General features: G+C 37.9%; 2 protein-coding genes across 5 annotated transcripts; one reads left to right on the top strand and one right to left on the bottom strand.

The window, feature by feature from the left end:
• Positions 1–59,347: 59,347 nt before the first annotated feature.
• POLR1B (RNA polymerase I subunit B) lies at positions 59,348–117,745 on the bottom strand. Its single transcript, XM_053711955.1, has 15 exons — positions 117,517–117,745; positions 114,754–114,921; positions 113,358–113,504; positions 110,955–111,087; positions 108,703–108,839; positions 107,772–107,995; positions 100,108–100,279; positions 96,070–96,241; positions 92,233–92,514; positions 90,147–90,280; positions 78,612–78,782; positions 76,519–76,675; positions 69,243–69,439; positions 68,181–68,434; positions 59,348–60,523 (listed from the first exon to the last, which is right to left on the bottom strand). Exons 1-15 carry the CDS (start codon positions 117,691–117,693, stop codon positions 59,641–59,643), a joined length of 3,408 nt encoding a protein of 1,135 aa, XP_053567930.1. The 5' UTR covers positions 117,694–117,745; the 3' UTR covers positions 59,348–59,640.
• Positions 117,746–117,830: 85 nt separating this feature from the next.
• On the top strand, positions 117,831–143,228 carry NANP (N-acetylneuraminic acid phosphatase). Of its 4 annotated transcripts, XM_053711953.1 has the most exons (5): positions 117,863–117,966; positions 118,668–118,783; positions 122,989–123,610; positions 124,688–124,785; positions 143,216–143,228. In XM_053711953.1, exons 2-4 carry the CDS (start codon positions 118,694–118,696, stop codon positions 124,741–124,743), a joined length of 768 nt encoding a protein of 255 aa, XP_053567928.1. In that variant the 5' UTR covers positions 117,863–117,966; positions 118,668–118,693; the 3' UTR covers positions 124,744–124,785; positions 143,216–143,228. The 4 variants fall into 4 exon arrangements, with proteins under 4 accessions (XP_053567927.1, XP_053567928.1, XP_053567929.1 ...); XM_053711952.1 differs by lacking the exons at positions 117,863–117,966; positions 143,216–143,228 and adding an exon at positions 117,831–117,848 and having other exon boundaries at positions 124,688–128,348; XM_053711954.1 differs by lacking the exon at positions 143,216–143,228 and having other exon boundaries at positions 122,989–123,487; positions 124,688–128,348.
• The last annotated feature ends 951 nt before the right edge of the window (positions 143,229–144,179 follow it).

Below are 144,179 nucleotides of genomic sequence, written 5' to 3'. Positions count from 1 at the left end.
CATATTCTGTAGAGCGCAAGAAACATCATTCCTATTTCATGTGTCACTAATCTAAAATCATATATCTAAACATCATATGTAGTGTATGTTGTGAGATCTGTATAGGTTTAGTATCTGACTATATACACATTTTTTAAAAATATAATCAAATATTAAGATATTATATGAAGTTGGATAGTTACCTGGTTCAGATTCTCTATCAGCTCCTCCCAGGCCACCGGACGGAGAAGCAGCTGCCCTGGCCCCCGGGTCAGGACTTTCAGATCCAGCAGCTGGGAGGGAAGAAGAGGAGGCCGAGGATGGCGAGGATCTGAATCTTTTGGGGACCCGGAGAGTGAGGAGCTCGCATAAAGTCACCTCATAAGGGAGTAGGTAGAGTTTCCGCGGGGCCTCTCTTTTGCCCCCTCTTTTACGGGCTTGTACCCACTCCCTTATGAGGTTGACTTTTTTTGTCAAGCGCAACCTCATACCTCCGAATCTCCTCATGATCTGATCCTGGGTCCTCTGGACGCCACACACCAATTGAACCGCATTGGTGATAGACTCCCAGAGGGCCTTCTTAACAGGCGCATCTGTCGACCTCCTCTTGTTCCCAAACAGCTGGGGATAAAAGTCCTGGACGGCATGGACCAGTGCAGCGCTCTCCTGCTTGGTAAACCTGGGAGGTTTCATGCCTGCCGAGATGTTTGTAGATAGAATAATATACCAGCAGGCATTAGAGAACTGACAAAGATGGCAACGTGTAATGGACTTTTATATGGTGAAGTAAACATGTGATGCACCATGGGACAAGTTATCTGTACATCTGATTGGATAAAAGTTTGAAATATTGTTAGAATGTCTGTGAGACCATCCTGACTCAAGTTGTGTTTGTGTGATGAACTCTGATTGGCCGTTCCTTAATGTTTCATATCTTAGCAACTTCCATACACATACCTCCTGGTGGTGCTGTTACTTCATTTTTCATGTAGAAGTATTTGTAACTCATGGGCCTGTCATGCGGATATGTGTGACGCAGATTTAATATCCGTGATCCGTTAAATATTAATGTTTAAATTCTCTTTAAAATCTAATACTGTCAGATTATTAAATGTTGTAGACATTTTTCGGTTTCATAACGGTCTGTTTCTTTAATACAAATACACATTTAATATTGTATGTCTTTATTGTTCATAAATCAATTTCTTGACTTATTGTGAAGTATTGACATTGCTCTCTTAAATGTATTTATAATGCACATTGATTGTGTGCTATTGCGTGACATTAGACTCTAATGTTTAAAGATGCAAATCCGGTGTTTCAAGATCCGTTTCCCACGCAACATTTCTGAATGTTCAATTTCAGGTTATAATGTCAGTAACTTGGATAATCTGTTTATAGATGTTAAACTACAGGTTTGTTTGTTATTAGTAAATAAACCTCGAGCTTGTATTTGTCTGAACTGCTCATATATGTTATTGTGCAATGGCGTCTTTATTTTTAAATAGACATTACAAACAAACAATTGTATCAAATGATCTATAGAGATAGAAAATTGTTTAGACTTTAAAATGTAACTCAATTTATCTTTGTATTTAGATATCCTCAACATAAGAAATTTAAATGCACATGGTTGAGCCAATCACATAAGGCATCTCTGTGCATCCACCAATCTTCATCTACTGAGCCTATCTCGATATGCTTTTCAAGCAAAGTATGTCAAGATAAGAAGAGAAGTAAATACACTCTTTAAATCTCTTAAAGGGACACTGTCCAAACAAATGTAGCGTTCGTGATTCAGATTGAGCATGAAATGTTAAGCAACTTTATAATTTAATCCGATTCTCAAATGTTAAGAATTATCTTGTTATCTTTCTTTGCAAATCAATAATGATATTTTAGATTACGGACAATTTTGGCGAAAAACCTGGGTTGTCCTTGATGATTGTTGGATAAATTAATCCACCAAAAAAAAAAAAAATCTGTCCAGAGTACTGAAGCAAATAAATTATCAATTTAATGCCTTATTTTTAAAGTAATGATAGCAACATCACGAGGAACATTGATAATATGGGACAATTTATAAAGTTGCTTAAAATAGAATACTCGTTCTGAATGTATAAATCATTAATTTTTTAACTGTCTCCCTTTAAGTATATTTTAAGTTCATGTCCCTTTAAGGAGACATTTCACAATAATGCTTTAAAAATCATAAACCTAGGCACCTTCCTTTTGCAAAATTAGTATAACATATGAGTAAAGCATATTTAGATTAAATTCTGGATTGTTTTACACACTGACTGAAATATATATTGTAATGGATGTATTTCGCAGTCTTCAGCTTAGAGGGACATTAAGCTATATGTTATTTATGCTTTTTGGATAAGATTATAATATTTGAACAACTTAATATGTTTTGTTATTCAATAATTAGATTGTAATTATATATATTCTTGGATTAAATACATATCTACATAGGCTATTTTGAGGCTGATTGTTGGTTGCACATAGATGCCTTATGTAATTGACTAAGATATGTGCATTGATGTATCTTTTTCTAAGTATATTTAAAGACTGAATGTAATTCTATAGTACTTTCTAAATATGTTTAAATTCTTTTATGATTTTTTAAAATTCAATACACTATATACTTTGTGAATGTCCCTTTAAGGACCAAAACATTCGGAATGTTGATTTAACATTGTCGAAAGAAACTAAAGGGGAATGAAAATTATATATAGATATGTGATGTCTAACCCAAGAGGTAAGATTTTAAAAACTACATAATATTAATAACTATAGTTAAATGTCCCTTTAAATGACTCCACTAGAAAATAAAATCTATTAACATGGCATCCAATAACTAGCTTGTGCAAAATATGAAGTTAAATGACCTACCATTTTTTAATTTATAAATTTAATAAAATAATGTTTTTAGATACCTAAGGAAGATACAAGATCTTATAAAATTAATTTTACATTCAACAACACTGTCACTTTAATGTAAGTGAACCACTTCCCCTTCTTAAAAGTGAAACTAAAAAATTTATGTCAAATTCTGACAACATATCCGAAATTATTTTAACATCTAAGAATTTCACAAGAAAAGCATTGATGGATCTCACTCCCCAATTAATTTAAAAAAGATAGTTTAATTTAATATTCTCTGAATCAGTGGATTTTCTAAAATTAATGCATAATTTGATCTTATGCATGTGCTTGTCAAATAGACAACTACCAGTCATGGGAGTCAAATTGTTTTTTATTGACAGATTATATGGATATTTATTATAATCTGTTCAAAAGAGGGTATTTAATAATAAAATGTTGATTATTACCATTTAAAAATAAAAAGTTTTTTTAACAAAAACAAAAACAAAAAAATATTCCTGGAAGTCATCAGATGACAATCTGAAATTAAAAAACAAAATTTTACAAAGTTAATACACACGTTGTAAAATATTCATAAAATACATTTACAATCATCTTGTGTCTATGCACTAACTTTGTGCATAATTTTATCAAGATATTTATGAATTAAATTTTTTGATTAAAAACCAAACAAACCATACACCATTATATGATGTAATAAAAAGTAAATTTAAATATCAGAATTTCTAATTATACATAATAATGTATAGCACATTTCAATAATAAATATATATGTATGCTGAACATAAATGTAATATTTCATGTACATTCAAATACCTCTATATCAACTATAATATGTATTCCTTTTTCTGATTGTGATCCCTAAATATCTAATTATGAACAAAGTATGACTAATGTATGTAAGCTACTAATATTCAGCATTCTTGCTGTGATTCTTAACTAGCATGCATTGGTAAACCAACCTGGATAATGCATGGTCTTTGAAAGTCAATTCAGGGGTAAACAGTTGATCTTCAATAGGTGTCTTATTCATCATTTCAAAAATAGAGGACTGTGAAATACCATCTAAAATTAGAAAATAATCTAAGTGTCTGATTGTGATCCCTAAATATCTAATTAGGAACAAAGTATGACTAATGTATGTAAGCTACTAATATTCGACATTCTTGCTGTGATTCTTAACTAGCATGCATTGGTAAACCAACCTGGATAATGCATGGTCTTTGAAAGTCAATTCAGGGGTAAACAGTTGATCTTCAATAGGTGTCTTATTCATCATTTCAAAAATAGAGGACTGTGAAATACCATCTAAAAAATAGAAAATAATCTAAGTGTCTGATTGTGATCCCTAAATATCTAATTAGGAACAAAGTATGACTAATGTATGTAAGCTACTAATATTCAACATTCTTGCTGTGATTCTTAACTAGCATGTATTGGTAAACCAACCTGGATAATGCATAGTCTTTGAAAGTCAATTCAGGGGTAAACAGTTGATCTTCAATAGGTGTCTTATTCATCATTTCAAAAATAGAGGACTGTGAAATACCATCTAAAAATTAGAAAATAATCTAAGTGTCTGATTGTGATCCCTAAATATCTAATTAGGAACAAAGTATGACTAATGTATGTAAGCTACTAATATTCAACATTCTTGCTGTGATTCTTAACTAGCATGCATTGGTAAACCAACCTGGATAATGCATGGTCTTTGAAAGTCAATTCAGGGGTAAACAGTTGATCTTCAATAGGTGTCTTATTCATCATTTCAAAAATAGAGGACTGTGAAATACCATCTAAAAATTAGAAAATAATCTAAGTGTCTCCAATAGGATGCCTCCACAGCCTTATTCTATCAAATAGTTGGCACTTACCATGTGAACATGTCTTTGTATGGTTTTCAAGGTCAGCAGATTTGAAAGATAATGCCAGACATGATCCCATTGGTATTCTTCAATTTCAATCTTGGCTTTTTCCAATGTCAGTCTGGGAATTCTTCACTGTCATTCTTCGAATTCTTCCCTTTCAGTCTTTACATGAAGTCATCTCCTAATGGCATAAAATTGTTTTTTTAAAATTACTACTACAAGTGTGTGAATCAGTTCTGTACCCCCTCTCCCACCCCCCATTTCTTACTCAATTTCTGTCACTAGCTTACTAAGCGTGTGTAGCATCTTGTGTTATGTTCTATCAAGTGTGAAGATGAGTCATATTGAGCAGAACGAACCTCTAATGTGTGACATTGAACCATAGTCATGCTAGAGGATAGTTATGCTAGAGGATCCCTTTCTGAGTATTTAAATTTTAAGTAATGTGTAAACTAAATACTAGTTTAGAAAATGTATGCCATATGATGTATTTGTGTACAATTCATGCCAGCAACAGTCCATACATTTATACTTACCAGCTGATGTCCTCTTTAAAAACCAGGTTGCAAAGACTCGCTACAGGACCCAATGACCAGAGCATCACCTATATTAATAAATGAAACACATTTATAGCATTTGATGAACAATCATAACATGTTTGCACAATTCTCTACTTGTCATTTCCCTAGAGTTCACATCTATTGACAATACTCCAGTCTAACTTCTATTATTTACCGTCTAAAGTGGCGGTTGATGATGTCTGCTCTGACATTGAGCCCCTCGTCCCGGAATGGCCCCTCTAGAACAGGATCATCCTCCTCATCTCTGAGGAGGTTTCGGTGCGCCTGGACGCCCTGCAGCATCCCAGCCCGCTGTGCAATATTATGCAGGACACTACAGGCTATAACGATCTTAGCCACCTTCTTTGGGTTGTACTGGAGGGCTCTCCCGACCTGTCCAGGCACCTGAACATCATCTTCAGGAGCCCGAACATTCGTTCAACCACCGCCCTGGTTCTCTTATGAGCCCCTATTGTAGCGCTCCTCAGACACATCAGTCGGGCTACGCAAGGGGGTAATAAGCCAAGGCCGGCTCATGTACCAGAATCACCTATAAATTATGGAAAGAACATAATCAAAATGAATCCTCAAAATAGTATTTGGAGTCCAATAAAGTTTTTGTACACGATAATCCACTAACAAATGTTTATTTTTTAAAGAATAATCTAGTTCAATATTATTCTCTACTCTTCCCATTTCAGCTAAGACATGCTACATATGCGTATTTCTCCAAAACCAGACCTTGTGTAAAATGGCAACTAAATGGTTACATTGCATTCTCTATCTGAGCATTTAAGGTAAGACATGCTACATATCTGCATTGAACTAAACTAGATATTAGCGGAAAGAGACAATGACATGGTTAAATTGCATTAGCTAATATCTTCCCATTTCATCTAATACATGCTACATATGCGTATTTCTCCAAAACCAGACCTTGTGTAAAATGGCAACTAAATGGTTACATTGCATTCTCTATCTGAGCATTTAAGTTAAGACATGCTACATAATCTGCATTGAACTAAAACTAGATATTAGCGGAAAGAGACAATGACATGGTTAAATTGCATTAGCTAATATCTTCCCATTTCATCTAAGACATGCTACATATGCGTATTTCTCCAAAACCAGACCTTGTGTAAAATGGCAACTAAATGGTTACATTGCATTCTCTATCTGAGCATTTAAGGTAAGACATGCTACATATCTGCATTGAACTAAAACTAGATATTAGCGGAAAGAGACAATGACATGGTTAAATTGCATTAGCTAATATCTTCCCATTTCAGCTAAGACATGCTACATATGCGTATTTCTCCTAAACCAGACCATGTGTAAAATGGCAACTAAATGGTTACATTGCATTCTCTATCCGAGCATTTAAGGTAAGACATGCTACATATCTGCATTGAACTAAAACTAGATATTAGCGGAAAGAGACAATGACATGGTTAAATTGCATTAGCTAATATCTTCCCATTTCAGCTAAGACATGCTACATATGCGTATTTCTCCTAAACCAGACCTTGTGTAAAATGGCAACTAAATGGTTACATTGCATTCTCTATCTGAGCATTTAAGGTAAGACATGCTACATATCTGCATTAAACTAAAACTAGACATTAGCGGAAAGAGACAATGACATGGTTAAATTGCATTAGCTAATATATTCCCATTTCAGCTAAGACATGCTACATATGCATATTTCTCCTAAACCAGACCTTGTGTAAAATGGCAACTAAATGGTTACATTGCATTCTCTATCTGAGCATTTAAGGTAAGACATGCTACATATCTGCATTGAACTAAAACTAGATATTAGCGGAAAGAGACAATGACATGGTTAAATTGCATTAGCTAATATCTTCCCATTTCAGCTAAGACATGCTACATATGCGTATTTCTCCTAAACCAGACCTTGTGTAAAATGGCAACTAAATGGTTTACATTGCATTCTCTATCTGAGCATTTAAGGTAAGACATGCTACATATCTGCATTGAACTAAAACTAGACATTAGCGGAAAGAGACAATGACATGGTTAAATTGCATTAGCTAATATCTTCCCATTTCAGCTAAGACATGCTACATATGCGTATTTCTCCTAAACCAGACCTTGTGTAAAATGGTAACTAAATGGTTACATTGCATTCTCTATCTGAGCATTTAAGGTAAGACATGCTACATATCTGCATTGAACTAAAACTAGATATTAGCGGAAAGAGACAATGACATGGTTAAATTGCATTAGCTAATATCTTCCCATTTCAGCTAAGACATGCTACATATGCGTATTTCTCCTAAACCAGACCTTGTGTAAAATGGCAACTAAATGGTTACATTGCATTCTCTATCTGAGCATTTAAGGTAAGACATGCTACATATCTGCATTGAAACTAAAAACTAGACATTAGCGGAAAGAGACAATGACATGGTTAAATTGCATTAGCTAATATCTTCCCATTTCAGCTAAGACATGCTACATATGCGTATTTCTCCTAAACCAGACCTTGTGTAAAATTGCAACTAAATGGTTACATTGCATTCTCTATCTGAGCATTTAAGGTAAGACATGCTACATTCTGCATTGAACTAAAACTAGACATTAAGCGGAAAGAGACAATGACATGGTTAAATTGCATTAGCTAATATCTTCCCATTTCAGCTAAGACAATGCTACATATGCGTATTTCTCCTAAACCAGACCTTGTGTTAAAATGGCAACTAAATGGTTACATTGCATCTCTATCTGAGCATTTAAGGTAAGACATGCTACATATCTGCATTGAACTAAAAACTAGACATTTGCGGAAATAAAAAAAAATTGTTAAATTGCATCCTATAGCTGAACATTACGCTAACATTTTAAAACTACAGTGGCAATTGTCAAACTAATTAACCATGTTGTGCACAAATACTCACCAACGAGATAACCAGGGGGCATTTGTCTTTCCTCAAACGGTCTCCACAGGGACGACTGAGCGAGGATGCGGGCATCATGACAAGCTCCTCCAAAATTCGCACACACGTGCATAATCCTCATCTGTGCATCACAAACATACTGCACGCTGAGGCTATGAAAATGTTTGCGATTTCTGAAGGGCAAGCCATCAATTGGAGCATTGCAGCGCAATGTGGGTACAATCTATGGCTCCCAAGACATTGGGCAATTGAGCATAGCAAAGAATTCCCGCTTCAGGCGCCCTCCAATCACCATTTCATTCTGTGGGAATCCTATGTATTGCTTACTGATACGTACCATGGCATCCAGAAAGTTATCAAACACCACAGAGAATGTACCTTGAGACAGGCCATGCATGTACATTTCTCCGGATTGAAAAATCCCGGAGGCCAGGACGTATAGACAACTTAGCATCTTACTCATGGCGGAGAACAGCAGTCCTTTTCTATACGTGGCTCCAAATGAGGTTTAAGAAGATCGTAAAGGCCAATGAGCTGTTCACGATTGAGCCGATACTTATCATAAACCTCAAAGTCGCTCATGTTTTCCAAGGTGGGTCTCACCCTGTAGACACAAGGACCTCGAACCAGACGACACCCTTCGTCTCAGTCTGACCCGCCGAGGCTGCCTGATTCGATCAACAGCTAGTTCGCCAATAGCAGCACCAGCAGCGTCTACAGGTCATCGTCATCCATCTTTCAGAACAGCGTAACAAGGTATGCACTTGATCTGATGTGGATCACAAGTGATGCATTGGCCATGTTGTTTGGGGGATTTATAGTACAATAGTCCAATGGTAGTGAGTTTGTAATGATTGCTAATTGTATTCACTTGTTTGTATTTGAGCGGCGCGAATGCTTTCACAGTGGGCGTTTTTTTTTTGTTTGCTGAAATGTTGTTTTCCCCCCCAATGAATCTCAATGTGAAAGTGTCAAATATCACACATACAGTGCATGTTTGTAATGTTTGATCATATGCGTAATCAATATTTATTAAACGCGATCTTTAGTAACAAGCACACGTCCAGGCTAACATGAATGAAAGTGCATAGTTGTGTATAATGTGCATCGAATGTGATCGATCAATGTTGCTGCAATATTGTTTGTAAAACGATAAAGTAACAGCTGCCATCTGTAGTATTGTATATATAAGTGATTGCCCGAGCTGTCAATATTGTTATGCGTCCCTTTAAAATCGCAATAATAATTCAGAACTTACCGTCTGCCATCTGTAGTAATTGTATATATAAGTGATTGCCGAGCTGTCAATATTGTACGCGTCCTTTAAAATCGTAATAATAATTCAGAACTTCCCGTCTGCCATCTGTAGTATTGTATATATAAGTGATTGCCGAGCTGTCAATATTGTATGCGTCCCATTCAAATCTCATAATACTGAATAACCTTCCGGCTGTCATCTGTAGTATTGTATATATAAGTGATTGCCGAGCTGTCATATTGTATGCGTCCCATTAAAATGGCACTAATACTGAAGAACTTCGGCTGTCATCATGTAGTATTGTATATATAAGTGATTGCCGAGCTGTCAATATTGTATGTCGTCCCTTTAAAATCGCAATAATAATTCAGAACTTCCCGTCTGCCATCTGTAGTATTGTATATATAAGTGATTGCCGAGCTGTCAATATTGTATGCGTTCCCATTTAAATCTCAATAATACTGAATAACATCCGGCTGTCATTTGTAGTATTGTATATATAAGTGATTGCAGAGCTGTCAATATTGTATGCATCCCATTCAAATCTCAATAATACTGAATAAATTCCGGCTGTCATCTGTAGTATTGTATATTATAGTGATTGCCAAGCTGTCAATATTGCTATGCGTCCCATTCAAATGGCACTAATACTGAATAACTTCCGGCTGTCATCTGTAGTATTATATATATAAGTGATTTGCGATCTGACAATATTTCTTAATTGTCCCATTCAAATCGCCCTAATAATGCTGTTCCAAACTGTTGTTTACGTATATGTTGTATTGTAGTATTGAGTGTTAAATTTCTGAAAGGGGCGGTACAGTCGTGAATCTGTAATGTGTATGGTTGAATCTTCTAATGACGTCATGATATTATTAACCTGCCTATGTAGTTGTGAAATCCTCATTGTGTTGTTGTATTGTACTACATTGTTATTGTGTGCTGAATAAAATATAAATGTGTGCTTTGTGGTTGCGTGATGGGTGATGCGTGTTATGTACATGTACGTATATATTGTGATTGTGTCCCACATATGCTGACTTCTATATAGCGGTGTGGCATTGTTGTTGCTTCCCATAAAGTGACATCTGTAATCTGCTGTAATGATGTTCTTCTTGTACGTAATTCCTAATGGTTTATTGTGATGGAATCATGATGTTAAAAGTACATTAAAATCCATATGTTCTGTTTTGTGATTCCTAGAGAGAATGTAATGTGTTTTTCCCCCATCATTTGAATGCACATGTATGAGTGTATGGTAAAAGTAATATATGTGCATCCATGAGTGATCATGTGTTAAGCCTATGTAGATATGCTGTTGCTGCAAGCATATGAGTTGAATAAATGAAATGCAATAATAAAGGTATATGAGAGGTGTTTCCCATTGTGTACTGTTTGTGAATCCTGAAATGTTGCAATTTTTTTTGTGTCCGTTTAAATGTGATTTAATTTGTAAAAATGTTTGTTACTAGTGATGTTGATTTGTAGTTGATGTAATGTAAAAGTATGAAACAATTTAATGCTGTTGTGAATATTCAATAAGTAAAATCCATAAGTCCACCATAGGGAAATAGTCATTTCTTGATCTATTTGTCATAGCTGGGTCTAACGCAGAAAAGCATGTATTTTTTTCATATTTCTAGCACTGGTATTTGGAGTTTTTTTGTCTACGCTATTTGCGTGCGTTAGGGAAATCTGTCTGTCGCGTGCACGAGCACGTCTTCCCCATAGAAGTCAATGGAGGCTCCAAATTTTGGTTAATTTTTTTTCAAAGACTGGTTTTCCTCGTAAAGTGAGTGACGTCATGAGCTTGTGTGAAAAAGTAACTAAATCGTGTTCATTTTGTAATAAATAACTTTTTTGTATATGTAATGTGTTGTATATTGTTTGTATGCATCGACGAGTGTATGTTTGTGATAATCTTATTGGTTAGATGTAGGTATATGAGGGTCTTTTCCCGTGTGTCAATGTAAGTCAATGGCAAAATGGATTTGTGTTTTTTTTCTAACACCCGAGATCTCACAACTTTGATCCTTTGTATTTTGATGAAAAATTATTAAATCAGAAAAATAAATATAGTGTAGTGTTTGTATGAGTGTAAGTGTACTTTGTGTAATATTTGTTTTGTGATTCGTGGATGTTTATTTTGTCGGTAGATGTTAACTACTGGGTCAGAGCTGTCGGTAGAGATTTGTGCGTTGGGTGATTTTTGAGTGTCGGTAACTAAACTCTAAATACCGGAGTCCGTAAAAAACAAGCGTTAGGAGCCTCTAACGCTGGTTTTGACGGCTACTGCCAAACTCTAAATCTAGGCCTAAGAATGGTTGCTGAGCTTGTAAACCTATAAAAGAGCATACTTAGGTAGGGAGCGTGCACGTGTCAAATGTTGAAAATAATTTAGCACTTTTTATTCAGTGTAGCTGAGAATAAATAAATATATATATATATATATATCATTACTGTGTGAGGGCACTTCCTTCTGCCCAGAATGCTGGCGTTTTTTTTTCTTTCTACTGCTCTGGACAGTTTATCAAATTATATTGTAACCTTCCGCCGCTATTAATTTATTTAGGGTGTGCTTACTGTTTCTTCTGCACATAAGCAGTAATTCCAGAGGACTTGCTTATAGCATTATGATTTACTGGTTTCATTATGAGGCAGTTGAGGGAGGCAGGGAGCGTGTGCACTGCACTAAATATATGAATTAGGGTTGGCTTCTTACTGTGGTCTGTGATGCCAGCAGCAGTTAAAAAAAAAACAAAAAAAAACAAAACTCCAGCATTGAGAGTGTCTGGGAGAACCCTCATGGATTGTTTATAAAAGCTTTTTTTTAAACCCCTTAACCCATTTGGACGTATATGTATGTCATGCAGTACTTTGCCTATCGCATATTTTATTTATTTCTGATATAACAGTATATATTGATAATTGCTTCCAGCTATATATATATACTGCAATGTACTATATACTGTAAATACCATATATTATATCCCACAAAAATTGCCACCTATAGATTTATAGATTTACTGTCCACTGTCTTTTTTATTTATTTATATATTTTTGAATCCCAGTGGAAATTCCGCTGACGCCAATGTTTCCTGTTATCGACCAGTAATTGGGTGACCCACTAAGAGAAGCAAAAAATAATAAATAAAAAAAATAAGCGTTTTAATTTTTATTTATTTATTTTCTAAAATTTATATAGTTCTTAGTGGAATTATTTTAAGGAGAGAGATTTTATTGCAAGACAGGAGGCTTCATATTTTACATTCAATTCTTTACTGAATCCCAACATCAGCAAAGACAGAGTGACATCATAGCAGGAAAAATAAACAACCAATAAGATCACAGCACTATGTATCAAACTCAAGGAAGACTGTCTCTACTTCCTCTAAGCGCTAAACCCCCTAAACAGTCATTCCTTACCCAACACAAAATAAGAGACCACACCGAGAACTGGAGGTTAAGACCAACATGGTCGCGTTTATTTAATAAACAATTTAACTATTACTAAAGTTATCACATAGTCATCTTCAACAGTGACGGCCAATCGAGTCTCTATAACAGAACCCCAAACTGGAGAGAGGGCGTGGCCAAAGGGACGCTCTAGGCTGAGCCTTCGGTGACTCCCTACAGAATGGCTAAAGACACCCTTAGGGCCCGAAGGTCAGTAGGCCTGCGGGGTGTGGCACTCCTACATCACTATGCAGGGACACCGCTACACCCATTAGCTCGACCCTCAGTATTCTGCACCAAAAATTCAGGCCCCGTCCTCCCGCCGAAAGAAGATAACTTATAACTGCTCTAAGCCTTAACGGCACCCACAAAGACTAGCAATACAACACGCCAATCTGGGAGAGCTAAAACTAAAGGCCAGGGGCTTAACAAAGAAAAGTTCAACTAATCAAATCCCCACCCTGGTACTAAAGCAAATATAATGAAACCAGATTCTCCATGGCCGCCACCTACCTCACCTGTAACGAAAAGAACACAAAGGGAGTGAGGGAGGAAAAAATCGCCACAACAGTTAACTGAGGAAAGAGGGAGAGAACATGGCTGCCCCAGCTTATATTGGTATGTTCTACTCCCACCCCCAAAACTGCAACAATGTTTCACTCCATCACATATTGTCAGGGTTTTTTCCCTGCTTTGTTTGCCATGTGCTGCTGGCAGCCGTTTAACTAACCTCTCTTACTGAATCTGGTGCAGAGTGTGTGATGCTGCTCATTTCCTGCACACACTCTTATAGCCAGACTGGTGAACATCATCCGTGTGAGACAGGCTGCAGTCTCAGAATTGTGATGTCATCACTTCATTTTTAAAAGGCCTCTGTTCAGTATGCTTTGCCCTTGCGTTGTCTCAGACCTGTTTGTGAGTTCCTGTGTATTACCTGGCAGTCTGACTTCACTTCTGGTTCCTGATCCCTGGCTTGTTCCTGACTCTGCTGTTCTCCTTGTTCCTGATTCCGGCTCGTCTGACTACTCGCTTTGGCTCCTGACTCGGCTCGTCTGACTACCAGCTCTGGCTTTGACTCCTGGCTTGTTATTTGACTTGTGGACTTTTTATTATTTTTTGTTATTAATAAAGGTGTGATTATTTTTGCACTTCTCATCTAAGTCTGATACCTGGCACCCTGACACACATACACAGTTCTGCCTGTAGAGGTCAGGCCCTACACTTTCATAAGGGCTAAAACCCCTAAACAGTCATTCCTTACCCAACACAAAATAAAAGAGACCACAGCAAGACCTAGAGGTTAAGACCAACATGATCAGGGCCGCCACTAGAAATTTTGAGGCCCGTGACTTAACCATTGATCAGCCCCTCCCTTTGACACGTGCAATTTTTGACCAAGTGACTAAAACATATATGCAATTTATTCTTAAGTGTAGTAAAACTTGGAAATGTTGTAAAGGTAGTAACACAAAAACACAGAAACACACAGACACACTCATACACTGAAACACACACTCGCACATAAGGATTAACATATAGACACTCTAGCAAACACGCAAAGAAACACACAAACACACAAACACACTCAGACACAGACACCCAAACAGACACTCAGCACTTGTTTACATTGACCTGACAAGTAATGAGGTAGACTACAGTTTTGTCAAAAAAGGAGATTTACAAAACAAAAATATGGATTTCTGATGTATCTTTTTGTCAAGGAAGATGCCAACTAAATGATGACAACAGCAAGCAGTGGCTGAAAGGAAGGGCCCTGAACTGCCTAAACAATAATTTTAAAGGTTAAATGGTGTATTTTTTGACTTCCGGAAAGGGTCTCATTAGTCTCAAAGTCTGTAGAAAGATGTGAATAAACCAGTAGTAAGGTCAAAATGTCCTAATAAGAGAACAGCCAATGGACACACACACACACAAGCTCAAACACAAACTTGCACATACACCCAAGGAAACGCCAACAGCCTCAGAAAACACGCAAAGACATACACACACACACACACACAGACACTCACAGAAAACACACAAAGACATAGCACACACAGAGAGACAACCACATAAAACACACAAAAGACATACATACACACAGCCTCACTGAAGACATCCACATATAACACACAGACATACACACACTCACCAGAGACACCCACAGGAAAATGCACAGAAATACACACACAAACACACCCTCACAGAGACATCCACAGGAAAACAGACATACATACATACATACACACACCAACCCACCCTCACAGAGGCATTCAGAGAAAATACACAAAGACATACATACACACACCCTCACAGAGCCACCCATAGAAAAAGCACAAAGACATACGCACAAACCCTCACAGACATCCACAGAAAATGCACAAAGACATAAACACCCACCCTCACAGAGAGACCCACAGAAAAAAATTACATACACACTCATAGAGACACAAACAAAAGCACAAAGACATAAACAGACACCCACAGGATGGTAAAATTTCTTCGCACATTGCATCCCCTAATTTAACAGTTGTGTGACATGCATGATAAAAAAGATGCGAGAAATAAAGAGATCACTTTTTAAAGAATCTTATATGTAAATGTGCAAACAAAAATAATTCTGTGAATTCAAAATTTGTAGATAATGATCTGGGTAGATGGCTAAATGAATAAAAGTACTTTTGAAAAGATCTGGGTAGATGGCTAGATGAAGAAAAGTACTTTTGAAAAGTTTGACATATGTTTTGTTTTTTTCCTCCCCCCCCCCCCTCTTTTTCCCCAACCAAGAGCACCACTTCAAATATGGTGTACAAATGTTCCCATCTGTCAGCTGTACTTATGTATTTTGAAAATGCTGTACTTTATATGGTCTTGATGTAACCAAAAGCTGTGTACTCAGTCTCATACATTAGATCTAGTTAAATGCAGGATGTAGGGCTTGTTTTGTATGTATTTCAAAATTAAGCCAGCATGTAGTGTAAACTGAACAGTGTTAAGTTAACCTGTTTTAATTTCAAACACTGAGCAATCTTATCGGCTAGATTTAGAGTTGGGCGGTAGCCCGTCAAAACCAGCGTTAGAGGCTCCAAACGCTGGTTTTTACCGCCCTCTGGTATTTGGAGCCAGTCATTAAAGGGTCTAAAGCTCACTTTTCCAGCCGCGCGACTTTTCCATACCGCAGATCCCCCTTACGTCAATTGCGTATCCTATCTTTTCAATGGGATCTTTCTAACGCTGGTATTTAGAGCCTTGGCTGAAGTGAGCGTTAGAAATCTAACGACAAAACTCCAGCCGCAGAAAAAAGTCAGTAGTTAAGAGCTTTCTGGGCTTATAAAGCTCTTAACTACAGTGCTCTAAAGTACACTAACACCCATAAACTACCTATGCACCCCTAAACCGAGGTCCCCCAACATCGCCGCCACTATATTTAAATTTTTTAACCCCTAATCTGCCGCTCCGTACACCGCCGCCACTTACGTTATCCCTATGTACCCCTAATCTGCTGCCCCTAACACCGCCGACCCCTATATTATATTTATTAACCCCTAATCTGCCCCCCACAACGTCGCTGCCAGCTACCTACAATAATTAACCCCTAATCTGCCGACCGGAGCTCACCGCTAGTATAATAAATGTATTAACCCCTAATCCGCCTCACTCCCGCCTCAATAACCCTATAATAAATAGTTTTAACCCCTAATCTGCCCTCCCTAACATCGCCGACAGCTAACTTCAAAGTATTAACCCCTAATCTGCTGACCGGAGCTCACCGCTACTCTAATAAATGGATTAACTCTAAAGCTAAGGTCTAACCTAACACTAACCACCCCCCCCTAAATTAAATATAATTTAAATCTAACTAAATAAATTTAACACTTATTATATAAATTATTCCTATTTAAAGCTAAATACTTACCTGTAAAATAAATCCTAATATAAGCCTACAATATAAATTATAATTACTATTGTTACCTATTTTAGGATTAATATTTATTTAACAGGCAACTTTGTAATTATTATATACCAGGTACAATAGCTATTAAATAGTTAAAAACTATTTAATAGCTAAAATAGTTAAAATAATTACAAAATTACCTGTAAAATAAATCCTAACGTAAGTTACAATAAACCTTAACAATACACTATCATTAAATAAAATTAAATACAATTATCTACAATTAACAATTGTCTACAATTAAACCTAACACTACACTATCAATAAATTAATTAAATACAATACCTACAATTACCTACAATTAAACCTAACACTACACTATGAATAAATAAATTAAAATAAAATACCTACAAATAAATACAATGAAATAAACTAACTAAAGTACAAAAAATAAAAAAGAACTAAGTTACCAAAAAATAAAAAAATATTTACCAAACATTAGAAAAACATTACCACAATTTCTAAACTAATTACACCTAACTCTAAGCCCCCTAATAAAATAACAAAGCCCCCAAAATAAAAAAAGCAACCGCTGGTATCGAGAGTTGCAGTGGGCATTAAATTATGCTCTAACGCTCCCTTTTTGAGCCTAACGCACTGAAAACCCAGCCATTCTGTGAAACTCTAAATACCAGCGGTATTTAAAAGGAGCGGGGGGGGAAAAAAAGCACGCGTAGCTAACGCACGCACCCCTTTGGCCGCCAAACTCTAAATCTAGCCGTTAGTCTAAGAGTATAAACATTTTATGGCAAATGTAAAAAAATCTTAGATAAAATGCCTTCCTTGTATCTGGAAAGTCCTTGCATAAGGGGCAGTAAACTGGAATGTAATTAAAATATACATATTAATAAAAAAAAAATCATATCTGCCAAAAGGGCACCTACCATTTGTGTATTGAGGAGGAAACATTTCCGCATGGCTTTAAATATAGAATTTCTACAGCATTGTCAAATAATCATAAATACACTGCTGCATATTTCTAAAAAAATGTGTTTTTATGAACCTCTGGCCCCACCACACTGAAGTTACAATCCGAAATTGCACAAAGAAATAAAAACATTTACTAAGTATACCTCCTCTGCAAATGAAAGTGATCTGCCGTCTGACTTAGGCACACACTGTACAAACTTAAGTGCCAAGTCTGTCTCACACTGTGCATAGTGGTTCAGTGCACACTCAGAAATCCTCTCAAATTCTAATGCTTTACTCCTTGAGAAAGGCCCAATGCACATAAGAGTGCCCCACAATCCAGATTTAAGTGGGGTGACCCAAGAAGCCTGAAACAAATGAACAACAAATAAACCATAATGCACTCACAAAAATGATCCCTCTACTGCAAGCGCTGCACTGGCGATTTAACTGCCAACTACTGGGCGAACATAAGTTTTATATCGCTGCAACTTCCCCCTTCCTAGTTTCTTAATAGCCTCTACTGACCAACCCAGAGCAGCCGCACTGGTCGCAGCCCCTATTCTGATGGAATGGGGGGCGATTTTTGCTGGATCTAACCATCCAGCCAGCCACTGATGCTTTCTCTATTATCTTCCTGAATTGAAATCTCGACAATGAAGACCCGTCTAGGTGCACCAAAAACTGCATGTGCCCAACTGGACGAACAGCCATATAGGCCCTCGTCAGCCCCAACATGCAAACTGCCTCATCAGCTTGCACAGGCAGAGAGAGCCATGCCCCTAGCCTCTTGGTCAGTCTTTGACTGAGGCACAAACAACAGCAGTGCTTGATCGTAAACACAAACGTGGTCCAGCATTAACCCCAGCCCAATCTTACTCCTGGATGGAGCCACCAACTCCTCCACTCTTTAGCGCCCCAAAAAAAGGCTAGTGCAAAGGCACACCGAAACAGCGTAGCTTCAAACTTCAAATCACACACCCATTCAAGTACTGCCAACAAACTGCCTAACTGCTGCGCTGTAGCGTGTTCCCTCTGATCTTTTACTTTGGGTTTCAACTTAGCCCAACCATTCAAAGCCTGCCTCACCAAAAATGAGTTCCAAAGTCCCTAAAACCATGCAGATGGTTAAAGAAGGTTAAGGCAGCTACACGTCCATGTGCAACCCCTGCAGACATTCCCCAAGCTTGCAGACTAAGCAACCAATCAACCACTAATACCTGCGTTCCTTCTGATGCTGACCTGTGACGTGACTGTCAAAACTCCTCCCACTTTCTCTAGTGCTGACTGTAAGACTGCCATGTCCTGGGAGCCAAGGATGCCCTCACAAGATGAAGAACTGCCATTAAAGACCCGCTATCTGCCAAAGAGAGAACAGACAAGGCAAACCATCAGCACTGTAGCCCTGTACCTTTCATTTCCACTGTATCTGAATAAGGTGCATGCTGCTTCTCAGTTCCATGCTTTCATACTCTGTTGTTCTAGCTAATAACTATTTCATTTTAAAACTGAAATAACTATGTACTGCTATATACTATTTATGTATGTGAATAAGTATGTGTGAAATGAAAATGGACAGTTCGTAAGTAAAAAATCCAAAATACTTTATTCCAATGATTAAAAACAGTTGCAAAGGAACAACAGCAAGTTTATGACTACATTGTAAGCCAAAATGCATAAGCCAGGTGGTGCTACGCTCTCCCTAACCTATTGCTGTTGTTCCTTTGCAACTGTTTTTAATCAGTGGAATAAAGTATTTTGGATTTTTTACTTACGAACTGTCCATTTTCATTTCTTGGACATTATGCTTCGCCAGCAGGGCAGTTCGTTACTTTGCACTTGCTCGAACTTTGCTTAGCCTGTACCAGCTCCGTTACAGGATTACCTCCTACCCCACACAGAAACCTCATTGACTATTGCTGCCGTGGATTGGTGGTTAGTCAGAAGGATTTGTCCTCACTGTGGTGAGTAACTAATTGACATACACATAGCGTCTGGCGGAGGATTTGTAGACGCCAGCCGAGTCTCACCTGAAGTGGACAATCTTCATATCTAACTACACAGTCATCTATGCTGTGGAGGTATGTAACCTCAGCATTTCACTGGGTTTGCACTGGAGGTCTGAGATTGGAGGTTGAAGTGGAGCACAGATTTTGGTGGCTGAGCATAGAGAGCTATTTAACTGACCTATAGACTGACATTGATGGTCTTACACTAACAGATCCCTACTTCTTTCTTTCATACATGCAATTGGTTAAAAGTGATTTGAAACACTAAGGGTATAATTGACAAAGCTCTCATTAAGGGTGTTATTGATAAGAAATTAGCTAAATATCTGTACATTGAGTGGCCTAAAACCCCTATTATTTACACGGTACCAAAGGTACATAAGGATCCCCATAGACCACAGGGCCGTCCTATAGTTGCAGGCACACAATCTGTTTTTAGCCACATAGCGGTATATCTTGACAAAATTCTACAGCCTGAAGTTATGAAAGCAACTTCATATATTAGAGACACCAGTGACTTCATTCTGAAGCTGAAAGATTTGCCACTAAATGACACAAAGTATATACTTTTTTCACTTGATGTTTGTAGTTTATATACATCCATTAAGCATGAAAGTGGAATTGGAGCTGTTATGACCACCATGGCTAAAACCAATGAATATAGTTTTACACAATTGAAATTTATTGAGGATTTGCTTAGAGTTGTGTTTTTTATTTGGTGAAACATGGTACCTGCAATTGAAGGGGACAGCCATAGGGTCCAATGTCGCCCCATCATATGCCAACATGTTCATGAGTTGTTTTGAAGACAAATTTGTTTATGAAAATGCTTTATTTTTACAATATGGGGCAGCCTGGTGGCGCTTCATAGATGACGTGTTTGGCGTGTGGTGGGGTGACATTGGTTCCCTGTTGGCATTTGTAAATCAGTTGAATGGTGCAGTGCAGGGACTAAAATTTACACTTAATTTCAGTGAGACTAATATTGTATTCTTGGATACTGAAGTGCACAAGGATGTCATGACTGGCAATTTAAAAATTGACATGTACAGGAAGAGTATAGACAGAAATTCCCTGCTTAAATTTGATAGTTTTCATCATGAGTCCTTGAAAAATTCCCTACCAAAAAGCCAGATGCTCAGAGTTCATAAAATAGTTAGTGACAGCCATGTGAAAGAGATAAGACTCAGAGAGATGACTGAGAGATTTGTACAAAGGGGTTACCCATCTAACTTAGTGGAAAGGGAGAAACAAAAAGCTAATAACATCTGTGAGAAAACACATAAAATTAGTAATAAACAGGATAGAATAGTATGTGTAACACAGTATAATCCATATAGTGCTGAAATAGCCCAATATCTTAAAAAACATTGGCATATAATAAAAAACTGTAATACAGATATAGCTGAGTTTCAAAACTATCCTCTTATGGCATATAGGAGAGTACCCAATATTAAAGAACTAGTAGTTAAGAATGACATTGGGGCTAAGGTAAAAATACAGACATATATATCATCTAAATCATATGGTACCTATCCTTGTTTAAATTGTGCCAGCTGTCATTCAGTCATAAAGGGTAGAGAGTTTGTACACCCCCAAACAGGCAAGAAGTTTAACATCAATAAATTTTATACATGTGAGTCTACACATGTAATTTATCTCATAAAGTGTCCGTGTTCCAAAATCTATCTGGGTGAGACAGTTAGAAAAATACGTGATCGCCTTAGTCAACATAGATCAAATATAAGATGTGGGGACATAAAGGCCCCAGTAGCCTGTCACTTTATTGAAGCTTGTCACAATAGCTCACAACTGAGGTGGCAAGTTATTGATAGCGTTGAACCCCATAGAAGGGGTGGAAATAGGGAATTACAACTAAAGAGGAAAGAATCCTTTTGGATAAATAAGTTGGATGCTTTAGTTCCCAAAGGGATCAACAGGGAAATAGATATGGCAGTTTTCTTGTGAGTAAAAATTTAAAATTTAATTTAAATTTACACATGAATTGAATTTGTAATATAAACAATATTGTATTTTCTGTGAATAAGTAAACTGTAGCATGAATAATAATATTATCATATGATGAATTTGTAAGGTATAAATATTCAAAAGTAGTAACAACTAACAGCAGTTTGTTTTTAACTATGTATTTAACATTTTTTAGAAATAATAATTGTTGACCACTAGGTGGCGATATTTTGTAGTTATTTAGATATTACTATGTTATTTGGTGTGTTAAGGGTTAATGTCATATGGTATTTAAGGAGCAGCTAACAGGTGGTCTGAATAAGTAAGGGTTAACAGCCCGAAACGTCGCTTTATGCTGCTGTGTGCCAGTGCTTTGTATAAGCTGAAATGGATCAATAAAAGCTAAGTTTGTTTAACTATTTTCCTATTTCATTGGTGCTGTGGAAATCAGTTGACTACATCTTTCTTTTTTAATAAGAATGTGTATACCTGTTTTTATGTATATGTAGGTGAATAAATACATATATATACGTCTGTATATATATATATATATATATATATATATATATGTGTGTGTGTGTGTGTAATTGTATGTATGTGTGTATTTATGTATGTAGGTGTGTGTCTGTCTATGTACAGTATATACATATTCAGAAGTTTACACAAATATCTAATTGTAACTCAGGCCTTCAGCTACTAGTCTAAACTCTTCAAAATTGTAAGTTTATCTTGCTCAGAGAGCATGAGCTTCTTGTTATATTTAATTGATATCTTCAAAATACAATCTATGATGTGCCATTCATGCTAAACCAAACAAAGGTGCGATATTCCTTTTTATAGAATTTTAGTCCAGCTCCCAAGACGTTATTAGTGTACATAGAAACTCCTCCCTGGAGTATAAATGGGGTAAATAAACTCCTCCCTGGAGTATAAATGGGGTAAATAAACTCCTCCCTGGAGTATAAATGGGGTAAAGAACCATTAGCTCTAGAGGTCAAAATACAGAGCTTAAGAATTGTCCTTGGTCCTAATAATCTCTCACACTGTAACTCCCCTTTACCCCCACATCCCAAACCTATGTAGGTGTTTGTGAGCCTTGGATAGCCAGATAATGAAAGGTTGCCCCTCTAAGATCCTTTATAAATTAACTTACTCCTCACAAACATGGTTGGTATCTCTAGAGGACCAGTAGGACTGTCTAACCTACAAGCTGAAAATGCCTTCAGAATCATTATTTTTTCGTATATACCGTACATTGTTTTGTTATTTATTTATTTATTTTTTACTTTAAAATTGCAAAATAGCCTCCTGTCTTGCAAAAAAAATTGTGATTATTCTAGCCTTGGTGACCGAATAATTTAGATTTTATTAAAGACAGGAGGTATTTTCCCTTCTTATGGTAGCTTTTAATGGACCCTCCCAGACAACCTATACCAGAGAATTATGATTTTGTTTTTTATTCTTTTCCTATTGTTTTAGTTGGTTTGACCACATGTATTTATTGTATTTTTATATTGTATTTACTATTGCATGTTGTTGTTGCTGTTTTTTCTCTACATACACTTCCTCTTGTATTGCACAGTTCATGTGCCTTATCTATTGCATTTCTTCTTTCAGTACAAGCATCATAGATTCCTGGTTTGTGTATTCAGCTGCTGAATAAATGTTCCAGCATGGGATTCCTGGATTTCTTGGTCTGTCTGTTCTTCTGTTCCTTATGACATTAATGTTCCAGATTTGCTTTGATTTAGATCTACCAATTCGACCCATGAGGATTTTGTGATTTGCTTGGTTTCGGGTCTCTTCTTGCTACTGGGTGATGGCATTGCAAAGTGCTGTAATCTTATTGGTTGTTTATTTTTCCTGCTACGATGTTACTTTGTCTTTGCTGCTGTTGGGATTCAGTAAAGAATTGAATGCAAAATACTTGCCTCCTGTCTTTAATAAAATCTAGAGGCTAGAATAATCACCATTAAACTACTAGATTTGGGGTTTTCTGGGGAAAGGTATATACCTTATATTTGACAAAATGGTAAAAAGATTTATAATGTTGAGGTGGCATTGTAAATGATACAGACTCTGATATTGACCCCTCTGAATCAGAATGCCTTCCTAATTCAGAAAGAAAGGAAACAAGTGACACTGATGCCGAGCCCCATATTCCTCCCAAAAAAAACAAAGGCCCAAACTCCACAAGAACAATTTACAAAGTCTCAAGGTGACAATTTAATTTGAAATACCACTCATTTTTTATAGCCCTGAAATTCCTGATTTTACTAAGGCTCTGATATTCAAAACCTCTCTGCTCTGGTGAGATATTCTAAAATGTTCCTCCAGCATTTTACTTGCTTTACTTCTCTAAGGGATGTTCCCTGCATCTATATGTGAAGTAGAGACAAGCCTAGTGCACTAGCACTGCATAACATGATATTTTTGCTGCATTTACACTTTTGTGCTTTCTATTTTATATCACTTTATACTTCAGATTCAATGTTATTACATTTAAACTTTGCACTTTCTATTTTGTAATTTATTTTGTGTACAGAAGTGTATTTAGGATCGTGATTTTACAAATTCTGATTATAGAGCAGACCTCACAGAGGCAGAACTCACTGAATTTTTTAAGAAAAGGGGAGGAACCTGGAAATCCCAGAGAGCTGAGAGATGCTTTCCATGGAAAGTAATAAAGCTCTCTGTGATACAAAATTTCCCATGGGAGAGAGAGGGTAACTGGAGAACCCCTGGGGTTCATGTAAAGGCTCCGTTTGCATCAATTACAAATTAAACTGAAATGTTTTCACTACAATTTAACTTGCTTTTGTCTATATTTTAGTATATATTACTTTTCTGTTAGTTAAAAGTGTATTGTGAATTTTGAACAAACTTCACCTGCATACAGCTGGCGAGACTAGGGATGGGCAAATTTTCGAAAAACATTTGAAAAGTTAAACGAGTTTTAATACATTTGTTTGTTTTACATTTCAAATATTTGTACAGCATTCTAACATTCATTTAATGTAATAGTATTTCTAATGCTTACTTTAAAATGTAATATTCGATTCCAATTTTGGTAATAATTCGATTAGTATTATGCAATATTCGAATTTAAAAAATTGGAATTGGTATATTTGTAATAGTATTTAAAATGTTCTTTTTAAATGCAATATTCGAAATACAAATATTCAAATTTATATATTTGTATCTATTATGTATCAATTTACTAAATTTTCTACCACATGAACTATTGAACTTCTGAATAGTATTTGTTAAATCGAATGTGGATATTTGATCTAAGTATGAACATTCGAAAACTAAAGTAACATTCGAAATCTGGAAATAACATTAGATTACCGATTTTTAATGGATTTTCATTCTTATCAACATTCGATTGTCCAAAAAGAATGTCCACAGGACTATTCATTCTACCAAACAAATTATAGTTTCAGCACATTCACCCGTTCCTAGGCGAGACAAATCAGTGAGACCAGCTTGTTTTAAATGCTTAGAAAATTTCACAAGACTTGTGAGAAAGCTTCAGACATACCCTAGGAACTGCCCTCTCCCACCCACTTTCTGAAATTATCAGTTTTAGTTTGCAATGCAGCAATGTAATTTGTATATATAAACAGAAAAATAAAAAGTATGATCCTAATTTGTTAAAGTAACACAGAAGTTTAACAAAATGCAATGCTGTATTGCACTGGGCTTGTCTCTCCTTTATATATAGAAATGACAGAGATTTCACTGTGCTGAAGAGTTCCACTCTTTTTCTTTTGAATATTTAGTGAGTTCAGCCTCTGTGAAGACTGATCTGCAATTTCCCTCCAAGCTGAACCCTTGAATATCAGGTCCTAAGTCTGCTGGTATTAATGTAGACATCACCAATTTCAATCCAGCAGACTTTTTAAAAATATTTTTTTCAGATGCTATTTTGGAAGAAATGGTTTGCCTGACTAACAAGGCTTGCGCGGAAACAGATGCATTGGGGCCGATTCACTGGTTGATAAATCAGCCTCTTACTATGGACATCATAGAAAAGCCAAGCATCAAACTGAATTGGTCTAACCACCTTGTATTTTCAACACCTCTGTTCCCAGCTGTAATGCCCAGATCAAGGTATGAAACCTTACACAGTTTCCTGTACTTTACTGATAACACACAGACCCTACCTTTGAAAGACACAATATATGACAGATTATATATAAAAAAAGACCACTAATTGATTTTGTTAACAAATTATTTGGTGAAGTACATACCCTATGTAAATATATTTGTATTAAGGATTCCCTAATGCTTTTTAAAGGTAGATTACAATTTAAAGGGACACTGTACCCAAAAATTTTCTTCCATAATTCAGATTGAGCATGAAATTTTAAGCAACTTTCTAATTTACTCCTATTATCAAATTTTCTTCATTCTCTTGGTATTTTTATTTAAAATGCAAGAATGTAAGTTTAGATGCCGGCCCATTTTTGGTGAACAACCTGGGTTGTCCTTGCTGATTGGTGGATAAATTCATCCACCAATAAAAAATTGCTGTCCAGAGTACTGAACCCAAAAAAAGGATAGATGCCTTCTTTTTCAAATAAAGATAGCAAGAGCACAAAGAAAAATTGATAATAGGAGTAAATTAGAAAGTTGCTTAAAATTGCATGCTCTTTCTGAATTAAAAAAAAAAAATTTGGGTTCAGTGTCCCTTTAAACAACCTATCCCCTCCAAAAGAGCACGTTATGGTATTAAACTCTATAAACTGTGTGAGAGTTCCACAGGTTGTAGGGAAGCCATATTGGCGCTTTAGACAGGCTACATACAAAACTTTAGATTATATGAAGGGAAAGACAGCCAATTAGATCCACCTGGCTGCCCACCTTACTTAACAACAAGTGAGAAAATTGTCTGGGACCTCATTCATCCCATGTTAGGGTAACATATTTATGTTAATAACTATTATACTAGTATCACCCTTTTCAAAAGCTTATTTTGCTTTGACATTATAGCTTGTGGAACAATTTAAAAAATCATAACGTTTTCCAAGAGCAATTAGTCTCCAAGAAGAAAAACGCAGGAAAAACAGTAGCGCAACGGAGTGAAGAACTCCTAGCAGTTAAATTTAGTGACAGAAAAGCTGTGTATATGCTAACAACTATACACAATGAAGGAACCAATTAAGTTACTCCCAGAGGTGAAAGGAGACAAATGCAAAAAACAGTTTGCATTTTAGACTGCAACAAATACATGGGTGTAGTAGACCTCTCTGACCAGATAATGAAGCCTTATCTTGCCACAAGAAAAAACTAAATCTGGTATAAAAAGCTTGCTGTCTATATGATTCAGAAGTCCCTTTTTAATTTGTATATTTTGTACAAAACCTCTGCATCTGGCAAAAAGCTCCCCTACCTAAATTACCAAATAGAGGTGATTGCCAGCCTTTTATCTAAAAATAGTGAAACACCCCAAAACCTTCAGTGTTAGAACATTGCAAGACTATCTGGCAGACATTTCCCCGGATATATCCCCCCTAGAGCAAAGAAGCCCTGGTCCCAAAAACACTGCAAATTTTGCACCCAAAAAATGGAGTGAGGAAAGACTCACGTATTCACTGTTTGACATGCCCATCAAAACCTGGTTTATGCTTAAAAATGGCTTTGAAATAAATGTATCATACAGTGGAAAAATACTGGTAAAAATGATGTTTATAAATAAATTACCAATCCTAAAATCTGTGTATTTAAAAAAAAAAATAAAAAAAAATCACACTTAAATACGAACGACTGGTGGCACGAAAATCATATAATTTAATGCAGGCAGTTATGCCAGAACAAACAAGAGATTAACCCTTTCCCCAAAATCCCCTTTCAGAACTGTGATGCACAGCTGAAATTTGTGACCTTATGACCCTTTGCCAAAAAATAATCTAAAAATCAAATGGACCCATTGCCATAAGGTGTCAAAATTCCTTTTCAGAGCTGTGATTCACATATACAATTAGCAGCCTTCTAATAACCAAAACCAATTACAAACTTATGCATGTCTGCTATTTCTGATAAAAAGGGACCCTAAATTAAAAAAATAAAAATTGAATTTTCACTGTACATCTTTTCTGTAAATAATGTCAGTATAAACCCCGTTTGTGAAAATAATCTTTCCCCCTCCCCTAAATTACTGCATTTGGCATTTATCTGACGGTCAGCTACAAACTAGTCACATGAAATATGCCAAAATAGGCCAAGATCAATAACTTGGGTTGTCTTCTTTATAAATTTATATAGCTTTGGGGTCAGTTTCGAGAGTTTGAGCTGTTATGTCATTCCAAATGGGCCCTGGACCCTTTGCCATAACGTATCTAAAAGCCCTTTCAGAAGTGCGGTGTGCAGGTGCAATTAGTGGTCTTCTGATTACCAAAATCACTGGTATACCCATAGTTTGCATTTTAGACTGCAACAAATACATGGGTGTAGTAGACCTCTCTGACCAGATAATGAAGCCTTATCTTGCCACAAGAAAAAACTAAATCTGGTATAAAAAGCTTGCTGTCTATATGATTCAGAAGTCCCTTTTTAATTTGTATATTTTGTACAAAACCTCTGCATCTGGCAAAAAGCTCCCCTACCTAAATTACCAAATAGAGGTGATTGCCAGCCTTTTATCTAAAAATAGTGAAACACCCCAAAACCTTAGCAGCCAGCCCAATTTAGGTTCAGCACCATGGATAGCGCTTGCCTATTGGTGACTGACATTTAGCCAGCAATAAGCAAGCATAGCCCAGGTTCTCAACCAAAAACAGCATTCCAATTTACTTCTATTATCTAATTTGCTTCATTCTTTAGATATAATTTAATGAAGAAATAGCAATGCACATTGTGATCCAATCACAGGAGGCATCTGTGCGCAGCCACCAATCAACAGCTACTAAGCATATCTAGATATGCTTTCCAGCAAAGAATATCAAGAGAATAAAGCAAATTAGATAAGAGAAGTAAATTAGAAAGTTGTTTATAATTATATGTTCTTTCTAAATCATAAAAGAAAAAATTTGGGTTTCGTGTCCCTTTAATGTCTGATAGGCACAATGTATATATTAGTTTGTCAATTGGACCAAGACTGGGGGGCTCTAGTATAGATATTCCGCATTCAGTCGTTGTGAAGTGTCATAAACAATACTCTGACTTAGTAAGTCCAATAAAAGCTAGATACTCTCAAAATGATTCCTAATGCAATATAAGGGAGTAAGTAAAAAAACAGTCTTATATATTATATTAGTGTTAGATTTAATTATAAAATATATTTGTACAGTAATTTACAGATATGAGCACTTTTATGGAGCAATTTTACTTCCTCTATATGCATTACTGTAAATCACATAGTATGTGTATTGTAACAGTAATTGTATTATTATTGTATAGAGCCTCTATGTGTTTATGATTGAGACATGCAGTTTAGCCAATCAATGCAGACTCCTAAATAACTCCATGGGAGTGAGAACAATGTTATCTATATGACACACATTAACTTGCACTGTCTAACTGTTAGAAACTTTCAAAATCCTCTGAGCTAAGAGTCGGTTTTCAACGGTTTAGAAATCAGTTTGAGCCTACCTAGGTTTAGCTTTCAAAAATACCACCAAGGGAACAAAGCAAATTTGATTATAAAAGTAAATTGAAAAGTTGTTTAAAATTGCATGCCCTATCTGAATCATGAAAGTTTAATTTTGACTAGACTGTCCCTTTAAGTGTCTTGCACAGAAACTCGTAACTGCCATCTTCCTTACAGTTAAAGGGACAGTAAACCCAATTTTTTTCTTTCATGATTCAGATGGAGAATACCATTTTAAACAACTTTCTAATTTACTTCAATTATCTAATTTGCTTCAGTCTCTTGATATTCTTTTCTGAAAAGCATATCTAGATAGGCTCAGTAGCTTCTGATTGGTGGCTGCACATAGATGCCTCATGTGATTGGCTCACCCATGTGTATTGATATTTCTTTAACAAAAGATATCTAAAGAATGAAGCAAATTAGATAATAGAAGTAAATAGGAATGTTGTTTAAAATTGTATTTTCTATCTGAATCATGAAAGAACATTTTTGGGTTTAATGTCCCTTTAATGTCAAAATGAAAATGGGACTTTATTAAATAATAGAAATAAATATTGTTTAAAACAATTTTCGTACAAGTTGCAAAGCGACCTTAGGGGTTAGGTGCAGACTTTTTGAGCCTAAGGCAGCCCCTCAGACAACTCTAAATACCAGCGTTGTTGGAAGGGCGCGTTGGGAAAAAAGCAGCATTAGCTACGCAGCTTTTTACCGACAAAACTCTAAATCTTGGCGATTGTTAGTTAAAAGTAAAAAGGTTGCACACAAGCGAAACACGACACATGCAAAAAGCCTCCATCTATTCACCATTAGACTTCAATGGAGAACAAAAACTGATTAAGTAACTTAACACTCATACTCGTGTTCTAACCTACATCGCAAAAAGCACCCTACTCTAATAACCCTAAACTGCCACATAGAGCCCACAGCAAATGACCCCACTACACTATTAATCCCAAAACCACCACATAGCACTCAACAAATGACCCGGCTACACTATAAACCCCTAACCACAACATTGCCCACCTCATATGAACCCGCTACACTATTAGCCCCCTAACCACAATGGACTCGCAAACTATCACAACAACCTATTAAACCTAATACTAGGGTTTTTTATTTTTTGTAACTTAAGGGGTGTAAGGCTATGGGGGGTAGGAGGTTAGCTATTAGGAGGTTACGAGGTATTTTGCAATGGGAGTTGTGGCAGTTAGGGGGTTAATAGCTTAGAGGGCAGTTTTGCGATGAGGGTACTGGTGGTTTAGGGGGTTACTAGTCTAGAAGGTTTATAGCAGTGGGCTATCTGGCGGTTTAGGGGTTAATAGTTTAGCAGGGTAATTTGCTTTGGGCTATGTGGTGGTTTAGGGCTCAATAGTGTAGCGGGGTAATTTTGTGATGAGTTATGTGGCCGTTTAGGGGGAAATAGTGTAGCTGGTTAATTTGTGGTGGGCTATGTGGCTGTTTAGGGGCGCTTAGCTTTTTTTTCGGCCCAAACCAATTGCGTTTGAGCGATCGCAACTTCTAATACAAGTGCACATTGACATGTTTTTAAAGGAAATCTTAGTCACAACTCTCAAAGTTAACTATTGTAATCCGTTTCCATCAAAACCACTGCTAACCGATCTAAAGGCATATTTTAGGTTGATAGGATGGGCAGATTGGGCACTCTTTTTTTTTTTTAACTCTATCGGAACAGCCAATAGAATGCGAGTTCAATACGATTTTTTTATTTTATTAGGGGGCTTATATGAGGTGTAATTAGTTTAAACTGCTTGTAATTCTTTTCTATTTTTTGTAATTTAGTGGTTTTTTTTGTATTATAGAATAGTTTATTTTATTGTATTTTATTTTAGGTAATTGTAGGTAATTTATTTAATTAATTTAATGATAGTGTAGTGTTAGGTTTAATTGTAACTTAGGTTAGGATTTATTTTACAGGTAATTTTGTATTTATTTTAACTAGGTAGCTATTAAATAGTTAATAACTATTTAATAGCTATTGTACCTAGTTAAAATAAATACAAAGTTGCCTGTAAAATAAATATAAATCCTAAAATAGCTACAATGTAATTATTAATTATATTGTAGCTATATTAGGGTTTATTTTATAGGTAGGTATTTAGTTTTAAATAGGAATAATTTAGTTAATTTTAGAAATATTATTTAGTTTAATATAAATTATATTTATGTTAGGGGGGTGATAGGGTTAGACTTAGGCTTAGGCTTAGGGGTTAATAACTTTATTATAGTAGCGGCAACGGTGCGGGTGGGAGATTAGGGGTTAATAATTGTAGGTAGGTGGCGGCGATGTTAGGGAGGGCAGATTAGTGGTTAATAAAATGTATTCTAGTGTTTGTGAGGCGGGAGTGCGGCAGTTTAGGGGTTAATACATTTATTATAGTGGTGGCAAGGTCCGGTCGGCAGATTAGGGGTTAATAATTGTAGGTAGGTAGCGGCGACGTTGGGGGGGGGCAGATTAGGGGTTAATAAATATAATATAGGGGTCGGTGATGTTAGGGGCAACAGATTAGGGGTTCATAGCTATAATGTAGGTGGCAGATTAGGGGTTAATTTTTTTTTTTATAGTGGTGGCGATGTGGGGGGGGCCTCGGTTTAGGGGTACATAGGTAGTTTATGGGTGTTAGTGTACTTAATAGCACAGTAGTTAAGAGCTTTATATTCACGCATTAGCCCATAAAGCTCTTAACTACTGACTTTTTTTTGCGGTTGGAGTCTTGTCGGTAGAGGGTCTACCGCTCACTTCTCCCAAGACTCCAAATACCAGCGTTAGGCAGATCCCATTGAAAAGATAGGATACGCAATTGGCGTAAGGGGATCTGCGGTAGCCTGGAGTCGCGGTAGGGAAGTGAGCGTTAGACCCTTTCCTGCCTGACTCTAAATACCAGCGGGCGGTAAGAAGCAGCGTTAGGACCCCTTAATGCTGCTTTTGACGGCTAACGCAGAACTCTAAATCTAGGCGAATATGAGCACAACCCAGCATGTGAAAAAAAGCCGCTGTCTAGCGGTTAATAGTACTCAACTCATAATCTAGTCCACAGTCTGTAACACAACTACTCACATCTGCTGCAGTAAAGCAACAGCAGCCATAGACCATAAATACATCAATGAGCATTTTCCAGTCAAACTTTTATGGTCACTGAAATATTAATTTCATATAATTTTCACTAAATATTAATATTTTTTATTTTTATTTCAACAATTTAAAAAAAAAAAAAAAAAAAAAAAAAAAAAAAAAAAAAAAACCAGAACCGGCCCATATATCAAACCGTATATGAGAGAAGAGATGATAAAATAAATCATCGTTTAAAACTAGACAAACTCTTTAAAATAAAAGAATGTTAGGCGTGTCCAAGAAGCGGCTCTGAGCAGTCGCATGTTTCTAGAGCTCCGGGTGAGGAGACAATAATCCGCCGATTATAGCTCAAAACCTTCAGCACTCATCTGCATAACGAGTGACATCGTACTCAATCCTCTCTACTCTGCTGTGTTAATGACCCCTGAGCTGAAACTGGACATTAGAGGCCTGTAGCGGCGGCAAAACTCGCAGGCAGCGTTCCCCCTGGGCGACCGGGGTGATCTACCAGAGCTGGTTGAAAGTTTCTCCTCAGATCTCTCACAGTCTTTATTACCACTTAGAGAAGATAAATCTACACTGCATGCCCGCATCAAAGAGAAGCATGTTACATACGATTACCACCACGTGGTCCAATGTTCTTCTCGATAAGATGGACACCTTCACAAAGTGAACTGCAACTCCTTATAAATAAAGTAGCAGAGATTAAGCCTGAAGAACCAGCAGACCAACAACCTATCATATACAAAGCTGATTTTGCTCCACGGCAAGATGACAGCGATCAAATCCGTGCTTCCATGATCAGAACATCCATACAACTACAAAATAAGATCGCAACATTACCTGCTCAGTTACAGCCTAAATACAAACACGCAGTAATAGAGCCAGCGTTACGGCTAAATGACAGACGCATTCCAGCACAGGCCACTAAGATTTTCATGGAGGCAATATCCTGCTTCTCAATCCAAAAGGGAGTATATTCAACACAGTGACCAGCAAAACTCCGCTATACAACAAGCTCACAATGGTGAGTGGGGATCCGGCCTCCTTGAGCAGCGAATGCAAAGTAACATTGAATTTGTGGGTTTATTCCTGCTGAACAGACAGAACTCTGATATGGAATGGCCGTGTCAGGGACTTGGGGGGGGGGGGCACAAATTCAGAGAAACCACGATCCTTGTTCCAAAACAGCAATCCGGATGGCGCCCAGGATTCTATATTTTGTGGAGGAACCCAAAACTGCACTGTCCGATCTTAAACGAGACTTACACCTTATAACAACATATGGTATCTATTCAGATATAGAACACCTTATTCAAATGAAAAGCTGTGCTCACGATTTGCTGGTCGCTGTCCTCAAGGATGATGAAATGGTTCCAACCCGGCTGTTAAACTTTGAGGGAGGTTGATTCACCCATGAGTAATAATTTATTACTGATAGGAAGCGTTTGGTGAAGTTGGCAAAATTTGTACTAATCCAGTTGGTTTTCAATGTTTATGTGTTTCCTTAATTTTTTTTTTTTTTACGCGGAGCCGGTATGCATGTAAGAGAGTGTTTATGCATCAGTTCGCCACAGTGTTCTGTACTATATGGCATCACGCGCTATCATTGATACAGAAATAGCACAAACATACTATGACACCACATTTATATTATTACTAGAAGGCGCTGTATTATTGATAATGCCCTTATCTAGTCTTGTTAGCTTCCTTTGGGGGTTAGGGAGGAAGTTCTGGGGGGATTTTACCTTACAAACAAAAAGGGCTCAAACAAACAACACGAAGCTTTAGCTCCTGAGAGAAAAGAGATAGCATTACTGGTCCCCTTTTGTGGCCCGCGGCCGGGGCTGTGACTGTGAGCTCAGTTACTATTCACAGGTACAGAAAGGAAAGAGTTGCATATTGAAAGAGTATCCTAAGTAAAGCTTTATATAGATATAGCCCACCAAGAAACAGCTTATTTATACTTGTTACAGATGCAGCACACACCTTCTTTAGAGGGTATATGTATAGCCAACTAAAATACTAAAAACAGAGAACATTAATGGGGTAATATTTACTGACCTCTGGTCGCTTGCATATCGGCTCTGTATGTTTACCTGTTCCACTTGTACGTTACTGAGTGAGTCATGTCAAGTTATAGAAATCAGCTTTGGTTTAGGCATCTATATTACCTATTATCTTATCTCCGATGCACTTTTTCTTATTTTCATTTGTTATACGTTCAACTTAAACCCCTGGACTTTTATTAAAATATCAGATAAGGTCCAAGAGTGGCCTTTATCAACGTTTTTAGGGGCTGAAAAATGAGGACTATCATTATTCCTGTACATCAAATGTTTGCTGTATTGTTATCGCTCTATGATCTGTACACACGTATTTCTCTTCAATAAAAATGTAATATAAAAAATATTCAAGCACAGATTCAACAATAATTAAATTCCCTAGAACATACTTTTAGAAATGTTTACTAAAGGTGCCTGGAACGTTATATCACCCTCATAATAAATCTGTTAACCTACTCCTGGATTCACATTTGAATTTGAATTTTTTTTTCCTCATTTGTTTCTATGTAATGTGTTCTTCCTGCAATAACATTTTCTTCATTTGTAGTTCCTGTGAAACCAACCAAGTAAACATCATTAAATATTTCTCAAGTTTGCATTTTAACAAATGTTTTTTGCCATTATAGATGTAAATTTATATTCTTACCACAATGGGGGCTTTTCATGGTTGACATAACCTCTTTTCAAAAATAAATATATCAACAAAAATATCCTCCATTAAAAATGCACTTGTTAACCCCTTAATGACCGGACCATTTTTCAATTTTCTTACCCTTAATGACAATGGCTATTTTTACATTTCTGCAGTGTTTGTGTTTAGCTGTAATTTTCCTCTTACTCATTTACTGTACCCACACATATTATATACCGTTTTTCTCGCCATTAAATTGAAATTCTAAAGATACCATTATTTTCATCATATCTTATAATTTACTAAAAAAAAAAAAAGATAAAATATGAGGGAAAAAATGGAAAAAAACACTTTTTTTTAACTTTGACCCCCAAAATCTGTTACACATCTACAATCACCAAAAAACACCCAAGCTAAATAGTTTCTACATTTTGTCCTGAGTTTAGAAATACCCAATGTTTACACATTCTTTGCTTTTTTTGCAATTTATGGGGCAATAAATACAAGTAGCACGTTGCTATTTCCAAACCACTTTTTTTTTCCAAAATTAGCACTAGTTACATTGGAACCCTGATATCTGTCAGGAATACCTGAATATCCCATGACATGTATATATTTTTTTTTTTTAGAAGATAACCCAAAGTATTGATCTAGGCCCATTTTTGTATATTTTATAACAGCTTCTGCAATTATGGCACAAATGGTTGTAAACGCTTCTCTGGGATCCCCTTTTTTCAGAAATAACAGACTTATATGGCTTTGGGGTTGCTTTTTGGTAATTAGAATGCAGCTAAATGCCGCTGCGCACCACACGTGTTTTATGCCCAGGAGTGAAGGGGTTAATTAAGGAGCTTGTAGGGTTAATTTTAGCTTTAGTGTAGTGTAGTAGACAACCCCAAGTATTGATCTAGGCCCATTTTGGTATATTTTATGCCACCATTTCACTGCCAAATGCGAGCAAATAATAAAAAAAAAACTTTACATTTTTCACAATTTTAGGTTTCTCACTGAAATAATTTACAAACAGCTTGTGCTATTATGGCAGAAATTGTTGTAAAAGCTTCTCTGGGATCCCCTTTGTTCAGAAATAGCAGACTTATATGGCTTTGGCGTTGCTTTTTGGTAATTAGAAGGCCGCTAAATGCTGCTGCGCACCACACGTGAATTATGCCCAGCAGTGAAGGGGTTAAATTAGGTAGCTTGTAGGGAGCTTGCAGGGTTAATTTTAGAGATCAGCCTCCCACCTGACACATCCCACCCCCTGATCCCTCCCAAACAGCTCTCTTCCCTCCCCCACCCCACAATTGTTACCGCCATCTTAAGTACTGGCAGAAAGTCTGCCAGTACTAAATAAGAGTTTTTTTGTTTTGTTTTTAAATAAAAATAATAAAATATTTTAGCTGTGATGGACCCCTGCCTTAGCCCCAACCTCCCTGATCCCCCCCTCCAGCTCTCTAACCCTCTCCCCTACCTAATTACCGCCATCTTGGGTACTGGCAGCTGTCTGCCAGTACCCAGTTTGGCCCCAAAAAACAAAGCATTTTTTTATTTTATTTTTAACTTAACTCTTTCTGTAGTGTAGCAGCCCCCCCACAATACCCCCACCCCCTCCCAGATCCATTTATATTTGAATTTTTTTTTTTACCTTTCTCTCCCTTTCTGCCCTCATTGGTGTCAGTGTGGCTAATGCACACACCCCGTGCACGCGCACTGTGTTCACGTGCACGCACACGCGCTCCCTCCCACCCGGACAACGGCACCATCGCTACCGGTGCAGAGAAGGCTACAGAGTGGCTCTCTCTGCATCGGAGGCTTGTAAAGGGGTATTGCAGGATGCCTCCATATTGAGGCATCACTGCAATACCCTCAGAGCTGCTGGAAGCGATTGTGATCGCTTCCAGCACTCTGTTAGACAACTGACGTACCAGGTACGTCCATTGTCATTAACTGTTAGTTTTTGCATGACGTAAGGTGTTAAGTAGCTTTTAAAGGAAAATTGCAGGCTAAAATTCAATAACACATAGATAAATTAAATCTTGTAATACAAACATTAGTAATATACATGTACTGTATTGGCAAAAATGCTTCTTGTAAACATTATCACTGCTAATGTTTTAGTGTTAAAGGGCAAGTGAATACAGTAGATTTGCATAAACAACAAATGCATGAACACAAAACAATGCAATAGCACTTAGTCTAAACTTCAAATGAGTAGATTTTTTTCTGACAAATTTCCACTCCTCCTGTATCATGTGATAGCCATCAGCCAATCACAAATACATATACGTATATTCTGTGACTTCTTTCACATGCTCAGTAGGAAATAGTGATTTAAAAAGTGTAAATATAAAAAAAAACTGTGCACATTTTGTTAATGCAAGTAAATCGGAAAGTTGTTTAAAATTTTGTGCTCTATCTGAAGCATGACATTTTAATTTTGACTTGAGTGTCTAACATTTTTTTATGCATGTGAAGCATAGCTAGATATTCTCAGTGCACCAGCATTTTAAATACTGCAGCTGCTCAGACCACCAATGGGGTTTGCATCATGTCGGCAATTAATAAATTGAGTCATTACCAGATGGTTCAAGAACCTTAGGCTTTCTGAGCAAGAGCTTGTGTTTAAAATCCTAGTGCACGGTGCAAACTTTTGAAACAGCTATAGCTTTTATTAGAAGCATTTTTGCTAATAAAAGTATATTACAGAAATGCTTCTATTTAAAACTGAAACGCATCCATGTGGTTTCCAATTTTGGCTGGAATGCCCCTTTAAAGGGATAGTATACACCAATTTTCATATAACTGCATGTAATAGACACTACTATAAAGAATAATACGCACCGATACTGATCTAAAAATCCAGTATAAAACCGTTTAAAAACGTACTTAGAAGCTTTCAGTTTAGCTCTGTTAAAAAGGTTAGCTGGAACACCCACTGCAAGTGGGAAAAAGCAGACAACCCTCCCCCCTTCCTTTACATATGAAAAGACCCTTTACACAAACAGGATCAAGCTGGAGCAGGTATACAACAGTATTCTCCTAAAACGTTGGGGCTTGGTTAGGAGTCTGGAAATCAGAGCAATGTTATTTAAAAATAAGCAAAACTATACTTTAAAAAAAAATAAAAAAAAATATATGGGCTATATAAATGGATCATCTACATTCTATAAAACATTTATTCAAAGAAAAATCTAGTGTATAATGTCCCTTTAAGATGGACCTCTTTCTGTTATGAATCAGTCCCATCAATCATGAGGATAAGCAATTGTGTTCTCACCCTCTTACATACCCAATCAGTGCCAGTTGTACCACACAAGATCACTGGCATGGCATGCGTAGGGTTAAATAGATGAACAGGCCCCTGCTACAAAGCTGCATTTTAATGTAATTATATAGCACATTCTTTAAGACACACTTGTACAGTTTATGTATTATAATTTGTATAATTTTAGTTTACATTAAATACATGTTTTTTTTGCCCCCTTGTATTCATACTGCCTTATGTCACAAAGCATTAAAGAAATGTTAAACATATGCCAAAAGGAAATTCTTCTGACATTATGCTGATTTTGCTGGTGTTGTACATTATCGTTTGCATATAGGCTAGTGGTGCCATCTGTTGGTTATTATTGGAAGCACAAAATAACAAACAAACTAAATTAGTTCACTATTCAGTTAACTTCAGCAGCATTGAGGTTATTTATTCACTCCCTGTAAATAAAGCTCTGCAAAAAGACAGCTGCAAGAAAATTAAACCAGACACTGAAATTTCCATAAATCTAAAGCCCCACATTTTATATACTGCAAAAAAATATAAGGGAGATTGAAGCGTGTGGACTACTACCAGTCCATATCTTGCCTAACTTCCCTATGATTTCATTTCCATTTATCGTGGACTATTTTAGTAGCACTCAAAAATAAAGAGCAACGATCACAGAAAATAAAATGACAGACTAGACAAAAAAACACCAACACCAAACAAATCCCACTAAAATAAAGAATTTGTTTGGAACCCAAACATGAGATGAACTTCATACCTCTGAAAAAATATTATCTTCAATTGCTGAAAATGTTAAAACTGCCCATCTAGGAAAAATCCTTAGAGAGGGGAGGAAGGAGGGTATGAGGAACTGAAGCTAAGCTGGCTATTCACCATCTCAGCTAAAAAGTATGGACACCCTGGATCTTTACATTAAACATGCATTTGTGTGTGTCTAGTTTAGTTATTTTAAAGTTGTTTTAAAAAAAGTTCAGTATTTCACCAAAGAAAAAAAGGAAATTTATGCTTACCTGATAAATTTATTTCTTTACGATATGACAAGTCCACGGATTTCATCCCAACTTATGGGATATCGCCTCCTGGTGAGCAGGAGGAGGCAAAGAGCTCCACAGCAGAGCTGCATAAATAGCTCCTCCCTTCCCCCCCAACCCAGTCATTCGACCGAAGTTAGGAAGAGAAAGGAAAAGCCAAGGAGCAGAGGTGACTGACGTTTAACAAAAAATAAAAACCTGTCTTTAGAAAAAAAAACGACAGGGTGGGCTGTGGACTCGTCATATCGTAAAAGAAATAAATTTATCAGGTAAGCATAAATTTCCTTTTCTTTTACAAGATATGACGAGTCCACGGATTTCATCCTTACTTATGGGATACAATACCAAAGCTATAGGACACGGATGAAAGGGAGGGACAAGACAGGAACCTAAACGGAAGGCACCACTGCTTGAAGAACCTTTCTCCCAAAAAACAGCCTCAGACGAGGCAAAAGTATCACATTTGGAAAAAAGTGTGAAGAGACGACCAAGTTGCAGTCTTGCAAATCTGTTCAACAGAAGCATCGTTTTTAAATTCCCATAAGGAAGCCACAGCCCTAGTAGAATGAGCCGTAATTCTTTCAGGAGACTGCTGTCCAGCAGTCTCATATGCAACACGGATGATACTCTTCAGCCAAAAAGAAAGAGAGGTAGCTGTAGCTTTCTGACCACAACGTTTCCCAACAAAAACAACAAATAATGAAGATGTTTGATGAAAATCCTTAGTCGCCTTCAAGTAAAACTTTAGGGCACGGACTACGTCCAAATTATGTAACAGACGCTCCTTCTTAGAAGAAGGGTTAGGACATAAGGAAGGAACAACAATTTCCTGATTAATATTATTGTTAGAAACAACCTTAGGAAGAAAACCAGGTTTGGTACGTAACACCACCTTATCAGAATGGAAGATAAGATAAGGAGAATCACATTGTAATGCCGAAAGCTCAGAAACTCTGCGAGCAGAAGAAATGGCAACCAAAAATAAAACTTTCCAAGATAATAACTTAATATCTATGGAATGCATAGGTTCAAACTGAACCCATTGAAGAACATTAAGAACTAAATTCAAACTCCAAGGAGGAGCAATTGGTCTAAACACAGGTCTGATTCTAGTCAGGGCCTGACAAAAAGATTGAAAATCTGGAACATCTGCCAGACACTTGTGTAGCAAAATAGACAAAGCAGAAATCTGTCCTTTTAAGGAACTTGCTGACAACCCTTTCTCCAATCCTTCTTGGAGAAAAGATAAAATCCTGGGATTCCTAACCCTACTCCATGAGTAGCCCTTGGATTCGCACCAATAAAGATATTTACGCCATATCTTATGGTAAATCTTTCTAGTAACAGGCTTGCGTGCCTGAATTAAGGTATCAATGACCGCATCAGACAACCCCCGCTTAGATAAAATCAAGCGTTCAATCTCCAAGCAGTCAGCTGCAGAGAAATTAGATTCGGATGATGGAAGGGTCTCTGAATGACAAGGTCCTGCCTCAATGGAAGCTTCCACGGTGGCAGAGATGACATGTCCATCAGATTGGCATACCAAGTCCTGCGGGGCCACGCAGGAGCGATGAGAATCACCGAAGCCCTCTCCTGTTTGACTCAAGCAATCACCTGGGGAAGGAGAACAAATGGAGTGAACACATAAGCTAGGTTGAACGACCAAAGCGCTGCCAAGGCATCTATCAGTTCGGCCTGAGGATCCCTGGACCTGGATCTGTATCTCGGGAGCTTGGCATTCTGATGAGATGCCATGAGATCCAGCTCCGGCCTGCCCCATCCGAGAATCAGGTTGGCAAAGACCTCCGGGTGGAGTTCCCTCTCCCCTGGATGAAACGTTTGTCTGCTCAAAAAATCCGCTTCCCAATTGTCTAACCCTGGGATGTAGATTGCTGACAGATAACAAGAGTGAGCCTCAGCCCACCGAATTATCTTGGATACTTCTGTCATCGCCAAGGAACGCCTTGTTCCTCCTTGATGATTGATATAAGCCACAGTCGTGATGTTGTCCGATTGAAATTGGATGAACTTTGCCGAAGCCAACTGGGGCCAAGCCTGAAGAGCATTGAATATTGCCCTCAACTCCAGAATACTGATTGGAAGTAGAGACTCTGATCGAGTCCACACACCCTGAGCCTTCAGGGAATTCCAGACTGCACCCCATCCTAGTAGACTGGCGTCCGTTGTCACTATCACCCATGAGGGTCTGCGGAAGCACGTCCCTTGGGACAGATGATCCTGTGACAACCACCAAAGAAGAGAGTCTCTTGTCTCCTGATCCAGATCTATCTGAGAGACAAATTTGCATAATCTCCATTCCACTGTCTGAGCATGCTCAGTTGTAGAGGTCTGAGATAAAAACGAGCAAACGGAATGATGTCCATTGCCGCCACCATCAACCCAATTACCTCCATGCACTGAGCCACTGACGGCCGAGGATTGGACTGAAGGGCTCGGCATGTATTCAGAATCTTTAACTTTCTGACCTCCGTCAAGAAGATTTTCATGGATACAGAGTCTATTAGAGTTCCCAGGAAAGGAACCCTTGTCTGAGCAATTAGTGAACTTTTTTCTAGATTCACCTTCCACCCGTGAGTCCTTACAAAAGGACAGAACCATGTCGGAATGAGACTTTGTCAGTTGATAAGACGACGCCTGGATCAGAATATCGTCCAGATAAGGCGCCACCGAAATGCCCCGCGGTCTGAAAACTGCTAGCAGAGACCCTAGAACCTTTGTGAAGATCCTGGGCGCCGTGGCCAACCCGAAAGGAAGAGCCACAAACTGAAAGTGTTTGTCCAAGAAGGCAAACCTTAGGAACTGGTGATGATCTTTGTGGATAGGAATATGAAGATATGCATCCTTTAAGTCCACGGTAGTCATATATTAACCCTCCTGGATCAATGGAAGAATTGTCCGAATAGTCTCCATCTTGAAGGATGGAACTCTGAGAAACTTGTTTAGACTCTTGAGATCTAAAATGGGTCGGAACGTTCCCTCTTTTTTGGGAACCACAAAAAGATTTGAGTAAAACCCCTGTCCCTGTTCCTGTATTGGAACGGGACAAATTACTCCCATAGTGGAGAGGTCTTTTACACAACGTAAGAACGCCTCTCTTTTTATCTGGTTTACAGATAATTGTGAAAGCAGGAACCTTCCCCTTGGGAAGGAATTTTTTAACTCCAACTGATACCCTTGAGACATGATTTCTAGTGTCCAGGGATCCTGAAGTCTCTTATCCAAGCCTGCACAAAGAGAGAAAGTCTGCCCCCTACTAGAACCGGTCCCGGATCGGGGGCCACCCCTTCATGCTGTCTTGGGAGGAGCAGCAGGCTTTTTGGGTTGTTTATCCTTGTTCCAAGCCTGGTTGGGTCTGCAGGTGGCTTTGGCTTGAGAATAGTTCCCTTCCTGTGTAGTGGCAGAGGAAGTGGGGACTCCTTTGAAATTACGAAAGGAACGAAAATTACTCTGTTGTCCCCTTTGCTTAGATGTTTTGTCTTGAGGGAGGAGATGACCCTTACCTCCCATAATATCAGAAATGATTTCTTTCAAATCAGGCCCGAATAGGGTCTTTCCCTTGAAAGGAATAGCCAAAAGCTTTGATTTAAAGGACACATCCGCAGACCAAGATTTTAACCATAAGGCTCTGGGCGCTAAAATGGAAAATCCTGAATTCTTAGCCGCCAATTTGGGCCTTAATTCTATCCATTATTTCTTCCAAGGGAGTCTCAGTCTTAAGGGACTCTTCTAGAGCGTCAAACCAAAAGGCAGCCGCAGTTGTGACTGTTACAATGCATGCCGTTGGTTGTAATAGAAACCCTTGATGAATATATAGTTTTTTTAGAAGACCCTCCAACTTTTTATCCATAGGGTCCTTGAAAGCACAACTGTCCTCAATAGGGATAGTTGTACGCTTAGCCAGGGTAGAGATAGCTCCCTCCACCTTAGGGACCGTCTGCCAAGAGTCCCGAACGGTGTCAGCTATAGGGTACATTTTCCTAAAAATAGGGGAAGGCGAGAACGGGATACCCGGTATCGCCCATTCCCTTGTAATAATTTCCGAAATTCTCTTAGGAACCGGAAACCCATCGGAATAAGAAGGGACCTCTAAGTATTTGTCCATCTTACTCAATTTCTCTGGCGGGACCACAATAGAGTCACAGTCGTCCAGAGTCACCAATACCTCTCGTAGCAAAAGGCGGAGGTGTTCAAGTTTAAATCTGAAGGACATGACGTCCAAATCTGTCTGGGGTAATGCACTTCCCGAGTCAGACAGTTCCCCCTCAGACAGGGCCTCCCTTCCCCCAATTCAGAGCCCTGGGAAGGTATATCAGAGATAGCTATTAAAGCATCAGAAGTTGCAGGGACCACGTGGGCCTCTGTCCTGCTGCGTTTGCCTTGTAACACTGGCAACTTATATAAAACTTCTGTAAGAGTGGATGACATAACTGCAGCCATATCCTGCAGAGTAAATGAAGCAGACGCCGTAGAAGAACATGGCGTCACCTGCGCGGGCGTTAAAGGCTGTGACGCTTGGGGAGAAAGATGCGGCATACCCTGAATTTCATCAGTCTGAGGACATTCATTAGATATATCTTTATTAAAAAAAAAAATCTTTACACTGTAAGGCCCTCTCAATACATGGGGGACAAAGTGTAACTGGAGGTTCCACAATAGCATCTAAACACATGGGGCATGTACTTTGTTCAAGGTCATCCATGACAATCCAAACAAAGTAGCAATCTTGGTCAAAAATACTGATAATAAAATTTGTTGCAAATATCAGTCTAATAATAAAAAACACTGCATTTTAGTACTGTGTCTTTAAATAAGCGTAAGGTAAATAAAACTTTGTGTCTAAGGCAGAGAGCAAATTTCACTATGCTGCACGAAGGCTTCAGAAATAATAAACTGGTAGATTTTAAAAAATAATTCAGTCACCACGCCGCAGCTCTGCTGCGGCTCCTACCTGCCTCCACGTGACTCAGTTTAACTCCTCGAGCACGGCGCACCTAACGTCGCTTGCAATAAGACCACAAGCGGATTTAGGAGCCGTGAGGAGATGCCACTCAACATATTGCTGAATCTGAACTGCGCTGTCTAAAGCGCGTGTAAAATTAAGCCCCGCCCTTCGTGTAACAAATAACAAACAGAACCTTGCATCAAGCGGCCATGTACCGGAGCAATATAGTAAAACACATATACCCTCCGGAACTATCCCCAGCGTCAGCCACCTCAATAAAACAATTGGAACCCTCTATTCCATTGCCCGTTATAACATGTTACCATATGATAAGTCCCAGTGCTTCTAGGCTAACAAATATGCCAGAGTGTCTGGAATCTAAGTCCGTTATCTTTATACACCCCAGCGCTTCTAGACTATAACGATGCTAGTGTGTCTGGTTAATATGTCAAATGTTAAGGGGAAATAATTCTTTACATACTCCTTGTAACAGTATAAACACAGTTATTCTGAAATATGCTGCTGCCCCAGAATAAAAACTGCACTTACCTCCATGCTGAGGAACAGCATGTCAATCTCAGTGTGTCAAGAGGTCCACTCTTCCTCCTGAGGTCCTGTGAAAGCAGAAGGGTCTTGGTTACAACTTCTAAGACCATATACAGGAAAAAACAGCATAATCATGGGAGGCGCAGTGGAGGCAAAAATCCACCAGTTCCCATAGCCTAAAAAGGCAATCCAGAAGCTGCCCTGTAATAAAATAGTAGCACCATTTAAAAATAAAAAACTTTTGATTGAAGAATCTAAACTAACACCTCACTTTACCTCACTCCTATCACTAACGCAGGCAAAGAGAATGACTGGGTTGGGGGGGGGGAAGGGAGGAGCTATTTATGCAGCTCTGCTGTGGAGCTCTTTGCCTCCTCCTGCTGACCAGGAGGCGATATCCCATAAGTAAGGATGAAATCCGTGGACTCGTCATATCTTGTAAAAGAAATGTGCCCATCAAGCAGAGAAGAGTCATGTTTTTCTAGCTTTCTCTCGGATTTGAATTCCTTTTAGTTTTTTGCAGAGATAGCTGGGATGGGGTTTGCAAGTGAAGTACATGTGTACACGCAAAGGAAAATAGTCCTTGCAATTAAAGGTGTTTGTGAAACATCTTGTAGTAGTATAAGCCCAATTATTTTATACAGTAATAGTATGTGCAGTCTGTTTATCTATGTTGGTGTCTGTATATCTATCAATTTATGATCAGCAGGCCAGATTCTCTGCAGAATGCTGACATTTGCAAGATAATGTATTTGCTGCAGATTCAAGCTTACTAGTTTCATCCCAAAGTTAAAGGAGACTTGTTTTGCTTTCAATGTTACTGTGCCCTCAAGCCTCCTGCTTCCTCTGCCAGTGACTTGCTTCACATTTACTTAGTATACGTGTTAATGGTAAAAGAAAATGACACTCAGACACCTTGTGACCATAATTGTACTTTACATCAGTTTCTTACTACAGAGTGTATACACAAACAAATCTCATCAAGATCATATCAGATGTTTACATTACAGAGACGTACATATTCTGAGAGCCAAGGAGTAACATCTCCTAACATTTTACTAAGGCTCTTAGCTTTTTGTATTATTAAACATTGTCTATATACAAATGCCCCTCTGTGTGTTATGAAAAGTGTGTGTCTGGCTTCTCAGTATTCAGTATCAGTTTAATCCTAAATTACAAATAAAAATGTCACCCCTGCCATGTAAAAATTTAACCAAGGGTGTTCCTCCTCAAGCCCAAAGGCAGCCATTCGGCCCTTCATTGGTTTTAATTTGCTTTCATTACCCAGAGTGTATAGATTTTATATGTATAAATGAATTGTGTTTGTGTGTGTGTGTATAAAACAATATTAATTGTGAGGGGGGTGGAAGTCTTCGTGAGTTCCCACACTTTCTTTTTGTAGGACTTGGACCCTGGTCCTGAGAGGTGTAAAACATGGATACTACTGTAGGTAAATATTTATGCACATGCCAGAGAACTAATTTGTATCAAGTCTGGAAATAGAGGAACCTTAGGCAGAAGAAATGGCACATTCAGTGAAAATGGTTACAAAATCTTCTTTAGATATATCAGTAAAAAGAGAGGGAGGGATAGTAAGACTCAATGCTGATGATGATAGAGAAGTGGAAGGAGATAAATAGCAAACTGTCTAAATGATTACTTTTTCACAACAGATTGTAAAGATAGTAATCTCTATTAAAGGGTGTTACACTGAATACATTAAAACCTCTTCATCGGTAAAAAGAGAAGTACTACCCACTTTATCATTTATCAAAAATAAAAGTAAATAAATCTGTAAGTGCAGATATTTATCCAAGGGTTTTAAAGGAACTATGCTTTGTGATAGATACTCAGCAGATTTATTTAAAGGATTGTCCATTGCACAGGGCCTGTGGATATTAAATAATAGAGTATTCCTGAACCTTTTCTGATCATATTGCACACGTGTCTGCTTCCCACACCTGCACAAATCACAAGCATCCTTTATAAATGACAAATCCTGGCAACTATGATCCCATGACAACTTTGCACATCTGAAAGCTGCATATTTACTAGACTAGTGCAGCCAAGATTGATTTCCCCCCGAATATTCCCTGGCTGCACTATTCGGTATTTGTTTAGTTTAATAACGAATGCTGAAAAGTTCACCTGTCCTCTTTTTGCCAGAGCCGCTGGCTGCATAACATCGGGTTAGCGTGCAAAACTAATAACTCTTATTAACCTCTTAAGGACATATGATGGAATTTTTCCGTCATAAAACCATTGAGCAAACTGAAAGCTTTGTCCTTAAAGGGTTAATTTTGTCAGTATTTACTAGTTTTATTTCATTTTAGTTGGTGCATTAATTCAGATATTCTTTTGTGTACCCAGATGTCGTACAACCGAAGACAATATTGATTTGTGTTAAAGAGACAATAAAAACAAAATTTATGCTTACCTGATAAATTTATTTCTTTTTTGACACAATGAGTCCACGGATCATCTTAATTACTAATGGGATATTCACCTCCTGGTCAGCAGGAGGCGGCAAAGAGCACCACAGCCAAGCTGTTAAATATCACCTCCCTTCACTCCTAACCCAGTCATTCGACCGAAGTAGAGGATGGAAGGGAAGTAACAAGGTGCAGAGGTGTCTGAAGTTTATAAACCCAACAACCTGTCTCTTACAAAAAACAGGGCGGGCCGTGGACTCATCATGTCAAAAAAGAAATAAAATTTATCATCAGGTAAGCATAAATTTTGTTTTCTTTTTAATGACACGATGAGTCCACGGATCATCTTAATTACTAATGGGAATCAATACCCAAGCTAGAGTACACAGATGATACGGGAGAGACAAGACAGAGCACCTAAACGGAAGGCACCACTGCTTGAAGAACCTTTCTCCCAAAAGCGGCCTTAGCCAAGGTAAAAGTGTCAAACTTGTAAAATTTTTAAAAAGTGTGAAGAGAGGAACAAGTTGCAGCCTTACAAATCTGTTCCACAAGAGCTTCATTCTTGAATGCCCATGAAGCAACCCCCCTCGTGGAATGAGCCGTAACTCTCTCTGGGGGCTGCTGTCCAGCAGTCTAATATGCAAAGCGAATAATACTCTTCAGAAAGAGAAGTAGCTGTAGCTTTCTGTCCCTTACGTTTTCCTGAGAAAACTACAAACAATGCAGAAGACTGACGAAAATCCTTAGTCGCCTGCAGAGAAAACTTTAAGGCACGAACCACATCCAAATTATGCAGAAGTCGTTCCTTCTGAGAAGAAGGATTGGGACACAGAGACAGAACAACAATCTCCTGATTAATATTCCTATCTGAAACTACCTTAGGAAGAAATCCTAATTTAGTACGTAAAACTACCTTATCAGAATGAAAAATAAGGTAGGGGGACTCCCACTGCAAAGCCGAAAGCTCAGACACTCTGCGAGCAGAAGAAATAGCAACAAGAAACAAAACTTTCCAAGATAACAATTTAATATCTAAGAAATGCATAGGCTCAAACGGAGCCCCTTGAAGAACCTTAAGAACTAAATTCAAAGTCCAAAGAGGAGTAACTGATTTGAACACAGGTCTGATTCTGACCAAAGCCTGACAAAATGATTGTACATCTGGAACATCTGCCAGACGTTTGTGTAACACAATAGTTAAGGCAGAGATTTGACAATTTAGGGAACTTGTCAATAATCCTTTCTCCAAACCCTCTTGGAGAAAGGATAAAATTCTAGGAACCCTAACTCTACTCCATGAGTAGCCCTTTGATTCACACCAATAGAGATATTTATGCCATATCTTATGGTAAATCTTTCTAGTTACATGCTTATGAACCTGAATCATGGTCTCAATGACCGATTCAGAAAAGCCCCGCTTGGATAAAATTAAACTTCAATCTCCAAGGAGTCAGCTTCAGAGAAGTTAGATTTGGTGAAGGAAGGGCACTTGAATTAGAAGGTCCTTCCTCAACGGAAGTCTCCATGGTGGCAGGGATGACATGTCCACCAGATCTGCATACCGAATCCTGCGAGGCCAAGCTAGTGCAATGAGGATCACTGATGCCCTCTCCTGCTTGATTCGAGCAATAACCCGTGGAAGAAGAGCAAACGGAGGAAATAGGTATGCTAGACTGAAGGTGCAAGGAACCGCCAGAGCATCTATCATTTCCGCCTGGGGGTCCCTGGACCTTGATCCGTATCTCGGGAGCTTGGCATTCTGTTGAGATGCCATGAGATCTAATTCCGGCTGACCCACTTGAGAATCAGGCTGGAGAACACTTCTGGATGAAAGGATTGGCTGCTCAGGAAGTCCACCTCCCAGTTGTCCACCTTTGGGATGTGGATTGCCGACAGGCAGCAAGAATGGGCCCCTGCCCACTGAATTATTTTGGTTATCTCCGTCATCGCTAAGGAACTTCTCGTTCCTCACTGATGATTGATGTAAACCACTGAAGTTATGTTGTCCGGCTGGAACGTGAAACTGGACCGAGGCTAACTGAGGCAAGGGCAGAAGAGCATTAAAGATCGCTCTCAGCTCCAGAATATTTATAGGAAGAACAGACTCTGACTGAGTCCAAACTCCCTGAGCCTTTAGAGAGCTCCAGACTGCTCCCCACCCTAGAAGGCTGGCGTCTGTTGTCACAATCACCCAAGACGGTCTGCGAAAGCAGGTTCCCTGGGAGAGATGATCCAGAGACAACCACCATTGAAGAGAATCCCTTGTCTCCTGCTCCAATAGAATCCGAGGAGACAAATCCGCATAATCTCCGTTCCATTGCCTGAGCATACTTAACTGCAGAGGTCTGAGATGGAACCGAACAAACGGGATGATGTACATTGCTGCCACCATCAGCCCGATTACCTCCATGCACTGAGCCACTGAATGCAGAGGAGTGGACTGAAGGACTAGACAAGTGTCGATAATCTTTGATTTCCTGACTTCTGTCAGAAAAATCTTCATTGATATGGAATCTATTATGGTTCCCAAGAAAGTAACCCTTGTATTTGGGACTAAGGAACTCTTTTTCAAATTTACCTTCCACCTGTGAGATTGCAGGAAGGATAACACCATGTCTGTGTGGGATCTTGCTTGTTGTAAGGATGGCGACTGGACTAGGATGTCGTCCAGATAGGGCGCCACTGCAATGCCCCGAAACCGAAGCACCGCCAACATTGATCCCAGAACCTTTGTAAAGATTCTGGGAGCAGTGGCAAGACCAAAAGGAAGAGCCACTAACTGGAAGTGTTTTCCAGATAGGCAAATCTTAGGAACTTGTGATGATTCCTGTGAATAGGAACATGTATGTACGCATGCTTTAAATCCACTGTTGTCATAAATTAACCTTCTTGGATCAACAGAAGAATGGAACGAATAGTTTCCATCTTGAAGGATGGTACTCTGAGAAATTTGTTTAGATTCTTGAGATCTTAAATCGGTCTGAAGGTTCCCTCTTTTTAGGGAACCAGGAACAGATTGGAATAAAAACCCTGACCCTGTTCCTGTATTATAACAGGGACAATCACTCCCAGGTCGGAGCGGTCTCCTACGCAGTGTAAGAACGCCTCTCTGTTTGTCTGGTCTGCAGATAATCTTGAAAGCAGAAACCTGACTCTGGGAGGAAAACTTTTGAAGTCCAATTTGTATCCCTGGGACACAATTTATATTGCCCAGGGATCCTGAACATCTCAAACGCAAGCCTGAGCGAAGAAGGAAAGTCTGCCCCCTACAAGATCCGGTCCCAGATAGGGGGCATGATCTTCATGCTGTCGTTGATTCAATGGCAGGCTTCTTGGATTGTTTTCCCTTATTTCAAGACTGATTGGGTCTCCATGCAGGTTTGGAGTGTTCCTGCTTGGAGGCGGAAGAGGAAGAATTTCCCTTGAAATTTCGAAAGGAAGGAAAATTACTTTGTCGTCCCTTTTGTTTGTTTCTCTTATCCTGAGGGAGAGGATGACCTTTACCTCCCGTGATATCAGAGATAATTTCCTTCAGGCCAGGTCCAAACAAGGTCTTCCCCTTGTAAGGAATAGCTAGAAGCTTAGACTTAGAGGGCACATCCGCAGACCAAGGTTTTAATCATAAGGCTCTTCGAGCTAGAATAGAGAAACCCGAAATCTTTGCTCCCAGTTTGATAACTTGAAGGGAAGCATCCATAATAAAGGAATTAGCTAGTTTAAGAGCTTTTATCCTATCTTGGATTTCGTCCAAAGAAGTTGAACCAATATGCCGCCGCACTAGTGACGGTAGCAATGCACACAGCTGGCTACCATTGCAGTCCCTGGTGTACATACATCTTTTTGAGTAAACTCTCTAATTTCTTGTCCATGGATCTTTGAAAGCACAACTATCCTCTATGGGAATAGTAGTTTTCTTAGCTAAGGTGGAAACGGCACCTTCCACCTTGGGCACTGTTTGCCAAGTCTCCTTGATAAAGTCGGCTATGGGAAACATCTTTTTTAAAAATTGGAGATGGAGAAAACATAATTTATGATAAATTAATTTCTTTCATATTAGCAAGAGTCCATGAGCTAGTGACGTATGGGATATACATTCCTACCAGGAGGGGCAAAGTTTCCCAAACCTCAAAATGCCTATAAATACACCCCTCACCACACCCACAATTCAGTTTAACGAATAGCCAAGAAGTGGGGTGATAAAAAAGTGCGAAAGCATAAAAAATAAGGAATTGGAATAATTGTGCTTTATACAAAAATCATAACCACCCCAAAAAAAGGGCGGGCCTCATGGACTCTTGCTAATATGAAAGAAATAAATTTATCAGGTAAGTTCTTACATAAATTATGTTTTCTTTCATGTAATTAGCAAGAGTCCATGAGCTAGTGACGTATGGGATAATGATTACCCAAGATGTGGATCTTTCCACGCAAGAGTCACTAGAGAGGGAGGGATAAAATAAAGACAGCCAATTCCTGCTGAAAATAATCCACACCCAAAATAAAGTTTAATGAAAAACATAAGCAGAAGATTCAAACTGAAACCGCTGCCTGAAGTACTTTTCTACCAAAAACTGCTTCAGAAGAAGAAAATACATCAAAATGGTAGAATTTTGTAAAAGTATGCAAAGAGGACCAAGTTGCTGCTTTGCAAATCTGATCAATCGAAGCTTCATTCCTAAACGCCCAGGAAATAGAAACTGACCTAGTAGAATGAGCTGTAATCCTTTGAGGCGGAGTTTTACCTGACTCAACATAGGCAAGATGAATTAAAGATTTCAACCAAGATGCCAAAGAAATGGCAGAAGCTTTCTGGCCTTTTCTAGAACCGGAAAAGATAACAAATAAACTAGAAGTCTTTCGGAAAGACTTAGTAGCTTCAACATAATATTTCAAAGCTCTAACAACATCCAAAGAATGCAATGATTTCTCCTTAGAATTCTTAGGATTAGGACATAATGAAGGAACCACAATTTCTCTACTAATGTTGTTAGAATTCACAACTTTATGTAAAAATTCAAAAGACGTTCGCAACACTGCCTTATCCTGATGAAAAATCAGAAAAGGAGACTCACAAGAAAGAGCAGATAATTCAGAAACTCTTCTGGCAGAAGAGATTGCCAAAAGGAACAAAACTTTCCAAGAAAGTAATTTAATGTCCAATGAATGCATAGGTTCAAACGGAGGAGCTTGAAGAGCCCCCAGAACCAAATTCAAACTCCAAGGAGGAGAAATTGACTTAATGACAGGTTTTATACGAACCAAAGCTTGTACAAAACAATGAATATCAGGAAGATTAGCAATCTTTCTGTGAAAAAGAACAGAAAGAGTAGAGATTTGTCCTTTCAAAGAACTTGCGGATAAACCTTTATCTAAACCATCCTGAAGAAACTGTAAAATTCTCGGAATTCTAAAAGAATGCCAAGAAAAATGATGAGAAAGACACCAAGAAATATAAGTCTTCCAGACTCTATAATATATCTCTCTGGATACAGATTTACGAGCCTGTAACATAGTATTAATCACAGAGTCAGAGAAACCTCTTTGACCAAGAATCAAGCGTTCAATCTCCATACCTTTAAATTTAAGGATTTGAGATCCTGATGGAAAAAAGGACCTTGCGACAGAAGGTCTGGTCGTAGCGGAAGAGTCCACGGATGGCAAGAGGCCATCCGGACAAGATCCGCATACCAAAACCTGTGAGGCCATGCCGGAGCTACCAGCAGAACAAACGAGCATTCCTTCAGAATCTTGGAGATTACTCTTGGAAGAAGAACTAGAGGCGGAAAGATATAAGCAGGATGATACTTCCAAGGAAGTGATAATGCATCCACTGCTTCCGCCTGAGGATCCCGGGATCTGGACAGATACCTGGGAAGTTTCTTGTTTAGATGAGACGCCATCAGATCTATTTCTGGAAGCTCCCACATTTGAACAATCTGAAGAAATACCTCTGGGTGAAGAGACCATTCGCCCGGATGCAACGTTTGGCGACTGAGATAATCCGCTTCCCAATTGTCTATACCTGGGATATGAACCGCAGATATTAGACAGGAGCTGGATTCCGCCCAAACCAGAATTCGAGATACTTCTTTCATAGCCAGAGGACTGTGAGTCCCTCCTTGATGATTGATGTATGCCACAGTAGTGACATTGTCTGTCTGAAAACAAATTAACGATTCTCTCTTCAGAAGAGGCCAAGACTGAAGAGCTCTGAAAATTGCACGGAGTTCCAAAATATTGATCGGTAATCTCACCTCCTGAGATTCCCAAACTCCTTGTGCCGTCAGAGATCCCCACACAGCTCCCCAACCTGTGAGACTTGCATCTGTTGAAATTACAGTCCAGGTCGGAAGCACAAAAGAAGCCCCCTGAATTAAACGATGGTGATCTGTCCACCACGTTAGAGAGTGTTGTACAATCGGTTTTAAAGATATTAATTGAGATATCTTTGTGTAATCCTTGCACCATTGATTCAGCATACAGAGCTGAAGAGGTCGCATGTGAAAACGAGCAAAGGGGATCGCGTCCGATGCAGCAGTCATAAGACCTAGAATTTCCATGCATAAGGCTACCGAAGGGAATGATTGTGACTGAAGGTTTCGACAAGCTGAAATCAATTTTAGACGTCTCTTGTCTGTTAAAGACAGAGTCATGGACACTGAATCTATCTGGAAACCCAGAAAGGTTACCCTTGTCTGAGGAATCAATGAACTTTTTGGTGAATTGATCCTCCAACCATGATCTTGAAGTAACAACACAAGTCGATTCGTATGAGATTCTGCTAAATGTAAAGACTGAGAAAGTACCAAGATATCGTCCAAATAAGGAAATACCACAATACCCTGTTCTCTGATTACAGACAGAAGGGCACCGAGAACCTTTGTAAAAATTCTTGGAGCTGTAGCTAGGCCAAACGGCAGAGCCACAAACTGGTAATGCTTGTCCAGAAAAGAGAATCTCAGGAACTGATAATGATCTGGATGAATCGGAAAATGCAGATATGCATCCTGTAAATCTATTGTGGACATATAATGCCCTTGCTGAACAAAAGGCAAGATAGTCCTTACAGTTACCATTTTGAACGTTGGTATCCTTACATAACGATTCAATATTTTTAGATCCAGAACTGGTCTGAAGGAATTCTCCTTCTTTGGTACAATGAAGAGATTTGAATAAAACCCCATCCCCTGTTCCAGAACTGGAACTGGCATAATTACTCCAGCCAACTCTAGATCTGAAACACAATTCAGAAATGCTTGAGCTTTCACTGGATTTACTGGGACACGGGAAAGAAAAAATCTCTTTGCAGGAGGTCTCATCTTGAAACCAATTCTGTACCCTTCTGAAACAATGTTCTGAATCCAAAGATTGTGAACAGAATTGATCCAAATTTCTTTGAAAAAACGTAACCTGCCCCCTACCAGCTGAGCTGGAATGAGGGCCGCACTTTCATGTGGACTTAGAAGCCCTGTTTTTACCCTTAGATTTTTTATCCTGTGGTAAAAAAGTTCCTTTCCCACCAGTAACAGTTGAGATAATAGAATCCAACTGAGAACCAAATAATTTGTTACCCTGGAAAGAAATGGAAAGTAGAGTTGATTTAGAAGCCATATCAGCATTCCAAGTTTTAAGCCATAAAGCTCTTCTAGCTAAAATAGCTAAAGACATAAACCTGACATCAACTCTGATAATATCAAAAATGGCATCACAGATAAAATTATTAGCATGCTGAAGAAGAATAATAATATTATGAGAATCATGATCTGTTACTTGTTGCGCTAAAGTCTCCAACCAAAAAGTTGAAGCTGCAGCAACATCAGCCAATGATATAGCAGGTCTAAGAAGATTACCTGAACACAGATAAGCTTTTCTTAGAAAGGATTCAATTTTCCTATCTAAAGGATCTTTAAACGAAGTACCATCTGACGTAGGAATAGTAGTACGTTTAGCAAGGGTAGAAATAGCCCCATCAACTTTAGGGATTTTGTCCCAAAATTCTAATCTGTCAGACGGCACAGGATATAATTGCTTAAAACGTTTAGAAGGAGTAAATGAATTACCCAATTTATCCCATTCTCTGGAAATTACTTCAGAAATAGCATTAGGAACAGGAAAAACTTCTGGAATAACCACAGGAGATTTAAATACCTTATCTAAACATTTAGAATTAGTATCAAGAGGACCAGAATCCTCTATTTCTAAAGCAATTAGTACTTCTTTAAGTAAAGAACGAATAAATTCCATTTTAAATAAATATGAAGATTTATCAGCATCAATCTCTGAGACAGAATCCTCTGAACCAGAAGAGTCATCAGAATCAGAATGATGATGTTCATTTAAAAATTCATCTGTAGAGAGAGAAGTTTTAAAAGATTTTTTATGTTTCCTAGAAGGAGAAATAACAGACATAGCCTTCTTGATGGATTCAGAAACAAAATCTCTTATGTTATCAGGAACATTCTGCACCTTAGATGTTGAAGGAACTGCAACAGGCAATGGTACATTACTAAAGGAAATATTATCTGCTTTAACAAGTTTGTCATGACAATTAATACAAACAACAGCCGGAGGAATAGCTACCAAAAGTTTACAGCAGATACACTTAGCTTTGGTAGTTCCAGCACTAGACAGCGATTTTCCTGAAGTATCTTCTGACTCAGATGCAACGTGAGACATCTTGCAATATGAAAGAGAAAAAACAACATATAAAGCAAAATTGATCAAATTCCTTAAATGACAGTTTCAGGAATGGGAAAAAAATGCCAATAAACAAGCTTCTAGTAACCAGAAGCAAAGAAAAAATGAGACTGAAATAATGTGGAGACAAAAGCGACGCCCATATTTTTTGGCGCCAAATAAGACGCCCACATTATTTGGCGCCTAAATGCTTTTTGGCGCCAAAAATGACGCCACATCCGGAACGCCGACATTTTTGGCGCAAAAGGACGTCAAAAAATGACGCAACTTCCGGCGACACGTATGACGCCGGAAACAGAAAAGATTTTTTGCGCCAAAAAAGTCCGCGCCAAGAATGACGCAATAAAATGAAGCATTTTCAGCCCCCGCGAGCCTAACAGCCCACAGGGAAAAAAGAGTCAAATTTTAAGGTAAGAAAAAAATTGATTCAAATGCATTATCCCAAATATGAAACTGACTGTCTGAAAATAAGGAATGTTGAACATCCTGAGTCAAGGCAAATAAATGTTTGAATACATATATTTAGAACTTTATAAATAAAGTGCCCAACCATAGCTTAGAGTGTCACAGAAAATAAGATTTACTTACCCCAGGACACTCATCTACATGTTTGTAGAAAGCCAAACCAGTACTGAAACGAAAATCAGCAGAGGTAATGGTATATAAATAAGAGAATATAGTCGATCTGAAAAGGGAGGTAAGAGATGAATCTCTACGACCGATAACAGAGAACCTATGAAATAGACCCCGTAGAAGGAGATCATTGCATTCAAATAGGCAATACTCTCCTCACATCCCTCTGACATTCACTGCACGCTGAGAGGAAAACCGGGCTCCAACTTGCTGCGGAGCGCATATCAACGTAGAATCTAGCACAAACTTACTTCACCACCTCCATAGGAGGCAAAGTTTGTAAAACTGAATTGTGGGTGTGGTGAGGGGTGTATTTATAGGCATTTTGAGGTTTGGGAAACTTTGCCCCTCCTGGTAGGAATGTATATCCCATACGTCACTAGCTCATGGACTCTTGCTAATTACATGAAAGAAAAAGGAATACCCGTTCTCTCCCACTCCTTAGTAATGATCTCAGAAGCTCGGTCTGGGACTGGAAAGACGTCTGTCGAGGAAGGAACCTCTAAATATTTGTTCAGTTTACTGGACTTTTTAGGAATAACGACTACCGAGGAGTCGCTGTCGTCCAAAGTAGCTTAAACCTCCTTAAGTAATAGACGGGGGTGTTCTAGGTTAAACCTGTAAGATAGGAATTATACTATCTGAATCTGAAATTTCCCCTTCAGATGCTACTACGGTATCCTCCTCCTCAGGCTTCTGGGAGGGGACCTCTGAAATAGCAACAACAGCGACAGAGACCTCGCTTGCTGAATGTCTGATTTTCCTCTTACACTTTCCCTGTAACATAGAAAAAGCAGACAGAGCATCTGAAATTGTAGAAGACATGAGAGAAGTGAGGTCCCTTAGTGTAACTCCAGCTGGAGTTAGAGAGTAAGCGCAGGGCACTGCATGTGAGGGCGGTAAAATTTGGGACACATGAGGATTTTTTTTATTTCCCTATAATTTAGTGTCCTTGTAATACATGAGGAACAGAAAGGGATTGGTGGTTCCACATTGGCATCAAAACACAAGTGGCCTCTTGCAAGGGCTCTTGGTCCATGCTGTTCACAATGGTTCTAAATAATAAATAGAAACTGTAATCTTTAATAAAAAAAGGTACTGTCTCTTTAAAATTTAAACATTTAACTATTTTACTGAGTCTGACCAATTATACATATGCAATTTTTAAGACTTATCTAGACACCTCTACACCTCAGCAACTTTGCTGAGGTGCCTACCTGCCACGCTGAACCAGAGCTATTCAGCCTTTATTTTATTCAGCAGACGATCCGGAACGCAGCAGGAAAAAGGAAACAAGCGTTCCTCTGGTCCTAGCAAAGCCTGTCTATGCGCTAACACTGTTCCTGTAGGCAGATTGCGCAGAAGGCTATTCCGTGTGTCACACAATACAGGCGCGGAGAAATTGGCGTGCAACACTAAGACGGAACCATCTCCCAGTCGGTATATTTCTAAGTTAAAACCGCCGGGAGATACCATCAGAGCCTTAAAATAACATTGTCTCCTGTCCAGCCCCAGTGCCTGCATAAAAATGGCTGCCAATAGTCCTCTCCATCTAGGAAAGTTTACATGTCCCATACACAATAAAAAACCCCTATTTAATCTTAGCCCTTGTTATGTCTGTCATTGCTAGCAATGTAATGCTCACTTTCATCTGAGTGTTTTTGCCCCCAGAAACATTAAAGTTAGCACTTACCTTGAACTTCTGCCTTACAGCAAGGCAGCTCACAGGCTTGAGAGGTCCTCTCCCTCACATCGACCTGTGGAGAAATAAAATGCTGAGTAATTTTTACCTCAGACTATAGGATATAGGGCAGCATGAAATACATGGGAGGCGCAGTGAGAATTATGTCACACAAGTTCCCATTGCTCTAAAGCCACCACTGCACTACTGAATAGACTGATATGGACTACGGCTACACCCTAGGACAAAGCAGCACAATCTTGTACCACTTTAAAAATAATAAACTCTTGATTGAAGAATCATAAATAACACCTCTCTTTACCACTTCCTATCACTAACATAGGCAAAGAGAATGACTGGGTTGGGAGTGAAGGGAGGTGATATTTAACAGCTTGGCTGTGGTGCTCTTTGCCGTCTCCTGCTGACCAGGAGGTGAATATCCCATTAGTAATTAAGATGATCCGTGGAATCACCATGTCATTAAAAAGAAATATAAATTATCTATATGCAAAACATGCACTACATTTTACAATATTTTCTTGTAACCAAACATGTCTACCCTTTAAATATATTCTGTAACAGATTAACCCCCTCTTTCTACATCACTGTGTTATATCTAGGTAGTATGCAAACTGCAACACTGGAGTGTAGAGTGCAATCTCACCTGATACGCACACTAATGTGGTGGAGGACAAGCACTCTTGTATCAGAAGCAGCTTAAATACTGTGCACATATAATAATAGGGATATGGAAATGTGGTTAGTTTTATAACCAGATACATATAAAAAAGGATATAGGTTGACATTGCTATTAGTAAAAAGATGGAGGGCTTAACCAATTGTTGAGCTGGTCACATAAGAGGCGTATTATGTGCTTGCATGCTCACAGCTATGCAAAATAATTAGAGACACCAAGCAAAATAAGCCTGAAAATACGTTTTACTTTATTTTATAGTTAATACTATGATATGCAATGAATCCTTCAAAAATCAAACCTATTTACAAGGGGAAAAGCATGTCCATAAATGTCCAACACATAAACAGCTTGTAAAAAGTATCCTAACCCATATTAGGTTGTATGGAAATATACTTGCTAAATAACTTAGCAATTGTTATTCACAGATTTGTGCACAGTTGATGCAAGTCCAGAAGGCACATTAGAATATATATATATATATATATATATTTTTTTTTTCACTACAATCCAGGGTCTTTTAACTCACATTCAGTTTTACTTTGATGTTCATTGACGCCAACTCAGCCACAAAATACCTGAACACATAAGGCACAGACACTGTTTCAATAGTATCAGTACGATCGCAAATAGTACAATAGTGCTTCCTGTTGCGCATAGATGACCAAGATGGAGGTGGCTTTTCCAGGAAGGGTGACAACAAGCTACCACACTCCACACACACGTGTGCCACCGATCTATCAGAACAGTTAAAGAGTCTATCATGGAGCAGAAAGGAGGTGCCATGAGCTAGAAGGGCATCACGTTCCATCTCTCCAAAACGTATACCTCCTTGTATATTTCTTCCACCAACTGGCTGGTTTGTTAGTTTATCCCTTGCACCAGTTGTCCTAACTTGGAACTTGTCTGAGACCATGTGACGCAGTCGCTGGTAGTAGACCACACCAATGAAAATGTCAGCTTCAAGTTCCAGGCCGCTAATGCCACTGTACAATTTCTCTGTGCCATAATAATTATAGCCAGCTGCCTTAAGCATTTCACCAAAGTACTCAAGAGCAGAATTTTCTTCAGAAAAGGTGAATGGAGTGGCATCATGGCAAAGACCATGAAGTGCTGCAGATTTTCCTGCCATGCTCTCAATCAACATCCCAATGGTCATTCTAGAAGGGAAACCATGTGGGTTGAATAGAATGTCTGGCACCATTCCACTTTCCGTGAAGGGCATATCCTCAGTTGGCCAAAGCTTGCTCAGAATACCTTTTTGCCCATGCCGACTGGCAAATTTATCTCCAATGGTGGGATTTCGAGGGATTCTCATGGTGATGCAGACAGATTTAAACCTCCCAGAGCCAAGTTCATTGCTGCATACTTTGATATTGTCAACCACACAGTTTTCCTTACTCCTGTAACAAAGCACAAGCAAGGTGTTGATATGAGTCTTACAAATTAAATTCTTGAAGGTAACTCAGGCAACATCCTATCACTACAGTACAAAAACACTATTGAAGATTATAATAAACAAATGCCAATATTTAAAAAAAATGTAAAAGGATGTTCTAGCATATCAATATAAAACAATCTATTTACACAAATAATTACTTAACAGACACTTCTTTCGGACTATGGCCCCAATAAATCAAATTTCAAATGCAAAATGAACAGCATCGCATTTTGTTTAATTTTCAAATTCTGAACCCATTTAATCTATTTGAACACCCCATAACAACTAAAGTATCACAAGGTTTCAAATGCATTGATAACATGAAAAAAAACCTTATATAGCTTGCATGCATACAATTTAATACCAGATTTCAGTCAATTAAAAGCTTATTGTAGGTTTTCTGGATTATTTAAATTTTATACCTTGGACCAAGGTCTATGTGTTCCCGAGCAGGACATGTGCAGTGATTGGTGACTTTTGTCCTTATTCAAAATCAAGCAAGACTGCCAACACAGCAAAAACAGAATTTATGCTTACCTGATAAATTACTTTCTCCAACGGTGTGTCCGGTCCACAGCGTCATCCTTACTTGTGGGAATATCTCTTCCCCAACAGGAAATGGCAAAGAGTCCCAGCAAAGCTGGCCATATAGTCCCTCCTAGGCTCCGCCCACCCCAGTCATTCGACCGACGGACAGGAGGAAAAAATAGGAGAAACCATAGGGTGTCGTGGTGACTGTAGTTAAAGAAAATAATTAATCGGACCTGATTAAAAAACCAGGGCGGGCCGTGGACCGGACACACCGTTGGAGAAAGTAATTTATCAGGTAAGCATAAATTCTGTTTTCTCCAACATTGGTGTGTCCGGTCCACGGCGTCATCCTTACTTGTGGGAACCAATACCAAAGCTTTAGGACACGGATGAAGGGAGGGAGCAAATCAGGTCACCTAAACGGAAGGCACCACGGCTTGCAAAACCTTTCTCCCAAAAATAGCCTCCGAAGAAGCAAAAGTATCAAATTTGTAAAATTTGGCAAAAGTGTGCAGTGAAGACCAAGTCGCTGCCTTACATATCTGATCAACAGAAGCCTCGTTCTTGAAGGCCCATGTGGAAGCTACAGCCCTAGTGGAATGAGCTGTGATTCTTTCAGGAGGCTGCCGTCCGGCAGTCTCATAAGCCAATCGGATGATGCTTTTAAGCCAAAAGGAAAGAGAGGTAGAAGTTGCTTTTTGACCTCTCCTTTTACCAGAATAGACGACAAACAGAGAAGAAGTTTGTCTAAAGTCTTTTGTAGCTTCTAAGTAGAATTTTAGAGCACGGACTACATCTAAATTGTGTAGCAAACGTTCCTTCTTTGAAACTGGATTCGGACACAAAGAAGGTACAACTATCTCCTGATTAATATTTTTGTTGGAAACAACCTTTGGTAGAAAACCAGGCTTAGTACGCAGAACCACCTTATCTGAATGGCACCCCAGATAGGGTGGAGTACACTGCAGTGTAGATAACTCAGAAACTCTTCTAGCAGAAGAAATAGCAACCAAAAACAAAAAACTTTCCAAGATAACAACTTAATATCTATGGAATGTAAAGGTTCAAACGGAACCCCTTGAAGAACTGAAAGAACTAGATTTAAACTCCAGGGAGGAGTCAAAGGTCTGTAAACAGGCTTGATCCTAACCAAAGCCTGAACAAATGCTTGAACATCTGGCACAACTGCCAGTCGTTTGTGTAGTAGGACAGATAAAGCAGAAATCTGTCCCTTTAGAGAACTTGCAGATAATCCTTTATCCAAACTTTCTTGTAGAAAGGAAAGAATCTTAGGAATCTTTATCTTATTCCATGGGAATCCCTTGGATTCACACCAGCAGATATATCTTTTCCATATTTTATGGTAAATCTTTCTAGTTACCGGTTTTCTGGCTTGAACCAGAGTATCTATCACGGAATCTGAAAACCCACGCTTTGATAGAATCAAGCGTTCAATCTCCAAGCCGTCAGCTGGAGGGAGACCAGATGTTCGAATGGACCCTGAACAAGAAGGTCCTGTCTCAAAGGTAGCTTCCATGGTGGAACCGATGACATATTCACCAGGTCTGCATACCAAGTCCTGCGTGGCCACGCAGGAGCTATTAATATCACCGAGGCCCTCTCCTGTTTGATCCTGGCTACCAGCCTGGGAATGAGAGGAAACGGTGGAAACACATAAGCTAGGTTGAAGGTCCAAGGCGCTACTAGTGCATCCACTAGAGTCGCCTTGGGATCCCTGGATCTGAACCCGTAGCAAGGAACCTTGAAGTTCTGACGAGACGCCATCAGATCCATATCGGGAATGCCCCATAGTTGCGTCAACTGGGCAAAGATCTCCGGGTGGAGTTCCCACTCCCCCGGATGGAATGTCTGACGACTCAAATAATCCGCTTCCCAGTTTTCCACACCTGGGATGTGGATCGCAGATAGGTGGCAGGAGTGATTCTCCGCCCATTGCATTATTTTGGTCACTTCTTTCATCGCCAGGGAACTCCTTGTTCCCCCCTGATGATTGAGATACGCAACAGTCGTCATGTTGTCTGATTGGAATCTTATGAAACTGGCCTGTGCTAGCTGAGGCCAAGCCCTGAGAGCATTGAATATCGCTCTTAGTTCCAGAATGTTTATCGGGAGAAGAGACTCTTCCCGAGACCACAGTCCCTGACCTTTCAGGGATTCCCAGACCGCGCCCCAGCCCACTAGGCTGGCGTCGGTCGTGACGATGACCCACTCTGGACTGCGGAAGCTCATTCCCTGGGATAGGTGATCCTGGGTTAGCCACCAACGGAGTGAGTCTCTGGTCTTCTGATCTACTTGAATCACTGGAGACAAGTCTGTATAGACCCCATTCCACTGTTTCAGCATGCACAGTTGTAATGGTCTTAGATGAATTCGCGCAAAAGGAACTATGTCCATTGCTGCAACCATCAATCCTACTACTTCCATGCACTGAGCTACGGAAGGACGAGGAATAGAGTGAAGAACTTGACAAGCGTTTAGAAGTTTTGACTTTCTGACTTCTGTCAAGAAAATCCTCATTTATAAGGAATCTATTATTGTTCCCAAGAAGGGAACTCTTGTCGACGGAGACAGGGAACTTTTTTCTATGTTCACCTTCCATCCGTGAGATCTGAGAAAGGCCAGAACGATGTCTGAGTGAGCCTTTGCCTTTGAAAGAGACGACGCTTGTACTAGAATGTCGTCCAAGTACGGTACTACTGCAATGCACCTTGGTCTTAGAACCGCTAGAAGGGATCCTAGTACCTTTGTGAAAATCCTTGGAGCAGTGGCTAACCCGAATGGGAGGGCCACAAGCTGGTAATGTTTGTCCAGAAAGGCGAACCTTAGGAACGGATGATGTTCTTTGTGGATAGGGATATGTAGATACGCATCCTTTAGATCCATGGTAGTCATAAATTGACCTTCCTGAATTTTGGGTAGAATCGTTCGAATTGTTTCCATCTTGAACGATGGTACTCTGAGAAATTTGTTTAGGATCTTTAAATCCAGGATTGGTCTGAAAGTTCCCTCTTTTTTGGGAACTACAAACAGATTTGAGTAAAATCCCATTCCCTGTTCCGCCGTTGGAACTGGGTGTATCACTCCCATCTTTAACAAGTCTTCTACACAATGTAAGAATGCCTGTCTCTTTATTTGGTTTGAGGATAAGTGAGACATGTGGAACCTTCCCCTTGGGGGTAGTTCCTTGAATTCCAGAAGATAACCCTGAGAAACTATTTCTAGCGTCCAGGGATCCTGAACATCTCTTGCCCAAGCCTGAGCAAAGAGAGAGAGAGTCTGCCCCCCACTAGATCCGGTCCCGGATCGGGGGCTACTCCTTCATGCTGTTTTGTTAGCAGCGGCAGGCTTTTTGGCCTGCTTACCCTTGTTCCAGCCTTGCATCGGTTTCCAGGCTGGTTTGGTCTGTGAGGTACTACCCTCTTGCTTAGAGGATGCAGAATTAGAGCCCGGTCCGTTCCTGAAATTACGAAAGGAACGAAAATTAGACTTATTCTTGGCTTTGAAAGGCCTATCTTGTGGGAGGGCGTGGCCCTTTCCCCCAGTGATGTCTGAGATAATCTCTTTCAATTCTGGCCCAAAGAGAGTTTTACCCTTGAAGGGGATATTAAGCAATTTTGTCTTGGATGAAACATCCGCTGACCAAGACTTTAGCCAAAGCGCTTTGCGCGCCACAATCGCAAACCCTGAATTTTTCGCCGCTAATCTAGCTATTTGCAAAGCGGCATCTAAAATAAAGGAGTTAGCCAACTTAAGTGCGTGAACTCTGTCCATAACCTCCTCATATGGAGTCTCTCTACTGAGCGACTTTTCTAGTTCCTCGAACCAGAACCACGCTGCTGTAGTGACAGGAACAATGCACGAAATGGGTTGAAGAAGGTAACCTTGCTGTATAAAAATATTTTTAAGCAAACCCTCCAATTTTTTATCCATAGGATCTTTGAAAGCACAATTATCCTCGATAGGCATAGTAGTGCGCTTGTTTAGAGTAGAAACTGCCCCCTCGACCTTAGGGAATGTCTGCCATAAGTCCTTTCTGTGGTCGACCATAGGAAATAATTTCTTAAATATAGGAGGGGGAACAAAAGGTATGTCGGGCTTCTCCCATTTCTTATTCACTATGTCCGCCACCCGCTTGGGTATAGGAAAAGCGTTGGGGTGCACCGGAACCTCTAGGAACTTGTCCATCTTGCATAATTTTTCTGGAATGACCAGGTTGTCACAATCATCCAGAGTAGATAACACCTCCTTAAGCAGTGCGCAGAGATGTTCTAATTTAAATTTAAATGTCACAACATCAGGTTCAGCCTGTTGGGAAATTTTTCCTGAATCTGAAATTTCCCCATCTGACAAAACCTCCCTCATGGCCCCTACAGATTGGTGTGAGGGTATGACAGAACATTTATCATCAGCGCCCTCCTGCTCTTCAGTTTTTAAAACAGAGCAATTGCGCTTTCTCTGATATGCAGGCATTTTGGATAAAATATTTGCTATGGAGTTATCCATTACAGCCGTCAATTGTTGCATGGTAATAAGCATTGGCGCGCTAGAAGTACTAGGGGCCTCCTGCGTGGGTAAAACTGGTGTAGACACAGAAGGAGATAATGTAGAACCATGTCTACTCCCTTCATCTGATGAATCATCTTGGGCAACTTCATTATCTGTGACAGTACTGTCCTTACTCTGTTTGGACGCTTTGGCACAATTATCACATAATTTAGAAGGGGGAGACACATTGACTTTCATACATATAGAACATAGCTTATATGAAGGCACAGACATGTTAAACAGGCTTAAACTTGTCAGTAAAACACAAAAACCGTTTTAAAACAAAACCGTTACTGTCTCTTTAAATTTTAAACAGAGCACACTTTATTACTGAATATGTGAAAAAATATGAAGGAATTGTTCAAAATTTACCAAAGTTTCACCACAGTGTCTTAAAGCATTAAAAGTATTGCACACCAATTTTCAGAGCTTTAACCCTTAAAATAACGAAACCGGAGCCGGTTACAGTTTTAACCCCTCTACAGTCCCAGCTACAGCCTTTGCTGCGACTCTACCAAGCCCAGAGGGGGATACGATACCAAATGACGCCTTCTAGGAACTTTTCCAACTATTTTCAGGTCCTCACACATGCATCTGCCCTTCTTGCTCTCAAAAACAACTGCGCAGTAATGGCGCGAAAATGAGGCTCAGCCTACAACTGGGAAGGCCCTTCCTGACTGGAAAAGGTGTCTAACATAGTGCCTGACGTTAAAAAACGTTCCCCAAGTTTATAAATGTGAAAAAACCAGCATAAACATGTATAAAATGCCCAAATAAAGCAATCGATTGTGCCCATAAAAGTGTCTACCAGTTTTATAGCCCATATTAAGCCCTTTATTCTGCTTGAGACTAAGAAAATGGCTTACCAGTCCCCATGAGGGGAAATGACAGCCTTCCAGCATTACACAGTCTTGTTAGAAATATGGCTAGTCATACCTTAAGCAGAAAAGTCTGCTAACTGTTTCCCCCAACTGAAGTTACTTCATCTCAACAGTCCTATGTGGAAACAGCAAAGGATTTTAGTTACTGTCTGCTAAAATCATCTTCCTCTCACAAACAGAATTCTTCATCTTTTTCTGTTTCAGAGTAAAATAGTACATACCAGCACTATTTTAAAATAACAAACTCTTGATAGTAGAATAAAAAACTACAACTAAACACCACATACTCTTAACCATCTCCGTGGAGATGTTGCCTGTGCAATGGCAAAGAGAATGACTGGGGTGGGCGGAGCCTAGGAGGGACTATATGGCCAGCTTTGCTGGGACTCTTTGCCATTTCCTGTTGGGGAAGAGATATTCCCACAAGTAAGGATGACGCCGTGGACCGGACACACCAATGTTGGAGAAATCCACTTAAAAAAATTCAAACTGCTATTCAAACTCAGGCAGTCCATGCTGAAATACATGGCTCATTGACCGATGCATGAAATGTTGCAGAAATATATACGTGCTTGCAATATTCAATGCTTAGGGCAGCCATATTGGCTTGAATGCCATTTAAATAGCAAGCAAGAATACACACGCTTATATTTTTCCAGCAAATCTTTACTATCTACTTGTGGCGGGCACCACACACACAAACAGGACCCCTTAATTTAAATAAAAAAAGGGGAAAAAATTACTGAAAAAAAGCTTAAAGGGACAGTCAAGTAAATAAAAAAAACTTTCATGATTTAAATAGGGCATGTAATTTTAAACAACTTTCCAATGTACTTTTATTACCAATTTTGCTTTGTTCTCTTGGTATTTTTAGTTGAAAGCTAAACCTAGGAGGTTCATATGCTAATTTCTTAGACCTTGAAGGCCGCCTCTAATTTTAAAGCATTTTTACAGTTTTTCATCACTAGAGGGCGTTAGTTCATGTGTTTCACATAGATAACATTGAGCTCAGGCACTTGAAGCTCCTAGGAGTCAGCACTGATTGGCTAAAAATGCAAGTCTGTCAAAAGAACTGAAATAAGGGGGCAGTTTGCAGAGGCTTAGATACAAGATAATCACAGAGGTAAAACGTATATTATTATAACTGTGTTGGTTATGCAAAACTGGGGAATGGGTAATAAAGGGATTATCTACATTTTTAAACAACAAAAATTCTGGTGTTTACTGTCCCTTTAAAATAAAACACCCGTGAAAAGAACCCTGAAAATAAAAACGCTCCAATTTCTCTGCTTGTTTTTTTTTTTTTTGAAGTGCAGCTTGAAACTTGCTGTGTATATCAGGCCATGTTATCTCCCTGCATTTGTTTTTAAATATGCTTGAAAATATGACGCTGATTGAAGTGAACCTTCTTGATTGGCTCACTGGCTATATCCTCCTCAGGAGCAGTAAACTATCGCAGCTGGGAGCACAACTTTAGATATGTGTTTAACCCATTTACAGTAATTAAGAAAAGTTAGAAATAAGTCAATATAAGATAATAAACTGACCTAATTAATGAAAGCATTTGATCATTACATTAGAAAATAAAATGGCATTTAATGTCAGGTAGGTGTGAATCATAAAAAACTGAGTGGTTCTTACTTGTGGTAGGCAACAAAGTTTTCTCCAGTACTGAGATTTAGATAACCATAGAATGGGTCGCCATAAGTCAAAATAGAGCCTACGTGGGGAAGGCCATCATAATCCAGCCTTCCCGTAACCCTCGAATCATCTGCCTTTATCCCAAATACTAAATTGTCTTCTCCGTCTTTAATTTTTTTAGCCAGGTCTATGACATCAGTCTTGTAGACACTTCCGTGAGCAAACCCTCTTTCCCATGAAGCTTTATTTAACACCTGTAAAACACAAATGTATATAAAAGCTCTAACAATGATAGCGTAAAGGTTTCGTTTTTATAATGTACCTTAGTTTCTACAAAGTAATGGGCGCCGCCAATTTGAGACTTTTGCTTGTTTTATATCTGTTCCCAACTATCCTCAGCAAGAGAGATAGATAAGGGGAAACCTAGGTTTTTAAAATGACGGCGCCCACTTTAAAGAAACTCAATGGAATCGAGAAAAACAACAATATTCAGAGAAACTACACAGGAGGTATATTGCAAAATTACTACACAATATTAAACATTTTATATTACAATCTTTAATTGTTTAATGTCCCTTTGAGAGTTCAAATGTACCATAAATACATAAATATAATGCATATGTCCTTTTTAAAGGAATAGTCTAGTCAAAATTAAACTTTCATGAATCAGATAGCGCATGAAATTTTAAGCAACTTTCTAATTTACTCCTATTAACAATTTGTCTTCATTCTCTTGGAATCTTTATTTGAAAAAGCAAGAATGGAAGTTTAGGAGCCGGACCCTTTTTGGTTCAGCACCTGGGTAGCGCTTCCTTATTGGTGGCTATATTTAGACACCAATCAGCAAGCGCTATCCTGGTGCTGAACCAAAAAATGGGCAGGCTCCTAAGCTTCCATTCTTGCTTTTTCAAATAAAGATACCAAGAGTACATAGAAAAATTGATAATAGGAGTAAATTAAAAGTTGCTTAAAATTGCATGCTGTATCCGAATCATAAAAGTTTAATTTTGAGTAGACTATTCCTTGAAGATATTCTTTCCATATAGAAATATTGTGACTTACCATAGCATCTTCCATATCGTAACCTGTGTACGAGATGACTGCAACAATCGCGTTTGTGCCAATGGGATAGTTATCCATTTCATAATGATCATACATTGCAGGGCGCACTAGCGGAGACTGTGGGGTTTGTAGTCGGTACAATTTATTATCAGAACGATCTTGATATGTCATAAGAGGAAAGCCCATTGTTTGCTTACCTGAAAGAGGACAGAACAAAATATTTATACACACACTCATTAAGCTTTATTAATAAAAACAGGTGTGGACATTTTACAAATATTTAAAAGGAGTTCTATTTTGAATAGAAGCATTTTTGCAATATACTTGAAAATGCTTCAAATAAAGATAAATCATCACATTTAAATACACTCATACACATTTTAATTTTAGGACCATAAAGCCCGTTTAAAGCTTGATTAAGAGTAAAGCTCAAAATTGCGCTAAAGCAATATTTTTGCTCCACTTGTAATACCAGAGCTCGCGTTTGCATTGCATGGAAGCTTTGCGCTTAATAGAGTGCACTTCTATATGCTCCAATGGAAGCCTCGTTCTCATGCCATGAGATACGGCATGGGAACTAGCGAAGGGGGTAAGTCGTGCAGCGATGGGCAGCAAATTAAAATACATATGTATATGAATATAAACAGAAATTTTTTTCCAACACCTCTGAGTGAAAAAATAAAGCAAAATAGTCGAAAAAACAGTAAGGCTGATGAAATAAGTGTTAAAACTTCACCTTTTATTGAAATTCCGTGAGTAAAAAGACAAAGGCACAGCACACAGACTAGATTACCGCTGACGCGTTTCCTGCCCTATTGGGCACTTCATCAGAGCTACCTAACAGGTGTGTAAGGACTCCTTAAAAACAGGATATGAGCCCTACACACCTGCTGCATAATTAATTATAACAACAAAAAATTGTATTGTGAAATAAACATCCGATCAAACGTGAAATATAATAATAAACATTATGCATAACAAATAAACTTGAAAATATCGATCATAAACAAAAAAAATATATACATTATTACATACTAAGACATATGCTTTCATATAAAATTGTATCATTTAGTAAGCACATTAAAAACGATAGTACAATTCTGCTTGTGGGCGATAACGATTCTTACTATAACTTAATACATGAATATCTGTCAAATACTTCCCAGTTTACTGTGGTTGGTATACACATATTGAGAACAATTAATATGAAAATATAAAAATATAAAGAGGGATTTGATATTCTAATAAACCTTAGTTAAAGCAGGATGTAAAATATATTCATGTATTGAGAAAAACACAGAGAGCAAAAGCAGTTACATGTGCCAACGTGTATTATATTATATAAAAGTCAAATGCCACAGAGTATAAACACATTGCAAAGACATAAAACTGCCTGCTCACCGTGAAACCAAACATGAATAATATATCACTATGCATTTGTATGATCTAGGCTATTTAGATCTATTGTAAAATCCAGATCCTAGATGTATATATAGAAAAAAATAAATGAATATTGAAAAAATGAGGGCATTAAAAAAATGAGGGCATTAAAAAAAACAAGAAGATATAATACTAAGGATACATGATTCCATGCTCTACGTATTATCAATAAACAATTTGATGTCACTTATTTTATTAATACCAAAAGGAGCACCAGTTTTCAAGGTATGTATCCAATAGACTTCTCGTTTACTGAGTGCTGCATATCTATTCCCACCTCTGGGTCCTAGTTTAACCACCTCAATCCCTTGAAATGTAAAACCAGCTGAACTAATTCCATGTGAAGCAAAGTGCTTAGCCACAGGGGTTTTAGGAATTTCTGCCTCCAGAGAAAGTAAGTGCTCTCTTATACGATCTTTGAGCATTCTTGATGTTAACCCTGTATATTGAAAATTACAGGACCTACAGGTCAAAAGATATATGACAAAAGTGGAAGTGCAAGAAATATGCTCTTTAATCTTGAATGTTTGACCTGTACAAGTAGAGGTAAAAGTATCCCCACATGTGACATATCCGCAACTCTTACAAGGTCTAACATTGCATTTATAGAAACCTGGTTTCGATGTTAACCAACTTGTCGACTGTATAGAATGTGAGCTCTTCTTGCTAAAATCCTTTCTAACCATATCAACTATGGTTTTAGCTTTGCGAGAGATAAAATTACATTTGCTAGAGATGTGTTTTAGATCTGAATCCCTATCTAAAATAGGTAATCTATTCCTAATAATATTACTGATGTTATCAAATTGTCTGCTGTAAGATGTAATAAAATTCACACCATCTTTTATTCCGATATCTTTAACCTTATCTTTCAATAAACTATTTCTATCAAAGTTACTCACTTGTTCCGATATCTTCAACAAACTTTGTTCATCATAGCCTCTCTCTTTTAGTCTAACAGTCAGATCTGCTGCATGTTTCTTATAACTCTCTATATTGCTACAGTTCCTCCGTAATCTGATATATTGACCCTTTGGTATCCCCTTTTTTAAATGAAATGGATGGCAAGGCATGGATGACACCAAACACCTGATCAGGTCTCTACATGAATGCAAATGTGATACAGATTGTAACTTTGTAACGATAGACGCTGTATCTTTGTATTCATGTATACCACATGATCAAGGCTTATTAGCTATGAAAGCTATGCTGTCAAAATACTCGAATTATGATTCAGGCCTCATTGACTTTATGTTACAAGTAACCAGTTTCTTGCTACATCATAATTATTTTATTTTTGATGGCATGTATTTTTTACAGCAGAGAGGCACTGCGATGGGGGCTAAATTTGCCCCGTCGTATGCTAATCTCTATTTAGCTGAATTTGAGGATAAAAAATTATTCAATGTTGCAAATCCTTTTAAAAAGCATATCACCTATTATACACGTTTTATAGATGATATGCTTTTATTATGGAGTGGAGACAATAAAATCCTAGATGAATTTGTGGAATATTTAAATCAGAATGATGCTAACCTAAAATTTACATTTAGTCATTCCAAGGATGGCATACCATTTTTAGATGTTAGACTTAGTCACAGTGCGGAGGGCATTGTCACTGAGGTCTTTAGGAAAGAGATCTCGGGGAATACTATTCTCAGAGCAGACTCTTGCCATCCATTTCATTTAAAAAAGGGGATACCAAAGGGTCAATATATCAGATTACGGAGGAACTGTAGCAATATAGAGAGTTATAAGAAACATGCAGCAGATCTGACTGTTAGACTAAAAAGAGAGAGGCTATGATGAACAAAGTTTGTTGAAGATATCGGAACAAGTGAGTAACTTTGATAGAAATAGTTTATTGAAAGATAAGGTTAAAGATATCGGAATAAAAGATGGTGTGAATTTTATTACATCTTACAGCAGACAATTTGATAACATCAGTAATATTATTAGGAATAGATTACCTATTTTAGATAGGGATTCAGATCTAAAACACATCTCTAGCAAATGTAATTTTATCTCTCGCAAAGCTAAAACCATAGGTGATATGGTTAGAAAGGATTTTAGCAAGAAGAGCTCACATTCTATACAGTCGACAAGTTGGTTAACATCGAAACCAGGTTTCTATAAATGCAATGTTAGACCTTGTAAGAGTTGCGGATATGTCACATGTGGGGATACTTTTACCTCTACTTGTACAGGTCAAACATTCAAGATTAAAGAGCATATTTCTTGCACTTCCACTTTTGTCATATATCTTTTGACCTGTAGGTCCTGTAATTTTCAATATACAGGGTTAACATCAAGAATGCTCAAAGATCGTATAAGAGAGCACTTACTTTCTCTGGAGGCAGAAATTCCTAAAACCCCTGTGGCTAAGCACTTTGCTTCACATGGAATTAGTTCAGCTGGTTTTACATTTCAAGGGATTGAGGTGGTTAAACTAGGACCCAGAGGTGGGAATAGATATGCAGCACTCAGTAAACGAGAAGTCTATTGGATACATACCTTGAAAACTGGTGCTCCTTTTGGTATTAATAAAATAAGTGACATCAAATTGTTTATTGATAATACGTAGAGCATGGAATCATGTATCCTTAGTATTATATCTTCTTGTTTTTTTTAATGCCCTCATTTTTTTAATGCCCTCATTTTTTCAATATTCATTTATTTTTTTCTATATATACATCTAGGATCTGGATTTTACAATAGATCTAAATAGCCTAGATCATACAAATGCATAGTGATATATTATTCATGTTTGGTTTCACGGTGAGCAGGCAGTTTTATGTCTTTGCAATGTGTTTATACTCTGTGGCATTTGACTTTTATATAATATAATACACGTTGGCACATGTAACTGCTTTTGCTCTCTGTGTTTTTCTCAATACATGAATATATTTTACATCCTGCTTTAACTAAGGTTTATTAGAATATCAAATCCCTCTTTATATTTTTATATTTTCATATTAATTGTTCTCAATATGTGTATACCAACCACAGTAAACTGGGAAGTATTTGACAGATATTCATGTATTAAGTTATAGTAAGAATCGTTATCGCCCACAAGCAGAATTGTACTATCGTTTTTAATGTGCTTACTAAATGATACAATTTTATATGAAAGCATATGTCTTAGTATGTAATAATGTATATATTTTTTTTGTTTATGATCGATATTTTCAAGTTTATTTGTTATGCATAATGTTTATTATTATATTTCACGTTTGATCAGATGTTTATTTCACAATACAATTTTTTGTTGTTATAATTAATTATGCAGCAGGTGTGTAGGGCTCATATCCTGTTTTTAAGGAGTCCTTACACACCTGTTAGGTAGCTCTGATGAAGTGCCCAATAGGGCAGGAAACGCGTCAGCGGTAATCTAGTCTGTGTGCTGTGCCTTTGTCTTTTTACTCACGGAATTTCAATAAAAGGTGAAGTTTTAACACTTATTTCATCAGCCTTACTGTTTTTTCGACTATTGGGCTTTATTTTTTCACTCAGAGGTGTTGGAAAAAAATTTCTGTTTACTCATTACTACAAATGAGGGCTTAGCAGGGGAGCCCTTCCCAACACCTGTGGAACAAGCCGGGATGCTGCTATGAACACAGGCAGTATCTGTGACTGCTGCAACAAATTGCACTACTGAAAGTGGATATAACAGTTCCGTTTTCCTGGATCTCATCTGACATCGGATATCATTCTCAGAATCAAGTGAGTTTGTTACACGTTTTCATATTTGCTAGAATTATCTGGCTTATGTTTTGTTTACAAAGATGAGTCTTGCGAATGTAAGGGGTTAACGGTTCTTGTAATCAATTGCCACAGTTCAACACAGGTTTACCATAATTGTTTCACAATTGGATAAAGCGATACATTGTTTTAGCTAGCACATATAGATACATTGTGCTGCTTACTTAACATCATTTTGTGCTTTTGATCCTCATACTGAATTGCACAGCCCGAGCTGTTTGTTTGCATTTGTATATGAATATATACTTATATATTTGTGTGTTAATATGTGTATATAATTTTTTAGTTTAGAATGAATAGAGCGCTGGAACTGTAGAATCCCAAACTCCCTATCTATATAAGCTCCTTCTAACTTATATATATGTAAAATGTTCAAAGAAATTTGTGTAGGTATAGGGGCGTGGTACACTTAAGGGATGTGATTCAATTTTTTCGGATTTTTAAGTAATACTAGATATTTTCCAATTAATGCTTTATGATATGGATATTGATAGGTCCATATAACCAATTTTTGCAGGTGTAAAGAGAAAATTAATAAAAATATAATTGTGTGTGGAAAAGGTATTTAAACCTTATACAAGTGATGCCTTTTGTGATATCGATTTTTTCAATGTGTAAGTGGCACACTAATGGACTAGAAACACTACTCCTTTAAATCACTGAGTTTCTTTATAAGGCTATATGCTGCTGTAAACCATAAAACAAAATTATACACGTACTGTTAATATTATTATTTATTTCACATACACATTGAAAAAATCGATATCACAAAAGGCATCACTTGTATAAGGTTTAAATAACTTTTCCACACACAATTATATTTTTATTAATTTTCTCTTTACACCTGCAAAAATTGGTTATATGGACCTATCAATATCCATATCATAAAGCATTAATTGGAAAATATCTAGTATTACTTAAAAATCCGAAAAAATTGAATCACATCCCTTAAGTGTACCACGCCCCTATACCTACACAAATTTCTTTGAATATGTGTATATACACATATAAACACATATATATGTATATAAGCATATACATATATATGTACAGGGAACACACAGTTCTCATAGACCGCAATGTAAAGGCACTGGTTAATTTTCAGGCTGCTGCTACCGCAAGCTTGTGGTAGCAATAACCAGCCACTTGTAATGGCGGTTAACGGCTGCACGACCCACTTGTAATCTACTCCTTAATCACTCTAAATATAATGAAAATACTGCAGTCTAGAACCACCCTCCAAATCATGATATTTAGCTTTCCAGAAATCATAGTTAGAAACCAAAATTGTAAGAACTCAAAGCAGACCTATCACTTGAGGGCTTTAACTGTGCATGGGAAGCATATCTACATTTGCTCTGTGCACCATCATTAAAGGGACATTAAACCCAAAAATATATATTTCATGATTAAGATAGAGAATACAAATTTTAAACAACTTTACAATTGGTTCATTTTTCAAATATCCTTTGTTGAGGAAATAGCAATACATATGGGTGAGCCAATCACACAAGGCATCTATGTGCAGCCACCAATCAACAGCTACTGAGCCTATCTAGATATGCTTTTCAATAAAGGATATCAAGATAATTAAGCATATTAGGTAATAGAAGTAAATAAGAAAGTTTTTTTTTTAAACTGCATGCTCTTTCTAAATCATGAAAGAAAAAATATGGGTTTAATGTTCCTTTAAATAGTGAATAAGCTCATCATTGCCAATGCAGTATGTGATACAAGCTACTGCCAGCTCTCTGAGAAGACATGCTATTAAAATGCTGTTGCATATCCAGATATGATCCATAAGCCTGTACACAATGAGACCTCTTAAAGAAACAGCAATAGCTTTTACTAGAAACTGTTCTGCAAAAATGCTTCTATGCACTGAAATGCACTGATATGCACGTCTGGTTTAGCTGAAGAGTCCTTTTAAATTTAAGGGTTTTCATTGCACCTCAAATTACAGAATTTCAGATTCATTTTTAAGCAGCAAAGAAACATGTACTAGGTAATAAACCATGGTACAATTAGTTTAATGAATAATCTCTATGACTTGCAGAGATAAAAAGGTACATACCCATCTGACACTGGTACATGTTCCTGGGACTCTGGTTGTGGTCAGAGTATGGAATGAAATTGGCCACCACACTCATCATACTGTGAGGAAACAGCTCCTGGTGAGTAGCTACTCCTGGCACAATTTCACCCTCAAATATGGCCACATTCAAAAAGACCTAAAATAAATTCCACAGGTTAAAGGATACAAATTCTACACTGAAACATTTGATATTAAAGGGACAGTCAACTACAAAATTGTTATTGTTTAAAAAGATAGATAATCCCTTTACTACCCATTCCGCAGTTTTGCACAGCCAACACTGTTATATTAATACACGTTTTACCTCTGTGATTACTTTGTATCCAAGCCTCTTTGACAGCCCCCTGATCACATGGGTATTTATTTATTTATTAACTATTGACTTGCATTTTAGCCAATTAGTGCAGTGTCATCCACAGCTCCACATGTGTGAGCACAATGTTATCTAAATGGCTCACATGGATTAGCAGTCTCTTGTTGTGAAAAGCTAATAAAAAAGCATGTGATAAGAGGCTGTCTGTAGTGGCTTAGAAACAGGCAGAAATTTAGAGGTTTAAAGGTTATAAAGTATAATAATATACCAATGGTGGTTGTACAAAGCTGGGGAATGGGTAGTAAAGATGTTAATCTATCGTTTAAAAAAATAAAAAAATTTGGTGTTGACTGTCCTTTTAGTATAGTATAGACGTTTGTCCAGATAAGTAAACTTTAAAAAAAATGTATTTTTCAAATAATATTCAGTAAAAAGGTTTATTCTATAAACACGATAATAAAATCTCAAATATAAATACTTTATATGAAATATAAAAGTGCAAAAAGAACCTTCTATAAACGCGCTATATTCAAGCAACATATTGTAACGTAATAACATTCTCTAACTATACCCTTAAAGGTATATGAAGCGCAACATTTTTCGCTTTCATGATTCAGATAGAGCATGTGATTTTTATTTACCAACTTTCTAATTTACTTCTATGATCAGTTTTTTTTTTGTTTTCTTGGTATCTTTTGTTGAAAAGCAGGGATGTAAGATTAGGAGCCTGCCCATGTCTGGAGCACTATATGGCAGTGGTTTTGCAAGAATGTTATCCATTCGCAAGAGCGCTAGAGGGCAGCACTATTTCCTGCCATGAAGTGCTCCAGATGCCTTACTAGGTATCTGTTCAAGAATATAATCAGAAAGAAGCAAATTTGATAACAGAAGTTAAATGGAAACTTTTTAAAAATTGTATGCGCTGCCTGAACCACTTAAAGGGACACTGTACCCAATTTTTTTCTTTTGTGATTTAGATAGAGCATGCAATTTTGAGCAACTTTCTAATTTACTCATATTATCAATTTTTCTTCGTTCTCTTGCTATCATTATTTGAAAAAGAAGTCAAGCTTTTTTTTTGTTTCAGTACTCTGGACAGCACTTTTTTATTGGTGGATGGATTTATCCACCAATCAGCAAGGACAACCCAGGTTGTTCACCAAAAATGGGCAGGCATCTAAACTTACATTCTTGCATTTCAAATAAAGATACCAAGAGAATGAAGAAAATTTGATAATAGGAGTAAATTAGAAAGTTGCTTAAAATTTCATGCTCAATCTGAATCATGAAAGAAAAATTTTGGGTACAGTGTCCCTTTAAGAAATGTTTTGGGTTTCATATCCCTTTAACAAAGGAGATTAGTTTTTTTTTTAATTAGGTTTCTAAACCTCAGTTTCAAGAAAACATTTGTGAACCCTTTGGAATTACCTGGATTTCTGCACCAATTACTCATTAATTGTGGTCTGAACGATTACTCAATGTCTTAAATAAAAATGTGAAAAGTACAACGGTTTGTGTGTTAGTTTAGTCAGATTGCGTTTGTCTATAATTGTGACTTAGATGAAGATTAGACCACATTTTAGGAGTAATCAATGCAGAAATCCAGGACATTTTAAAGATTACAAAACATTTTCTTGTAACTGTATAGCTTTGTGATCTGAGATTTATTTTTATCTCTTCTTAATCTTATCTTTCGTCTGTAAAATAATATTATTTGTTTCAACACACCTCCGTTATCCTTCCCTCCACATGGACATACCTGCTCCAATGGTCCAATCAGCTCTTCTTTTCCCAAGGTCAAGTTCCTAACTGGCCGCATCATCCTGCAGGGAGTGGTGAACACAAAGATGCCGGGGTACAAGCTGGCTTTCCCAGTCATTGGAATGAGAACTACTTCTGTCCAAGGTGGTACTTTTTTTTCTTGCATTACCTGAACATGTACAAAATAAAACACGTTGTTCAAAGCACGTTTTAAAATGCATGATGCGATTTATTTTTTTTTTAAGTAAAATGGATGTGCCTGTACTGATGACAAGAATAAATAAAAAACAAAAGTTATGCTTACCTGATAAATTTATTTCTGGGCATGGAGAGTCCGCAATTTCATTCCAATTACTAGTGGGATATTTAACTCCTGGCCAGCAGGAGGAGGCAAAGAGCACCCCAGCAGAGATGTCAGGTGTCACTTTCCTTACCCATAACCCCCAGTCATTTGGCCGAAGGAAAATGGAAAAAGAAGATAACACAAGGGTATAGTGGTGCCTGAGGTTTGTACAAAAAAACTGCCGTTTTAAATTTAAAAAAGGGCGGGTCGTGAACTCTCCATGCCCGGAAATAAATTTATCAGGTAAACATAAATTTTGTTTTCTTTCCTATGGCATGGAGAGTCCACAATAACATTCCAATTACTAGTGGGAACCATTACCCAAGCTAGAGGACACAGAATGAAAGGGAGAACAAGACAGGCGAACCTAAACAGAAGGCACCGCCGCTTGAAGAACTTTTCTCCCAAAAGAAGCCTCAGCTGAGGCAAAAGTATCAAATTGGTAGCATTTGGAAAAGGTATGAAATCAGGACCATGTGGCCGCCTTGCAGATTTACTCCACAGAAGCTTCATTTTTGAAAGTGCAGGAAGAAGAGACAGCCCTAGTGGAATGAGCCATAATTCTCTCAGGAGGCTGTTGTCCTGCTGTCTCATAAGCTAACCGGATAACACTTCTCAACCAATGAGAAAGAGCAGTAGAAGTGGCCTTCTGATCCTTACGCTTACCAGAGAAAACAACGAACAGGGCAGAAGATTCCCGAAAATCTTTAGTTGCTTGAAGGTAAAATTTTAGAGCACGCACATCATCCAAGTTATGCAAAAGACGTTCCTTCTGAGAAGAAGGAGGAGGATTGGACAAAAAGGAAGGAACAACAATTTCCTGATTAATATTGCGATCCGACACTACCTTAGGAAGAAATCCCAGCTTAGTACAAAGGAACGCCTTATCCACATGAAAAATAAGGTAAGAAGTATCACACTGCAGAGCCGAAAGCTCAAAAACTATGCAAGCAGAAGAAATAGCAAGAGGAAACAAAACCTTTCAAGATAACAATGTAATATCAACAGAATGCATTGGCTCAAACAGAGCCTGTTGCAAAACTTTGAGAACAAGATTAAGGCTACAAGGAGAAGCAACAAGTTTAAACACAGACCGGATTCTGACCAGGGCCTGAACAAAAGATTGAACATCTGGCAGACGTTTGTGAAAAGGACAGCGCAGAAATCTGACCCTTAAAAATGCTGACTGACAAACGTTTCTCCAGGCCCTCCTGAAGAAAAGACAAAATTCGGGTTACCCTTACCCTGCTCCAAGAGAAACCCTTTAATTCACACCAATAAAAGGTATTTACGCCATACCTTATGGAAAATCCTATGAGTAACAGGCTTACAAGCCTAAAGCATGGTATCAATGACCCTCTCGGAGAAGCCCTGCCTTGCCAAAGCTAGGAGTTCAATCTCCAAGCAGTCAGCTTTAGAGATTTGAGTGGAGAAAGGGACCCTGAAGAAGAAGGTCCTTCCTCAGAGGTAACCTCCAAGGTGGAAGAGATGACATATTCACCAGATCCGTGAACCAGATCCTGCGAGGCCAGGCAGGAGCTATTAGACTCACAGAGGCTCTCTCCTGTTTGATACGAGCAATGACTCGTGGAAGGAGAGCAAACGGAGGAAACAGGTACGCTAGACTGAAGTTCAAAGGAACCGCCAAAGCATCTATCAGAGTGGCTTGTGGATCTCTTGATTTTGAACCATACTTTGGAAGCTTGGCATTTTGATGCCATCAGATCCAACTCCGGAACCACCCATCTGAGGGATATCATTGTGAATACTTCTGGAGGAAAGCCCACTCCCCGGGATGAAAAGTCTGCCTGCTCAGAAAATCCACTTCCCAGTTGTCCACCCCTGGAATGTGGATGGCAGATAGGTGAAAATCATGAGATTCTGCCCACTGGAGAATGGGGGTCACCTCCTTCATTGCTAACAAACTCAGAGTCCCTCTCTGGTGGTTGATGTATGCCACCCAGGTGATGTTGTCTGATTAGAATCTGATAAGCCGGACCAAGGCTAGTTGAGGGCAAGCTGTCAAAGCATTGAAGATAGCTCTCAACTCCAGGATGTTTATGGGAAGAGAAGACTCCTCTCGAGTCCAAAGACCCTGCGCCTTTAAAGAGTCCAAAATTGCTCCCCAGCCTAACAGTCTGTCATCCGTGGTCACAATCACCCAGAACGGTCTCAGGAAGCATGTACCCCGAGACAGATGGTCATGCAAAATCCACAACGGAAGAGAATATCTTGTTAGGGGATCCAGAGCTATCCTCTGCAAGAGATCTGAGGAGTCTCCATTCCATTGACTGAGCATGCATAGCTGTAGAGGTCTCAGATGAAACAGAGCAAAAAGGAGTGATGTCCATAGAAGCAACCATCAGACCAATTACCTCTATGCATTGAGCCACTGATGGACAGACAGAAGACTGAAGTGAAAGGCAAGAAGCAAGAATTTTGGATTTTCTGACATCCGTCAGAATTTTTTTCATATAGATAGAGAATCTATAATTGTTCCCAAGAAAAACACTCTGGTATCTGGTACCAGGGAACACTTTTCCAGATTCACTTTCCACCCGTGGGAACGTAGAATAGACAACATCTCTGTATAAGATCTTGTTAGCTGAAAAGATGGCGCTTAAACCAAAATGTCGTCCAGGTAAGGCGCCACCGCTATTTCCCAAGATCTGACCACCGCTAAAAGAGCCCCTAGAACCTTTGTAAAGATTCGAGGAGCCGTAGCAAGACCAAAAGGAAGGGCAACAAACTGGAAATGTTTGTCCAGAAAAGCAAACCTCAGAAACTGGTAATGTTCCCTGTGAATGGGAACATGAAGATACACGTCCTTCAGATCTATGGTCGTCATGAACTGACCCTCTTGGACCAATGGAAGAATGGAACAAACAGTTTCCATTTTGAAGGACAGAACCTTGAGGAATTTGTTGAGAAACTTTAGGTGTAGGATGGGATGGAAAGTTCCCTCCTTTTTGGGAACCACAAAAAGATTTGAATAGAATCCTTGACCCTGTTCCTCTACAGGAACTGGAACAATCACTCCCAGGGAAGATAGGTCCTTTACGCAGTTTAAGAAGGCCTTTCTCTTTACCTGGTTTGCAGATAACCTTGACAGGATAAATCTGCCCCTGCGGGGGCAAGACTTGAATCTTATTCTGTAACCCTGGGATACTATGTCCACAGCCCAAGGATCTGGGACATTGCGTATCCAACCCTGCCAAAAAAAAGGAAAAGCTGCCCACCACTTGATCCAAGACTGGATCGGGGGCGGTCTCTTCATGCTCATTTAGAATCAGCGGAAGGTTTCTTTGCTTGCTTCCCCTTATTCCAAGGCTGACTCGACCTCCATGAGGTCCGGAGTTGCTCCGGCTTGGAAAAGGAGACGGAAGACTTCTGTCCTTTGAAGTAATGAAAGGAATGAAAATTAGAATTCTGGCATTTTTAGGTCTATTCTTCTTAGGTAGGAAAGATCCCTTTCCACCCGTAATTTCGGAAATGATCTCAGCCAGAACAGGACCAAATAAAGTATTGTCCTTATAAGGTAAAGACAGAAGTTTGGACTTGGAAGTTACATCTGCAGACCAAGATTTTAACCAGAGAGCTCTGCGAGCTAGAACAGCTAGGCTAGAAATCTTGGCCCCCAGTCTAAGCACTTGCATGTTGGCATCACAGATAAAAGTATTGGCCAGCTTAAGAGCCTTGATCCTATCCTGAATCTCCTCTATAGTTGTCTCCTCTGAAATCAGGTCAGACAAGGCATCGCACCAATAAGTTGCTGCCCCTGCAACCGTAGCAATACATGCAACTGGTTGCCACTGTAATCCCTGAATGTACATCTTTCTTAAGTAAGCTTCTAGCTTCTTATCCATGGAATCCTTGAAAGAACAATTATCCTCAATAGGAATAGTAGTTCTCTTGGCTAGAGTAGAAATAGCTCCCTCTACCCTTGGGCACTGTGTGCCCGCGAGTCATGTATAGAGTCCGCAACAGGAAACATTTTTTTAAAAACAGGGTAAGGGTAAAAAGGAATCCCTGGCTTTTTCCATTTCTGCGCTATAATTTCCGACATATGGTCTGGAACTGGAAAAACTTCCACAGATGAAGAGACATCATATACTCTAGTTTACTAGACTTTTTTTTGGCTCTCAGCGACAGATGAGTCGGAGTCTTCCAAAGTAGCAAGGACCTCCTTAAAAAGTAATCGGTGGTGTTCTAGTTTAAATCTAAAATTAACCTCCTCTGAATCTGTAGATTTTTCCACTATAGTGTCAGCGTCTGAGATCTCGCTCTCAGAAGCTACTGAGAAAGGTTGACTAACGCAGCCTTAGCGGAGTCAAAACCCTTACTAACAGAATTTTTTTTAGATTTCCTCTTACGCTTACCAGTAACAGGGAAAGCCGATAAGGCTGCAGAAACCGCAGAAGTTATCTGCGCAGCAAAATCTCCTGGTAAATAAATAAACCCAGTAAAATGTTGAGGAACCGCAGGGCACTGCATGTGAAACTGCTAAAGCTTGGGACATTTGAGGAGAAAGCTGAGGCATGGCATGGACAATATTATCCTGAGAAACATATGGCTCAGAGGGGGTATCCTTGTCTCTAGATGACAAGGTCCTATTTAAACATGTGGAACAAAGCTGCATAGGAGGGACAACTTGCACTTCCAAACAATATAAAGACTTCTCCAAATTAACTCTTAAATTTGATTCAGTGTCCATAATGAAATAGAAAAAAATCTCAAATCTGAAAAAGATGTACTGCACACTTAAAGGGACAATGAACCCAATTTTTTTATTTTGTGATTCAGATAGATAGAGCATGCAATTTTAAGCAACTTTCTAATTTACTCCTATCTGAATCACGAAAGAAAAAATGTGGGTTCAGTGTCCCTTTAAGAACTTCGAAAATAAATAAAACATTTCTTAACTGTACCTTTAAATGTTAAAAAGTTTAACTTTCAGATATGGGCAACTCTATTCCTTAGCCCTTCTGAGGACCTACCGCTCTGGACAGCAGAGAAGTTCCCACTAGTAGGGAAGATATCGCAGACTCTGAGGACACCAGCCGAGATCTTATTATTATATTCCAGATCAACTAGCAGACAAGTCACACCGCAATTCGCTCTGCACTTGGCTGACAGTCGGAAAGCCGTATAGTGGAAGCGCGAAGCCCGGTCACTTGACAGCAACAAACACAAAAAAATTGTTATCAACTGCACCACAGAATTGTAAAATGCGCGAAAATGCGGTATAGAGTCGTTAATGTGTGATCATATAATTAAAATTAACTCCCCATATCCTCTCTTCAGATATTAACCCCTTGAGAGTCATAAGAGCCTTGATCCTTGTCCTAATAAAGGTATAACCCCTTATTTGCCAGCCTCTATAGCTACTTACCTAGCAGATGCAGTGCCGGTTTACAGCTACTTCCCTAGCAGATGTAGTGCCCTAGCAAGCTGCCCCAAAGTTACTCCAACATAAGGAGATAAATAGGCCCATGATTTTCCACAGAGGGATTAACCCCTAAGTGCTGACCCTCAATACCTAGAAGGTAAGAGCACTTACCTGTGGATCCAGCTGCAGGGCAGAAGCAGCTTCTTAGGTGTGACAGATACCACCACCTCTGTCAGGGACCTGTAGAAAAAGACAAAACATAGTAATCAACCCTGGTTTTCTAAAAAAGGAGTAGCATAGGTGTTCAAAATAAAGCAAGGACCACCTTACAACCTTCTAACTGCTAAAAGCCACCATTACTCTTACTAAAGAAATTTACATGGAGACAGCATAGCCCCAATCATTGCTTGCAGGGAAAAGTACCCATTAAAGAATTAAATATCTTCAGACACTCATCTTCGCACATCCTCCCGATGATAGAGGCAAAGAATGACTGGGGATTATGGGTAAGGGAAGTGACACTCAACAGCTCTGCTGGGGTGCTCTTTGCCTCCTCCTGCTGGCCAGGAGTTGAATATCCCACTAGTAATTGGAATGAAATAGTGGACTCTCCATGCCATAGAAAAGAAATATTCTGTTTTTATGTGTGTGAGGAGTGTCACTAAACATCAATAAAGCTGTGGAATTTTTGATTTTCACCCAGTGAGCAGCTTCTATCCAATCCCCACCCGGTTATGGCACAAACTTGAACTTTATTTAAGTTTAAAAGTTAAAATTAAAAGCTGAAATATAAAAATATTTTTGCATAAAAATTAAAGGGACATTATACACCACTGTTCATATAACTGCATGTAATAGACACTACTATAAAGAATAATATACACAGATACTGATCTAAAAATCTATTATAAAACCATTTAAAAACTTACTTAGAAGTTCCCAGTTTAGCACTGCTGAAAAGGTTAGCTGGAATACCCACTGAAATTGGTTCAAAAGCAAAAAAAGCAGACACCCCCCTCCTCTGCATTTGAAAAGACTCTACACAAACAGGAGCAAGCTGGAGTAGGTAGACATAAGTATTCTCTTAAAACTTTGGGGATTGGTTAGGAGTCTGAAAATCAGTGCAATGTTATTTAAAAATAAGCAAAACTATACATTTAAAAAAAGAAGCGGTATAGGCTATATAAATTAATCATCTACAAAACATTTATGCAAAGAAAAATCTAGTGTATAATGTCCCTTTAACATATAAATAGTTATCTTTTGCGTGCATGACAGAGAGCCACTTGGTAGAGCATTCACTGCTCTTCACAGCTTAAAGGGACGCTGAACCCAAATTTTTTTTATTTTGTGATTCAGATAGAGCATGCAATTTTTTTTTTTATAAATCTTTATTTTCATATCAGCAATCATGTTACAACATCAAAGTTTCAGTAACAATTACAAGTCAATACCTAAGTCAAGATATATTGAGATCCTCTTCTCCTCTAAACCCTGGAGAGGGATCCTATACAAAAAATAAGTAATTCCTTCAAAATACGGTTGCTGATTTGTTTTATATTTTTTTTTTTGTTGTCTAACATATTATCCACCTCGGCCCAACAAAAAAAAAAAAAAAAAAAAAAACAACAAGAAAGGGGGAAAAAAAAAAAAGAAGAAAAAAAAAAAAAAAAGGAAGAATTTCCAAGGATGGGGAATGTTCATTCCTTCTCTCGCGTCTCCTCCCCTACCACATCCCTAACTGTACCAGCTCAGTATTTCTAAATGGAAAGATTATATTCTCTATTTCATTTACTGGGAAGCTTTTAATGAGTTTTGACCATTTATTAAAAAATGTTTTTATGTCCTTCTCATTGTTCATACTGACATCTCTTTGTTCTAGAATACATTGTTTTTTAAGGCAATTTTTCACTTCTATTAATGCTGGGGTTTTATGGTTTTTCCAGTTTTTAACAATTAGGTATCTAACTGCTAGTATTGTTAGTATTACCAATTTTTCCTGAGGGTGTTGTCCTTCTCCCTGACCTAGGCAGAACACTATTTGCATAGGTGTGAGATCCAGAGGGGATAATCCAAGTGTGATGTTGAGCCAATATTGGATCTTTAGCCAAAGTTGGCTAATTTTTGGGCAGCTCCAGATCATGTGTTTAAAGTCTGCTGCCATAAATGAGCATTTTGGGCATTTGTTAAAATTCGGGTTGTGTAATTTGTAGCCCTTTTCAGGGGTAAAATATGCTTTGTGCAGTATTTTTAGGTGTGACTCTCTCCATGTTGCGGAGAGTGTGGCCTGGTGAACTTTGTTTATAGATCTTTGGATAACCTGTGAATCTATGGTGCTAGGGAAATTTAAACTGTTCCACTCAGAGGCCACCTGTTCCAGTATAGGTAATCCCTTAGTTCCATTCAAAGAAAGATAACAATAGGTAATTGCGGTGTGACCAGCTCTGGTGAGTATTAACCAGTTTTCCAATTTACCCCAGCTCCAATCCCAACCCACTTCTCTTATCAGATCTGTGATATAATGCCTTAGTTGTAGATATGCGAAGAATTGATTATTCGGTAGCTTAAATTCATTTTTTATTTCGTCAAATGATTTTATACATTTTCCATCTAAATTAAGAAATTGTTGGACTGTTTTTAGGTCTAGTTCATGCCATTTGGCAAAAACTGTCGAGTTCATCCCTGGGTGGAACTCAGGGTTCCCCTTTATTGGGAGATACTTTGAAGCTTTACTGTTAATCTTCAACCGATTGGCAATCTTCCACCATGCTTTGATGGGATTAAAGATAGTTTTATATTTCTTAATTACATTGGGTAATGCTTTTGGTGAACAGTGAGTCAAACCTATTGGATGAAAAGGAAAACATATGCTTTCATCCAACAGGTTGTTAGTTACATAATTTTTAGTACATATCCAATCTGTTATTGTTCGCGCAAGGAATGCTAAGTTATAGGATCTTATATCTGGGAGAGCCAATCCTCCATATTCTCTTCCCACCGAGAGCTTAGATAATGATATCCTCGATCTCTTGCCTTGCCATAGGAAGTTTCTAACTGCCGAGTTTAATGAGCGAATATCTTTTTCAAACATAAATAAAGGGGTATTTTGTAACACGTACAAGAGTTTAGGGAGGAGAACCATCTTGTAAAGTGCGATTCTCCCAGAGAGAGAGATTGGTAGGTTAATCCAAGTTTTCAGCTTCTCAAATATGGTTGATAAAGTTACAGATATATTAAGTTTATATAAGTCCGCCGAGTTAACTGGAATATTAATACCTAAGTATTTAAATGACGTTATTACTTCCTTAAATGGACAATCACTGATTGAGTCTGACTTTTTTCTAAGCCAGTAGATTTCTGATTTTGATGCATTTATTTTGTAACCTGAGAAGGTACCATAGCTAGCTATTATATGTAAAAGTTTAGGAATATTAATCTTTGTATTCGCAATATAGAGAAGGATATCGTCAGCATACAATGCAATTTTTAATTCATAATCGGATATTCTAACTCCTTGCAAAGACTGCCTGATCATGATTGCCAGGGGTTCTATGGCTATGTCAAATAAGAGGGGGGAGAGTGGGCACCCCTGCCTCGTACCCTTTTGTATATCGATATCTGTAGACGTAAGGTTATTAACTATTAAATTTGTTTTAGATCTTTTATATAAATTTTCTATGAATTCCCGGAACTTACCTAAAAATCCGAATTTATCCAATGATGTGAAAATGTGAGTGAATAGAACCGAATCGAAGGCTTTTTCTGCATCAATTGCCACTATGGCGAGGTCAGGTGCACCCATTTCTCCCCCCTCTCTGTCTAACCTTTGAGAAAAATATTCGGAAATCACCAGCGCTTCTCTAATTTTTGAAGTAGAGTTTCGGTTCTTCAAGAAACCTGCTTGGTCTCTATGAATTATATATGTTAAACTATTTTGAAGTCTTTCAGCTAATATTGAGGTCAAGATTTTATACTCTGAGTTCAGGAGTGCTATAGGGCGGTACGACTCTCTTTGGGTTGGGTCTTTACCTGGTTTCAAGATTAGCGTTGTAAATGAGGCTGAGAAAGTCACTGGGACCGGATTACCATTGACATAAAAGTTATTATACATACTACATAGATGGGAGGCTACTTCCGGGGCTAAGATCTTATAAACCTCATTAGGCAGTCCATCTGGGCCTGCACCTTTATTAAGTGACAATCTTGCTATCGTTTTATTTACATCCTCCTCCGAAATTGGTTTGTTTAAAGTGGTTATTACTTCCTCTGGAACTGTAGAATAAATTAACTTGCTCCAGAAATCTCTGGATTGCTCACTGTCAGCCGTTCTTAGTGAGTAAATATCTCTGTAATAATTTGTGAAACTCCTTAAGATATCCTCTGAGTTTGTGTGTGTCTGACCTTCTTGTTGTATTCTATCTATCCTAAAGGGCTTTTTTTCTCCTTTTACTAGATTGGCAAGTAATTTGCCTGATTTGTTGCCAAAACGGTACATTTTAGCCCTAAATTTTAGGTCTTTTTGAGTTTCCTTGAGAAGTATTAGGGCATCTCTTTCTTTTTTAGCTTTAATATATTTGGCCCAGTTAAAAGATGACTTTGTTAAGAGGAACCTATTGTATGAGTTTATCACAAAATGAATGGCTTCTTTCTCCCTTTTTCTTAGTATCTTAGTTAACTTGGCAGCATATGCTGTTATTTCCCCTCTAATTACTGCTTTTGCTGCTCCCCAGAAGATATCCGGTCTATCTATGTAATCAATGTTAAATTGTACATATTCCTTAAATTTGTCTTTTAAAATTTTTTTAAATTTCACATCATTTACCAGATAAAAAGGAAACCTAAATCTCAATGGAACATCTCTTGGGGGCTCTAGTTGAAACTCGAGTGATATTGGAGCATGGTCTGAAATAACTATTGGAGTGATTGCTGCTTTTATTTTTCTGGGGCAAAGTTTCTCATCTATTAAAAAAAGATCTATTCTGGAGAGCGTTTTATGCGCTCTAGAAAGACAAGTGTAATCCCGTAAGTCAGGGTTAAGTACCCTCCATATGTCTCTTACCATTAAGTTCTGGTATATGTTCTTGAATATCTTTGTTTCTAATTTATCCTTTTTATTTTTGAGTTGTTTACTGTTAAATCTCTTTCTGTCTAACGGAGACTGTGGGGCCATATTAAAGTCTCCCCCCATAATCAGGAATCCCTCTGAATGCAACAGTACCGTGGATTGAATTAGATTCCAAAAGTCATAATCAAGCTCGTTAGTAGAGCATGCAATTTTAAGCAACTTTCTAATTTACTCCTATTATCAATTTTTCTTCGTTTTCTTGCTATCTTTATTTGAAAAAGCTAAGGAGCCAGACAATGTTTGGTTCTGACCCTGGACAGCACTTGTTTAATGGTGGGTGAATTTATCCACCGATCAGCAAGAACAACCCAGGTTGTTCACCAAAAATGGGCTGGCATCTAAACTCACATTCTTGCTTTTCAAATAAAGATACCAAGAGAATGAAGAAAAAAATAATAATAGGAGTACATTAGACAGTTGCTTAAATTGCATGCTCTATCTGAATCACAAAAGAAAAAAATTTGGGTTCAGTGTCCCTTTAAGACGGTGCTACATGTGCGTTTGGCGTGGCTAAGCACCTCCCAGCACCATCATAGAACTGGCACTGCTTGTAAGTTGAGGTGGAGATAAATTTTGTGGAACAACAAAATATTTACCAATAACAATGGCTGATTTTAAGATTTTATATATTGAGATCTACGGATTATAACGATAAAGGGGAATAAATAAGCCTCACCTTGAAAGTTCTCAGTGTGTTGACAACATTGGGGGCCATGTCTTTGTCTACCCAGCCCACCATAGCACCATCTAACATGACTGGGTAACAATCTACAAATGGTTTTCCTGGTATTCCATCTATGGGGGTGACACCTGAAGGAAAAAAAAATAGTAAATAAAATCAGTAAATTATATAAATGCTTTCCAGCCACCCTGCTCAGAGGTTTACTAAGATACAGCAAACATTACAAAGTTAAAAAATCTCCACATTTAAAAGGGGTGTAATTAAAATTTGTATACTCTTAACAAAAAAGAAAAAATGTAATGTAAACTTCTCACAGTACATCAAACATTTAAAGGGACATTATAGTGGAAAAATGACATGCTGTGATTTTTAGGAACATGTCATTTTAACACTAGCGACCCTGCAATGCTGTGTGTTTAACCTCTGCAAACATACTTGGTAGCCACAGAACACTGCTGGTCCTGAGCAGTACTTTAACTATGTGTTTAACCCATTTGAAAGGGTCAAACAAATAGCACTGCAGAGTTTATAGTGTTAAAATGACATGCTCTGCGAATTTAGAGCATGCGATTTCTCCACGTTATTGTCCCCTTTTAAGGGACACAATAGTGAAAACAAAATTCTACTTTCTACCAAAACGGTTAATTGTACGACATATAAAGTCCAACCTCTGTTCTCCTTTAGAAAGGCTTCAGATTTTAAATGTTTAAAAAAGACATGGAAGTCAAAATCCATCTTTCATGACTCAGAACATGCAATTTTAAGCTACTTTTCAAGTTAATTCTGTTAGCAAATTGACTTCAATCTCTTGGTATTCTTTGTTGAAAAGCATACCTAGGTAGGCTCAGGAACAGCAATGAACTACTGGATAGCTGCCAATTTGTGGCTGTACATGTATGCCTTTTGTCACTGGCTCACTATGCATTTAACCCGTTTGCAGGTTAAACATATGTATATGCAAGCTATAGTGCAATAATAAATGCTCTGACACATTATAGCATTTACTCCTTGCACATTTATCTGCCTTTAAAGTGACAGTCTAGTCAAAATTAAACTTTCATGATTCCGATAGGGCACAGTTAGACAGTACTAGTTCATGTGTGTCATATAAACATTGTGCTCACTCCCGTGGAGTTATTTAGGAGTCTGCACTGGTTGGCTAAACTGCATGTCAGTCAAAAGCACTGAGATAAGGGATCAGTCTGCAGAGGCTTAAATACAAGGTAATCACAGTGGTAAAAAGTATATTAATATAAACGTGTTGGTTATGAAAAACTGGGAAATGGATAATAAAAGGGATTATCTATCTTTTTAAACAATAGAAATTCTGATGTAGACTGTCCCTTTAATGTTAATTTACACTTTAAAAATCACAGTGTCTGATTAGACTTACCTGGACATGGGCAGGTGAGCTAATAAGTTCTGAACAAAATATGATACTGAAGCCCCTTAGTTATTTACATTTGGCAATAGTGCTCAGGCAGTTTCACTTGCATTTGTTGAAAGGCTAATAATTACACAGTACATAAAATTACAAATGATTCAGAATCTCTGGACAGCAATTATATAGTAGGACTGACCCGAAGAGAAAATTATACCTCTTCACTTTTGTAAGCTTAAAGTGAAGGTAAACTTTGATGAAAGAAAGCCCGTTTTTTAAAAATACTATTAAAAACAGGGGCACTTTCATTCATCAAAGTTTAGAAAGCAGCCGTTTTGATTAAAAACTTACCTTTGTTCTTTTCACAGCCAGAGCAGCTTCTCCCACATGGAGATCCTCTCTTCACACGCCATCAATGACTAATCCGGCTTCCTCCAATCACAGCTTTCCCCCCAGGGGAGTCATGCTGTGATTGGAGGAAGCCGGATTAGTCATTGCTGACGTGTGAAGAGAGGATCTCCGGGTGGGGGAAGCTGCTCTGGCTGTGAGAAGAACAAAAGGTAAGTTTTTAATCAAAACGGCTGCTTTCTAAACTTTGATGAATGAAAGTGCCCCTGTTTTTAATAGTATTTTTAAAAACCGGGCTTTCATTCATCAAAGTTTACCTTCACTTTAAAGGACTCAGTAAGACAACAGTACCTAATGAGCAAAGCAATAAGAGCAGGGAAGAATTGGATATCGGCTGCGTAACAATTTCACACACTGCCGTCATGTGATTCATGAGACCGCAGGGCTCGCCATCTGGTGTGTGTACAGGGCACAGGAAACCCCAGGACTCAGGCAAAAGCCGGCGCACACTGGTGGTCCTCATCTTGGCAAAAGCAGCACCTCTGTGCACGCAACGGAAATGGGAGATGTATCGGACGAAATTCAGCTTGTCAGCAACTACAACAAGGCCAGAATTTTGCAGCATTCCAAGACCTATAAAGAAAACAGCAACAATTGTTATAGCTTTTACATTTCATGCTGTAATTCTTTATATAATTTTGAAAGGTTATCTAAATATCAGATGCTCATCTTTATTTATAAATGTACTAAGGCCCAAGAGAGGTCATGCCAACTGCTAGTCCTCCTCTTTTGTGTATCATTAGAATAATTAGGGAGTGACCTTCTTCGTTGTGGGAGGAACATTTGCCAGGGAAAACGAGGTCTCACTTATATATGTTTAACCATATTGTGGACGTATGTTTCATATACTACTATTAACCTAATTAGTACATTTTACTCGTAGGTTACCACTTTCACATTATTATATGTCTACAATTAAGAGGCAGGTTATTACACTGCAGTTTGTCATTAGGTTATTTATATTCTCAGATAACGCTGCCTAGCACTGAAAATAACCTGTTTCAGGACTATTGTTATGTATGAATAGGTCTTATATGTTATATATAAAAAAAAAACAACAGCAACAATGTCATAAAGTGATTCATTACCCGATAGTATAAAAGCACAAAAAAATGATTAGTTTCCAAAACACATTTGTGTTTTTGCTAAAATTTTCCATTCAAAAAACTCCTAATAAACACTGCTGGTTTTACGAGTAGAATATAAAATTTGAATAGAAGAACCATTCGCTCCCTCACTTCTTGATATTTACTCGACCACCTCAATGTTCCTACAGAACATTGGTTTTCAAACCTGTCCTCAGGCCTCCCCAACAGGCCAGGTTTTCAGGATTTCCTTAGGTTAGAGCAGGTAAAATAACCATGTTTACTTATCAGCTGATTATTTCACCTGTGCTCTGGTTCAGATATCCTCAAAATCTGGCCTGACTATGTGACATGCACTAACAAATTAAAGTATGGCCCTTTAACATTTGTTTTAAAGGAACATTTGAATATTGAATGTAACATGGCAATAACCATCTTAAATTTGATTCCAAATAACTTACATTTAATTACTTCATCCAATAAAAGGAAAATATGAAGATGTTCATCAATCAATACGTATTTAGAATAAACAATTATAAGGCCAATATTTGTTATTTCTAACGAATGCGCCAAACCATTTTCCTATCACTATTAACCACTTGGCTGCCGCAATTCCAGGGGTGTTTAGGTGATACCTTTAATCATGCCAACATTCTCTCATGGCATTTGAACCAGAATGGAAACATTACAATATTATATATACCATTCTCTAGCTACAATTGGTGTGCACTGAAGACAAGCTTTGAATATCCCTTAAAAAGGGATAATAAACCCAATTTTTTTTCTTTCATGATTCAGATAGAGCATGCAATTTTATAATTTATTCCTATTATCAATTTTTCTTTGTTCTTTTGCTATCTTTATTGGAGAAAGCAGGAATATAAGGTTAGAAGCTGTCACATTTTTGGTTCAGCACCTGGGTAGAGCTTTCTGATTGGTTTGCTACATTTAGCCACCAATCAGCAAGCACTACCTAGGTTCTGAACCAAAAATGGCCCGGCTTCTAACCTTACATTACTGCTTTTTCAAATAAAGATAACATGAGAATGAAGAAAAATTGATAATAGAAGTAAATTAGAAAGTTGCTTAAAATTGCATGCTCTATCTGAATTATGAAAGAAAAACATTTGGGTTTTAAGTACGCTGTATGTATACAGTAAAGCAACATAATTGGCTTTTTAAAATAAGTAAAGGAGTATTCAGAAGATCCTCACAAGAGGTGCGCTTGTGACCATATGTAGAGTAGAATATACAGTAAAAGAAGGCTGCTCTCTTCAAACGAAAAGACCAATCAAAGGGAACCCAAAAAGGAAAAACAGAGGCGCCACATAGAACAGAGAGAACAAGGAGCCTCTATTGTAAGCCTCTCAGCAGATGTAGCGGCACAACCGGAGTGCCAGACAGAGAAGCACGGGACCTTCTCAGTCGCCCGTAAGACACAGTAAGCGCGTCAGGACACTTATCAGAGTGGGCGAGTACCCGGGCAGACCAATCAGGAGGTCCAAAACGAGCCAGAAGTAGGCAGATCAAGAGGTCCGTGAGAATCAAACAGGAGCACGGATAGTGTAAAAGTACAATCTTTTATTTATACATACAGATAGTGACGCGTTTCTCAGCAAATACAGCTGTTTCATCAGGCTACAACCTGATGAAACAGCTGTATTATTTGCTGAGAAACGCGTCGCTATCTGTATGTACAAATAAAAGATTGTACTTCCGGCTCGTTTTGGACCTCCTGATTGGTCTGCCCGGGTACTCGCCCCTTCTGATAAGTGTTGTGACGCGGTTACTGTGTCTTACGGGCGACTGAGAAGGTCCCGTGCTGCTCTGTCTGGCACTCCGGTTGTGCCGATACATCTGGTGAGAGGCTTACAATAGAGGCTCCTTGTTCTCTCTGTTCTATTTTCAATAGACAATGCTTTTTAAAATATAATTATACAGATGTAATAATCATTAACCCCTTCATGACCGAGGACGTGCCAGGAACGCCCTACAAAAAAATACCCTTCATGACCAAGGAAGTTCCGGATCGCTTCCGCTTTTATGATATTGCAGAGATGCCTCGGATATTGAGGCATCCTTCAATACCATTTTTTTTTCACACCGATGCAGAGAGAGCCACTCTGTGGCCCTCTCTGCACCGGTAGCGATGGTGCCGATCGTTGGTGGGTGGGAGCTCCCTAATTAACCCCTTCATTGCTGGGCATAATACAAGTGTGGTGCGCAGCTGCATTTTGCAGCCTTATTACCAAAAAAACTATGCCAAAGCCAAATATGTCTGCTATTTATGAACAAAGGGGATCCCAGAGAAGCATTTACAACCATTTGTGACATAATTGCACAAGCTGTTTGTAAATAATTTTACTGAGAAACCTAAAGTTTGTGAAAAAGTGAACGATTTTTATTTGATCGCATTTGGCGGTGAAATAGTGGCATGAAATATACTAAAATGGGCCTAGATCAATACTTTGGGTTGTCTACTAAAACAAAATATACACATGTCAAGGGATATTTAGAGATTCTTGACAGATATCAGTGTTCCAATGTAACTATTGCTAATTTTGGGGGAAAAAAAATAGTTTGGAAATAGCAAAGTGCTACTTGTATTTATTGCCCTATAATGTACAAAAAAAGCAAAGAACATGTAAACATTGGGGGTTTCTAAACTCAAGACAAAATTTAGACACTATTTAGCATGGGAGTTTTTTTGGTGGTTGTAGATGTGTAACAGATTTTGGGGGTCAAAGTTAGAAAACGTTTTTTGTGTTTCCATCATATTTTATAAAAATGTTTATAGTAAATTATAAGATATGATGAAAATAATGGTATCTTTAGAAAGTCCATTTAATGGTGAGAAAAACGGTATATAATATGTGTGGGTACAGTAAATGAGTAAGAGGAAACTTACAGCTAAACACAACAGAAATGCAAAAATAGCCCTGGTCGCAGACGGTCAACAAATGGAAAAGTTCTCTGGTCACAAAGGGGTTAAGGGTTTTCTAAATAAAAAGTGTTCTCCTGTTTCCAGTGCACATTTTCTTACCCGTTTTAGATCGCAGGTTGCCAGTGGCCAGCAGATATTCACATGCTCTTGTGAGATCGGTTGTAGAACCAAATATTTTCATGAGGGTTTCTGTGTTCAAGACAAGATTAGTTTTTTGTCCTCTTTTGTCTAGGTTTAGCTTCGCTAACACCAGCCAACCCTCCATTTTTTCCTGAAGGCGAAAGATAAATTCAAGCAAATTGCGAGAAAACAAAAAAGAAAAAAGTGTTATTTCATAAATATATATTGTAATGCAAGCACATCAGAGTAAAAAATGCCCTACTGTGCACATAATGCTCTTTTTTTTGACAGCTACAAAAGAGTTATAAGAGCCATTCATTAGACCATGTAATTTTATCACTATTTACCTGCAAATCTTTGTGATTTAATCCCTGCAAATGGGGTTAAACACACATTTAAAGTATCGCTTAGGAGCCACAGAGAACCGATAGACCAATGGGTTAAACACATAGATTTGCAGGGTTGATAGTGATAAAATTACCTGCTCTAACAAACGAAAGCATGTAATTTTTTTTTTCAATGTAATGACCCTTTAATTAAAACATATTTTAATTTAACTGTAAACTGATATAGTAGTGTCATTTGTGTACTTCCTATTAAAGGCTACTGGCTGATAACGTCAATGCCCATTGTTTTATTGGTTGAATGGGACATGCCTCTGCAAGTCTGCCAACAAAACATTGGTTTTACTACAGAGAGTAAGTTGCATAAAAAAAAAAAGCTATAATACCTTTTTAAATGTCCTATGTAAAATGAAAAATACAAAATGACTGCAATGATCCTTTAACTTCCCAGTTAATTCTCACGGTTCTAGAGCAGCAATGCTTAACTATGTCAAAGTCCTAAAATGTCATAGCCATCAACAGGTTATGCCACACAAATTAGGGATACGAGTTAAAAAACGTTAAATTATTCAAAGCATTTTTAACTGAGCATAAAGTATTAGTCATAGAGGTTTAGAATAAAACACTTAACACTGTTAATTATTTTAATTAATAGAATTCTCATATTGTGGCAAAACTTGAATAGTCATCAAGCTATCGCATGCCTATAAAATGTAATCAATTCTTCTAGGTACACTTACACAAAGTCAGATATTTTGTAGGCCTATAGTTGGGTGCATGATTAAACAATTATACCAAACAGATGCTAATGATCATCAATTTAATATGTAGGTTTAAACAAAGCCATTAACTGAAACAGCTGTGTAGGAGTAATAAAAATGGGTGATGAACAGACAAACTCTGCCAACAAGCTGAGGTTGCTGAAGACAGTTTAATGTCAGAGTCATACATCATGGCAATATTATACTGCATCAGCAGGGTTTCTCTCGAGCAGAAATTTCAAGGCAGACAGGGGATTCCAAATGTGCTGTCCAAGCTCTTCTGAAGAAGCACAAAGAAACGGGCAATGTTGAGAACTGTAGACACAGTGGTTGGCCAAGGAAACTTAGTGCAGCAGATAAGAGACACATCATGCTTACATCCCTTCGCAATCAGAAGATGTCCAGCAGAGCCATCAACTCTGAACACTGAATTGTCAGAAACCAGTGGGACTCTGGTACAAACAACTGTCTGGAAAAGTCTGGTCAGAAGTGCTCTTCATGGAAGATTTGCGCCCAAAAAGTCATACCTCCAACGTCAACACAAGGCCAAGAGGCTCAACTATTCACAAAAACACTGGAACTGTGGTGCAGAACAATGGTGCTCTGGACCGATAAGTCAAAATTAGAAATATTTGGCTGTAGCAGAAGGCTGTTTTTTCTCTGAAGGGCTGTAGAGCGGTACAAGAATGAGTATAAGCATGGTAGAGGTCCCTTGCAAATGGAGTTGGGGATTTGGTCAGAATTAATGGTTTCCTCAATGCTCAGGCAGATACTTATCCATCATGCAATGCTATCAGGGAGGCATCCGATTGGCCCCCAAATTAATTCTGCAGCATGACAACTCCAAACATACAACCAAAGTCATTACAAACTATCAGTGTAAAGAAGAACAAGGAGTCCTGCAAGTTATGATATGGACCCGCAGAGACCTGATCTCAATATCATCAAGTCTATCTGGGATTACATGAAGAGAAAGAAGCAACTGATGCTGCCTAAATCCACAGTAATGTGGTTAGTTCTCCAAGATGTTTGGAACAACCTAACTGCAGAGTGCAAGTGTACCTAGAAAAATTGATGCTGTTTTGAAGGCAAAGGGTTGTCATACCAAATATTGATTTGATTTACATTTTTCTTCTGTTCACTCACTTTGCATTTTGTTAATTGATAAAAATAAACTATGAATATTTCTATTTTTTTAAAGCATTCTTAGTTTACATAATTTTCCACACCTGCCTAAAACTTTTGCACAGTACTGTATGAGGTTGTTATGTGATTTTCAAAAGAAGAACAAATTTTATTCTCAATTAATAAAATGTAGGAATTGGATGTTCGAGAGATTCATGAAAGGCCTATACATGTATGTTTACATCAGTCAGAATACATAGAGGAAAATGTTAATGGAAACGCGTCAAAACATAGGCTTAAGGGTGTTGCGTTATATCACAAAATTAATAAAAATAATGATAAAAGTTAAAACAGTATCTAAGTATGGAAAAAAATAAAAAATAATAGTGCTTATAAAAGATAACTAAATGTGGAACAATTAAATTTGTTGAGTAGTTTAGGAAATGTTGCTAGAGTGAATCAATATAGCCAACGTGGCTAAAATATGTTGCTAAAATGTATAACTATATAGCAGGTGCTGCTAAAGTGTACAGCAATGCGTAATATGATAACAAAATTACAACTTTAACTGCGACTAGGTTGTACACAATGATAGAACAGCTTAGGCATTAAAAAAATATATATTTTAATAAAATACGATTTTAGAAAAATGATACTAAGATATAACATCGATAGAGTTAAACATGGATAATAGACATATGAGCGAATGCTGCTAAGGTCGTATATTAAAACCCAGAACAGAAAAGATTGGCCAATCTTAAAGGTATACAAAAATATGTATGTGCACAGAGGATATGTGAACATCCAAAAATAAATTAAAAAAAAAAAGGGGTGAAAAAATAATGAAAAATATTAATGAGGTGTCCCAGAATTAATAGGAAATATATATGAAATGTCCAGAAAAGTTCCAAATATATTTAGGGCTAGATTACAAGGGGAACGCTAAATTACCGCTCGCCCGTTTGCAGGCACGTGATAATTAACCAACCATTACTGTTATTGCTACCGCGAGTTTGTGGTAGCAATTAGCGGTCAGAAAATTAACCAGAGATCCAAACTCTGGTTAATTTTCTAAAAGTGACCCAAAATGCCCTGAAAATAGAGGGCATTGTAGTTTTTTTAGAAAAAAAAAAAACGGCACTAAAAACAGCCTTTACATTGCGGTCCCAGTAAATATATACGTATGTATATGACTATATACATAAATATTTGTGTGTTAATATGTGTATATGTTGACACAAATATATGTGTATATACAAGATATTATGTAAAAAGTTACACAATGTCTCAATATATTTAGATGAAATATTAAAGAGACATAAAAACCAAAATATTTCTCTTTCATGATTTTAGAGAGAGCATACAACTTAAAAAAAAAAAAGTTTAAATTTACTTTTATCATCAAATTTATTTTGTTCTATTGCTATCCTTTTTTGCAGGTAGGTAGGGTCAGGATTGTACAATGTGTTTGTAGCAATATATGGCAGCAGTTTTGCAAAAAAAAAAAAGCTTCTATCAAATGTTATACATCTGCAAGAGCACTATATATGGCAGCAGTGTTTGCTTCCATATAGTGATCTACAGACACGTGTATTACCTACCTAAGTATGCTCTAAAAAAATTAATGTCATTAGACCAAATTAAATTTGCTAATTAAAATGAATTGGAAACTTTTACAAAATTGTATTGTATATCTGAATCATGTAAGATAAATTTTGAGTTTCATGACCCTTTAAGGCAATAACCAACATTCAGTAACTTTGTGCTGTGTTGAATAAGCAAATCACCTTTAAAAACATTAACAAAAGCTGTCCTGGTGTCAGAACTTCCTGATTCATTAAGCTGTCAGGATTTTCCTCCATGCATTCGTCCTTGGCAAAAGTGAAAAGCTTTCGTGTCATCAGAGCGAGCATTTGAAACTTGTCAATGTTGTTCTTAAGATGGATGCAAATGCATTCGCTACAGGAGAAAGGGGAAGAAAAATACAGCATGAACCCCACATAATTATAACATTCATTAAATATCTTTAATGAGCTTACATATATATGTATAATCAAAACAAATTCTAAAGAGAATAAAAAGTTTACACTACATCTCCAAACTGACAGCTACACTTCTACACATTGCTGCGGATTATGCCAAAAGATCAGTACAACTGCCCTCTATAACCTTAAAAATATGGACCCTTCAAGTACTGGTAATTATAATTTTAGGCTTTGTTAATTAATGAATCATAGACTTAAAATATAACTTTCCTAAAGTAATTAGACTTTAAATTAAGCATGTAAAGCGAGATCTGATTTCAGTGGGTCAACATTTTGAGGACAGTTCCCTTTCCTCATACCTTAACCCTTTGAGTGCTAAGCAGGATTTAAATATTTTCAGTTTTTCACTATTTTTCCCAGATCCCCAAAGGAAAGGTTAGGCGATCACGTTTCCAACGGTGGGTCTTGGGGGTCTGTAGCTGATTAGATGCCTGAGATACAGGCTTCTAAGCAGCATGCCCCCTTTCCCTATACTTTGTATTGTTAATTTCAAATAAAGTTGTGCAGTGACATCATCACGTCAATGCGCGTGACGTTACCACAAGTAACGGGAAGCCCCGGCGATGCCTGTGGGAGGCCCCAGATTGCTCAAAAGGTGGTTCAGTGCTAGCGACGGCTCTGACAAGGGACATTCCAGTCAAAATTTAAATACACATAGAATTATTACATCTTTGAATTGAAACATATTTGCTATATACATGTATTTGCAAAAATAAATCTAGTAAAAGTTATAACTGTTTTTGTGTTAACATTTTTCTCTGCACATGCTTGTGAAGCATAGCTAGATATTCTCAGTGCACCAGTATTCTATATACTATAGCTGCTCAGAGCATCAGTAGGGCTTGTATCATGTCAGCAATTAACAAATTGAGTCGTTACCCAGATGGGTACAAACACCTTAGGCTCTCTGAGCTAGTGTTGTATTTAAAATGCTGGTGCACGGTGCATACTTAAATATAATTTTGAAACAGCTATAGCTTTTATTAGAAGCATTTTTGCTAATAAATGTATATTACACAAATGTTTCTGTTCAATACTGAAATGCACCCATGCGGTTTCCAATTTTGCTTGGAATAACCCTTTAATTTAAACATGTATAGATCTGACTGGCTAGAAGAACTGATGTAATACAGATGGATTGTCGGAGTACGCAAACTGGAAAATGCTCAAACAGTGAACTTCTTAAAGGGACACTAAACACATTTTTTTTCTTTAATGATTCAGATAGAGCATGCAATTTTAACCAACTTTCTAATTTACTCCTATTATCAATTTTTTCTTCATTCTCTTGCTATCTTTATTTATAAAGCAGGGAATGTGATGCATAGGAGCCGGCCCATTTTTTGGTTGAGATCCTGTGTTATGCTTGCTTATTGGTGGGTAAATGTCAGCCTCCAAAAAGCAAGCGCTATCCATGGTGCTGAACCTAAAATGGGCTGGCTGCTAAGATTTACATTCATGATTTTCAAATAAAGATAACAAGAAAACGAAGAAAATTGATAATAAAGTAATTTAGAAAGTTGATTAAAATTGCATGCTCTATCTGAATCATGAAAGAAAAAATTTGGGTTCAGTGTCCCTTTAAAGACACTTACATGTTTCTAGGACCTATGTGACTGTAAAGTCTGTTGATGGTTTATTTTTTAATACGTATTGATAACTCTTAACTTGAGGAACAAGAGTGTATCAGCACCTGTGCCTGGGGGTATACACACATTATCTATTTAGGGGTAGATTACAAGTGGAGAACAATTTAATTGCACTTTAACGCGTTAACTTCTGAGGGTTTTTGCGCACGTCGGGTTGGGGCTCATAGTACCAGACGAGGCAAAAAAAAAGCTGAACTTCGAATATCATGAATGCGTTAAGGTATACCGCAATAGACTTTAAAGGAGTGCAAAAAAACAACACCCTTAATTGCACACAAACCTGATTGGAGTTTTACTCAAGTGTGCTAACCAGATATGAATAATGAATATTTCACATTCCAATGTTCTTTACATAGCAGAATATGTTCCATGTATTCTTTAAATAAATATTTAATATAAATATCCAATTTTTTTGGTAAAATATATAACTATACCAATATATCTATGATTATAAAGAGGGTATTAATATATACAGACATATATAGGAAAATCTATTTAAAAATACATAGAACATAGTTCCCTATGTGAATAACATTGGAGTGTGAAATATTTACAGTACATACACGGCTAAACACTTTTATTAAATATGAATATAGCATAAATATGATTTTTTCATGTTTTCAGCTACTTGACTGCAAAGGGCTCCAATGCACTTAGATATGTCTATATATGATATGTATTTAGGTGTATAAAAGATATGTCTGTAAATACATATTTGCACATATAAACACACATACACATAAAATATATATATATATATATATATATATATATATATATACACACACATACATACATACCATACATATACATATTTAGACATGTTTGTATGCATCTCTATGTTAAATTACTTTGCATGCCTTTTTTTTCTAACACCTAGAGACCTTATATCTTTGAGCCTAGGTATCATGATAGGTAGAATAACAACCTGGTAAGAGAGTGAAGAGAGCCCAAAAGGAAATTCTCATATGAGTAACATTCTGGAACATGATACATTCAGTAATCATTTTACCTATTGAATGGATTTTTTTTTATATACAAGTGGTTTTCACATATGGGTTTTAGTTCCATTTGTAATTTTATATATATACGACAACATAAATTATTTCGTTTTAAGATTTTATTCATAATATATTTTTATTGTAGCTCTTCTTCCATTGTAAATTGACTTATTCTATTTCATGATATATAATGTTATTCTCTCTTACTACTATGTCAAGTGCTGAAATTTTAAAAGTTCAAGGTACTCAATATTAAAAAAACAAAGAAAAAAAACAAAAAAAAACTGCCAATCTTTAAACTGATTATTAATTATTATTTTTGGTAGCTCAATATTTTTTCAGCTGTGCACATATGCAAGCATCATGTAGAGAAATTATATATTTTATAATATATATATATATATATATATATATATATATAAATATATATATATATATATATATATTATATATAATATATATATATATATATAGATATATATATATATAGTATATAATATATATATATATATATATTATATATATATATAGGGAAACAAAGAACTCCTCGGCACTCCAGGACAGGATAAGATAATAAAATATTGCAGAAGAAAGCGCACTCCAAAAGGACTTGTATGATAATTCACCTTTATTCTGTGAACGTTTTCGAGCTCAACAAGCTCGTCCTCAGACAGACAAAATATGAACAGTTACACTTACCACCACCGGGAGAGGCAATAGACATAGGAATACACACAAATTAAACAGATTGAATTGGATAAAGGTAATAAAACAATACGTAAAATCGTAGGTGTGAGAGAGATCACGGTTAAGCAAGTGGGTGAAAATCTCCCCAATGATTATTATACAGTCTGGTGGTCACGATCTCACGCACAACTATGATAAAATACAATAAAAACAAAAAACGGAAAACAAAAAAGACACAGCAAACCATAACTGATGGTCGCCAAGTGGGACATAAAACATAGTGCCAACAGCTTAGGCATTGTATATATAAAAAATTTTTGGAGCATAAGCCAAAGTGTCCCATGTAACCATGACAACCAACAGAAACAGTTAAGATAAAACAAAAAAGTAAAGCAAAAATGTGTAATCAAACATATAAACTAGAATGTAAATGGCAAACTAGTATATGTGGATATGTTATGAACCTACAATAAATAGGGTGAAAATCCCTAACTTAGGTAATATGAAGAGATGATGATGTCAAACCCAATAGTATTGTGAGGGATTTTAAATAAAGGGCAAGGGCTATTGCCAAGATAATAACATGGCACAGCAAAGGAAAATAATTAGGACAAAGTGAAGATAGAGAGATTTTACTGAACGGATTTTGGCTCTCATTAGAGCATGGTGATACATCCTAGAGGAACACCTGCCAATCGAGGAATGCATTAAGTCCCTTTGGTGTAACAGTCTCCAACTTGAACATCCATCGAGACTCCCTTTGGAGTAATATTTTGTTACGATCACCACCTCTAGTTAAAGGGGGAATATGATCTATTATAGTGTATTTTCAGATCAGCAACCCTGTGTTGACAGTCCACAAAGTGCCCTGCTACCGCGGCTGTTCAGATTTCACCCTCGTTTTAGAGCAGTCCGGATGGCAGAGCGATGGTTAGCCATCCGCGTTCTGAGATCATCAGAAGTCTTGCCCACATAGTACAGACCACAAGTGCAGTGTAACAAGTACACAATGTAGGTCGTAGTACATGTAAGGCGGTACTTATGTTTATACACCTGTCGTCTGTCTGGGTGGGTGCGTAAAAGATGGCCCCGTAATCAACCCATTACAGGTCACGCAACCCAGACAGTGAAAGACTCCTGTTTTCTTATTCTCAAGCCAGGTCGTTTGTCGATAGCAGTCCATTGGGTCAGTTTTAATCAGAAAGTCTCGCAGGGATCTGGATCTGCGGAATCCCAATCTAGGTGCTGACATTTGGTGTAAATGGAAGGGGATTGTCAGAACTTGATGATACTCCAGTGTTTCTGAAATACCCCTGTAATGGCATTTTTGGCACCCGTGTACGTAGTGACAAAAGTCATGCGTTGATCAGTCCTTTCCTTTTGTGGTCTCAAAGTCAGATCTAAGGTAGATCTCTGTGCAGATATCAGATCCTCAGGATATTCCCTCATACGGAACCTTAATGACATATCATCAAGTTGTTGTATTTTATTTTCTTCCTCAGTGTTGTTCCTAGCGACCTGTAATAGCTGAGACTTCGGCAATGATCTTTTCATTGCAGGTGGATGGCAACTTGTATAATGTAACAATGAGTTCTATCCGTGCTCTTCCGGAACAAGGTAGAATGTATTCTGTCCTGTTTTTTGTACAGGCGCACATCCAAGAAATCCACTTGTAATCTTTAGTCGTAATGGATTTTAAATGTAAAGCTGGATTAAGCCATATTGAGCTGTTCAAACCATTCATCCAACTCCATCTGTGACCCAGACCAGAATAGAAGCAGGTCATCAATATATCTTCTAAAGAAGAGGATTTTCTCATGTCTGAAGAGATCGGTTCCAAATTCCTCAAAACCACGCCATAAATAGATTGGCGTACGATGGGGCACACATTCGACCCCATCGCCGTTCCAGTGAGTTGTAAGTAAAACTTCTGCTCGAACCTAAAGTAAATCGTAGTCAGACAAATGTCCATAGATGGTGTATAGGTGAAAGTCAACCGCCTTAGGCCCTTCGGTGTGCGGGATCACAGTGTAAAGGCTTGTGACATCTAGTGTCACAAGCAAAAGATTCTCATCCATTGGTCCCCACTCACTCAATATGGTCAGTAATGTAGATGAATCTTTGAGATACAATGGCATGTGTTGGACCAGGGGTTGAAGGAAAGAGTCCACAAAAATAGCCAGGGGCTGTTGTAAAGAACCTATAGCCGAAACAATAGGTCTGCCCGGCGGTTTATCCAATCTCTTGTGTATTCTTGGGTAGCGGTAGAAACCACGGCGTCCGAGGGAAGTCAGTGTTCAAAAAGTCTGCGAGTACCCTTGTCTATGAATCCTTCCTGGTGTACTAATGTAATGTATTGATCGATCTGTTTCTTATATATTACAGTCGGATCATGGCTTAACAACTGGCTTAAACATAAGTACCGCCTTACATGTACTACGACCTACATTGTGTACTTGTAACACTGCCCTTGTGGTCTGTACTATGTGGGCAAGACTTCTGATGATCTCAGAACGCGGATGGCTAACCATCGTTTTGCCATCCGGACTGCTCTAAAACGAGGAGATTCTGATCAGTCGGTAGCACGGCACTTTGTGGACTGTCAACAAAGGGTTGCTGAATCTGAAAATACACTATATAGATCATATTCCCCCTTTAACTAGAGGAGGTGATCGTAACAAAATATTACTCCAAAGGGAGTCTCGACGGATGTTCAAGTTGGAGACTGTTACACCAAAGGGACTTAATGCATTCCTCGATTGGCAGGTGTTCCTCTAGATGTATCACCATGCTCTAATGAGAGCCACAATCCGTTCAGTAAAATCTCTCTATCTTCACTTTGTCCTAATTATTTTCCTTTGCTTTGCCATGTTATTATCTTGGCAATAGCCCTTGCCCTTTATTTAAAATCCCTCACAATACTATTGGGTTTGACATCATCATCTCTTCATATTACCTAAGTTAGGGATTTTCACCCTATTTATTGTAGGTTCATAACATATCCACATATACTAGTTTGCCATTTACATTCTAGTTTATATGTTTGATTACACATTTTTTGCTTTACTTTTTTGTTTTTTATCTTAACGTTTCTGTTGGTTGTCATGGGTTACATGGGACACTTTGGCTTATGCTCCAAAAAAATTTTATATATACAATGCCTAAGCTGTTGGCACTATGTTTTATGTCCCACTTGGCGACCATCAGTTATGGTTTGCTGTGTCTTTTTTGTTTTCCGTTTTTTGTTTTTATTGTATTTTATCATAGTTGTGCGTGAGATCGTGACCACCAGACAGTGTAATAATCATTGGGGAGATTTTCACCCACTTGCTTAACCGTGATCTCTCTCACACCTACGATTTTACGTATTGTTTTATTACCTTTATCCAATTTAATCTGTTTAATTTGTGTGTATTCCTATGTCTATTGCCTCTCCCGTGTGCAGTTTATCTAACACGCTGTTGTTTTAACTGGCCACCGATTGGTCAGGTGCTATGACCAATCGTTGCCTTTGTTTGGCCGTTACTATGGTAACATATTTACGGTGCTTTATAGCAGCTAGACATTTGTAATATTACTGATGAGGTCCTGTCCTGTGTGCATATACCGCTGTAGATTTGCCTAGTGTATAATACTTTTTTATGTCACTTGGGTTTACTCTCTATTCCGTTACGTTGACACGGCTGACCGCTCCCCCCAGGGGGTGTGTCTTACGTGTAGAGCGTGACGGCGTGGTGTGGTGGGTATTTAGTCACGGTGGTGGTAAGTGTAACTGTTCATATTTTGTCTGTCTGAGGACGAGCTTGTTGAGCTCGAAAACGTTCACAGAATAAAGGTGAATTATCATACAAGTCCTTTGGAGTGCGCTTTCTTCTGCAATATTGGATACTACTTTTGCTGCACCCAAGGCTTAACTACAGAGGTTTGGAGTGCACTATATATATAAATATATATATATATATATATATTATATATATATATATATATATATATATATATATATATATATATATATATATATATATACTCATGGATATATTTGGACCTGTAGATGTAAAACAGCAATTACCTTAATAAGTGCTCTGCAGCTCTCTCATCCGTATACCAGTCAGGAAGGTAAAACTTGATACGGAATCGCTCTCCTAAAAACCTGAGAACTTGTTTCTGAGTGTGACATCCTTCCTCCATCACAATCCTAAGCATCTGAGTGACACAGTCCCTGTAGAAGGAATTGTCTTCCTTGCCTTTAATCAACTCACTGAAAATCTGATAATCTGAGAAATCAACCAGGGCCTAAAACAAAATGGAAATAAAAATAAGAAAACCTTTTGCCTGTTAAAAACAGTTTTCCTCTCCATAAAGCCTCAATTTTACATTATATAACAATCATATTCACTATATTATCCAAGACATTTTTTTATGTTAATACAATTCATATTCTTTTCAGACATTTTAAAAACCATATCAAAAATTAATAAAAATTGTTTGCATGTGTAGGTGATTATGATGTCAACAATAAAGAATATTTTCTTACTAGAGCGGAAGCAAACCTGAAATGTTATGCCACTAATTACAAATATACAGTAGCCCCCCCCCCCCCCCCCGTATCAGCGGTTGATACATTCCAAGACCTACAGTGGATACCCGAAACCGCGGATAGTATGAAGCCTATATACCTTACATCTTAGGCTTTGAAAAACGTGCAAACATCACTACTTTTGCACTTTGGGCCATTATTAAGCAAAAATGAAGGGTTATTTTCACAACAACACCGCAATAACAAATTCGGACATCAAGAATGCTAGAGGCTAACTGGACGCCAGTAAAAGCGGGCCAGCGTGGAAATAGAGGACAAAAAGAGAGGAGTTATGTATTTTCCATTTAATATTTTTTGGGGCACGGTAAACCATGGATAACTAAAACCGCAGAAACCGAATCCACGGATATGGGGGTTTCTACTGTACCCACTAATTTATTGTGCCCATGTAAACACAACGTACCTTAAGAGCAAACCCCAGCGGGATAAAGAAGAGTTCTTTCTGATATATGAAGTTCAGCATGACTGAGCCATTTTCAAGATAATGCAGGGTCATATTGACTGCCGAATGTTCGTCTCTGACACAGCGCATTGTGATACCTGTTAACATAAAATGCTGCTTTAATGACTATGAAATTTGTTTCATTGTTAATGGATATTAAACTTAAAATGTTAATCTTCACTATAATGTATAAAAAAGGGGACATGAAGCGCCAAATGTTATTCAGACAAAGCATAAAATTTAAAGTAAAACAGTTTCCAAGTTATTTCTATTGTCAAATCTGCTTTATTCTCATGCTATTCTTTGCTGAAGAGCATAGCTAGCTAAGCAGCGTGAACGTGCCTGAATACTACATATTAGCAAACACAGCTGACATCTAGGACTCTTGCAAATGCATAACACTGTTCAAAGCCATTCTTGCAAAAACTGCTGCCATATAGTGCAAATGCCTGAGCATACCTACCGTGTTTTTCAACAAAGGATAAAAAAGAATGAAGCAAATGTGATAATAGAAGTAAATTGGAAAATTCTACTGCTCTATCTAAATCATGAAAGAAAAATTGTGCTCCACATCCCTTTAATGGAAAAAGAAGACAGCATTGAAATATATATTAAAGGAATACTAAACTCAAAATGTTCTTTAATGATTCAGATAGGAGTAAATTAGAAAGTTGCTTAAAATTGCAGGCTCTATTATCAATTTTTCTTCGTTCCCTTTCTATCTTTATTTAAAAAGCAGGAATGTAAAGCTTAGGAGCCGGCCTATTTTTTGTTTAGAACTTGGGTTACGCTTTCTTATTGGTGGCTAAATGTAGCCAACAAAATGCAAGTGCTATCCAGGGTTGCTGACCTAAAATGGCCAGCACCTGAGCTTTACATTCAGCTTTTTTTTTTTTTATAATAAAGATAGAAAGAGAACGAAGAAAAACTAACAGGAGTAAATTAGAAAGTTGCTTAAAATCGCATGCACTATCTGAATCATGAAAGAAAAAAATTGGGTTTAGTGTCCCTTTAATTGTATTGTCTGTTTTGCTGTAAAATACCTAAAAATGCTGCTTGTTCCACTCCCCCAAGAGATGCTGGGTTGCAATCAACATACTTAAAGGGACACTGAACCCAACATTTTATTTTGTGATTCAGATAGAGCATGCAATTTTAAGCAAACTTTCTAATTTACTCCTATTATTAATGTTTCTTTCGTTCTCTTGCTATCTTTATATAAAAAAGAAGGCATCTAAGCTTTTTCTTAGTTCAGAACTCTGGACAGCAGTTTTTGATTGGTGGATGAATTTATCCACCAATCAGCAAGGACAACCTAGGTTGTTCACCAAAAATGGGCCGGCATCTAAACTTACATTCTTGCATTTCAAATAAAGATTCAAAGAGAATGAAGAAAATTTGATAATAGGAGTAAATTAGAAAGTTGCTTAAAATCTCATACTCTATCTGAATCACAAAAGAAAAAATATTGGGTCAGTGTCCCTTAAGTAAAGCGCAAGTTACTTGACACTGCAACATCCTACACAGAGATTACTTAGATTAAGAACAAACACTCATTTACATATGTCCCTAACTGCCCACAACAAACAAGACTAGAATCATAATTTTAACCATGTTTTTAAAGGGGGTATCCCAAAACTGCTTTTGATTTGATTTGCTAAAAAATGTTAACTAAAAATATGAAAAGTTTTGCACTGTGAACTCTACAACCAAAACTAGTGCACTTATCTTGAGGAACTTTGGCAAAATGGTAGATCCCACTAGATATGATTAGGTTTTATAAATTTTAATAAAAGTATCAGCAGATCTTGAAAAAAAAAGCTTCAAAATGGGGTTGTAGTAACATTCTTCTACGACGTGCAGGTTTGGGGTGCTACAGAGATCTACCTAAATCAAAGGCTCATTGGCTCTTGGGTTTAATAAAAAAACAAATAGAATATAGTCCCTTGGCTGATAAAAGTTAGAAACCCCTGATTTAGCATGAAATAATTCTAGTAAACTATAAGCAATAACGATGGAAAATAGAATGCAATAAATCAGTATTATTGCATTATTTGACTTAAAAGTCACTTATTATTTACTTAAGTTACTTGTTACAGTGCTACCGATCCTTAAACTGTGAAGTTTAATGAATTAATATTATTACTACTATTAATAACAATAAAAAAATAACATATAAAGATAAAAACAAATATAAACACTTGAAGACCAACCGTATTGAGTGTAACTAGGCCCTTTGCCTTTCCACTTAGGTCGAATCGTAGCAATAGGAAAATTCCTCCGAGGCATAATTATCATTCTGATAACTTTTTCTATTCCATTTATTATGAAATAGCCTCCCATTTCCTTGCAAGGAAGAAAAAAGAAGAAGGTATCATTTAAAAAAAGAGACAAACTCAAAATTCACCCATAAAAAACATTAAAGGGATATAAACCCCGAATAGTTTTTTTTTTTTATGATTCAGATAGTGCATGCAATCTTAATAAAGTTTCAATTTACTTCTATTATCAAATTTATTTAGTTCTCATGGTAATCTTTGTTGAACGGAATACCTGGGTAGGTAGCGTGCCATGTGTCTGGAAAACTGTGGGGGCAATAGTTTTTGCAAGGATACAATTGAGCACTTACATGTCAGCAGTATATATAACAATGTTAAAAGCATTCTTGCAAAATTACTGCAACATAGTGCTTCAGACATGGGCATGCTCCTAAGCCTATGTAGCTACATTTCAACAAAGGATACCAAGAGAACAAAATAAATGTGATAATACAAGTAAACTGGAAACTTCCTCAAAACTGTACGCTCTCTGAATCATGATAAATAAAAAGTGGTTTCATGTCCCTTTAAAGGGACACTGAACCCAATTTTTTTTTCTTTCGTGATTCAGATAGAGCATTCAATTTTAAGCAACTTTCTAATTTACTCCTATTATCAAATTTTCTTCCTTCTCTTGGTATCTTATTTGAAATGCAAGAATGTAAGGTTTAGATGCCGGCCCATTTTTGGTGAATGAACCTGGGTTATACTTGCTGATTGGCGGATAAATTCATCCACCAATAAAAGTGCTGTCCAGAGCTTAGATGCCTTCTTTTTCAAATAAAGATAGCAAGTGAACGAAGAAAAATTGATAATAGGAGTAAATTAGAAAGTTGCTCAAAATCGCATGCTCTATCTGAATCACGAAAGAAAAAAAATTTGGGTTCAGTGTCCCTTTAAGCTAAAAAAAAAAAGACATTTTACTACACAGTCATTTATTTTGCTATTCTTTCATGTAATTTAAAGAGACAGTAAACACCAAAAATGTTATTGTTTAAAAAGATAATCTCTTTATTTACAATTCCCCAGTTTTGCATAACCAACACTGTTATAGAAATATACTTTTTACTTCTGTAATAACCTTGTATCTAAGCTTCTGCACACAGCCTCCTTATCTTGGATCTTTTGACAGACTTGCATTTCAGGCAATTAGTGTTGACTATTTTATAACGTCACGTGCAATATTATCTATATGAAAAACATGAACTAACGCCCTCTAGCTGTGAAAAACTATCAAATGCAGAGGTGGCCTTCAAGGGCTTAGAAATTAGCATATGAGCCTACCTAGGTTTAGCTTTCAACTAAGTATACCAAGAGAACAACGCAAATTTGATGATAAAAGTAAATTAGAAAGTTGTTTAAAATCACATGCCCTATCTAAATCATGAAAGTTTAATTTGGACTTTACTATATCTTTAACTATAGAAATTGTTCTAGTTTGACTCACGTCTAGTAAATATGCTACAGTTTACCTAACCATATACATGCTGTACAATGAATTAGGTAAGTGCAGAAGTTAATGTACAGTTACTCTTAAAGGAACATTAAATGCAAAATGTTTAATTATGTATAGTAAAGCAATTTTGTAATATTTCATGGTGTATTTTGCCTGCTTGACATGAATATTGACTCTGAAATTTGTGGTTTTCCAATGCCCCAGGAAGGCTGAAGTGCATACTAAATTATTTAGAAACTGGCCTGCAACATTCTACATTGTGAATACTTGACCAGCACAAACGCATATTTATATATGTCCCTAACTGGCCCTCAGCAAATCAGCTAAAATAAACACTCAAAAAAATATTTTCGAGAAATATATCAACAAAGTTTTAAATACTTTTAAAAATGTATTGAGGATACATATATTTTGCAGAGCAGTGCTTTAATATACTATGCATACATAAAAAAAATATATATTTTAAAAGAAATAAACTAATGAAATTACATTTAAAACGTTGAAGAACACTAACTGACATTTGGTGTGTGGGCCAGTAGAATATCCCCAGACACGGTACTGGATTGTTCAATCCAATACACAAACTCATGGGACAAGTCCCAGGCAAGATCATTATAAAAAAGTCAAACCTTTTTTCTTCTCACTTTTGTTTATTTTACACCCTAACTCCCCTACACAGTGTCACAGATGCCTGTAACACATTTCACAGCAATGCACTGCAACCGAGCGAGTAAATTATGTCAGAATGAAAATAAAGCAAGAGGGCAGAGCGTGGAAAGGTTTGAGCACCCTGTCTAGTGACTTATGTATTCTCTCTTTATATTGGATAAAACAGAACTTACCTCTTCCTCTTCATGATGTTCAATAAGTTGCTTTGGTGAAAGACCATGCAAGTTACAGAACTTTGACTTCACCATTATAGGCATATGACCAAAGGACTGTTTTATGATACCTTTTTGAATACCATTTAATGACCAGCTAATATCAACCTGAGATTGAAAAAAAATGTATGTTAATTGCTTTTAGTTTAGTTACAGAATTTGCACTAATATTATAAAGCACCACCTACCAAGATCTATAAAGAAAATAATAATAATGAGGATTTTAAAGTGAAAGTCAATCCTATTGTTTGTGAAACCCTAGGATTGACGATTGAAACAAATAATGGGGACTTTCATTCATGAAGTACAAAATACTTCATGTTGAAAGCTCCTTTACTTGTTTCAAGCATTCACTGTTATGAGCTGCTAAGGCAGCCCACGGCAGAATGCTGTATTGCCGAGAGGCGACTTTTTCACCTCTTAGCAAATAGCGTGCAGGAAATCCGGCTCCAAAAGGCGGCAAGCCGGATTTCCTGCACAGGTATTGGCTAAGAGGTGAAAATGTCACCTCTCAAGCAAAACAGCGTTCTGCCGTGGGCTGCCTTAGAAGCTCAGAACGGCGAACGCTTGAAACAAATAAAGGAGCTTTCACAAATGCTAGGATTGACTTTCACTTTAAGAATTTAAAAGTACATAATAGTCAATGTAGAATTAGAAAACATATTTTTTTTAATAGTAGAAAAATCAGAACTGAATTATGCATTAAACATAAGCATTTTTGGAATATACTTCCATTAGCAACAGTAATTCTTACAAAAGTTATTTTGATGTTTCAGCGGCATACACACATATGCTGTGCGTAACCAAAACACCATCCCTGCTCACTAAGCTGGGGGTGGTGTGTATTGCGCCAGTGAATACTTAATTTGTGTTACACAAGCCACAGCTGACTTTCTGAGAAAGTGTGATGTATGAATACGGGTGCACAGGGCACTCAAGCATATGCGCATATGCTGCTAAAAACAGTAATACGGTTTACCAAAAGCATTTTTGCTAATGTAAGTACATTGAAAATAAAATGATTCTATTAATGTACATTTAAATTTTACAGTATAAATGAAATTGGCTCGCCAGATATGTTCAGCTAGCTCCCAGTAGTGCATTGCTGCTCTAGGGCTGACTTTAACTACCACTTTGCATTGGTTAAAAGCATAATTAGGACATTTTATTATTGCAGTATTGCTGGCATATAATATATTAGAGCATTTTTCATTTTACCACTTTTGTCCCTTTAATGTAAAAAAAAAAAAAAAAAAAAAAAAGGGAAGGCAATTCTAATACTTCCTAGCTAAATGAAAAGTTTACATGGTACACACTGTTAATTCACTAAACATGATTATAACAGTGCAACGCTTACCGTCAGCTTCCCTCTGTATGTGCTCCTGCGTCCTCTGCATTCTGCAGGGTAAACCTTTGGCTCACTGCAGATAGTACCTTTTGGCACCATAGGAGTACTAATCGTAGCGTCGACAATTGCAAAAGTGACTTTATCATTTTTGAACGCAAACTCCAGTGGTTTCATAGCCTGACAACAAAAAAAAGTCAAAAAAGTATAGATCAACGTTAGATTCTCAACAACATAACTACTTGGGCAATATCAAAAACATTATGCAAATACACAGACGTTTATATGATCACATCTAGCCACATGACAAATTCATATTTATTGCATTATCAGTTTAGCTTGTGTGCTAGTCATTGCTGTAGGAGTATCACACATCTGAGTGTCTAGTAATGAAAGCTAAATAAGAGCTCTGAAGAAGAAATTCAATAGTATTTTTCAGGTATTGTATTACTGGTGTGCAATTATGAGGTCAGGTGTTTGCACCAATAATTTGCAGCATGATAGAAGTTAAAAAAAAAAATCATTAAAGGGACACTGAACCCAAATTTTTATTTCATGAATCAGATAGATCATGCACTTTTAAGCAACTTTCTAATTTACTTATATTATCAATTATTCTACCTTCTCTAGCTATCTTTATTTGAAAAAGAAGTCATCTAAGCTAAGGAGCCAGCAAATGTTTGGTTTCAGAACCATGGACAGCACTGGTTTATTGGTGCTGTCCAATCAGCAAGGACAACCCAGGTTGTTCACCAAAAATGGGCCGGCATCTAAACTTACATTCTTGCTTTTCAAATAAACATACCAAGAGAATGAAGAAAAATTGATAATAGGAGTAAATTAGAAAGTTGCATGCTCTATCTGAATCACAAAAGAAAAAATTTGGGTACAGTGTCCCTTTAAAAAAACAAAACTTTAATTTTGTTGTACCAGTACTGGGTTCTTTTTTTATAAAGCTGCAGATGCAGCTTTGAAATTCCTGTGATGCAGATGATAGTTTTGAACCAGCGGTCTTAAATGAACACATAGGTAAGAAATCTGATTTTCCTCTGCTTATTAAAAAAACAAATAAAACAGACATTGTATCTATACATTGCTCACATGCTTTAAATGTTGTGTGAACACTTTTTTGTTATTAAAGTATAAGCTTAAAGTGATTGTAAAGTTATGCATCTCATACTGTATTTAGTTGATCGATGACAAATCTAGCTTCATCCAATCGTTGCGTGGACCATGAGCTGGACGCCAAAGGGGGCACGCAAAGATTGGATAAGGTGCGGGCAGAGGAACAGCGGGATGTTTGCCATAACTAAATGTAATTATTTTACTAAGGAACCGTCTTTAAATAAATATAAAGGGCCACTGTAAGTAAATATTTTCTATGCCTGTTACTAACTAACTACCCCAAATACGCTTTTTATCAATAGCATTTCATTAACATATCTCTACCGTATATCAGAAATCTTGTCTGCAAATTTAATTGTTTTCCAAACCCACTCCATGGGTATCCTTTGCTCTGTACCAATACGTTTACAATACCTAGGTTTCAAAATGGCGCTTTAAACACAAAGTTATTGGTTTAAGTATTTTGAACATGCAGTGCTGAAAATAGTGGGCAGGATAACGTGACATCATCGGCGAATAAAAGATATAACTTTTAGAACGTTATGAAACTTCGTTTTGGAGAAAATATAGGTCAGTAGGTTTTAATTAATGTTTATTAACTTTAATATGTTAGTTGTTTAGCTTAAAAATTATAACAGAAAGTAATCCTTTAATGAATGAAAGTGCACTTTGTTTTTAAGATTCATTTTATATACTATGTCTTAAAGTGCATAACTTTACAATCACTTTAAGACATTCTTCTCCAATTTTTTTATTATTTAAAAAAGATAGATAATCCCTTTATTACCCATTCCCCAGTTTTGCATAACCAACAAGGTTATGTTAATATACTTTTTACCTCTGTAATTTCCTTGTATCTAAGCCTCTGCAGACTGCCCCTTATCTCAGTTCATTTGACAGACTTGCAGTTTAGCCCAAAAGCACTGACTCATAAATAGCTCCACAGAAGTGATCACAATGTTATCTATATTGCATACATGAACTAGAGCTGTCTAGCTGTGAATAACTGTCAAAATACACTGAGGTAAGAGGCAGCCTTCAAGAATTTGGCATAAGTCTAGAGAACAAATTATAAAAGTAAATAGGAAAGTTGCTTAAAATAGCTAACAGATTAATTACAGTAAACTGTCCCTTAAAAAAAATTAAAATTATAATAAAACCAGACAGTATTGCATGAAAAAAAACTTGCTTTTATTGATTTAACAAGATTATTTTTTTAATAATGGGGTTCAAAAGTGAATACCATACACACATGCATTTTACACACTTACTTTAAATGCCAGTGTCAAATGCACATATATGTGGCATACTTGCATACGCTGAACAGGTTAAGTGCATACGCAAACTTGTCAAAATGAGCAACAGCTTTTTCTCAGAAGCATCACTGCAAATGCACACATTGGAAATTCACGTTTATTTCTTTTTAAGATATAACTATTGGCTGCATACCTCTGGTGCAGCCAATGACTTATCTCTTCGTCTAATGTCATTTTACCCATTAAATTGTTTGCATATACGATTTACTGCATCAGCTAGGTTAATGGGGTTGAAGCTGTTCCCTGCAGATATGTAAGAAGAATGTGATACAAAGGTAACATCATACTATGGCTGTATACACAGTGAGCTGTGGGCAGCACAACACCCTCTCACCTGCACTGCCAGGTTGAGCCCCTCTGACATGGCCTGGTCGAAAGACTCTATGTGCGCCCGTGTAAGTTCTTGCAGGGCCGAGTGCTGCGCCTGGCCAGGCTTCCCATACCTAGGGTCTGTAAGTTTTTTCAGGCTGGGCTGGGCTGGCATACTATGCCATTTCCTTGTTGGATCCATGCTGCGGCCAGGTGCTTACAGTGTTATGCCAATACCCAGCCTGGCCTGCAAGCAGCACACGTGCATGAGAAGGAAGAGGCGGGCAGGATGTAGTAGCAGTGATCCGCTTCCGCCAGTACTTCCTAGAGCCACGCTGCCAGATTTTGTCACACAAGGTACGATACTGACTTACACGTTGCGCTGTTTACCCAGAGGCTGCTAGTACATTCGCTGTGACTCGCTGTTCACTGGCTACTCTTGAAAATATACGTTGGATTTTTGGCACCAGTTCTTGTGAGATAACTATAACATAGTAATATTATCTATAATTCTAGTATGCTGTTTTATAGATTTCTAAGCAAAATTAATTTATATATTTTGCTAAAAAAACAACAACAGAAAACTGTAGCTCTAGTTCTAACTCGAAGGTTTGTGCATTTTACTTGGTCTGATGCTGATCCTGGAATCTTGTAGACTTTTGGTGCATGTGCATCATCCTTGCCCTTGTCTGTCAATCAAATGCAGGGGTTACGAATTCTCATCAAATCGTTACCGTGGTTATGTAAATACAGTACTAATCTGTAAAAAGAAAAAGCAACCCATTCCTGTAGCTTTTAGCTTCCTCTTAGTGGGACAGTTCAGTGTTCTGTTCTGTGATTTGTAATATATATTGGAAAGGTCTTCTAAAACTCAACCATACCTTAGTGGTATGGTATATGTATGGTACTATAGTGTTCTTTTTAACTTGACCTAGACAGTATTCCGGTATGTTTTATTATGAGAAGTGAAGGTTGTTGGTTCTAATCTAAAGCCTCAATGTTTATCTCTTTATCTATCTATCTATCTATCCAAAATAGTTGTCTTTTTGGTTTATCTCAAATTTATGGCAGAAACAGAGTGCTTATTAAGAGGTATCATATTTTGTTTTAATTTTACACAATAAAAAATGCTAAGAATGAGTAAAGCAAAATAACTTTACATCTATTTGCTCACAGATCCTGACCACTACATATCTGCTATCATGGTACTGAATGGCGTTAAAGCTATATTTTTTGATTTGGACAACACATTGATTGATACAGCTGGAGCAAGTAAGAAAGCAATTAATGAGGTAATTAAGTATACGTTTTTATTTTTATTACAACACTGAGCTAAAATAAATGTTAGGACATACAAAATTATGAGCAGAAAAACAAATTGTATAAAATATTTGTGTTATTGAAGCTGTGGGACTGTTTATAGTATGACAGACAGACCTAGATTTATTTCACAAGTGTCCCTAGGCATATTTCTCTCTGGTCACCACTAACTTGCCCTCCCAACTGCCAGCACCAAATGTTTTATTGTTTAAAAAGATAGATAATACCTTTTATTTCAATGCCACCTGGCTGGCAACATTTTCTGTGGAAAACACTGGATATGATACCCAAATGTTGAAGCACTTGAAAGTGCTGCAGCATAGATAGCTCTAAAAAACTAACTAGAAAATATCACCTGATCATCTCTATGTGAAAAAGGAAGATATTTTACCTCAAAATCTCAGTAGCCAAATCCCATTGTAAGGGACTTTAAGCAGCCAATCAGGATGCTAGTGCTAGGACTTGCAAGGGAGCGTGCTTCTGGCATGTGCAGGCACAGTCATGTTACTTCTGTCCTCAGTTTAAAGGGACATGAAACCCTACATTTTCCTTTTACTTCTATTATCTGATTTGCTGTGTTGAAAATAATAGCTAAGTAGGCTCAGGAGCAGCAATGCATTACTGGATACTAACAACACATATATGCCTCTTCTTATTGGTTCACCGGATATGTTTAGCCAACTCTCAGAAGTGCATTGTTGCTCCTTCAACAAAGAATACCAAGAGATTTAAGCTATTTGAATAATAGAAGTACATTGTAACGTTGTTTAAAATTGTATCCTTTGCTGAAGGAGCAGCATTTCACTACTAGGAACTAGCTGAACACATCAGGCAAGCCAATAACAAGAGGCATATAAGTGCAGCCACCAATCAGCAGCTAGCTCTCAGTAGTGCATTTCTGCTCCTGAGCCTAAATAGGTATGATTTTCAATAAAGGATGCCAAGAGAACAAAGCAAATAAGATAATATAAGTAAATTGGATTATTGTTTAAAACTGCATGGTCTGTCTTAATTCTGAAAGATTTTGTTTTGTTTTATGTCCATTTTATATTGCATGCTCTATCTGAACTGTGAACGTTTTTAATTTTGACATTTGTGTCCCTTTAAATTTTATTGCTCCCTAGCCGATAAGCACAACTCCCACTTTGTTATTGGAGGGCAGTGGCAGAATAAAAAAAGCCTTATTTATTTACTGTGCTTTCACTTGACACAATATTTCTGAGCATTTTAACCCTTCCTTAGATATATTAATTTATTAATTAGATGCATTAATGAACTGAGCATATTACCACTGCAGAGTGCATACAAATATTTCAACATCTGTCTCTCTGAACACCATACCATCACACATTCATCAAATTAGTGTCTTTATGCTATTCCTTATCTATTCCTGATCAAGTGTTCCGTGTGTATCAGCATGAAAAGAGTCTTATTACATATTGAAGTCAGGAGAGAGATTGTGTTGCACCTGAAAGGGCCACTAAATTCTTTTTTTTTTCTGTGTAGCCTATAGTATGGTATAGCTGCTGATTGGCTGTCCATTCAAAAAGTTTACATAAAAAGTCTTGCTATGGGGGGGCAAGCTCCCCCTGTAGGTAACTGACACTAATTTTAAAAGGCACTGTAGAAGAAAATAAACTAAATTTATGCTTACCTGATAAATTTCTTTCTTTCCGGATATGGTGAGTCCACAGCGTCCTCAATTACTGTTGGGAATATCACTCCTGTCCAGTAGGAGGAGGCAAAGAGCACCACAGCCAAGCTGTTAAGTATCAGTCCCCTTCACACAAACCCCAATCATTCAACTAAAGGTAAATGGAGAAAAAGGAGTAACACAAGGTGTAGAGGTGCCTGAGGTTATTCAGAAAACGGTCTTAAATAAAAAGGGTGGGACCGTGGACTTACCATATCCTGAAAGAATGAAATTTATCAGGTGAGCATAAATTTTGTTTTCTTTCCTAAGATATGGTGAGTCCTTGGTGTCCTCAATTACTGTTGGGAATCAATACCCAAGCTAGAGTACACAGAGGACTAGGGAGGGACAAGACAGGCAGACCTAAACTGAAGACACCACCGCTTGAAGAACCTTTCTCCCAAAAGAAGCCTCCGCTGAGGCAAAAGTGTCAAATTTGTAAAATTTTTAAATTTTTTGCAGAGAAGACAAAGTTTGCGCCTTTCAAATCTCTTCCACAGAAGCTTTATTTTTGAAAGCCTAAGAAGAAGAGACAGCCCTAGTAGAGTGAGCTGTAATTCTCTCAGGAGGCTGCTTCACCTCCTCCTTGCACCGAAGGCAAAGAGAATGACTGGGGTTTGTGTGAAGGGGAGTGATACTTAACAGCTTGGCTGTAGTGCTCTTTGCCTCCTCCTGCTGGCCAGGAGTGATATTCCCAACAGTAATTGAGGACACCGTGGACTCAGCATATCTTAGGAACAAAAATAGATTTTAGTGGTTCTTTAATATACCACCACGTTCCAGTCAGGATAAGTTTTAGAAACCGTTTTAAAGGCTTTAAGATAATTTAAATGGAGATTAAACTCTTAGTATATAACAGCAATTTAGCAAAAAAGCATCACTGAAGAAAAGTGTAAAAAACCTTTGAAGCTAGAAATTATTTTTGCATGTTTTGCAAATCAAAACAGTTACATACTGTTCTTCTTAAAACGGCCTGTTATAAGCCATGTTCCTGGTTTCCTTTAAAGGGACATTAAAGGGACAGTCAACACTTACTTTAACATGTTTTTATATTGAAAATAACAAAACGGAGGTCCGCCTACACTATACCCCTCCTGCCTTGCCGCCTTGCTTCTGTCCTAATCAGCGGCGCTAACTACTCTAATACCCAGTAAATATGGATGCCGGACTCCCCCCACCATTACGTAGCTGCCTTCTTCTTCAACTGATAAGCAAATCAGAATCCAGGCATCGGACAGAAATTGCAAGCGCGTGCAATTTCAGTCCGAGGACTGGATTCTGATTTGCTTATCAGTTGAAGAAGAAGGCAGCTACGTAATGGTGGGGGGAGTCCGGCATCCATATTTACCGGGTATTAGAGTAGTTAGCGCCGCTGATTAGGACAGAAGCAAGGCAGGAGGGGTATAGTGTAGGCGGACCTCCGTTTTGTTATTTTCAATATAAAAACATGTTAAAGTAAGTGTTGACTGTCCCTTTAAACACTAAGGGCAAGATTATGAGTGGAGAGCAAACATTTGCCCGCGATCGATAAGGGGTTTATTGTGGGTTTTTGCACTCGTCGGTCTTACCGCTGTTGTTATAAGTTGAAGTAAACGCGATCGCTTGATTGCAATTGCGATTTACGCTATAATCATTACCTCGACTTTTGAGCTCTGGGTAGAGGGACAGTAAACTTAAAAATAATGTTATAGAATTCTGCTTACGAGCCGGACCATCTTTGGTTCAGCACCTGGACACAGCTTTCTGATTGGTGGCTAAATGTACCCACTAATCAGCAAGTGATATCCAGGGTTGATAGGTAGTTCAGAATTATATAACATTATCTTAGCGGCAGCTTTCAAAATCAAAAGCTTTCAGAGATTTTTGCTGTTAAAGTTGTACTTACCTGGTCTCCTTTCCAGTGTCTTCTGATCAGTTTTTGGTTTTCAAAAGCGCATTGCGGGCTCGCTGTCTATTCACAGTGTGCACGATTGGGCGTGCTGTGATTAGACAGCACTCCCGCGAATGGCTTTTAAAAACCAAGACCCTATGAGAGGAGACCAGGTAAGTACAACTTTGATAGCAAAAATCTCTGAAAGCTTTTGATTTTGAAAGCTGCCGCTAAGATAATGTTATATAATTCTGAACTACCTATCAACCCTGGATATCGCTTGCTGATTGGTGGGTACATTTATCCACCAATCAGCAAGCTGTACCCAGGTGCTGAACCAAAGATGGTCCAGCTCGTAAGCTTATATTCCTGCTTTTTCAAATAAAGATACCAAAAGAATGAAGAAAAATTTGTAATAGCAGTAAATTAGAAAGTTGCTTAAAATTGCATGCTCTATCGGAATCCTAAAATAAAAAAAATATGTTCAGTATCCCTTTAACATAAAAATTGGTTTATGGTCCATATGACACTTGACTACATGCTATAGGTTTAACAGTAGTGTATCATAACTTTCCATCTGCATATAATTATATAGTTTTATTTTCTTTTAATAGGTTATGGAAGTATTAATCCATAAAAACCAGTTTAGAGAAGAAGAAGCTCATAAAATCTGTGACATGTTTCAATCAAAATTGCTTCACGAGTCGCTGGATTCATCTAAGATGACCATTGATGACCTTCGGGTCCAGCATTGGGAAGAAGCCATGAAAGAAATCAGGCCAGGGGACCAAATGGATGCAGCTAGAGATTGTTACTTTCTATGGAAAACTAGACGCCTACAGCTAATGACTTTGTCAGAAAGCGCCAAAGCTATGCTTTGTGAACTCAGAAAATCTGCCTCCTTGCTTCTTCTAACTAATGGCGAGAAGCAGGTGCAGAGGGAAAAAATAGAAGCTTGTGGAGCCCAACAGTACTTTGACGCCATTGTGGTGGGAGGGGAGCATGCTGAAGAGAAACCAGCACCCTCTATCTTCTTCCATTGCTGTGACCTCTTATCAGTCAAACCTGAGGACTGTGTAATGGTTGGGGATAATCTGGATACAGATATCCAAGGTGGACTCAACGCAGGTTTAAAAGCAACCATTTGGTTAAAAAACAGTACATATGTGGTTAATAATCCCCACCCAAAACCTCATTACACCATACACTCTTTGTCAGACCTGCCTCATATTCTAAGTAAGTTATAATTAGATTTATTATCAATGCTATACAACTCATTGTCCATTCCTAATTATATTGAGCTTGTATTCAAATATTTTCTATTATGCATAGGAAAGAGTGATCTTTAATCATGAAGAACCATTGACTTATACAATGTGAAGCTATGTAAACTGAAATGAATAGTGCAGTATTGGTTTTTATACTTCCTACTAAACCTTACTGACTGCTCCTTCTGTACTGGTGGAGCAGGGCACATCAAAATATTGACTTATTCAGGACAGGAACGTAGATTTGTTGAACATGCCTGGATCACAATATGGCAGTAGTTTTGTAAGAACGGTTTTAAATTTGCAAGAGCATGAAATAGGTGTTTGCTGCCATGTAGTGCTCCAGGCACGTGCACGCTACCTACCTAGGTATGCTCTTCAACAAAGCAAATTTTTCTAATAGTCATTTGGAAATGTTTTTAAAATGGTATGCTCTGTCTGAATCATGAAAGAAACTTTATAGGTTTAACTGCCAGTAAGCACTAGTAGTAGACACAAACTGATACTGCTGCATTTACTTATATTTGAACTTACATTTAAAAAGCCTTTACTTAAAGGGACAGTATACACTCATTTTCATATAGCTGCATGTAATAGACACTAATATAAAGAATAAGATGCACAGATACTGATATAAAAATCCAATATAAAACTGTTTAAAAATTAACTTAGAAGCTCTCAGTTTAACTCAATTGAAAAAGGTAGCTGGAAAGCCCATTGCAAGTGGGAAATAAGTCACTCCCCCCTCCCCCTGCATATGAAAGACCCTCTACACAAACAGGAGCAAGCTGGAGAAGGTAGCTGACGGTATTCTCATAAAACTTTGGGGCTTGGTTAGGAGTCTGAAAATCAGAGCAATGTTATTTAAAAATAAGCAAAACTATAATAAAAAAAAAACTAAAAAAAAAAAAAAAAAACTTTATGGGCTATATAAATAGATCATCTACAAAACATTTATGCAAAGAAAAAATGTGTATAATGTCCCTTTAAATGTACATTAAACTTTGTAAATATTTCAATTTTTTTTTAATTACTTTATTTATAGACCAAATTCACGATACAGAAACGAAAACAATCAAAGGCATACATCATCAACAATGAAACAAAAAGAAAAGAGGAAAGGCAGAATACCATATCTCTGAGGTCTACATCAAATTTTCCGTTCATAGGACATAAACAATATACTTTCCTGTAAATAAAAACTTAAAGTATTAATTTAATTTGAAGCATTTTCAGTATTAACTCTGACCATAAATAGGATATTTTATCTTTTTCTTTACCACATTTAGGGCCAGATTACAAGTGGAGCGCTAAATATCGCTTGCATGCAAGCAATATTATCGCTCCACTTTGTAATACCAGCGCACGATAATGTGCGCTGGTATTACAAGTAAAACATTGCTAGGAAGCATTGAGCTCACAAGAGCGTTCTTCCATAGGCTTCTAAGGGCAACAGAACCTCGCGCAGCGAAGGGGGCAAGTAGCGTGGCGATGGGCAGCATTTTAAAATATATATGAATATATACATATTTATATGTTAATATGTGTATATACACATATTAACACATATAAATGTATATAATTATAAACCTATATATTTAGATTGCGGTCTATGGGATTCCCTCCAGCTTATAGAGACCTCACACTTATCCAGGGATAGGAGGCTTTAATATCTACTTCTAGAGAGGGAAAATAAGTGGACCAGAAATGTAATAACTTATTCAGATGCATTTGGCCTTGTTTAGCCAGCATAATATCATATATTAGGGATATTGAATAATTGCCTGAGGCAAATTTCTGAATACATAAATTGATATCAGACCATTGATTTGAAATTCCCATATTCCAATCTTGAGCATTAATAATGTGCCTTAACTGAAAATAAGCAAATACATTAGATCTCTGTAAATCAAATTCTTGAGAAAAAATATCAAATGGAAGGATCTGACCATTTACTGATACAATTTGTTGAATGTAAGTCCATTGTCGTGCCAGGAGCCAAAGACCCCATAAGAGATTCCCGACGTAAACTCAGGATTACCTTTTATTGACAAGAATTCCGTGAGTCTGAAATCTATACCTAGAGAAATACACAATTTTTGCCAAACTAAAATTACATTTTTAATAGTTATAAGGCTACCTATATTTGAAGACAAATTCTTAACAGAACAATGTAAGAGAGCCTTTAAAGGGACAGTCAACTCCAAAAATTTGTATTGTTTAAAAAGATAGATAATCCCTTTATTACCCATTCCTCAGTTTTGCACAACCAACATGTTATATTAATATACGTTTTACCTCTGTTATACTTTGTATATAAGCCTCTTCTGACAGCCCCCTAATCACATGACTTTTTATTTATTATCTATTGACTTGCATTTTAGCCAATTAGTTCAGTGTCATCTACAACTCACGGACGTGAGCACAATGTTATCTATATGGCCCACATGAACTAGCAGTCTCCTGTTGTGAAAAGTAAATACAAAAGCATGTGATAAGAGGCTGTCTGTAGTGGCTTAGAAACAGGCAGAAATTTAGAGGTTAAAATGTTGTAAAGTATATTAACCCCTTAGTAACCAGAGCACTTTTCCATTTTCTGACCATTTGGGACCAGGGCTATTTTTACATTTCTGCAGTGTTTGTGTTTAGCTGTAATTTTCCTCTTACTCATATACTGTACCCACACCTATTATATACCGTTTTTCTCGCCATTAAATTGACTTTCTAAAGATTCTATTTTGTCCTCTTTTCATGTAATTCCATTCTGAAATTGTGAGCTTTTCAGTTCCTGTTAGAAATGGAAGTGTAGAACACTGTTATATTCCACACAGCCATTGGCTGCACACTCTAGTGACCAATTGATAGCTGTCCCTAATTGGCCACAGCAGAGAAGGTAACCTAAGTTATAACATGGCAGCTCCCATTGTTCAATAGACACTAAAACTTTACACTTATTATTTTCAATATTTAAACAGCTAATGAAACTTTAAAAAAAACATCTACATTCTATTCTCAGACTAATCTTTTCTTTGAATTCATCATTCTTACTAGCATTTATTTCGTGTTTAATGTCCCTTTAAATGGTAAATACATACCTATCATGTATAATGAATGAGCATTTCTTCGTTTTACTTTAAAGCTGTTACTTTGTTACAACAAATATTAACATACGTGTTTACTGAAGAATAAACATTAGTGAATCTAGTACCTTGTTAGCTAGGTTGAAAATACTTGTGCTTTTAATAGAAATGCTACATCATCTTGAGGCAGTATTGTTGGAGTCTCTATCTATCTCTTGGGAGGCTGAATCACTCTGACAGCTATTGTCACAATCATGAAGCATCTGGGTAAATAGTTGATTTCTTTGCTAAGGAGACCCAGAAGTTATGTCTCTAGTATGAAGTCAAAATCATTTGGCATCTCTACATAGTCTCATTATTTTTTAATATCTGCCTATCAAAGTAGAGTACAGTATAGTCAACCACGAAAACACATTGTCATGAGACAGGGCTCATTTCATAAAGGAAAATGAATAAAAATGTAAACAAATAGAAGTAAAACATATGAAAGCACAATACTCTGCTAATTGCAGGGTACAAACACTTTTTCTGCAGAGTTTTCGAGAGCTCTGTTATAGAGTCCATATATATGTAATATACATAGTATATATCAACAATTAAAGGGGCATTATAGTGATAGTTACATGGTCTAATTCGTTAAGAGCATGTCATTTTATTATTTTATCACTAGCAACTCTGAATTAAAGGGACATTTATATTAAAGGGATTTTTTTTTTCATAACTGTTTTGTAGATTATACATTTTTACAAAAACACTCCCAGATGGGCTATATAAATGGATCGTTTTGCTGATTTTTAAATAACATTGTGCTGATTTTCAGACTCCTAACCAAGCCCCAAAGTTCTAGATGTATACTGAGGTCTACAGATTCCTAGTTGTGTTATGGGTCTTTTTGTATACAGGGGAGGGGGAGTGTCTGCCTGTTCCTGCTTTCCCAGCCCCTTTTAGTGGGTAGCCCAGCCTAACCTTATCAATAGTGCTAAATTAGGAGCTTCTAAGTATGTTTTTAAAAAGTTTTATAATGGATTTTTTTATTTGTATCTGTGAATATTCTACTTTATAGTAGTGTCTACTAAATGCAGTTATATGAATATTGGTGTATACTGTCCCTTTAACCATGTCATTTTATCACTATAATGTCCCTTTAAGCTCTAGATTGTCATTTTGTTAGGGAAAATCTCCTCTGGTCAGTTAGGAACTAGGTCCTATGCTGATCAATCAGTCACTGGGTGCAGTGGGGAAAAATACACAATTTTTAGATTTAAAGGGACATGAAGCGTAATTTTTTTTTCTTTTATGATTCAGATAGTGCATGCAATTTTAAACGACTTTCTAATAGTAATATGAACAGGAAATCTTTTCGTTTTGGCCGAAATTTTCTTTTTGGTAAATTTAAAATTTCATGTTTGCATTAATTTCGTTTCAAATTTTCATTTCCAACTACATTTTTCTTTTAGAGCTACAGTGCAGATTCTTGCCATTTTTTCTTTATATGAAGCTGTAATCACCTATATTAGCTTTAATTTTGTCATTCTATGTAATTCTTAAAAGGACAGGAAACCCTCAAATGAATGATTCGGATAGAATTTTAAACACCTTTCAAATTTAATTTTATGATAAAGTATGCGTCATTCTCTTGTTATCCTTTGCTAAATGAACAGCATTGCACTACTGGCAGCTAGCTGTACACAAGAGACAAATGTATACAGGCACCAATCACCAGCTAGCTCCCACAGACTAGTGTATTATATGTGTGTTACAAATGATTAAAACAAAGAACACATACATACATAATGGAACACTTCTTTTCCATACCACATATACTTGTCGGTTGAATTAGCGCAATGTGGTGTTACTCTTGCAGTGTCCGTAACCCCATGGTATTCAGTCAGCCAACAACCATTGTAACTCACTGCACACTCACTCTTACATGCTCACTTTAATTTTAAAAAAATAATTAACCCTTTTATTGCATAGCTAAGCGGCTGCTAGCTTTGCACTATACGTTTTATTGTACTTTTCCAGTTGTTTACTGACTTTGTTCTGAAGCTGCACTCAGTTAAAAATGTTTATAGTTATACTATTTTAAAAAAAAAGTTTCTGCCAGAAACTACCATTTATTTTTAATAAAAAATAATCCCACCAAAAAGTGCCCTGCCCCCTCAATATGAAGCCGCAGACCCTTTCCTTCCCCAGCTACCACAGGAACATCAGTCTATATAACTTTATATTGTTTGAGTGACATCTTTCGGTCAGTGTTACACAAACATTACGTGTGACTGACCCACTTAAAGTAGCCGTACCACCCTATGTTCCAACTGTGACAAAACCACTGATATGACGGGACTAACTATTCCTTGAATGGTTCCATGTGTAGAAATTAAAGGGACACTAAACCCAATTTTTTTTTTCATGATTCAGATAGAGCATGCGATTTTAAGCAACTTTCTAATTTACTCCTATTATCAATTTTTCTTCGTTCTCTTGCTATCTTTATTTTAAAAGCAGGAATTTGATGCATAGGAGCCGGCCCATTTTTGGTTGAGAATCTGGGTTATGCTTGCTTATTGCTGGGTAAATGTAATCCTCCAATAAGCAAGCACTATCCATGGTGCTGAACCTAAAATGGGCTGGCTGCTAAGCGTTACATTCCTGCTTTTAAAATAAAGATAACAAGAGAACGAAGAAAATTTGTTAATAGGAGTAAATTAGAAAGTTGCTTAAAATGTCATGCTCTATCTGAATCATGAAAGAAAAAAAATTGGGTTCAGTGTCCATTTAACTGATTCATAGTTTATACTCTTCATCGCATACCTTCACCACCCATTCTGAAATTAATTACAAAGTTGAAAAAAACACAGCCTTTTTCAATATTTATATAGAATTTAGTTACTGAACGTCAATCATTAAATAATTGCAGATAGATTATAAGTATTACAAGTAAACTAACACTTATTAAACAGCGCTAACTTCCAAACAGGGCAAGAGTTCACAATCTCTGTTATTTGCTAAACTACAGTCCTCCTGTTGAATAAACATATATATGTATTCACTTATAATCTTATAGCCCAAATAAATAAATGAACCTTAATGGGCACTATGTCAAAATGGAAACACTTTGGTTTGAGCCACAATAACGAAACATGCACTTTATATGCTGAAAACACTAACAGATATTGTAAAACATATGTTTATAAAAACAAATTTAATAAAAACAGATATGATAAAAACAGTGATAAATTAGAAATGATAATTACGAGACCTGATGCAGCTGCTTTACCGGTGGTGTCCTGCGTGCCTCCCGGAGTACAATAGAATCCAGAAATCTGTAGAAAAAAAGCACAAACAGTCTCAAGTGTAGATGGATAACATAAAACACGCCACACTGATATATTGCACTTACAATGTAAAATACTTTATTAGGCGTTGTAATAAATCCTCATCATCCAAAATGAAATGCGAATAAAAAGCCGTCCATATAATAATAAAGTCACTTTTTTTCTTCCAAGTGAGTCTCTCAGTGTAGTACTCACTATGTGATTAGTTAGTCCCTTACGAGCTGGCGGTTGAAACGCGTTGAGGCTAATTCTGAGTCTTCTGAGGACCCGTAGTGCTTCACTTCAGAGTCATCGGCATCCGCCTTTTAGCACGGCTATTGCAATCTGAGCTGCGGGTACGGAAGCTCGTAAGGGACTAACTAATCACATAGTGAGTACTACACTGAGAGACTCACTTGGAAGAAAAAAAGTGACTTTATTATTATTATTATATGGACGGCTTTTTATTCGCATTTCATTTTGGATGATGATTTATTACAACGCCCAATAAAGTATTTTACATTGTAAGTGCAATATATCAGTGTGGCGTGTTTTATGTTATCCATCTACACTTAAGTCTGTTTGCTCTTTTTTCTACAGATTTCTAGATTATAAGTATCATTCCAGCTGTTTGATTTGTAATGACATTTTACTACCTATTATGATGCATTAATGATAATAAAACTTGGTCTTAAAAGAGACATGCTGTTTGCTCCTTTTTTGTCACAAGAAGAGTTTAAAAGGAACTGAAACCCATTATTTGTCTTACATGATTCAGATAGAGCATAAAATATTCCTGTACAACTAATTTAACAAAATATACACTATTCCTCAAACAAAAATACATCATTTCCATTTATAAAAGGAAACAAAAAAAATGTGAAACCCATTTTCCTCCATTCATTATGCAGATAGTGCATTTGATTTTAAACAACTTTCCAAATTACTCCTATTATTAAATGTTGCTTCATTATCCTGGTATCCTTTGTTGAAGGAGCAGCAATGCACTACTAGGAGCTAGCCATATTGGGTGAGCCAATGACAAAGGCATACATGTGCAGCCCTTAGTAGTAAATTTCTCCTAAGCCTACTTAGGTATTGCTTTTCAACAGATACAAAACAAAGAAAAGAAAGTCGATAATAGAAGTTGGAAAGTTTTTTTAAAAATGCGTGCTTTATCGCAGGGATGCCCAAAAAGTTGACTGCAGTTGACCGCTTTGCCCTTTAAGGAAGACCGCAGAGAATAACCGGGAACAATAGAGCAGTGGGGAACAATCAATAGCACGGCTGGCAAGCGCAACGGGGAGCAATCAGTAGTGAGGCAAGCAATAGGCTGAGGTCAATAGCGCAGCTGGCTAAACATAATGCGGCTGCACTAAGCATAATGGAGCCTTGAAAACTAGCGCACCCCGCACTAAAGAATAATAAGCCTTAGTTTTGGCACAAGCTTTCCTTTTCAAGTCTGTTAGGCACGCTGTATCTTGCGGGAGGGGGAGCTATTTCCTGTTGGCTGAAAGATGTGCTTTTGTTCTGTGTGCTCTGCTGATTTCTGTGTTTGGACTGTGCACTCTGGGGATCTGCGTGCTGTTAGAACCCTTGCGCTATTCCTTTTCAGGCGCTATGTTCAGAGTATTATTTGCGAGCTATGGGCAGGTGCGCTATTGAAGCACGCTCTGAGAGATGTAGAGTTCACTGTTTAGTGCAGGTGTGTGTGTGTGTGTATATGTGTGTGTGTGTGTATATATATGTTCCTGAGTATCTTTGTCAGGCTGTGGCATCTGGGGACCAGGACCTTTCCTTTAACACCCTGGAAGTGCCGCCACTCCCCCAGGATCACCACGAAACCGCAACCTAGAAACTGTGGGGTCTCTATGTGACTCTGGCTCCTATGGAGACGCCAGCCTGTCTGGAAGGGCAGGAATGGCGGGATCAGATAAGGCTCTTATCAAGATAAGATTGTGTATAAAAGCTGTGTGGTTTTCTCAAAGTCTGTTCGTGTTTCACCTTAATACCGGTCCTGTCTGGTTATTAGGGTGGCTGCTTGCTATAATCACTTTACAGCTATACAGCTACAGACTCCTGGGATGAAGCAGGACTCTTTGGCGGAGATACGCATTCGGGGTATCTGGGGTCCGTCACATTGGCGGCAGCGGTGGGGTCGGCTTCTTCCACACGGTTCCTGCTGACAGAGAAGTGCCACAGTAGCCTGCAACCATGGAAGCCGAGTTCCTATGGAGAGTGCAAGAGGCGCTGGCCCAGCTGGACGGTCCAGGTTCTGCACAGGATGAGGTGGACTGGAGGGACATTATCCGCCGGCAACTTTGGAGGGAGGCTCAACAGGAGCAGGATTATCGTGTAATGGTCCTCCCCACTGCTGAGGAAACCTACTGGCTCCAGCTGGACTTACGAGTGCCTTTCCTGGGAGCGTAGCCCAGGGAGGAATGGCTATCTGCATTAAATGGACTGGTCCAGCTGGAGATGGAGCTGGATGATGGCTACAGGGCCCTCCGATGGTATGCTATGCAAGCACGGCCATGGGTGGAGGATGGCATCCCCACAGAGGGCTTTGGCGGCCCTGGATTGCTATTTAAAAAGATAACAGAGGTGGAACAGAGACTGGAGGAAATTAGCGAGTACCGAGAGAGACTGCTGAATCTCTCAGGGATTTTATAAGTGTCCAGGAATGGGAGCTTGAAGTGGCATACAAAAAGCTGCTAGACTCTGCTCAGCCGCCCGGTGAGACTCCCTTTGCCTGGGACTATCAGGTGGTAACAGCCGAAAGCTCTGAAGACCTTGTTGAAAGGTTGTCAATGGGGACGATTGACAGCGGGCTGTACCCCCCTCTACCCGCAGCTATGGAAGAAGAGCTCCTATAGCGCATGCAGAAAATACTGGCTCATCTCGACAAATCAGTTTCTGCACAAGGTGAGATGGGATGGAGAGATTGCCTCATTCCCCAAGCGGCAGAACAATTTCCAGGGATGGGAGGTAGCCAACCTCTCTGCCCAGCGGCAGAACCCCTTCCCGTGAGAGGAGACAGCCGTTCTCCCTCTGTCAGGGTTTTTTCCCTGTTTTGTTTGCCATGTGCTGCTAGCAGTCATTTTACTCACCTCTCTTGCTGACTCTGGTGCATACTGTGTGATGCTGCTCATTTCCAGCACTTCCTTTTATGGCCAGACTGGTGTACATCATCCGTGTGAGACAGGATGCAGTCTCAGAATTGTGATGTCATCACTTATTATATAAAGGGCCTCTGTTCAGTATGCTTTGCCCTTGCATTGTCTCAGACCTGTTTGTAAGAGCTCCTGTGTATTACCTGGCTGTCTGACGTCCCTCCTGGTTCCTGATCCCAGGCTTGTTCCTGACTCTGCTGTTCTCATTGTTCCTGACTCGGCTCGTCTGACTACCAGCTCTGGTTTTGATTCTTGGCTTGTTATTTGACTTGTAGACTTTTTATTATTTTTTGCTATTAATAAAGGCATGATTATTTTTGCACTTCTCGTCTCAGTCTGATTCCTGGCACCCTGACATTATGCAAGGGACATGAATCCTGATGGTGCTAATAATCCACCTTTACCTGCCATAATTTCCAGGATGGATGAACAGGATCACCGCTTGGATCAATTTGCACTAGCTCTGCAAACCCTGCTGACTCGCACTGCACATTTGGACCAAAGTGTCCCGCAAATTGTGGCTGCTCCTGTTTCCGATGCTGCACCTAGTCCTACAAGGAGCATGTCCAGATCTGCACCTCTACCTCAGCGTTATGGAGGCGATCCTAATCAGTGCAGAGGGTCTTTGAACCAGGTGGGCATTTACTTTGAGATGTTACCTCATGCATTTCCCACTGACAGAGCTAAGGTGGGATTTCTCATCTCGTTACTCTCTGACACAGCTCTTGCCTGGGCTAATCCCTTGTGGGAGACTAATAAACCTGTGATTTCAAATTACCCTGAATTTGTGGCCTCCTTTCGAAGGGTATTTGATATTCTGGCTCGCTCCTCTGCTGCTAAACGACTCATGTCCATTCAGCAAGGTACAAGATCTGTTGCTCAGTATGCCATTGAGTTCCGTATGCTTGCTGCAGAGGTGGGTTGGAACAATGAAGCCCTTGTTGCCGCCTTCTTTCATGGGCTCTCTGATGCGATTAAAGACGAAGTTGCTGCCAGAGATTTACCAGAAGATCTCGAGGCATTGGTGTCTTTTTTGATCCTAATTGACATCAGACTAAGTGAGAGGTCCTCTTTCAAGGAACGCTTGCGGAAGCCTCCTGTTCTGTTGTCTCCTACATGTTCGTTCCCACCCATGCCTCCCTCTCCTCCCATGCCTCCTGGTCCTGAGTCACCAGATACTGCTGAGCCGATGCAGTTGAGATTCACGCGTCTCTCCGCGGCGGAGAGGGCCTTTAGGAGGACGGAGGGGCTCTGCCTCTATTGTGGGTTACAGGGCCACCTTTTGAAGTCTTGTCCTACACGGCCGGGAAACGCTCACACCTAAGGTCCTGTCGGGGCAGACCTTGGGTGGTTTATCCTCGTCCCCGGAAACGCTAAAGGAGAAACCTTTGGTCACAGTTGTCCTTTCCTGGGTGGACTCCTCCACAGTCACCCAGGCTCTTGTTGACTCCAGTGCTGCGGGCTATTTCATTGACAGTGCTTTTGTATCAAAGCACTCCATTCCTGTTTTGCCTCGGTCCGTTCCACTTGCTATTGAGGCCATTGATGGCAGGCCCCTTTAGCCCTCACTCGTTACTCACGAAACTGCTCCGTTATCCATGGCTGTTGGGGCTCTCCATTTTGAAACCCTCCAGTTCCAGGTGATAAACTCAAAAAAGCATTTTCCGGTTCTGGGTTATTTCTGGCTCCAAAAGCACAATCCCAGTCTTGACTGGCGCAGGTCCAAAATTGTCGTGGTCTCCGCAATGTATTTCCACTTGTCTTCGGAAACCAGTTAAAGTCTTGTGCACTTTTTCAGTATCTCAATTGCCAGAGGAGTACCGAGAGTTCCTAGACATTTTTGACAAGGTGCATGCCGGTACGTTGTCTCCTCACCGGTCTTACGATTGTGCCATAGACCTGCAACCCGGAGCCATTCCTCCTAGGGGCCGGGTTTACCCTCTGTCTGTTGTGGAGAATTGTGCTATGGAGGAGTATGTTGCCGATGCTCTGTCACGGGGGATCATCCGCAAATTCTGCTCTCCTGCAGGGGCTGGCTTCTTCTTTGTGAAGAAAAAGGGTGGCGAGTTTAAACCATGCATCGATTATAGGAGTCTTAATCATCTTACCATTAAGAATGCTTACCCTTTTCCGCTCATTACGGAACTCTTTGACCCCCTCAAGGGAGCTACGGTCTTTACTAAACTTGATTTGAGAGGAGTGACAATCTTGTTAGGATCAAGGAGGGCCACAAATGGAAAACAGCATTTAACACCAGGAGCGGGCATTATGAGTATATTGTAATGCCCTTTGGCTTATGTAATGCTCCTGCTGTTTTCCAGGAATTTATTAATGATGTCCTTCGAGATATGTTGCAACAGTGTGTTGTGGTGTACTTGGATGACATCCTCATACACTCACCCACACTTGCGTTTCATCGTTCTGATGTTACACAGTTTCTTCAGAGACTACGGCCTGTTTTGTAAACTCGACAGCCAGTCTCCCTCCCCAATGGCAGAGCCCTTCCCAGGGAGCGGAGGTAGCCCACTTCTCTCCCGAGCGGCAGAATGATTTCCAGGCAGAGGAAGTAGCTGACCTCTCTCCCCAGCGGCAGAACCCCTTCCCGGGAGAGGAGACAGCTGGTCTCTCTCCCCAGCAGCAGAGCCCTTCCCAGGGAGCAGAGGTAGCCCACCTCTCCCCAGCGGCAGAATGAGTAGATGGCTTATCCTTCTCCCCAGCAACTCGGCGTGATCCATGGAAAAGAGGTCAGCATCCTCACCCACCGGCGACAGTGGCCAACTACCAAAATGGAAGGGAGTTTGGGGCTGGGCCATTCATCTATCTCAACTCCATACCAGTTGGGGAAATGGAACAGAAGCATCTGTTACTTTCGGAGAGGACCACAGGCCAGACTCCTCCCCATCAACTATAGACCCTGGAAATTGAGATGAATTCTGTGTTTTGGGAGGCGGGTGTCCCAGGGATATGTGGGGGGCTTTGGCCCTGGATTCAGGTTCACCCCGTTTCCCTGAGTTCCCGGAGGCTCTGGGAGATGGAGGGCCCTTGTGCAGAGATGGGGTTTCTGTGGAGGCGACCAAGGGTGCCCCTGACATCACCACAGCAGAAGGGCCGGAGCTGAGCCCTGAGAGGGAGATTACTCACTGCCCTCCACCAACACCACTGGATTATATTGGAGGAGTGGTGGAAAATGTAAAGCCGGAGTATGTTCCTATGGTCAAGGAGGAGGCTGAGGTGCTCCCCTATATCAACTTGGCGGAAGAGCTGTGGTCCATCCAGCAATGGAGCTGGCAACCGGGCAAGTGGATGCTGATCGCTGCCGTTTCCCTGTCCAGGAGGATTTTCCAGTGGGTGTGACTGAGGTTACAGCCTCCACTGTTGAACCCCAGGAATGCTGGGCAGTCGTCCGAGGTCCCCAACCTTGTGCTGCAGCAGCCACAGCTACCCCGCCTTCTCCCCACCGGCTGTCTAGATTGCAGAGAGAAGGGGCAATCAGCCCTTCTATCCAGCAGTTGATGCCTTTCATAAGAGAATCGGGAGTCAACAGGGTTGATAGACATAAGACACAGGTAATTAAAAGACCAACAGATGTGTTTTGTCCATAGCTTTGGACTGCATAACTGCCAATGTGGGAAATCATTAACCCTGTGTACTATTTATTAGACTTGTGCATTTGGATCCTTAGTTAGGATCTGAATTACTGAAGTAATCGCTATTCAGCTTTTTTCGGAGCTGGATTGCTTCTGGTGTAAGATCACCACGTTAAGATCTGTGCAAATCCAGATCTTGCACCATAATCAATCTGGCTTCAAAAAGAGTCGTATAGGTTAGGGTTCTTTATTTTATTTATTTTTCGTAGGCTTTCTCATAAAAATGTATGCATTTGATATATATTTATATATAGATTACTATTAAAAATGGTAAATTAACCTACTAGAGAGAGGGGAGGGACTGGGAAGTGATTGTACTGATTGGTATCACTATTTATATAACTTATGATTCTATTATGTTTTCTTTTTTTTTTTCTTTGTACGTTGTAATAAAGATTTTTAGGTTTCATATCCCTTTAACCCACTGGTTTTCAAACCTGTCCTCAGGCCTCCCTAACAGGCCACATATTGAGGATATCTGAACTAGGTGAAATAATCAGCTGATTAGTAAACATTGTTATTTTACCTGCTCTCACCCAAGGTAATCCTAAAAACCTGGCCTGTTAGGGAGGCCTGAGGACAGGTTTGAAAAACAGTTCTTTAAAGGGATACTAAACCCAAATTTTTTCTTGAATGATTCAGATAGAGCATGCAATTTTAAGCAACTCTCTAATTTACTCCTATCAATTTCTATTTGTTCTCTTGCTATCTTTATTTAAAAAATAGGAATTTAAAGCTTAGGAACCAGCCCATATTAGGTTCAGCACCATGGATAGCGCTAGCTTATTGGTGGATACAGTTAGCATCCATTGTGTCAGCCATTGGTTCATTATATCAAAGTATTGCACAATATGTTGATTTTTTTCCTACCGGGAACTGTGGAAAAAAAACTAAATCTTTTCTTCTTGATTCAATTCAATTAATCAAGAATATCTGAATAGTGAAACTTTTCCAGAACATGTTATACTAGCCACATTGGATGTGGCTAGTTTATACACTATTATTCCACACCATGTGGGTCTCAGAGCAGTACGAGACAATCTTGCTGCTGATATTGAATATTCTGGTCCACCAATTGAATGTATTATTGAGTTGTTACATATTTGTCTAAGACATAATTAATTCAGATTTGAAGACGTATACAATCTTCAATTGATTGGCACAGCCATGGGGTCTTCTATGGCCCCTGCATATGCCAATCTATTTATGGCATGGTTTGAGGATCTTTATGTTTGACAAAATGAATCCTAAAATCTTGTTATATCGTCGGTACATTTACGATTTGTTTGTGGTATGGTCAGGTAGCGAATCGGAACTACTGTCTTGGTATGCAGATCAAAATGGTAGAGAATCTAATGTTCAGTTTAAACTGGATTATAGTGATACTTCTATTAATTTTTTGGACCTATGTATATATAAGATTCAGAATGATATGTGTAAATTGAGTACCAAACTTTTTTCGAAGCCCACGGATAGGAACACGTTGTTAACATATCAAAGTTATCATCCTCCTCAGCTTAAACTAGGGATAGTTAAATCACTACTGCTGCGGGTTATCCGCAATAATACTACAAAGGAGGATAAGATTTAACAGTTTAGTATAATGAGGAATAAGTTTTTGGCCAAGGGATATATATAGGTACAGATATTGATAAGATTTGGTCAGGCATTATGGATCTTGACCAGAACAAGATCATTTAATAAAACCAATAGTCCTAAAAAAACAGTTAAGTCACTAAATTTTATTACCACCTACACTACGGATAGCAATATTGTTAAGAGCCCTGACTAAGAATTGGTCTCTTATTGCTGAGTATCCCTCTTTACCGTTTAAAGATTACTAACCCCCCCCCCCCCCGCATGGTATACAAGCGTGGGAGAAGCATTGGTACGATGCTTGTTAAACACGACACTGGTACCCCCCAACATAATTGGTTACCAAGAGCAAAACCGGGATGTTTTAAGTGTGGTAATTGTGTTACTTGTAATACGTTACAAACTGGTAACTGTTTTTATCACCCATATACCAGCAAAAGTTTTCTATCAGACATAGACTCACATGTACCTCGGATTATGTCATTTTTATGATTATTTGTCCATGTGGAAAGGTATATATTGGGAAGACCTGTACCTCTTTCCGGGAAAGGTTGGCCAATCACAAGAGTGCTATATGTAAGCCATTAATGAAGGCCATAGTGAACAGCCTGTAGCGAGGCATTTTCTGGAGAATGGCCATTCTGTTGCAATGTTAAAAACTATGCTCATCGACAGACTCCCTCCCCTGAGAAGGGGGGGGGGGTAACAGGGATGAGGAGCTTTAAAGAAGGGAGGTACAGTGGATAAATAGATTAAGTACCATGACCCCCTAGAGGACTTAACACGCATTTAGACTATGCTCTTTTTCATTAAATCCTTTGAGTTAGTGTTGAAATGTAGTATCACTTGTTGCCGATTTAACATATGTATCTTTTGAAATTTGGTATGAATCTTTTGTACACCAGTCTAGTTCCCCATTTTGATCTTTATATTTAATTGTACATTTCTTAGTGAGTATGTTACAATTTTTGACATATTGCTATGGATTTTGTCTTTAATGACGTATCAGGTTATGTACATGTTATTAAATACTGGCCCTTTAAAAGTGCCTGGTACACTGTTTGCCATCTTGCTGCATATCTTTAACGCTTTGGTCCGAACATAGATGGTACTTCCCATCATATAAATATATATTTAATGATTCCTGATGTTGTAAGAAAGTCTATTAGGTATTGGTTATAACTACTGTTCCTTTAAAAACTGTGGTGCAGTTCGTTTTCTCTTAATTGTCATATAGCCTATTTTGCCCTCTAGCCTAGCGGTTGTTCTGGTGCATGGGACGTGCAGGGCCACCATCAGGGGGTGACAGGGGTGACTCCTGTCAGGGGCCCAATGGGCTAGGGGGGCCCCATGAGGCAAGAACAAAAAAACAAAAAAAAGTTTTTTGTTTTTTTTTTAAATTTTGGCAGCCACCAGTGGGTACTACAGCAGAGTACTAATTGAGCATGGTAAATGTTATTACAAGGAGTAAAGTATTAGCATTTGAGAGGATTTCTGAGTGTGCACTAAACCGCTATGCACAGTGTGAGAGAGACTTGGCACTTTGTTTGTAGAGTGTGTGCCTGAGTCAGAACGGCTGATCACTCATTTGCAGAGGAGGTAGGAATTACTTAGCAAATGTTTTTTATTTCTTTGTGCAATTTAAGATTGTAACTTTAGTGTGGTAGTAGTTGTATGGTGGGGCCAGGGGTCCATAAAAATACATTTTATTTAGCAGCAGTGTATTTATGATTATTTGACAATGCTGTAGAAATTCTATATTTAAAACCATGCAGAAATCTTTCCTCCTCAATACACAAATGATATATATTACATTCCAGTTTACTGCCCCTTTATGCAAGGACTTTCCAGATACAAGGAGGCATTTTATCTAAGATTTTTACATCTGCATAACATGTTATACTCTCAGACTTAGATTGCTCAGTGTTGGAAATGAGACAGGTTAACTTAAAACTGTTCAGTTTACTCTAAAGCTGACTTAATTTTGAAATGCATACCAACAAGCTTAAATCCTGCATTTAACCAGATCTAATGGTATGAGTACCACAGCTTATGGTTCCACCAAGACCATATAGAGTACAGCATTTTCAAAATCCACAAGTACAGCTGACATATGGGAACATTTGTACGCTATATTTGAAGTGGTGTTCTTGGTTGGGGAAAATATGAAACAAACATATGTCAACCTTTTAAAAGTAATTTTCTTCATCTAGCCATCTACCCAGATCATTATTGTACAATTTTGAATTCACAGAATTATTTTTGATTGCACATTTACAAATATGATTCTTTAAAAAGTGATCTCTTAATTTCTGCAATTTTTTTATCATGCATGTCACACACTGTTGATTTAGGGGATGCAAGGTGCATAAATGTTTCCTCCTGTGAGTGTTTCTGTGGGTGTCTGTGTTTATGTCTTTGTGCTTTGGTTTGTGTCTCTGAGTGTGTATGTATTTTTTTTTTCTGTTGGTATCTCTGTGAGTGTGGGTGTGTATGTATTTGTGCATTTTCTGTGGGTGTCTGTGAGTGTGTGTGCATATGTCTTTGAGCTTTTTCTATGGGTGTCTCTGTGAGGGTGGGCGTGTGTTTGTCTTTGTGTATTTTCTCTGGATGCCTCTGTGAGGGTGGGTGTGTATGTCTGTGTTTTTTGTGGATGTCTCTGTGAGGGTGTGTGTCTGTGTGTGTATGTATGTCTGTGTTTTCTGTGTATGTCTCTAGGAGGGTGTGTATTTTCTGTGGGTGTCTCTGTGAGGGTATGTGTATGTCTTTCTGTGTTTTCTGTGGGTGTCTGTGTGTGTGTATGTCTTTGTGTGTTTTCTGAGGCTGTCTCTGTTGGTGTTTCCTTGGGTGTATGTGCAAGTTTGAGTTTGTGTGTGTGTGTCCATTGTCTGTTTCTTTTTAGGACATTTTGACCTTACTACTGATTATTCACATCTTTCTACAGACTTTGAGACTAATGAGACCTTTCCGGAAGTCACCAATCTACCATTTAACCTTTAAATTATTGTTTAGGCAGTTCAGGGCCCTTCCTTTCAGCCACTGCATGCTGTTGTCATCATTTAGTTGGCATCTTCCTTTACAAAAAGATAATCAGAACTCCATATTTTGTTTTCTAAATCTCCTTTTTTTTTTACAAAACTGTAGTTTACCTCATTACTTGTCAGGTCAATGTAAACAAGTGCTAAGTGTCTGTTTGGGTGTCTGTGTCTGAGTTTCTTTGCGTGTTTGCTAGAGTGTCTATATGTGAATCCTTATGTGTGAGTGTGTGTGTTTCAGTGTATGAGTGTGTCTGTGTGTTTGTATCTTACTACCTTTACAACATTTCCAAGTTTAAATAGACACTTAAGAATAAAGTGCATATACGTTTTAGTCACTTGGTCAAAAATTGCACATGTCAAAGGGGGGGGGGCCCTGATCAATGGTTAAGTCAGGCGCCCCAAAATTTCTAGTGGCGGCCCTGTGGGACGATATATGATACAGGTATAAACTTTAATGACTGTAAAAGGCAACTGTCTGTTGTGGTAATCCATATCAGTTGTTTAATTGTCAAGGTATATGTGAAGATTAATATATATATTATTATATATTTGGCTATCAGCACCAAGTGATTCATTCATTTATAGGACATTGAATGTTTTGACTGACCAGGGTTCAATCCTCCCCCATTCAGTATGCAAAATTACTATGCGTCCCAAGTGTGGACAATAAAACATTTTGTCTACTTAACTTAAACAGTCACTTCAAAGAAGGACAGATTGTCTCAAAAGATAATCATCTGTAGATTCTATGTATTCCACATCTGAGAACAAAAGACTATTTCCAAAAAATGTCCCACTGAGGTGTGAATTTAAAATCCCTATCAGATTGTAACTATTTTTTTTTCTTCTGGCCCTTAAAGGGACAGTCAAGTCCAAAAAAAAAGTTTCATGTTTTAAATAGGGCATGCAATTTTAAACAACTTCCCAATTTACTTTTATCACCAATTTTGCTTTGTTCTCTTGGTATTCTTAGTTGAAAGCTAAAACTAGGAGGTTCATATGCTAATTTCTGATCTAATCTGAATACATTTTGACCACTGGAGGGCATTAGTTAACATGTTTCATATAGATAACATTGAGCTCATGCACGTAAAGTGACCTAGGACTGAGCACTGATTGGCTAAACTGCATGTCTGTCAAAAGAACTGAAATAAGGGGGCAGTCAGCAGAAGCTTAGATACAAGATAATTACAGAGGTAAAACGTGTATTATTATAACTGTGTTGGTTATGCAAAACTGGGGAATGGGTGATAAAGGGATTATCTTTCTTTTTAAACAACAAAAATTCTGGTGTTGACTGTCCCTTTAAACCCTTGGCCATCATTCAGTTCAAAGAAGAAACATATGCTATGTGATAACAACACAATGGCTCACTGAATCGTTTGAAATATAATGATATGCAAAGACAATTTATAAATGCTTTGTATTGAAGCAATGAAAGTTTGACCAGCAAAAACACGTTACAATTAAGCTATTTTAAATTCAATTTTTAATACAGCCTACATGATTTAAATATATATATATATATATATATATATATATAACAATGTTTTATCTGCTGTATTTTGTATGAATATTAAACATGGAGACTTGAGAGCCAAAAATTTCAAGATGTTTTCACACACACATATACACAAATATACATACATATATATATATATGAAGCATAGAATGTTTTGGGATTTAAAATGAGCATTCTAACAATTATTTCTTTGGTTGCAGACAACAATTGGACATGGGCATCAATTTATATATTCAGGAAGTAGTACACTGAATGTGAAACATGCTGTATTTGTATGAATATATATATATCAGGATTTTAAATGCTTTTAATTTTGGAATAGTTAGCAGTATAAATTACTTTGATGTAATATGATATTAGAAATAATAATGATGTTTCATATTAAAATAATCAGAATAAATAATGTGACATAATACAGTACATTTGAACATGTAATTCAGTAATATAAAGAAATTATAGCATTTTTAAATAAACATTTTAAAGAAATGTTTTTACTGTCTAGGAATGGTTAAATGAATCTGTTTGTTTGTCATACTGCCCCCGATGGCCAGAATCCAGTATAACAGTCAAAAGATTTGACTGTTAAAAGATGCGTTTCCATAGTAACCATACATCGCCTAGGGCCAATCAGAGAGATGCTTCCCAGGTGACCAATGATATGATCAGTTTCCGCAAGGGCTCCCATATTGTTTCATAAATGATAAAAACATATATAAGCTAAATGCAAGAAAGGAGAAGGACACATGCTGCTGACCTTTATTGATACCTGACTGCTGGGCGTTTGAAATACAGTTATTCTAAGCAAAGCTGGCTACCTTTTCTCATTGATTGCAAAATATACTTATTTGTCTTCTGAGATGAAACTAGAAGTTTTTGGAAACTGAATTATCGATTTTGGTCATTTTGGTAAAGTATAAAAGGTTACTAATTATAGGTAATATTTTAAAACAAACATTCATTGTTGCTGTAGGTAATAGATTAAAGAAAGCAGCTTGTATTTTAGCTTACTTTCATAGTCTGTGTATTTTAAAAACATATATCCTTAATACTAAGTAGTTTATCTTTGCAAATATAGATTTATAACTCAGAATTGGTTTAAATTGTAAGTAACTAAGAATTTATTTCATCTTAGAGAAATTGGCATAGGAATTGGTTGTTTATACA

The sequence above is a fragment of the Bombina bombina genome, chromosome 4 (genome assembly GCF_027579735.1).
Source record: "Bombina bombina isolate aBomBom1 chromosome 4, aBomBom1.pri, whole genome shotgun sequence".
Classification (NCBI taxonomy): Eukaryota; Metazoa; Chordata; class Amphibia; order Anura; family Bombinatoridae; genus Bombina; species Bombina bombina.
This window is presented reverse-complemented; position numbering and strand designations above follow the sequence as displayed.

Bases quoted from the DNA above. Each gene is read 5' to 3' on its own strand.
- POLR1B (XM_053711955.1), bottom strand. From the start codon at position 117,693: ATGGATCCAACAAGGAAATGGCATAGTATGCCAGCCCAGCCCAGCCTG. The intron at 113,505-114,753 runs GTAAGCGTTGCA...TTTCAATCTCAG, and splicing joins CATACAGAGGGAAGCTGACG to GTTGATATTAGCTGGTCATT. The intron at 78,783-90,146 runs GTGAGGCTTATT...GTACATGTTCAG, and splicing joins ACACACTGAGAACTTTCAAG to GTAATGCAAGAAAAAAAAGT.
- NANP (XM_053711953.1), top strand. From the start codon at position 118,694: ATGGTACTGAATGGCGTTAAAGCTATATTTTTTGATTTGGACAACACA. The intron at 118,784-122,988 runs GTAATTAAGTAT...TTCTTTTAATAG, and splicing joins GTAAGAAAGCAATTAATGAG to GTTATGGAAGTATTAATCCA. The intron at 123,611-124,687 runs GTAAGTTATAAT...CTTTATTTATAG, and splicing joins AGACCTGCCTCATATTCTAA to ACCAAATTCACGATACAGAA.